Genomic DNA, 144,179 nt, shown 5'->3' on the forward strand with positions numbered 1-144,179 from the left:
GGATGCTTAACAATACTTTCTAAAAATATGTTCATCGAAATTGTAGTGTTGATTGAGATTTCGGAAATACAGATAAATTGTCATCGTAGAAAAAATAATTTTTGATACAGGTTCATTTACCAAAAAATAGTTGAGAGAAAAAAATCGTGGTTTACCAATGCTTGGTGAGGCAGAATTGTGCTACAGGTTGGTGGCTCCTCTACTTGCTCTAAATTTACTTTATTGTAATTGGGTTAAAAACTAATTGTCATTCAATTTAATACATTGAAGTCTATATACGGGGAGAGCAGGTCAGGGAAAACTCCTCCTGTGTTGAAGAAATTCAGGAAATAGCATGGTATCTTCATCAGGAACTGAAATCCTAATCAGTTTGTGTTGTAAATGACAGCTTCGGGTATTTCTTCAACACTATAATCCTAGATTCAAAGTACTAAATGGCTTCGTAAGACACTCACTAATACACCACTTCCTCTAAGCAGTTGAATATTTCGTAAGACTTTTCACATGTCCATGACCGATGTCACCTGAGCATTCCATCACAGTTCAGTTACTTGACATTAAAAAGTTGTGCTGCGGTTGATTTGTGTTGTGTTCTTTTAAATGATCCATGGAATAAGGCGTAGTTACTTAATCTGGATTATAGTGAGAATTGGCTAGCAGTAAAATTTGCGCCAAATTAATTGGATGAAGATGAACCACGCTGCAGATCTTCGATCTTTACCTGAATAGGAAAAAATTATTGTTCCTATCACCAGGGGTTAGCAGATACATGATTTAGAGCTAACCGAAATCGTAGTGATAAGTTCCATCCCCCACTACCAAAGAGTATGGTAATAAACCTTTATTTTATTGTTAAGTTTACCAAGAGATGTTCCCACAGAGCCAAAGGCACTGTAACTTTAACTATATTATAGTAGATTTGACCAAACATTTTTCTCAGTGTTCCTGTGACAAATTTAGAGATTTGGCTAAAACAGTGATCTAGATTAATGGACACATTTGACTACAGAATGAGAAGGATACAAACCTAGTCAAAAACATATAAAATTACTATAGTTTTTTGGATAACTTATAAGTTTCACGCGAATTACAGCTTAGTATATCTGATGATTTATTTATTAAAAATATTATACTATTTGTTTGTGTAATGGTAATGCATGAAACGTCTATAGATCATAATGATTGCTATTAATTTTTATGCATACAAATCAAAATAGTGTTTAGGGATTCAGAAAAACAATATTTAACAAGAACAAAATAATCTGATATTGAGTTTTAAATCACTCTGGGTAACGCAAAGTCTTAATCTCAGATATTTTATAACTTTGAACGAATTATTTAAATAAAAAAATATATTATAGAAACATAAGAATTATTCCGTCGGAAAAGCATTACTTTCTAAGTTATATATATAGCCTATAAAAATGGAAAAGAAAAATATTTGAATTCATAATTGCAGAAGAAATTATTTAGAACTGCAGGCTGTTAACGAAAAAGAAAAAAAAGCCGTTGTTTTCAAAATTATTAATGAAAAATTTTATAACTAAGTGTAATTGTGCAATTTTATAAAAGCAGTAGACATACATGGAATTGTATAAATTAAAAGAAACTTCCTTTAATTTTTTGTGTTTTAGTAAAAGTTTTTAGGAAATAAATTAAATTTTCAGGAAAAGAAACAAATGATTCGTGTCAAAAGAAAATTAGATTTATTAAAATATAAAATTTAATTATGTAATACATGTCATAGTGGAAGGCATAATAATTAATTAAACTAACACTACGTAAATAACTAAATATAATTTGTTTTAAATGGTAATCATAAAGTCTTTTCGTTCGAGTATGTAAATAATCTTAACTAACAATATGACTAATAGTTAGTTGAAATATTAATTTAATATATTAATGTATAGATGTTCTAAACAAAATGTTACTCAGTAATTGAAATTCTTAGAATAAATTTATTAAAGGTTGAAATAAAATAAAAATCAATATTAATTAAAAAAATATTTTGTTCGGAGATTTATTTTTAACTGAAATTCGTATATCAAAATATCATCAGAAAGCAAATTCTTTTTTTGTGTGTTTGTTTGTAACAATAAATTATAGTTAAATATAGACACATCCTAATATACAAACTGTATTTCGAAAAAACGATTTGTTTGCTACTATAAATCGAGGCAAATTTTATCATGTAAGCAGCAAAAAAAATATCCATTTCTTTTTTTTCTACAATTGAATATATTATGCGAGGAGGCGTGACTTGAAAAATTCACATTGGAATGAAAAAAAATTTTCAGTATATGTATACAGTATTCGATGGATTATGATTTCTGGCCTCCAAAACATAGGGAGTATCTGGGAAATATGGTCCCTATAGTTAGGTCAACTGAACTACCGAAATTATGAACTATTTAATGTTTACTTTACTTCGTGCGTATTTAGCCGTATTTTGAAAAAAATTTATTGCACTCAATTATAAAATTCCTTTATTCAAAAATAATTCCATAAAAATATTATTTTTATTAAATATTTATAATTTATTTTTTGCTTCCTTTTTCAATGATTAATAGGTTTAAAAATTTGTGAATTACAAATTATGCAAATCTTTATATCCTTTTAAATAATGTAAAATTATATGGTAAAATTTGAATCAAAAGAGTCTGTTCGGAGAAATCGGGATTCAAAAATATTAACTTAATAATTGTATTAGTATTTTGCATTATTCCTAGCTACTACTTGATAAAGCATTACCTATTTTTAATCAGGATAATATTTTTGACAGAGTAAAATCAGCCTATTTTTCTTTAGACAAATAAAGAAATGTGCGAAGAATTACTTTACCAGCCTGAATGCGCTTATGCTAATTGCAGCATACATTTACTAAGGCTATTTAAGATACGTCTTCTTTAATCTGAACTTATTGCGAAATTGAAGTGATTGGGGCAATCTATGCGGTATTTAACCACTATTTAACCTAAAGTTAAGTAGAATTACTGTAATAAACCTGAAAAGTGTCAAGCTGATTATACTATTGAAACCTAAAGGATCACTACTGAAAAAGATGAGACGGGGAGCATCAAAACCTACTTATATGCCAAAAAAATGGAGAGAAATAAATAAAGCTAATAAGCTACGATAAGAAACTTCAAATATTTTCATTAGGTAATCAAATTGGCATAAATATTTTTATCTCGTTATCTAAATTAATGATTGTTGAGATGAGATTTCTATGGTGATTTTTTGTATTCCCGGATCAAATATTAATTCGAGAGCCCTAACATGACAATTTTAAAAATAAATATTTCGGGTGGTATCAAAATATATCCAAAATTTCAGATATTGTTGCTTTTTATCGCACACTCCATTTTTATATTAATTAATCGATTAAATAATGTACCATATAACATGGTATTAATTCCAGAACAATTTTGCAATATAAAAGCAGTGAATGAAACTTAATGTCAATAATTCCTAGAAAATTGCAGCTCTTGTTTTTGCCACATGAGAGAGAAGCTTGTGCAGTAGCCAAGCCAAGTAGTGGGCTCCTGTGTTAATTTCTAAAGAAATTTTCCTACTATACACATTTTCTACTTAATAACATGAAGAAACCGGTTTCTGATACAGGAAAGTCAGCATCTGAAAGTTCGGAAAAAGTCAGGACGGACAAGCACTTATAGGATTAACGTTATGGGGGAAACTTTCTGAACAAGAAGAAAATTTGGTCTATATATATTAAATCCCTCTAAAATTAATATTGAGGAATTGAAAAATATTCCACTTAGTTTATTGTAACTAAAAATTATTTCAGCTTAAAAAAAATGAGAAAAATTTGGAACACGTAGAGAAATTTATTTACCAAGTAATACTTTTAGAAGTACAAATGATTAAAATATATAGACAACGGAATGGTGTCAAAAGTTGTACATTTCAAAAATGTACTATTTTGAAAGAAGTTGTGCAAGCTCTAAAAGTTCGCAATGTTACTCGAAATGTGACATCTTTTCTATTTTATCAATACAATACTTAATTGGATTATAGCTACCACCTCTCACATTGGCAATGAACGAATCGACCAGATGTCAAAATTAACTATATTCCTTTAACGTGGTTTTAGACACATTTACTTTTCCAATATAATTTTGAAAGTTTTTGCAGTAAAGTAGTAGTATTAAAGATTGGCACCTTTTGGTATGCGAAAATACTTACTGAAAATTTATTTTTCAACAAACTAAACTTGAAAAACTGTTTGATTCAATACAAAAACAAAATAAGCGTTTTTTTCTTCTTTTCTTTTAAGAAATTAATCATAGAAATAGATTTCGCTTAAACTTATTTCTGTAATATATGTTACACTACCCAACACTACTTCTAGGGAAGCATTTCTTTCAAAATGACAACAAAAAAAATTCCTTGATGATTTTTTTTAATAATTTTAGAGATGTTTAAGGCATGCGTTTTTTCATGCTTATCAATGAAGTGTAAAGTTTTCAGAAGATTTAAGAACCAGCTATAAATTATTATATTTTTGGACAAACTGTGTCCAAAAATATAGAAACGAACTTCTAAGTTGTACCGATATTTTTGGTTATTATATGCAATGTTGCATAAAATTCGTAAATTTAGCTTGAATATTTATGGAGAACACAAATTTTAAAAAAAAATATTTAAAAAAAAAATTTAATGTAGTAGTTTATTAAAAAAGCTGAATATTTTATCTTTGGTTTTGTTTACTATAAGCAATAAATTGACACAAAACCTTTGGAACACTTCTTATTTAATAAAATTTTTCAATATAAAAGAAATTAAAAATGTGCAAGATATATTACTGATACAAGGATTCGATAGCAGTGGCTGGGGCATGCTCAGTGGAGGAATAAAAATAAACTCGTGCAGAGATTCTTCGATTCTAATCCTTGTGATTTCGAGGTTTTGAATAAAACACATCATCAACTAAATACGAGGAACATCAAGGAGAAGAAGGTTGGTAGACATTAAAAAAAGTCTGAAAAAAGTGAAAATTGAGAACTTGAAAGCATGAATTAGGTATGAAAAATGGAAAATTAGGAACAATTCAGAAATTGTAGAGAGATATGGAGACACTGATCACTGATATAAAGATAAGATAAGAATGGTTGGTACTTATTCAGTGGAAGAATGAGAATAGAATCGTATAGAGAGTCTTCAATTCAAGACTGGTAGTTGACGAGTTTTTGTATAAAGCACGGCATCGACTAAACACGTGGAAGAACAAAGAGAAGAGGTTAGAGGATATTGAAAAAAGATCTAAAAAAATTTAATCAAGAACTGTGGAAACCATGAATTAAACATGAAAAATGGCGGGTTTCCTGATAACAACTCGAACCCTCAATGTAAATGAGTAATAATAATTTAAAATTATTTCAAAAATTAGTAAGCCGTAGCAAAAATTTATTAATAACAAATCCTTCTTTTTTGCTAGAAATTTTTTTTTTAAATTTTATTATTATTTTTTTTCAATCTGTATGTTTTTCATAGGAAAAATATTAAGAAAATACAGAAATCAATGATTATAAATCTTATTTTTAAAATTTTATTTTTGATCAAATAATCCGTAAATTTAGTACATTTATATAAAAATAATAATATATTTAGTGGTTTAAGTTTAATGCGGATATTTTTTTATACCTGAAAAGTTTTCAAAGACTTCTAAAAGCAATATTCATTCTATTTTCCTCTTAAGATATTTCAAAAACTACGTCAGATAACCTCTTTGAAATTTGAAGATAAAATTCAGGAAACTAATAAATCATTTTCAATCCTTACATTGCTGTTTTTAGAATTTTTATTTTATACCTATTGAAAAATAAGAAAAATAATAAAACTTCAATAAGTACGATGTTTATTTTTTTGCTATTTGGAAACAGAAATCTGAAACATTTGTTGAAAAATATAAAATCAAAGTAGATAGGCAAACAAGTAAGGAAGATGGCAAAGAAAAACATAAAAAGGAGGAAATCTTTTACAGAGAAAGTAAAGTAAAGCGAAACTATTTTTGCACTTTGATTTCAAACTGACCAGAAACTTTATTCGCAAGACGCGTTTCTCTTAAAGGAGAAAATCTGAAAAAAAAAGGAATAAAAAGAAAATAGAATACGATACAGCAAAATGTGGGTCGAACTGATTTGGCTTCTGGCCGCATCGGATACTTCTATTTATTTCGCTTAAAAAAGTTGTTGAAAGGGTTCAGTACATATTTACTACATGACTGGTACAAGGGATTTTTAAACGCAACAGTAAATGTAGTCTTTACACTATCTATTAATATTTATGTTGGTATTGGTAGGAATTCCTGATGAAAAATGTTTAATAAATTCTAGATCACGATTTTTCCCACCAGTTTCCGTAAGAAAATACATTGATTGAAACTCCTAATTTGATTTTCATTTAAAAGTGAAATTTCTGACCCCTGATACTAATATTTTATATAATTTTTTTTGAAACGTACGAAATGTAAACCCCAAATGCTCATAGGTAGAGGAACTAAGCTGCCATTGTGATAACAGGTGCTTCCTAGGTGTCAGTTTGAGGCCCATCCAACTTAATACCAATAGGTATCATCATGTATAGTAAAGGTGGTCAGTGCGCAATGTTGACTCTCATAGCCATCACCATACTATTGTTCATGAAATCGTATTGGCTTTCTATAACCCTCTGGCCCCAATTTTCAGGTCCTGGATTGCACTATTTAAGATAAGAATAAAAATAAGTAAATCATTTTGGTGTAATACATAATTATTTTTAAAAAAGTTCTTTTGAGAATTTAGGTATATAAGTATAAAGGATTAACAGATTTTGGAGGATAATTTTTTTTTATTTATCTACTCATTTTAATAATTTTCTTTTAAAGACTCTCTTCATCGCACGAAATAACACTTTTTAGAGTAGAATAGTTCTATATTTTATCATTATTCTATTGTTGTGGGTTTATAATTATTTTTAGGAACTGTAAAGTTAAATGTTGACCATCTGAAGCCAACCAGCATCATCCATGGTATTAGAAGAACAGTTTTAATTTTGAAAAACCCAACCCGGGTTGGTTTTATTGGGCTTTTCTTTAGTTTTATGGAGTTTCTAATTACATCACCTAGTTTAACACTTTTCATGTTTAAATATTAATTTTTAATAGAAAAGGGAACAATTTGTTAAAAAGAAAACTTTCATGAAAAAATAAATAATGAATTAAAATTGAAAAATAATAGTTTCAATTTTAGTTTAGTACCATCTTTTCATGCTGATTTTAATAAAAGGGTCTTAAATTAATTCCTTCTTTGACTAGTTAAACATTGGGGTTGGTAGTGAAATATTGGGGTCAGCGAAACATATTATTTTCTGTTTTATTTATACTTAATACTTATATACTTAAGTTATAGTTCCTTTTTTTTGTTAAAATAAATTAATAGTTGACTTTGACTCCATTCCACTCTTGTTCCATTTGACTACATAACTGCTGTTATTTTTAAACAATTTTCAAAATAGTTTTTTGAATTGTTCTTAAAACTATGCATTTAGAATTAGTTTTACTGTGATGAGTAAAATAATCAATCAATCATGTTAACTTTTATTAAATAAAATTTATTATTCAAAATAAGTTAATGTTAATTTCACGTTATTTAGTATTTTGTCATGGTTCGAAATTTAATGATTTTTTGTATTTTAATGAATATTTTTTTAGTATTAAAACAAAACTGCAATTTATTTTAATTTATCCATTTGTGTTTTTTGAAAAATAAAAATAATCTTTTGAAAAGAGTTAAAAAATTATATTTGTAATATTTTGTTTTAATGCTTATACGTGCTTATTTTATTCCTAATTGAAAACTTATTTATCACGGAGGTAAAAGAAAAAGTTATTCTAGCCTGTACTTTTGCAACTGTACTTTTGCAGCTGTACCTTTGTACTTTTGCAGCATATCATTAAAGCAGCTTAAATTATTGTTTAAAAAAAGTGATTTTTCTGAATATTGAAACAAGAAAATTATTATATTACTTCACAGTTACATACATGTTTATTCAAATACACTAAGTTTTGAAATTAGGGTTATGTATATTTGTGTATTATGTATTAAGATTTATAAGTCAAATAAAAAATAGCAATTGATGCGAGGGCAGATTTTGATTACATTTATAAAAAACCCATTTAAGTCCTGGTTTTATTTGGTTTATAAGTAGTATTTAAAAAAGAAACACCCGGGTTTTGGGTTTGTGGGTGGGTCAAAAACCCTGGCATCATCTGAGTTCATAGCGAAAATAAAACCAAAATGTCGTAATGAATAAAAATAAAATCGTACTTTTCTTTCAATAAATTGTTAATAAGTTGCGCAGATACTGTTAAAAAATATTTTTTAAATTATTATATTTTTATTGAAATATTTTTTTTTCAATTTTATAATTTATTGAATTTTTAATTCTTACTAATTTGGATAATTAGTTCTTTTTCTTAAAAATGCTCGTTGCAGAAAAAGAACTAATTTCGTGATTAAAATAAAATATAAGATACATTAAAATACTGTTATTATATAAGCTATATTAAAAGCATAAATAAATTCATAGTTTAAACTGAATTGATTTTTTTTCCTCTTTTAGTCTCATAGCCTGAGATAATTTTCAGAGTTTAGCAAACAAATCATATGTATTTTAACCTTTAAAAACTTTCTTACAGTTAAAAAGAAAAAGAGCTCAAAGTTTTTACTTCTACGTTAGTTTAATTTACTAATATTTTATGATGCTGATAGCAAAGTCAAACTTTTTCGCGTACAAAAACCAAACAGCATACATATTATACTTCTTTTTACCCTTTAAGGGTTTAGCACATGAAAGCGAACAAAATTTTTCTCTTTTTTTTTTTTTTTTTTTTTGAAACGGCAGCTTGTTCAAGCGATGAAAAATACCCTCAATGCTTTAAAGTGGCTTTTTGTCATAAAAATGCCGTTTTGAAAATGTTCTTTACCATTTTTTTTCTTCTGTTGAAGTCTTAAAATGCAAAAGAAGACATCTGGAAAAAGAAGAGTAAAAAAGAAGTTTAGTAAACAGATGTCGGGCATATCAGAAAGGGACGGCTATTGACACGTCGCGAAAATGACAGGTTTCACTTTTATATATATTTCAGTGACGCCTGCAGCAGCAAAAAATTTGGGGACATCTAGATGTCCAAAAAATAAATAAATGTAAAGGGCAACAAGGCATGAATTGAAATGTAATCTTTATTTGGAGCATTTCATGTGATAGTGATTTTTGTGAAAAATTTATTTATTTTTATGTAATTACCTCAGCCGAGTTTGAAAATTGAATTGATTTTTGCGAACTATAATGAAATTATTCAAATTTATTTAACTAAAATTAAACATTTTTATTTAAAATTTACTTGGATCAATAATAAACTTGATTTTCTTCAACAAACTATGATGTTTTGCAATCAACAAACTTTTGAATTTTTTTTCAGAATTGTTATAAATAATTAAATAGTTGCGTTAGGAATCTGTTATGTTTTCTATGTTATAAGAAAGTGCTAGTTCAAGTATTTTTCAGGAATTACATTTAGTGCTGAGTGCAATCTTATTTGGAGGAATATTTCCTCCCAATCTGAATCGTTTCCCAAGAAACTGTCCAAGAAAACCCAGATTTTCAGCAGTATATTGAAAGAATACAATACATTGTAAAAAATTCATGAACAATTTACGGTAATAAGTAATGGTAGTCTGGATGACGTTGCTTTTTACCATTAAATCCTTTTGTACTAGAACATGAAATCCATTTTAACTGTAATTTTTACAATAATAATTACTGAAAAATCCTTTAATTACTCTAATTAAATATGTATATTGTAAAAATTACGGTATAATATTTTAGGGTAAAAATGGATTTTTCGAAAAAATCGTATTTCACGGTAAAATGGATTTTACGGATAATATGATACTTTGCACCGTAATTTGATGCGGATTTTTTTACAGTGTACACTAAAAAATCTGATTGAAGAAAATTAACACTAGGTTCATGGAAAAATGAGAGTATAGGCAACGAATTTATTTCCTCTAAAATGTAGAAATTTTTCATTTGAAATAAGATTATGTACCTTAAGTATTTTTTTATTAAAAAGTATTAACTAATTATCTAAATCTATATTGTAACAGTAACTTATGTAAAAAAAAGCGAATACTTGATAAATATAAAAATGAGAGGATATGGAAGAAAAATATGACTCATAATAAATGAACCCACCTCATAAAATTTATACTTAGAATATAATGGCGAAAGGTCTTAAAAGAATATTTGGGAACGGTCAAGACTTGGTTTTAATAATAGCCTCTTTTAGACACATCAATAATTTTTATTAACCATTTTATAATGAAAAATAATTTGAAAAAGTTGGGGTTTTTTTCCTTCAAAGAGTAGTAACGTAAATAATCCTAGGGAACTGAATTGGTATGATACTATTTGAATAAAAACTGAATTCGTTTCAAAAATACACAAATTAGAAATAACAGTAGAGGTGTTTCAAGAGCTCAAATAAATATCCATTTTCTTGACTTGCCAGACGGGAACAAACAAAAGTGATTTGAAATGTAGAACACAAAATTATCAACAAAAAAGGGAAAAAAGGGGAAAATAAAACTAGAAAAACCACAATAGCCGAAAGGGGTAAATAAGGGTAAAATGCCTTTCCACGCACTTTGAAGAGGTAGACGGTAGATTCAGCTACGGAATATTTTTTCCTCTCTCGGCTACTGGGGTTTTTCTAATTTTGCTTCTCACCTTCACTTTTACGTATTTTCGTCAGCATTTTTACATTTTAGATTTCAAATTCCTTTTGTTCCTTCTTATTTACGTCTGGAATCTTGAAATTTGTTGCTTGTTGTTGAGCGCTTAAAATATTTTGACTGTTATTTTCAATCTGTATATTTTCAATGCGAATGGAGATTTTAAGTAAGTAATAAGTTAATTACGTATTTGGATCTCTTATGATATTCGAAGTAGAAACATAGAACCACTTTAGTTATTTGTTATTATTTAATCGTTTCATGGTAACTGTTGTCCTTACTAAATGAATTTCAGAGCTATCAGTATAGAAGTTTTTCATGTGCTTAGAAATTCATAAGCTCCCCATACATCAATTTTCATTTGATTTTTATGCATTAAATCATAAAATAAAAAGTTAGGCAAACCAAAAACATTTGATGGACGAGTATTTGATCACTAGTTTCTTTTTACTCTTGAATATTTTTCTAAAAGTAAAAAATTAAATTTATTTATTGATTTTCCCCATTTTTGTGCTTATTTTATCTCGAAATTTTAACGAAAGTAACTATCTAATTCCTGCCTGTCAATTTTTTGCGTTTAGCTAGCAATATTTTTGAGAAAAAAAGTTGGAATTTGGATTATGAAATTTACATACATAAATTAAGGTAATCTTGAACTATAAACTTAAATATTTTTCAATTTTTATCGTTTTCTTCAATCTAATTGAGTTACCTCAGATAAATAAAACATGATTTTTACCAAAATTGAATATCAAACAAACAAACGGTTGAGTGAATGGACTTTGTTATAAATAATGTACTAAATATAAAGAATCCACTATGGAGAAAAAAGAAAATGATTCGCTAGTGGAAATTTAAGATGGCAGAACAAATGCATTCATAATTTTACGAAACATGCGTGTGATAAAGGCTAGAAATTCGATTTAATGAGCAGATAATGTAGAAGAAAAAACTAAAATTAAAATGAAAAGAATTACCAAACTTTATGAAAGTTATTTTGCCAATCATTTTATATACGCTTTATACAGGATGACCAGGAAAAACCCAATAAATATGTTATTATTTTTTAATTTTATGAAGAAAATTAATAATAAAATGACATAATACAATATTCAAAATGGTTAGAACATTCAATAAAAATAATTCAAGTGAACAGAAATAACTAATTTATTATTTTATTTGTTTAACTAAGAAATTTTTAAATTCAAACAATAAAACTTATTAAGTAATTAATATCCATTGTACGTTATTTTATAACTTAATTTACTACTTATGGATAATTTATTATGAAATACAATGCTAGCAAACCATATTATAATTTAATTAAATTCCTAGTAATCAATATAAAAATATTATTTTTCTTATCAATTAACAAGTGTTGCATTTTCTAGTTTAATTAGGCACTGACAAAATATCTGTTTAAACTTAGCTAATATTCCACCAGTATACAAAACAGGAGAAGAAAAATATTTTTTCATGAAATTTGAGAGGTCATAACAAAAAATTGTTATATAAATTTTAATGATATACTTGGAATATAATAAAAGCTAGCACAAGGACATGTATTTAATTAAGGACTAATTTATTGTTATTTATAGAGAATAACAAATATTTTTTAGTTAACCAAAGGAACAAGAAAAAACTTTGCAACTTGCAATTTTAAGCTTTGCTATAGTATATCTAAATTTTATTTTTAAATTTATTACAAAGCTGTAATAAACCTAACTACTGCTTTCTAGTTTAAATAAATTGGAAGTTTTATAAAATTAAAAAGAAAAAAATAGTAAATTAATACCTAGTAAACAAGTTCTGAAAGTGAGGATTATGTTTCGTCGTAGACAATTTTGTTTTTAAATTAATTAATTCTGCTTCCGGGACCAGAAGTGAACTGCGTGTTTCATTATTCGTGAAGTTTGCGATTGAATTACATCCCTTAATAAGAGAAATTATTGCTAATCTTACCAAAAAAAGGATATCAAGTTATTTTGATTTTATAAAAAAAACAAGAAATCGAAAGCAATTTATAATTCCTTAAGATTTGGTTATTTTTTTGCATCAACTTTAAGATGCAGATTAGAAAATACATATTTCAAAAGTAAAAAAATAAATTGAAAGAAAAACCTTATCAACAAGAGTTTAAAAAACCTAATGGTAAAAAAAAGAAGTAACAAAAAAATCTCTAATTAAAGATTCTTTAATTAGCTTTTCTTTTTCAATGGCATATTTAAGCCTGGATTACTACTTTTTGTACGTTTTGCTATTATCATTTCCTTGTAAATTTAATAAGCAAATTCATCGCTTATTAAAAAGTAAAAAGGTATGTATAATTATTAATTAATATAAGTTAAAGTAAGTATGTTATTAAAATAATCATGCGTAGTTGTAATGCATTGCATTAATACCACAAATTGGTTGCTCTAAACTTATCTTTCTAAATGAACCACGATTTTTAAATAACTAATTAATGAAACCGAAAGAAAATAGAAATGTCAGCTTAACTATGCTCTGCTAAAAAAAAAAACAGTTTTTTTTTCTCACAAAAGTTCAATATTATATACAAAGTTTTCAACAGATGATTTAACAAATTGAAGAAAAACTATAGATTAGAGCTTTCAAAATAAACACCATTTGCATTGAAAAGTGGGGCTGCACAAAGTAGCAAAAGCAACATTACCTAGAAATGGATACAAATAAATAAATAACTCGTGGCAATAGTTCAGCTAAAATGTTCAAGTACAAGTAAAGTTTCTTAGTTTTATTTAGTCAGAAACCCCATCTGCTGTCAAGCTTAGTTACCAATTTCAAAATTCATGTGAGTAAATTGTCTGGCTTCCTGAGCAGGACACATCAAGCTTACATTTCTATTTCTTTCCATTTATTTTACTTTTTGAAACGTGAACTATTTTTGAGTTACTTGATAAGGAGAACAATGTGAAAAGAAATGCCGAATTGAATAGTTTAATGATAGAGCATGTTGCAGCAATTATTTTTTTTCCAATACTTGAAATAATTGTGAATTTAGTAAGGTTGCACTGCTAACAGAAAAAAAATGCTTTCAAAATAATCATTATTTGCCACATCAATGTGATGCAAAAGATTAAACTTTGCTACCTGATTAATAAAAAATTTAAACAATAAAGAATAAATTTAAAAAAAAACATAACATATCATTATATTGTAAAAAAAAAACTCTTTCAAATTGCCATTTAACACTGAAAAAAAAATGGTCAAAACCCCCAGAGTACGGTATTTATCATGTTTCTGGCTCTATGGGAACACTAAAAACATGGTAATATTTACTGAAGAGCTTTGGCAATGATATTGGTAATATTAACAATAAAATATGGTTTTATAAAACGTGACTAGAGCATTGGCATGTAAAACCATTTACTTGGTTAAATTTACTTTTCAGTTTTGTATTTCTTTACTTCAATGTGCGGTAAAATAAAGTAAAATTTTGAAAAACTGAATTTCTTGTAAACCGTCCCAATATGAACTGAAAAATTACCAAATGAATGGTTTAACTACCGTATATTTCAATATTATAAACCAGAATTATTATTATTATTTTTATTTAACCAGAAATTTAGCACGACATTACTATAAATTACGATCGAACAGAATTTTTATTCCGAGTAGCTTCAATTCTGGAAGCTAAAAAAAATTCAATACGTTCTGAAAATAAATTGAATGCATAACAATATTAATTAAAATTTCCTCTCTGCACACTATCCTTGCATTCTTTTTCTTGAAAAAAAAAAAGAAATTTTGATCTACACATGATGAATATTAAGCAATTATTGCCAGAAAAACTGCAACGTGGAATTTTTTGTTGGTCTATTAGTATGAAAAAAAAAATAATTAAAAAATGCTCTCAATTTCTAATTAATCAAGCAAAAACAGCGAAAAACTAAGGAATATTAATTAGGGCTTCTAAAAAAATCATAAATATAGGTTTAATACATAAAAATATAGAGTCTGAAATTAAAATGTATCAACAGTGAAATAAAAACATTAAATAAACAAAACCTAAGTACCCTCAGCTTAATTTTTATAATCAAGAAAAAATTTAAGAATAAAAAAAGGCAACGCCATTTTTTCCTCCGTCTTTCCAAGAAAACTTCATGCATTCTTGAAAACATATTAAATTTAATTTGAAAAGATAATGTGCAGTTCTGCGTATAAGAAATAATTAAAATAATTGAAAAAAAAACTATCTAAAAAAGAAGAAGATGGCTTCTATTACTGAAATGCTCAACGTACTTTTTCTTTTTTCTCTTATTTCTTAAATTAAAAAAAAAGGTTGAAAAATGTTTGCTCTAAAATAAACATCGCTACTTAACATTTAATTAACTGTCTCCTCGTGAAAAGACCAGGAACATCGTCAACCTGGCTTTATTAATATTACATAGTAGACATCTCTTAAACTATTTAATAAAATGGTAATTGGTTTGTAGCTTAAGTGCTTTATTAACTTATCCATAAACTAGTCTTTATTTTCCTTTTAAAATTTTATTAAATTTGCTCTCTTACGGTTTTCAGCAATTTTCGGTTTATTCCTCAGTAAGTAGTGATCAATTTGTAATTTCTTCTAAAGGACCTGTAGCGCCATCTAGAGATTTTATGGTAAGCTAACGGATGCAATTTTATCAGTAATAAATCAAAAATTTATCCGTTAAAAATGCATTCTTAATAGGATCTTCAAATCATCTCAATGAATTTCGGTAATCTGCAACTATTTTCTTTTAGATTTAAAAAAAAAAAGAGGCATAACATATGTTTTTTCAAATGCGTAAATTCCACTCCACATGTTTCTTTCACCTCAAAATAAATATATATCTATTTTATTCAATACTAAGTGATGCCGTCAACCCGCTTAGGACCACTTTTTCGTTTTATTACTTACCGCTATTAATAAAACTATAATCAATGGACTTTCAACGTTTACACCAATTACGAAAGTATAAACAAATAATATATATATATATATATATATATATATATATATATATATATATATATATATATATATATATATATATATATATATATATATATATATATATATATATATATATATATATATATATATATATATATATATATGCTCCCTGCTCGCTTCCGCTCACCAATCCCGATAGTTGCTTCGCAATTATTGTCGTTTCTTGGCATAACGCAATTTTTCCACTAAAGTTAAAATTATCCACTAATCGTGAATAATGTTAACTCTATCAAATGTAGTAAATGAGGAAGTATTAATGTACTTTTATGAAATGTAGTAAGGGAAATTTGTTTGCTTAGTTGTGCCTTTACTTCTCACATCCAAATATTATTATCTATTAGTATTAGATCTATTGGTAAGAAGAAGTAATTTTTCTTAGAAATAATTTTTTAAAATGACAATTGTTATAACAATATATAGTTATACCAATATATAATTCAAACAAATTTGATGAGTTCACAACCGTAATTTAAAATTTTCGCTTACCAAGTGGGCTGAAATATTAAAGATTATTTTTGTTTGCATCTCATTGTGCATAAAGCTGATCATTAAGTTATAAATCATTTAACAGATCTCTTTTACTGTAATATAGAATTTGGTTTTAAAATAATATTCCACTCCATGAAGTAAAGAAGAAAAAACTAAATTACTTACGTGAAACATTCTTTTTCTACTCGGAAAAATTTTCAATTTTCTTCAAACCGAGATACACTTGTTGAAAATATTTCGGCAAATACCTTTTGATTTTGACTATTGTGTAGTTTAATGGATAAATTAGTTGACATAATTCGACTTTGAAAACGGTGAACTTTTGCTAAAAATCCCTTTTTATTTACAACTAGCCGCCTAAGGCGGCCAGCTGTCCGCCACGCTAAAGGTTTTCACAAATAAAGTTTTTTAAAACATAACAGGAAATCTGAGGATAAATGGACAATTAAAGTGTTCCTGTCCTGCAATTTTGTCTTCATATCCAGTTCTGCTGCAGATGTGTTAAAGCTCTTGAGGATGTTTGAAGATGTAACTTTGCCATGGTAACCTTAGGCCTATGGTAACCTAACCTATAATATAACTATGGAGACTTGTTTTTTTTTAAGAAAAAGGCCTCAGAAATTGTAAAAGCATACAAAAGTTGCTTTCGAAATCATCATTGGCCAATAGCTGAAAATTAAAACGCAGTTAATAACATATTTAAGAAACAGCAATAAAATAAAACTTGTGTCAGTCAGCATACAGATAGTATATAATTCTTCCTATTCTTGTAAAACTTCTTCATAAACAATATTTTTAGTTTTTCCATTTAGTGCCAATAAATATAAGTTTTTTTCATCACCAACTCTTGAGCAGCCAACATAAAGCTGTCCATGTGAAAAACAAGGCTTCTGCTTGTCAAGACCAACGACTTTTAAAGATTGTCCCTGAGATTTATTTATACTCATCGCAAAACTAAGTCGAACAGGAAACTGAAGTCGTTTAAACTGAAACGGAATGTCTGAAGTTATGATGGGGATGCGAGGAATAAGCACACTATTTCCTGTTGAATGTCCTGTTATAATCATAGCTTCAATAACATTAGGCATCAATTTTTTCACAATCAATCTTGTTCCATTACACAATGCAGGTGGATCCAAATTTCGTAAAAGCATAATTGGTGCTCCAATTTTCGATTCTAATTTATCTGCAGGCACTCCAGGTGGTTCCAATGAGTTCAAAAATTCTGTCGGATAGTTGACAACTTGATCTATTTCCATGACAGCGTCGATAGACTTGTAAATTTCCAGAGCACCAGGTAATTTCTTTAAAAGTTTGTTATTTATCACGTTAACAATATCATTTGTTGGAGAAAGGATAGTTCTCTCACATAGCCATTGAGGGTTGCAGTAATTTTCATGAATATTAGGAAAAACCATTTCTTTCAGTTCGTCGGTTGTGGCAACACGATTTTCAATATTTTCCACATCTATAAGCCCTTCTTCATCGCCACTAATATCACCATTTCCAAGTCTTAGAAGATTGTTGGCAAATTCCTGTGCAAAGACTTGTCCTGTTAAATGAACTCGCATATTTGTTTTCAGCCACAGTCTTTGAACATTTGTCCAAATGTAAGATGACTTTACGCATGCATGTATTTCATCTGCCTTTGTCCGACGTTGTATTACAGGAAGTGTTTGTCGAAAATCACCAGATAAAACTAAAGTTACACCTCCCATACACTTGTTGTTTTTTAAAAGATCTTGCATAGTGATATCCAGGTCTTCTAAAGCAACTTTATGTGACATAGTGCACTCATCCCAAACTATTAGTTTACATCTTCTAAGAACATCAGCTTTGTGTGAGCTTCTGGAAATATTGCAGGTAGGATGCTCGACGATTGATAAGTTTAAAGGTAATTTAAACACTGAATGAGTTGTTCGTCCACCAGACAAAAGAGTTACAGCAATACCAGAGGATGCAACAGCAAGTACAATCTTATTTCTTTGTCTCAGTTTTGCTAAAATCAGATTTATGAGATAAGTTTTTCCAGTTCCACCAGTTGCATCCACAAAAAATATTCCACCGACGTTATTAAACACAGCAAATAAGATTTTCTCCAAAGCTTCTTTCTGGTCTTGAACCAGATTTGGCTCATTCGAATCAATGTATGATGTTATTTCATCTGTATTGTAATTTGTTGCCCTCAAAATTTCTCTGTTTAAGTCAATGGTATCTGTTTGTTGTGGCAAAGGAAGTCCATAAGTTTTTAAACCAGAACCACCCAATTCTTTGACCTTGTTTTCAAGAAGATTTAATGCCTGATTGAAGATGGCATCATCATAATTTAAATCCATATCAGTACTTCTAATCGTGGCTTGGTGCAAAACATCTTCAGCCATATTTTCTTTTTGTAAATTCCACAATTCCAGAGGGTTTGCAATAGAATATGCTTACAACATAATTGCAAATAAATTACGCAGCATTTCAGGTGATCGAACAACAGCAGCTTCTTCTAACGTGCTTTTCCAATGCGAGTCATCTTCAAGAAGTCCTCTTACCTGGCAAGCCTGCTTAAATGTTTCGCATTTTATTTCTCCAAAAGTCTTTAAGTCATTGAAAGATGTAGGTCCGTGCACCTCATGAAGCAGAAGTCGAAGATGAAAACATTCGGAATCGTTAGGATGAATAGTGTAGACGCGACCAAGTGCATCACTTGATTTAATTCCTGGGTCTTCAGATACTATCTGACCAGATTTCCGCCGAACCCACTTTTTGCTGCTTGCAGACCATGTATAAGTACTTCGGCAACTGATTATGCAACAAAGTGCGATCAAAATCATCGTTTTGACATAAGCTAAAAAAAGAAGTAAGTGTTGTGGCTGGTGGAGCTTGAGCTCTTTCCCGTGCATTTTCTGATGTGAAGTAAACTCGCTGGCCATTCTCTAAGTGTACACTTAAATGAACAGCTGTAGGATGCATTTCATGTATAGGGAAACCCAAAATACGCCAAACTGCTTCATTGCTACTGATGTATCGTCCTATTTCATAATGCTGTACTTCATCATGCATACTTTCGTTGTTGGCAATGTTAAACACAGCCATATCAGATCCTTTGTTTACATATTTGCCAACATATTTTACAGATTTTATCGAATTACAAAATTCCACATTAATATGGGCATTAAAAGTTTTGACAACAATGGACAAAAAGGAACTACCCATCTATTATCAATAACAATATCAGAACTCCGTTCTTTATTAACTGCCGTATAACCACCATCCTCTGGACTCTGTCGACGATACAGGGCATATCCATCTTCCCCTGTTTGTGTTTCTTTCAAAAAATTTCGAGGGTACCTCTTTGTACATTTTCCATATTTCATGCAAGGAGACTGTTGATTTAGGATCCCACAAGGGCCATGTATCATTTGTGTCTTAATAACATCATGCAAAACTGGATCAATTTCTGGATCTGGTATTTCTGAACTTATTACATTATCTATGCTATGAACATGGATTTTTTTCATGCAGCCAAATTAAGATATGAGCATGTGGGAGACCACGTTTTTGCCACTTTATTGTGTACATAAAACATTGAACAGAGCCAAATACTTTTCCTTTGTTGATGAGAATAATAAGAGCTTTTAGTATAAGATATAAAACTCTTGCTAGCAAATCATGTCGATCGTGACTTCTCTGCCTAGGCATTAATTCATTGGTAACCTCCTGCCACTGGGGATTACAGGTGAATGTAATAGACAAATCAGGCTTCCCGTAATTTCTAACATATGTCATCGCATCTTAAGTTCGTTCATGCATGTAGCGTGGACCACCAGTAAATGTAAAAGGTATAATTACCATTTTACCAATATCATGAACACTCCCGTCTTTGCTTAGGGCATCCTTGAGATGAACATAGTCTTCAACATGTAGTTTCTTCTGGTTCAAGCGTACAAACCTCAGTCACTCAGATTCAATTTTTGCGAACATGTCCACAATAAATTGATTAAAAAGTCCCTTGCATCTTAAAATAATATTGAAATTTGCTGCTCGTAACATAATTCGATAGGCATAAAAATCCATGGCTGAAATTTTCTTAGAAGTCGGGAAGCCAGTAGTTGGGTTTACTTGCCTTAGTTCAAAATTGTAGCCGTCTTCACCTTGCCAGAACATCAAAGGATACTGCAATGCACCATATGCTCGGTGTGTTTCTGCAATTTTTTTAATTTCATTACTTTTTAATTCCAATACTATTCTCTGCTACTCACACCTGCCATATCTCTGCTCATCACCTGCAAGAATAACTGCCACCTCCGATGTATTTGGAGCATTAAATCGTCTTTCATGCTGACCGACAGGTGTTTTATCTGCCTGAATTATAACTTTCAATTCAGGATTCATTTTCTCCATGGCCAACATAAAACTTCTCACGTAATTATTGTGTTCATGCAACATATCTTGCAAACTTGAAACTAATGCTTGTTTTGCTAGCAAAACATTCCTGCAACGTTGTTCGGATTGCTTTTCCTGATCACCTACAAAGTATAATTGAAGAAATTTTGGCTTATCATTTATTTGCGGTTGTAGACTTCCTATTCTGTGGTACACTTGTCCCTGAACTTTGAAAGTAGGCATAAATCCTCGTTCCCGAATTTCACTCCCAGATCCAAATGATGTCATCTGAAAGCATGAATTATATCTTCTGATGTTACTTTGAAAATGTACTGTTTCAATTGAAGAATCTGTTAACAATGCCAGTAGAGGTTCAGGAGGTGTTTGAAGTTCACAGAGCTTAATTTTTCCATTGCTACAACACATACTTGGTGTTTCACCTTTCCATTTTATTGCCTGGCAAAAAATGCATTCTGTTGCCATTCCACCAATTTTTATCAATGGATCTGATGCATAACATAAAGATGGGTTGTACATAAATGCAGGGTTTTCCTTGTCTTGCCACCATTGCAGTCGAGCTTGGGATGTTGAAGTACGATTTTCTTCTAGCCTTCGTCGACGTTCCTGGGATGTTTCTCGAGTCCTTGCATTTCTGGTTGAGACACGACTATTTTCTAATCTTCTTCCGCGTTCTTCAGATGTTTCTTGGGTCCTCCTTCTTCTTTGAGAATCTCTTAATATCTTTTTCTTTGACAAAATACAAAGTTTTTTGGAAGGCGGTTCTGCCATGTCAGTAATCGGGTTTTTAAGAAGTCAACGAATACTTTAGAACAACAATTCGCGATCGCAACGCTCAAGTATACCCTCTAGCAGGAGCCTGTAAATATCAGACATTAATTTATCACGTTTTCATTCAGTTCCATCAGAATCACTGGCAGAGTCGGTCGCCATTTTCTTTGCAAGAAATAAGAAGCAAAATTTCCCTAAGGAAAAAGCCGAAAAACTTGAAAAAACTCTCCAGAACATTGTTAAATCTTTCAGAAACAGAACACGCCAAACATTTGAAGAAAATTCGTCAATAATTTTCAACTTCTATTATCAACAAACTTGCAACTGATAACTTCCGATTTCGCTATCGCATACTGTTATAGATGTGTGTTTTAAGGTAAAATGCATTTCTTCTGTCTTCAATTCATTACAAATTAAACTGAAGTCAACATTGCTTTCGTCATTCCAATAAATAAATGTGAATTTAGAACGTCAAGAACAGCAATTGTTATAGAACGGTATATATTTCTGTATCTATATAATTCGGAAAACAACAATAAAGAATCATCCAAATTACTTGAAATAGTGTCATTTGTGCTGATGATTAATAAATTTTTTTATCGTTTTCTTGGTAAGTATTTTTTAGTTTTGAAAGAATAGATAATTTCAACTAGAATTCAGCTGTTCTGTTTTTAAGCTACATATTCAAATTCATATCAAAATCTTACAATTATAAAATTTTGATGTGTGGTATGTTATCTAAAAGTAATAAAGGGATAATCTATGTACATATCATTTGAAAATAAAACTTTTAAACGAAGAACATTTCATTTGGAATTCTGCGGATTTATAAAGAAGGTAAGTGTCATGATTTTAATAATAAAAAATTAGCTTGTAATTTTTTTTTTCTTATTTGATAATAGTTCTCTACAGAATGCTTTTTTACATCTGATTAAGAACTATAAGAATGAAAAGAGAAACAATATGGAAGTCTTTTATTTCAATATGAGGAATTTTAAAAATCGTTTTTTTTATCCTAAGAATTCTTTATTTTACTATTTTTAGTTCATAATTTTTTGATAAAAATTGTTGCTAAAATAATTGTTTTAAAGAATTAAATGGTATAAAATTATGTGCTAATGTATACTTCTTGCATATTCTAATGCTTGAAGTAATATGATTCGGTACTTGCATAATAACGCCACCGCAATTACAGATTTGGCTGTTTTTAAGTGCCACCAATCTACACCAAAATTGCAACAAATCATAAAATAAAACACTTTATTTAAAATCAAAGTAGTTTATCGGATTTCGGTGGACAATGGGCAAAATATTTCGCTCCTGAAAAAATAAAATTGCATCTTGTTCTATTTTTGGCAAATCCCAAACACGCATTTTCATAGCACTAAAAAATGGTAACAAAAATCGAAGAACAAATCATTTTGGAATTCTTCTGATTTATAAAGCAGGTAAGTGTTAATTTTTATAAAATAAAAAAATTTTACTTTTAAGTATTTTTTTCTTATCTGATTTAAATGATAGTTTTCTATAGAATGGTTTTCTGCGTCCGATTATGAATCAAAAAAGAAAAAACATGAACGTTGTTTATTTTAATGTAAGGAATTTTTAGAATTGGGTTTTTCATTTTTGCTTTGTATCGTGAGCATTTTTTACTTTACGTTTTTTAGTTTCTAAATAATGATTTTTATTGAAACTTGAAATTTTTTAATAAAAATTGGTGTCAAAAAACCTTTTTTACTAAATTAAATTTCATAAAATTATGAGGCTTATGTATACTTTTTGTTCATTTTAATTTTTGAACTAATATGATTCTTAAAACTATGGAATGTAAAGTTTAAATAGGCCTTTCATGTTATATCATTAAATTTAGTAAAACTATTTTTCGGGCATTAGGTTTTAACTCTTATAAGAATATACATATTTTTTTCTGTTTGTGTGCAAATATTTTTCCGATGTGTTTTGGATGTTCCTTCTCTAAAAAAAAAGAGATACCATTTTGTTTTCGTTTGCATAAGAAAAGATATTAAACATTTTTATTTTTTTAAAATTTAATTAGCCACGATGAAAAAGGAACGTTGCAATGCTACACGCTACATTAAAGACGTCTCTAGAGTAAATGAATGACAGTTCATATTGAAATCGCAGGTATTAGTCTCATACAACTACGCCCCCTATAGTTCGTTGCGATCGCGAATTACTATGAAAGCAAATCATGAAACTTCAATATTAAAATCTAAGTGCTTACCTGCAAACTGAAACTTTCTGAAAATAACTAATTACATTTAATAAAAACTGTTAAAATAAAGAATAGAAAAACCAAAGAGATCCAAGGTAAGTGTGATCGTTCCTTCAAAAACAATTAAATTCCTATTTTATATATTATATAGCTACAACGCTTAAGAAAAAAAAACTAAAATGCTAAATACATGAAAAGAACACGAAAACGAATTAATTTTTATGGTATCAATTTCTATTTCTATATAATTTTTTATGGTATCAATTTCTATTTCTATATAATTTTTTATGGTATCAATTTCTATTTCTATATAATTTTTTATGGTATCAATTTCTATTTCTATATAATTTTTTATGGTATCAATTTATATTTCTATATTCGCGATCGCAACGAACTATAGGGGGCGTTGTTGTATGAGACGCTTACCTGCGATTTCCATATGAACCGTCATTCAGTTACTCTGGAGACGTCGTTAATGTAGCGTGTAGCATTGCAACGTTTCTTCTTTAATGTGGCTTATTAAATTTAAAAAAGAAAAATGCTTGATCTTCTTTCTTGTACAACCGAAAACAAAATGGTATCTCTTTTTATTAGAGAAGGAATATCCAAAACACATCGGAAAAATATTTGTACATTAACAGAAAAAAATATGTGTATTCTTATAAGAGTTAAAACCTAATGCCCGAGAAATAGTATTACTAAATTTAATGATATAACATGAAAGGCCCATTTATACTTTACATTCTATAGTTTTAAGAATCATATTAGTTCAAAAATTAAAATGAACAAAAAGTATACATAAGCCTCATAATTTTATGAAATTTAATTTTGTAAACAACGTTTTTTGACAACAATTTTTATCAAAAAATTTCAAGTTTCAATAAAAATCATTATTTAGAAACTAAGAAACGTAAAATAAAGAATGCTGACGAAACAAAAACAAAAAAAAAACAAAAACAATTCTTTTTTTTCGCCATTTTTAGTGCTACGAGTGCTTTGGGATTTTAGTGCTTTGGGATTTGCCAAAAACAAAACAAGATGCAATTTTATTTTTTCAGGAGGGAAATATTTTACCGAAAAAACGAAAATGTACCAATTCCCACAACATAAAACTTTATCTTGGCAAACGTACGTTTTAGAAATGTTATTTCATTTGGAATCTTATTCATCAGAGTTCATATGGCGATATGATTGTTTTGAATCTATGCTAAACTCTATATCGGCTCATTTTCCACCGAAATCCAATTAACTATTTTGATTTTAAATAAAGTGTTTTATTTTATGAACTGTCGCAAAAATTTTAAGTGTAGATTGGCGGCACTTAAAAACCGCCAAATCTGTAGCGGCGGTGGCGTTTATACGTCGTAAGTACCGAATTTTTATTCCATACTTTTCTGAATCATATTATTTCAAACATTGGAATATACAAGAAGTATACATAAACACATAATGTTATACCATTTAATTTTTAAAAAGTATTTTGAGAACAATTTTTATCAAAAAATTATAAACTAAAAAACGGAAAATAAAGAATTCTTAGGATAAAAAAAACGATTTTAAGAATTATTAACATTGAAATAAAAACTTTCATATTGTTTCTTTTTTTATTATTCTTATAGTTCTTAATCAGACGTAAAAAACCATTCTGTAGAGAACCATCATCAAATGAAAAAAAAATATTTACAAGCAAATTTTTTATTGTAAAAATCATTGCACTTACCTGATTTATGATTCCCGGAGAATTCCAAAATGATAAGTTCCTTGTTTGAAAACTTTATTCTCAAATAATAGATACATAGTTTATACCTTCATTACTTTTAGATAACATACTACACAGCAAAATTTTATAATTGATATGAATTTGAATATGTAGCTAAAAACAGAATAGCTGAATTCTAGTTGAACTTATTCTTTCAAAATTAAAAAAAACTTACCAAGAAAACGATTTAAATTAATTAAGAATCAGCACAAATGGCACTATTTCAAGTAACTTGGATAATTTTTTATTGTTGTTTTCCGAATTATATGGATACAGAAATATATACTATTCTATAACGAAGAAGAATATGCTATAACTATTACAATTCTGTATGTTCTGAATTCATATTTATTCACTGGAATGACGAAAGCAATGTTGACTTCACTTTAATTCGTAATGAATTGAAGACAGAAGAAATGCATTTTACCTTAATACACACATCTGTAACAGTATCCGAAATCGGAAGTCATCAGTTGCAAGTTTGTTGATAATAGAAATTAAAAATAATTGAGGAATTTTTCTTCAAATGTTTGGCGTGTTCTGTTCCTGAAAGATTTACTAATATTCTGGAGATTTTTTTCAAGTTCTTCGGCCTTTTCCTTAGGGAAATTTTGTTTCTTATTTGCTGCTAAAAAATGGCGTCTGATTCAGTCAATGACTTTGATGGAACTAAATGAAAACGTGATAAATTAATGTCCGATATTTACAGGCTCCCGCTAGACGGCGTACTCGAGCGTTGCGATCACGAATCGCTACAAAAATTATCGTCTTCGCTTAAGAAAAAAAATAGAGCATGGGAAGAAGAAGAAAAACGTATGATAACAATTGAGTATAATATGAAAAAAGCACAACTACTTCCACTTACTAGGAATAACATTTACCTTTTAGTTTAATTAATAAACTGAGTTTTAAATATGCTTACTAAATTCATAAACTTCGGTAAAACAACAATATAAATTATTTCCAAAGGAACTAGACTAATACAATTCCAACCTGCCGAGTAGCGACTTATAACAAGACACTTGGTCTGATGCTTTTACTTGTTGCTAGAAATCAGGTTCGCAGAAAATGCTGTTTACTAGTTAAATTTAGTAGGAATAACACGATCTGTGACGTACGCTATAGTATACCCAATTATGAACAGCGACAAATATATCAAAGCGAAGCGTTCTTTTCACGTATCGAATATGTTGCCACATTTTTGATACAAAAGTTAAACTTTTCTCCACTTTGATAAATGTAAACTAATGCGAACCTTACAATTAAATTATTAATTCCTTTCGTATATCATTGGTTTAAGTTGTCGAAAATTAATATTTCAATTGTAAGGTTCGCATTAGTATACATTTATAAGAGTGGAGAAAAGTATATGCATTTTGTAATAGTTCTTTGAATATGGCTCTTTGAAGACGAAAAAGCATAGATTTTCTTACAAAATGACTGATAACTAAAAAACTAATCCAAATTTTTGAAAAAGAAAAAAAATGCTTCTTCATTATGTCAAAACACAATTATGTGCCGAGTTTCGTGCCTGGGCGAGGCTTCTAGGGTGATATATTGTGATTACAGACAGACAGACAAACAGACACATACACAGCCACGTTTATTATTATGTATAGATTTTATATTTAAATAAATTCTTTTAATTTTAGCAGTTCATAAAGCTTCGATTTCTAATGTGGGGTTAAAAAAGTTATTTTTAAAATGATGGGACGTAATGTTAACGACCTAAAATGTTGTTCCATGTTGATGAAATGTTTATTGAAATCGAAAATTATGAAATACGCAGTGTTCAACAGAAACTGGGTGTCCTAAATTTGCCTCACGGGTTTTAAAAAGTTACGACTGGAAAACAGTTAGGATTTAAAAAATAACTCTTGCAACAAATTCATGTGACAGGATATAAATATTTTTTTCCAGAGTTTCTATTAAAAATTCAAATATATTCTGACAGATGGCGCTGTAGAAAATAAATTGGATTGCTTTTCGAAATCCCTTACTTAAGGAATGAAAATATTTTCGAAATTTTTGTTGTAATAAAAATACAAATGTAGCAAACTCAGCGGAAGGAACAGTAATGGAACTTTCAGAATTTCATTATAAGTTCATGTCTGGTTTATTTTATGTAATTACAGTCGTTGAACAACCGACAAAGTTTTGAGTTTACCCCCCCCCCATGTTCAACTCCGAAGCTTTGTAATTTGAAACCCCACCCAGAAGACAAGGGAACTCCCAGATCAAGCATTTGGACAAACTAGCCTTCATAGAGGAATTTCGATAAAACTGAACCCATTTGCGGTACATGGAGAGGAAAACTTTTAAAATTTCCCACTTTTAACTCGACTTCAAGGGGGCTCTAACCCATGATCCATCTAAAACTAAGGATATTTGATGTTAGAGCTATGGTCAATGCGAACCAGCAGTAGAATTCTTCTTAACCAGCCATCGCCGGGATTTGAGCCTCAGTTACCTCATTGAAAGGTGCACGCTTTATCCTGAGACACCGCAGGTCATTCATAATTTATTATAATTATAATACATTTAGTTTTTAATTTAATTTCAAAAAATTCGAAGTTAGCAATTTAAGGTAATGGTGTTCAGTTTTGAATTGAATCAGTACCTTGGCTTAATTAAATAAAAATGATAAAGCCTAAAAAAGTTTTCACAGGTATGGATTTTAAATATCTTATTTCAAGAACATTTAAATTTAATGTAGAATTTAGAAATTTCTAAAATCTTTATAACTTATTCTTCACAATGATATTATAATTTATAGTAGCTAAAAGGACTAATTGAAACTAAAAGAGCATATTTTGAGTTTGAACAACAATTTCGTATAAATTAATTACATTAAAGAACATTCGATGAGTTTAAATGTAAATTTTTGTCACGTTAGATGGGAAAACGAAAATTGCATACAATAATCAATAATTTACCATGAAATATGGTTTTATACTATATGATAAACTTGATAAATGTGGTAAAATTTAGTATATTTATCACGATATCTTGGAGCATGGCATAAAATCCGTTTTTTCGGTTTAATTTGCTTCTCGGTTTTAAATTTTTCACCAAATGCGTGGTAATGCGAAATATAATTTTGAAAACCAGAATTTTCGATAAAACATTGCGTGTGAAAGAAAAAATTGTCAAATAAATTATTTAAATACCGTGCATTTTGGTTTTATTAACTAGAATTATGGTTTTCTTTTTTACCAGAAATGTCCCTACCATATTTTTTTTTCTCTGTGCAACTTTTCATAAAGGTGACGCGGTTCAAAGCAGTGATTTATATTTAAATAATTTTCTATTGTTTTAAGCATCGATTCATCAACAAAAAAAAATATTCACTTAAAAAGAGATAGTGTTGGCGATACTACAAACCTTTGATCCTTCTCTATCGCAATATTAGATAAGATTTTGATTTTAGTAGGCGAGTTTAGTTCTCTATTTACTTTTTCATCTGATTTGAAGCGCTCAACATAACCGGCTTCAATGTATACAACTTAAACAAAATTCCTTTTGACATTTACTAAAAATTAGTTTTGTATTGAAATATGAATTCTCAGTACTGTCTTGTTGTGTTGGCGCATTTCTTTGGTGTGTTTTTAGCTTTGCGTGTGTTTTTTTACATTGCTCCTCATTTTTTAACAGACCTCATAGCTTGTGCTGTTACCTTAGCAACGACTGCATTGGTAGGGTGGTTTACTTTTCAATTTACGAGAAAAAAATGGTTAAATGATCGAGTTCAATCTGATGGAAAAGCCGTCTTAATCACAGGTTAGTAGATTATTTTATTCATTAAGAAGGTTTTTTGAATCCCCTTCTCCAAGGGAAATAAAAAAAGTCACAGTTCAAGTGCCTCTCACACTAGAAGCAAAGCTTTAATTTCATACTTCATATGCCATCTTGCTGTAAAGACTTATCTGGGCTTCAGAACTGACAAATAATAAAAATATTTTTAAAGTTATTAAACTTTTTCAAAAATTGTTAATTTGGTTGCATTTTTCCACATAGATGAGAATCCTACCTTATTAAGTTCTTGGCAAATTTTTATGAGAACGGATAAGGCAGCATTACAGCAAGTTTCTAAATATTAAAAAATTAGACTAGAAACACTTTTGATTTTTTCAAAGCTTCCCTTTCTTTATATTGACTCACCGAATAATAATAGAGGACGCAGGCTTAATATGGGCTAATTTAATCTAACGGTCATGAGAATCAAAGAGTTATGAAAATAGTTATCAGTTATGAAAATAGCTTATTATTCTAAAAAAAAGCATCACGTCATGCAACAGCAGTGCCTTCGAAAAACAATTTTAATATGTAAGTACGTTGTTTTGCAATTTCCATCCGTTAAAACACCACACAGTGTTCATGCTTTTCTTAGATGTGTGATTCTCACGAAATATGACAATTTACAGTCTCTTGCTCCAAGATCTAATACTTTATATAAAATATAAAAGAAATTTTTTTTAAGAAATTTTAATATATAGCATTGCTGTTAGTATTTTAAAATAACCTTGTACTAGCATTGACTGTTTTGTATAGTTAAGAAATTTAATTTAACTTCAAAATGTCTTTTTCCTGGCATGTTCCAAACAATGTTTCCAATAATAACTAGCTTCAAAACTTCCCATAAAATTTTCAATGTCTATTTTTTTTATCTTAACCGTTGTAAGCATTTCTAAAATATTCGCAGAGGGTATTATTTACATAAACTTCGCCTAAAATAATTTTTTCTGTCAATACTTAGTTTGTCACACGAAAATCTGTCATTTTCCTGGTTACTTTCATATAGTGATTTATAACCTAAATAGATAGCTCCAGCTATCAATATCTTACGTTAATAGATTGATCAGATACCCTCCTATATGATCATGTGTTGTTGCATGAATAACGAACCAACTTTTTGGTTCAAAATCTATTTCAAAAATGTTTTCAAAGGGAGTAGGATTTTATGTTGTCATTTTCCTGTCTTCTTGAAATCCTTAATAACCTAAACTACATAGATTTATCTGAGTTATTTTAAGAAATCCTGTTTTAATTGGCGGAATGTGAACGTCTCCGGCCAAAATGTTAAATTAAAGTTAAATGCTATAAAATGGCAAATTTGTCATTTTCCTGGCTTATGAAAGCCAGGACATTGACGTGTTACCAGGAATTTTTTTAAACTGTATATTGTAAAGAGGGAAATCAAATATTTACCTAATATCAAGTTCATGTATGATTGTAATATGTTCGAATGTAAATAAAGTTATTTATTTATTTAATGATTGACTATTATACACAATTTTATTATGTACATATTTATCAGCAACAAAAACATTTTTGATTCCTTCTGCGGTGGATAAAAGAATTAATTTAAATGATTCATGCTCCATCTAGCATAAAGGCTTAAGATGAATTACTTACTATTAGCTTAAAATGACTAAGCTAATATGTCATATGTAATTAAGCTAATATGTCTATATGTAATTCTAAGCTAATATGTCATTTTCCTGGCATTCAAAATTGGGTGAATTTCTATTTTATATTTTTTTCTTGAGCAAATATCAATAAAAAACACTGCTGTCTGTAAGATATTAATAAATGTAACTAAATAAATATACAAAAATAATTTAGATTATTTTGAAGACTTTAAATTTGGAGAAATTTTTTGGTCCGAATTGTGATGTTTCCTAAAAATCACCCAATTATCTTTTTCCGTGTACATTTTGCGTAGTGTCTAAAAAATTGAATTGCTCTGAAGGACATTTGGTCTAAATCGATCTTCAACTACAAGGATTCAAAACTCATTCGGCTACGATCTGTAAAATAATCAAATTTTTTTCGGCGGAAACCCGACTTTTTAATAAAGTTTATTAAGCTAATTGTGAACGTTATTATCTGTAAAAGCTTATTTTTAAATATTCAATTAGAGGTATGTATATTTTTTATTGTTTTAATATTAATTATCTGTATTATGTTTTATTTCCATCAGTTGAATTCACAGTCATTGCGCTAGTTATGAAATTGTTTTTTGTATATTTACATGAGCTGAAAATGATTAAAATAAGATGAATTATTGTTTATTTGAAGTGAAAACTTAAAATAAAAGTTATAAACATCTAAAATTTGCTACTAGTGAAACATATTTCTTTATTAAAGGTACTATTTATTTTATTGTGATTTCAAAAGCGTAATGGGAAATAATATAATATTTTACAAATGTTTGTTCTTTTCATAATTTATTCAATATATTGTTATTAAAAGAATTATATTTTCTCTTAAAAATACCTTTTCTATTCCTTTGACATTTTACTTGAAATAATTTCATAAAGGCAAGCGATTTAAAAAAATTATGACTCATATTTTGGAACTAAATATTATCTGAGATTTTTAAACCTATCACTGGTTGTAAAAAATACTAGCTCGCGGAAACCCTTTAACTCTTCCACGGAGCACTATTTATGAACCACTGATTTTAATGGTTTGAGGAGGTGACCTCAAATAAGCTTAGAATTTAATGCAGAAGATGAGGATATTTTAAGTTACGTTTCAAATTTAAAAAAAACTAGCGCATTTTGGAAATTTATCCATGGAAAATGTTTAATCCAATTAAAATACATATATTTTATAGAAGTTTTTAAGACCTTTAAAAATAGCAGAAAAATTAAATTATTGAAAAATGTACGTCAAAGTGCTTATAAAAAAATATTTATTGAAATGGCGCGTTGATGCACATTTCGCCGAAAATGAGTTAAATGGAAAAGAACATTGCATAAATAGTGAATATTTTATATACAATGCGGAAAAATGAATAACTCCCTGAATAACTTTTGATCTAATGATTGTATCTTCACGATCAAGGATTCAATCTTATTGGTTCGAGAAGGTGAGCTCAAATATGGTATTTAATTAATACAGACTATATTTTAAATTACCAAATCAGACACAAAAACGTTCTCTCTCTGAATAAACATACCTTTTTTCGATGAATTTGGATTTCTGACTTTCAACATACAGAAAGTAGCCGCAATCTTTGAAATATGATTCCAAAAATTTACGAGATCCAAAGTTTGGGCACCTTAATGTTAATTTTATTTTTTTAAGTATTTCGCATTATCTAGAGAATTTTTTTCTATAAATTGAAACATTTTTGCACACATTTATAAAGTCTGATTATTCAAAAATGACTACCAATCAAAAATTTATTTTCAATAAATATTTATTATTTTATTTAAAAATATTTGAAAAACTTCTGAATTGTAGAGTACGCAATTTTTGACAGTCATACCAATTATTGGTGACTGAGCTTGCCATTTTCAATCAATAGCATTTACGATGCTCAAGCTAAGGCTCAAGAGGTGGGTGAGGACATAATACAGGAAGTAGTACAGCAGGTAATGAAGTATTGGAATGATTGTCTGTTTTGCCAATTTTGAGCAATTTTGGAACTTTTGGTCACATTCTGTTTCGATGATAAGAATGAGCATCCCAGATAATGTCATGCACACCGTAGGAGCTTTTTCTTTATTATCAGCATTTATTTCCCATTGTCAAACTATACATTTATTTATTTATTTATTTGAACTCGCATTTCTATAGATAGAATTGATTTTAGTATCAATGAAACTAAATTGCACTTACAAAACAATGAAAACTTTTCGACTAAAGAATGCGTATGTGACAGCAGAAAAAAAGCATAATTTTAAATTAAGAGCCTGCGTTTATTTCAGCATAAATTTTGGATGTTTTTTAGTGTGGATAATGTCGAATTATCTAAAACAAAATCGTTCTACAATGATTTTATAACTTAAGCAGTAGAACTTAAAGTGCTTTGATATACGCCATACGTTATTCCTTACATTCGTTTTTTATTTCAGGTTGTGATAGAGGATTCGGTCATGCCACAGCTATTCACCTCGATTCTCTGGGTTATCACGTGTTTGCTAGTTGTCTATTTCCAACTGGACCAGGGGTTGAAGAATTAAAGAATAAATGTTCCAGTCGTTTGCAAGTTTTAGGAATGGATATCACAAAAGATGAAAGTGTTCAAATGGCGTTAGAATTCGTCAAAGAGAACCTTGGAACATCTGGTATAAAAACAGCAATGTTATAAAACCAGTATGGCAACTCTTCTGTTGCACAATACAATGAAAATTATTATATCTGTTGGGGTTTTTCCCCCGATTTCAAGACATTTTATAGGAAATAATACTTTTAAAAGATATGACTTACTTTTAAAAGTTTTTGCACACTTAACGTTGAAAAAAATATCCTTTAATTTATAATTATTCTCAATATTTGTACCAAAAGAAGATTTTTTAATAGAGCTTAAGAAATATATCAAGATAAAATAAGGTCCGAATAATTATAAACACAACTATATAAAACAAAATTCTTCATGTAGACAAGAAAGGGTTTCGCCAAAAGCTAAACCGATTAACCCTTTGACGAAAATTTCTATGAACATATTTTTCCAATTTTTTTTATTATTAAGTATTTATGTCAAAACAAGTGCAAAATATTATATTTAGCATTTAAGTAATTTATGGTTATGAAATACATTAATAAACACCGGTGTCTTTTTATGCGTTAAAGGTGAAATCTGCCAAACACCGCTTACTTTAAATTGCAATTATTTGCAGTTATTTAGATCTAAGATATTCATAATTGAAGTTTCTTTAATTTTTAAATTAAATTATTTATAAAATTTTTGAAAAAACATTTTTTGTTCCGAACAGTGCCTCTTCTGAACAACTATATTTCTGTTTAACCACTTATGTATATAGATTTAAACTGTTAATTTCTCAATCCATGATATCAATTGTTAGCCATGTTGATTCAATTTTTGATTTCAATTTTTATGTCATTATTATTAAAGGGACCGGAAAGTAATGTCGTTTCGTTGCATTTGATATTTGTTATCAAGATTTTATTTTTAATCAATAATTTATTCCGCCTCGTTAGTAACAATCTTTCAATGCCGGATCGAAAATGAATCGAAATGGATTGAAAAAAAAAATGGTTTTTAAGACTAACGAATATTTAATGCGCCTAAACAACGTTACTTTCCGGTCCCCCTAATATTATTTACGATTGTGCCGAAATATTCAAATTGAGCTACTTGTACAAACTCGTATTTATTACTTTTCAGTGGTCGCATATTTGTGATTAAATGTATTACACCGTGCTATTTAATTTTTTTTATTTTCATTTAATAATTAATGCATTTTTCATTTGTTTAGTACATATTTTTAATAATGAAATGAGCAAAATATATTACTTCATAAGTACTCGTTTTAACATCTTGAAACCCAGCGTTTAATATATTGGACAAAGTTCGGTACGATTTTGTCTCTTACGTAATATTTCAAAATATTTTCTCTCTGGTTTTGTGCCTTTTCTAAATGATTTGTTGCATAAAAATACAATTAGATTTGCCTCCGTTCGTCGGAATTTTTTATTAAGATGAAAAATTACAAGTAAGGTACGAAATAAGATTCAAATAACCTCTTTGGATATGGCATAGAAATATCTTGTTGAATCTATTTCGTGATCAAAATATGAAAAAGGTTCATTATAAAAATATTTTACAGTATGCGAAAATGATAAAATTAAAATTTATCGTAATTATATGTGATGATTTAAACTGACTTTGCCTCAAGATATTAAATTTCGGAGAAGTATTAATTTTTTTCAGAGTTATGGGCAGTTGTCAACAACGCAGGCATTCTTAAAGGACTCTCCGTTGAACTAACTCCTATGCAAGATTTTCAAGACAATATGGAAGTTAATCTTTATGGTCATATAAGAGTCACCAAAGCATTTTTGCCTTTACTGCGACAATCAAAAGGAAGACTAGTTAACTTCACGAGTCTTATTGGTAAGCCAGTTCTGTATGTTATAAAATAAAAATAAAAATTGGAAATTAAAAATATCCGAATGAATATGAAGGTCGTATTATTTCATATATATTTTGGAAATATATATCTATACTATAATCTGTTTATCTATGCATCTTTTTACACAGGTAGAATTGTAATGCCACACGTGACTGCGTATACAGTTAGCAAATTTGGTGCCGTAGGTTTCACAGAGTGCTTGAGACAAGAAATGGATGTTTGGGGAATTTCGGTTATATCTATTGAGCCAGAGATTTATAAGTAAGACAGCAAAAATGTTATGAATATATTAATTAATTTTTTAATCAGTTCCATAGTAATTATATTTACACTTTTGTATATAGTAACACTTAATTAAAATAAACAGGATTCTTAAGAAAATTTGCTAGTTTTTAAGTTAGTTTTCAAATTTGCAGAGAATAAATCCTGGTTTATTAAACAGAACGCCGTAATCTTGGTTCAACAGATACATTTTAGATGTAACACTAACTAATAAAAAATATTGTTTGAAATTCCAGTTTAAAATATATTATAGTTAATTAATTCGATAATAAAATTGCTTGAAATGCACTGGGCCGGACAATTTCAATCAGGTATGCATTTTTACTCTTATCTATCCTTCCGGTCAATAAATTTTCAAAAAGAGATAGTTTAAAATACTGATTTAATGTTCAACAAATTTTTCGCTAATTTGTCAAAAAGAAGTCGATATTCAGCACAAAAGTGGTCAGAAAAAAAAATAAAAATGATAACATTCGATAAAATCTAAATGTTATTGAATTTAATTATATAAATAAAAATTTGTGAAACATAATTAAAAAGTATCGGTTAAACTATGACTATGTTTACTATGACTTTTACTATGTCAGGTGGCATTCATCGATTATAAATTTCATGATTTTACAGAATGGCAGTAGCATAAAGTATCCCTGCCATTTGAGAAAAACTTAAATTTTCTAATTCATTAAATTGTTCTATGAAAAAAATGCTTTTTTTTTCCTTAAAATTCTTTATTTTTGCAACTCGATAATAAAATTATTTTATTTCTTATATTGTAATTTTAATTACTCCTAATTTTATTATTGTTAAGAATTTTACTTATTATTGATAACAATTCCTTCTACCTTGAAAAGACAAAAAACGCAAGAGAGCGCTTCGGGTTTTTATAACTGCTGTTGTTTCAAGTTAAAGTATGATAACAAAACTGTAATTATAATACATGAAAACTAGATATATTCAACTTTATTTTTGTGTAGTTTAGCAAAATATTAATATTTTGATTAATTTTTAATATTTTTTTGAATTGAGAGTAACTAATACCTGTAACATTTCCGTATTTTAAATTTTCCATTATTTCTTTAGATATTACATTTCGTAAAATTTGAATGCACAATTTTCATTTCTTAAAACGTTTAAGTAAAAAAAACTTAAATTCTTAAAGAAAAATTTTTAAGTTTAACATTAAGTTAACAATGAATGATAAAAAATAAATAAAAAACGAAATAAGTAAATTACATCATTTTTTGACAAAAAGTATGTATCACCGAAAGCTGATTATAGAGAAAAATATTTTGAATCTTCCAAAAATTTTAAAATATCTAGATCAGTGATTCTCAACCATTTTCTGGGGGAGGCACACTTTAAATGATTTCGAAATTTTACGGCACACAATGAAAAAAATTAGTTTCAAAGTTGTTTACTTACCTATAATACACTGCGTTGAATAGTTTGTGATAAAAATTTTGAATGTGAAATAAAAAAATATGTACTATTGGGAGTACAAATTAGTTCGGTCCGTTTTTTTGTGGTCAAAAATGCATTTATTTCAGAACAAAATGAATGAACAGATTAATCAAAGTATTGTCTATCGCTGGCTACTACTTTTCCCCACCTCTCAGGCAATTTTCGAATTCCATCTCGAAAAAATGTCTCGTCTTTTGAGGCGATCCAAGTTAGGAGCCAATTTTCGATTTCTGCGAAATAAGTGAACTGGTGACCCGCAAAATCATGCTGTATCCGTCGGAACAACCAGTAATCAGAAGGAGCAATGTCCAGAGAATACATCGGGTGCGGTAAAATATCCCACTTGAGCGTTTCCAAATAGTTTTTTACGACTTTTGAGACATCGGGCTGACCGTTATTACGCAGAAGAATAACTTTGTCATGTCTTTACTCGTATTCCGCCCTTTTTTCTCGCAATGCACAGCTCAAATGAATCAATTGTAGCCTATACCAATCACCCGTAATGGAATCACCAGTTTGTAGCAGCTCATAGTATACAAAACTATTCACCATTTTCCATTCTTTATTCACCATTAGCCATTCTTGAAACGTCGAAACCATTCCTTACATGATTTATCAGTTGGAGCATTGTCAACATAAACTTCTACAAGCATTCGATGCGCTTCAGCTGCACTTTTCTTCCAATTAAAGCAGAAACATAAAACCTCCCGCAAATGGTGCTGCATTACCACAAAATTTGACATATTCAACAAAGTAAAAAACAATGATTTTGTATGAAACTCAAAGCGATATAAACTCAATATTATTATCAGATGTTTAACCTCTCTGAAACCACTGAAACCAGCTGTCACTATATAACATTCATAACAGCAGAGCTATTTTTTAAAAACGGACCGAACTAATTTATACACCCAATACAAAAGCACGTTTATTAAGGGATTAATTATTTCTTTCGACTAATTTTTTATTAGTTAGTAACAATTATTTTTTTTGCTAGTTATTAATTGGTAGCTTGTTTTCTATAGCTATTAACTGTTATTTTTTTGTGATTTATTGTTAACTAGTTCTTTTGCTGATTATTAATTGTTAGCTTATTTTTTGCTAGTTATCCTTTGTCAATTTGTTTTTGTAACTATTAATTGCAAAGCTTACTTTAATGATTAACTTTTATTTCCGTTTGAAAGTTACTATTTAGCTTGCTTAAAGCGAGGGAAAATTATAAAATGTTTATGCATATACATACAATATTTTATATATATACACTTTTCTTCAATTTAAACTTTATTCGTAATAAAAAAAAACATTATTATTTTTACTGTATCATTTCTAATATTTGGCGGCACATTTTATGAATTTGGCGGCACACAAAAGTGCCGCGGCACAGTGGTTGAGAATCACTGATCTAGATCGTCTTAGCATCCCTGAAGATGCAAATTGCAATTTGATGAAGTGGTCTCAGCGGAATTACTGGAAACTCGTGATCAAGTTTAGAGCTCCAGTCAAAAGGTTTTTCTTAAAGTTTTTATTATCTAATTTTCTTTTTTTGTAACGATGGAATCTTCACCTTTTAATAAACATTTCGGCTACTTTTTCGCTAGCGAAAGTGTCACAATTTCATTTAGCGCTCAACAATCTAGAAGCCGACTGACAATACAAGTTTCATATTTTTGTAAAGTTTTAAGACAATCAAAGTAACACTCCAGTAGAGAGAGAGACTTAACTTCTAACTTGAGGCTTAAACGACCGGATGCAAAAAAAAAAAAAAAAAAAAAAAAAAAAAAAAAATGAGTTTTCTAAGTATTCCATTTTTAAAATCAAAGGGCCAGACTTTTCCGAAGACCGTACCGATTAACTACTGATTGAGCAATTTTTTATTTATCTTTCCCTACTGTTTTTTATTTATTTTTCCCTACTGTTCTAGGCCAAAACATGAACCAGATTTTACTGAAAATTAGATTTTTCTTTATACATCTATCCCAAAAATTCATATTTCATTTCTTGAAAATTACCTGTTCAATCAGGATCTACACTCCCCGTTTAGCATGCATTTGCAGATTGTTCGTCCACCGTAAGAAGACGATTGTAAGAAAAAACATGTTATGAATTCATTAGTTAAAATGAGGGCTACTTTTAAAACGAAATCAGAAGATCAAAGAGGCAATGGTAGTATTAGAGAATGTTTCGCGCCAAAGATTTCACCGATGGCCCAATAAATCTTCTCGTTGAAAGGAATTTTCCAAGGGTCAATTGTCTTTTTACGGAGGATGGATCGTAATTTAGAGATCAAATTTTTAAATGTAACAAGCAATTTTAAATTTCTTAAATAAATTGAAAAAAGTTAATTTAAGAACTCACAATGAGAAAATGTCGATTAAAATTGCGAATGCCATTGTTCTACTGCTCATGAGCGTCAGTGCAATCTCTGTGGTATGCCTTGCTTATTTATGTATTTTTCACATTTTACTTTCAGGAAAATAATTTAAATTATGTATAGTTTTTCTAAGAGCTTTTTAGAGTCCGAAGTTTGTATAACCCAAAAGGGTAAATTATAATGTTTTTAAGCCAATTTTTTTACAGATTTTGATTTGTTTTGTTTCTCTCTTATATTACAGAACTGGATTAACGGATACCAATTACCTGAATATATACATGGAAACAACTCTCAACAATCTGGACGAATCGATAAAATCTGATTATGGAGAGAAATATATAAAGCAGTTAGAGAAAATGCTATATTACTTTTTTTCTTTCGCATCAGACAAAACTCAAACTGTAGTTGACGCTGTGGTGTCAGCTGTAACACTTGAGCATCCTGAAAAGGTTTACAGCCCTCGTAGAAATGCTATTTTCAGAGGCATTTTTTTCATATTCAAAAATTTCCCTCTTGTCGTACAAGATATTCTCATAAAATTATGTCCCTATGTTGCATTATGGGAAAATTTAAAACCTGCCTCCAAGTGAAGTCAATTTTTTTTAAGACATCCCAGAACTGGTATAAGCTTCAGCACAACCGAAGTCTTGATTTATCAAATCGAAAATAATCGTGCTAAGGAGCTAAACAAACCTGTATCATTTTTTTAAATAAATAATTTGTTGTATTGTTTTTTGTTTTTTTTGTGTGTGGTTACTAACAACGCTTAGAGCTACCTCAATGGGTCTAAAATTCTTTCTTATTAATAATCCAAAACATGACCAACTACAACCAATAAAAAAGAAAGCTAGCCGTTAAAGGCCTCTGGATTGTAAATTAGCGTCCCGGTCATAGCACCACACTCCCCTATCTTCCTATGGACTTTGAATGGATTTTTCCAACTCACTGGTAATCGGTAAACTTATTAGCAACTAACTACTCTCATTTCTAGTATTTATTTTTTTCCAATTTTGCACTTTCACGGATAGTACTTTTGAGTACTTTCACGGATAAATATCAAATACCCAAAACAAAATTCTTAATGGGACTATCAAGATATTTTGATGGCTTCATGTCGGACCAACTCTATTTGATGGTAACCAACATCCAACAAATCCCATCATGTCGTAATGGATTTTGATGGGCCAACAATCTTCCATCATTTCATGTTGAAAGATGATATTTCACGATATGATGGTCAACCAACATGCTATGTTGTAATTGTTTGGGCTAATAATTTCCATCATTTTATGATGGAAAATGATGTTTAACGATCTTTTAAATCAAACATCAAAGAGTCAATCTTACACATGTTATTTTTCAATGTTTAAATGTTGTCAAGGGCTTACAACCATGCTTAAAATTTTGTAGTTTAATATAAAATTTAAATAGTTTAATACAAAATTTAAATAGCTTAATATAAAATTTAAATAGTTTAATACAAAATTTAAATAGTTTAATATGAAATTCAAATAGTTTAATATAAAATTTAAATAGTTTAATATAGATTTTAAATAGTTTAATAAAAGCATAATGATTTTCTCTTAAATCATAACGTGGTAAGCCTGCTTTTGTCTTGAATTGTAATGTGACAAGCCCTCGTTTATTTGTTTGTATCTCCATGTGTTTTTCCACATCTTGAAGGGGTTGCACAATCTTGATGGTACAAGCAAAAAACATAATGTTTTTTTATATAAAATTATAATGGTGACAAGTTAATCATATTGGAACATAACGGATTTTTTTGTTGACCCATTATAAAAATCCATCTTACTCTGGTCGGTATGCTAAATCATTATGTCAATTATTATGTTGGCCCATTACAGAAGTCCATCATATTATGTAGGGAATGCTATGTTGGTCCAATCTAAAAATCTATCATACTAGGTTTGGTATGCTATATTGGCCCAATCTAAAAATCCATTATTCTATGCTGGGCGTCTTATGTCGGGCCATTTTAAAAATCTCACATACTCTGTTGGATAGGCTATGTTAGCCCAACATGAAAAGTTGCCAATCCCTAATTTGGGATGTTGGGCAGATTTGATGGTCCCAAAATGATGGTTTGTGGTGGAAATTATAACGGTAACCAGTAAATTATTATATTGGATCATGGTGGATTTTTTTTGTTCTCCCATTATAAGAATCTATCATACTATGTTGGGTATCCTATGTTGGCCCTGTATAAAAATCCATCACACTATGTTAGGTTCTGCTATGTTGGCCCAACATAAAAATCCATCATGCTCTGTTGGATATTCTATGTTGGCCCATTATAAAAATCTATCATACTATGTTAGGTATGCTATGCTGACCCAATAAGATTATTCCTGACTCGGGATGTTTTGCGGATTTGCAACATTCTTACAAGTGATGTTTCTCAATGTTCAAATGTTGTCAATATTTTACAATCGTACATAAAATTTTATAGTTTAATGTAAAATTTAAATGGTTTAATAACAAAAAAAGAATGATTTTGTCTAGAATCATAATATGGTAAACCCTTATTGATTTTCTGGAATAGTCACGTGCGAGTCGACATCCTGAATTTTCGTATAACGAAAATCCATAAATAATTTTACATCACCGAAATTGACTTATTAATCATGTAGCTACATTTTTTAAGCTAAAAGATATGCAATAAGTGAAGATTTAACTAGCTTTTTCTCACGTACGTTATCAACGAACACTATCGAAGAGCCAAACGCACCATCCCCAGTATTAATAGTTTTATAGCTTATAAATAAATGCTTTTCTCTTAAATCATAATACGACAAACCTTTGTTTCTTCGTTTGAATCTCCACGTGTTATACAACATCCAAGTTATTTTTATAATGTAAGTCAGGAATATTTTTATGTCACCACAATTGATTTATGAAGCATGTAGTTAATGTCTATAAAGACAATGGGTTATGTAACAAACGAAAATTTAACTCACGTGGTTTTTCCGGCGTGGTCAATAGGGTCATTCACAATGTATGCGGAAAAAAACCTATGCGTATTTGAAGAGAAAATCTATTTCATCAATCAGTTTCTTATTCTCATAACCGAAATACCATTAACGAAAATATATTTATGCAGTTTGAATAGCTCTTGAGATTTTTCCACCCGTGTAAATGTGGGCTGTGATTACTCTAAAATGAATGTTATGCTTACTCGATTATTAGACTAGTTATCGTTTAAAGAGTTTCGCAATTGAAAATAAAATCTAAAAGAAAAACTATAAAAAAAACTTTCTCCCTCATCCTTATGACGGAATTATTTGGAATGCACATGACAACGTAATAAGACCAATAGTAACCGACCTACCCCCTAAGGAGTTTGCGGATAAGTGTTTCACCCGTTTGCACGTGATCTAAACACTACCAAATTACAGAAAAGTAAAAGTACAAAGTTAAAAAGATTAAAACACATAGGAAAAATCCCAAAATCGAAAAAGTAAAATAAAAATAAAACAGAATAAAAATTAAAAGTGCTTAAAACATCAAAGTGGATAAAATCAACCGACAATAAAAATGTCAAAAATACAGATAAAAACATATAAAAGTAAGGTCAGGTAAAACATCAAATGGTAAAATATGAAAAATCACATTAAAAAACAAATAAGACTAAAATAAGCTTAGTAGAATAAATAAAATAGTCGACTAAAAGTTCAAGTCTCTCCCTTTCAAGGCTAAGTGCCTCTAAGATTAAAAATGTTCTAAGGTAAACCAAAGTTTCACTGAGAGGATAACACTCAAAGATGACACCAGGTAAGACAGAGGGTGCTGAATTTGACCAAGAGCAAGATTTCATTTCGAATGTCCTATGTATAATGAAGATGCCAGTTCAACGGGAGAAAAAAGTCATGGAAACGGTAAGTGCCGAAGTAAAATACTAAAAACAGAAATTTAAAACCAGAAAACCTAAAAGCCGAAAGTTTCAAAATAAAACCAGATAAAATTAGTCAGGTGTACTCGCAGGGGCAAGCAGATCATCCAGGGTATATTTAAGAATTTCGATGATTTTCTCCCTGCAGTCAATATCTGCATAAAGTTGATGTTGAGTGTATTGATCCCATTTTCTGCCACGGATCGTCTGGAATTTGGGACAAAATTTTATGAGATGGTCAATGTCTTGTACTCTGCCACAAAATTTACAATTTGCTCGTTTATTGAAGAATTTCAGTTGATATGTTCCGAAAACCCCGTGGCCCGTTAAGAATTGGTTTAAATAGAAGTGTGACTGCAGGCGAGTTAGTGTGGGATCTTTAACGTTAGTGTGGGGTGACAACGTAATAAGAAAAATTAAATGTTTGCAAGGAAATATCAAAATAATTAAAATCTATGCATAGTTTAAAAGCATAATGTTTTCACATTTAAATATGTATGTTTGACAATTTGCGATTACGCGTAATAAAGTTCAATATAGCTATGTTTCTATTACGCTAATTCATAAATTGAGCCGCAACGTCATATAAATTTCTAAAACCTTGAATCGCGAAAAATTTCGAAGGAGAATTCCGAAATACCGAGCCTTGCACAAAAGTTACGCGTTGCAGTGTAATAGATAAATATATGTTTCTTAGTAATATTATTTTGCTGAAATAAAATTTAACCGATGAGATTTTATACTTCAGAAAGTTCATGAAAGATTCCGGAACGTGTAACTTAATTTGAATTCTGTTCTCACTTTATATATTATGTTCTATGTTTAATTCTGTATTTTTCTGGCATTTTATTTTCAGTTTTTTGTTTAATATGTTTTATTTTGAAAAATTTTTATTTAATGTGTTCTATTTTTGTTTCTTCAGTTTTTGAGGGTGCTCCCAACACTATTGTATTGAAATATTTTGCTTTGGCTATATTAATACAATATTAGAAAGCACTTCTTTTTGCGAAAATAATCGTGTGAGCTGATAACGAAATTATATATTTTCATTATACTGTTTTCCAGCTCTTCATTTTCTTAAATAAAGAATTTCTGTTTATATATTTTTAACTTTATATATTAGTTATAAATTCAAAAAGTAGAAAAAACCAGGGAAAAATTACAGAACAATGAAAAAAGGGGGAAAAAAAGAAAAATCATAATAAAAATTAAAAATAACAAAAAACCGGAAGAAAAAAAAAGAACAAAATTTTTCTTAAAAATCCGGAAAATAAAAGATATAATCTTTTCATCAGCCCACACGATTATATTCTCAGAAAAGACAGCTTTCTAATATTGCATCTATATCGCCAATGCAAAATATATCAAAACAATAGTGTGAGAAGCACTAAAAAATTTTACAAAAAAATTACAACAAATAAAATAGAATACAATAAGTAGAAAAATCACGTAAAAACAGAAAATAAAACATAAAGAAAAAACAGAATAAAACATGAAATGAAAACTATAAAGCGAGTAGCGAATTCAACTGAACTTATACGAACGGGAAATTTTTTAAGAATGATTTAAAATATTTTCGTAACAAGATTGCCAGATTAGTAGAGCTAAAAGCGTAACTAGAGAAGTTTTGTATTAAAGTGCGTTCTTGCTGCATTACTGAAGTGCGTTTGATTTGTTAGTTACCAAGGATGGGCCCGAAAATGGATGTGTGCAAGGTAATATTATACTGGATAATTTAAAGAAGTTGACAATAAATAATTTTAGAAAATAAATATTTATTTAAGAAAAAAAAATATAAAATAGAAAAAGAGAAAGAAACATGTATGTCCCAAACTTTGTTTAATATAATTTTTTCTGCCAATAATTTGTTTGTCCCAAGAAAATCTGTCATTTTCTTGGCTACTTTTATTTAGTGGTTTATAACCAAAATAGATAGAGCCAGCAATGAATATTTTATGTTAATAGATTGATCAGATGCCCTCCTATATGAACATGTCTTGTTGCACGAATAAAGAACCCATTTTCTGGTTCAAAATTTATTTCAAAAAATTTCTCTAGGTGAGAAGGTTTTTGTGTTGTCTTTTTCCTGGCTTCTTGAAATCATTAATAACATAAACTACATAGATTTATCTGAGTTACTTTACTAAATCCTGTTGTTTTCTGCAGAATATAAACGTCTTAGGCCAAAATATTAAATTAAAGTAAAGTTACATGCGTTCTCAATTTTTGGCTGTTTTGTGCGTTACCAACCGCAAGTCTTCTGTGATTTTCTATGTGTTATCATTTCACTCTCTTCTCTTATATATATATATATATATATATATATATATATATATATATATATATATATATATATATATATATATATATATATATATATATATATATATATATATATATATATATATATATATATATATATATATATATATATGCATACATTCACATAAAACTACAAGGAAGACTAGAAAAGAAATAAAGAAAAAAAATAATGAAAATTGAAAATTTAAAAATTTGATACAATCTTCTCAGCTCACACAATTATGCTAATAAAATGGGGTGAGCTGCGTCAAAAAAAAGCAAGAGAGAAATCGATTTAAAAAAAAAGCATCAAGCAATTTTTTCTTCTTTGTTAGTCAAACTAAGTTTGTAATAATCTTTCACTGCCCATTATTGATTACAAAATGTTTGGTACTATGTACTCGAGTCCAGTTCTGATTTTTTATTTAATTTTTTTTTTACATGCCACAGTCTTTAAAATGAAAACCATTTAGTGAGTTGTAAGTTTGATTTTTATGGAAAATACAGATTCTCCGACTCTAAAGCACCTTGCATATCTTCTTTCTTTAATAATATTTTTTTTTCCTTTTTATGTCAAATGAAGCTTGTAATAATCTTTCACTGCCTCATTTTGATAATGAAATGCCTGGTGCAGTTTAGCCGAGACCGATTTTTGTGCATTTCAACTCAACATTAATTCTAATATCTTGAGCAACAGAGGAGAAACTAAGCGATAGAGGAGTTTCAAAATTTTAGTTGGCATGTTTTCATTCTTGAATTATATAAATCAAACAGTAAAGCGTACCAAAGCGTACTAAACAATATCAATTTTAAATATTTTTACATTAAAAAAAGATAACATAGTTTTCTCATCAGTGCTAACATAGTTTTCTCATCAGTGCTTGCAAAGTTCATTTATGTAAATTTTTAATGTAAATTGTAATGTAAATTTTTAACTTTAACCACATTAATTATAAGGAAATGATCGCAGAAAAAGTGTTGAAACATAAATCTACTATTATCTTAACAATATAATTTCTAACTAGAATTATAAAATTTCACCTTTTTTTATTCATTTTATCGTGCACAATTAAATATGCTGCTAAAATATAAGTATGTCTCAACGCAAATTAAATACCAATGAATTAATCAGTTACCAGTTTTAAGAGATATTTGAACAGTAAATGAAAATGTGTTATTTCCAATTGTTACGTGATTTTGTCTGCAGGAGGAATTTAGGGGCTAATTACAATTACCAGTAGTAACTGACCTGTTAAAGTAATCACAAATCCCGGAATCGTCGGTACATGTTTCTGTGGCAGAGTTTATCGTGGTTAAAAGCAATTACAGCGGTGACCGCTTTGTTTACACATATCTCTGCTAGTCATGATTACACGCTTTGCTTTTCAAGATAGATAAATTGTGCTATATTTTACCAACTAATGCAGTTAGGGAATTAGAGATATATAACAGTTGAGTTAAACTTTTAATGAATATTTTCCATGTCGCAATTATTATTTTACTTTATGCATGAATGTTTCATTAAAATATGTTAGAAGTTCACGAAAGTGTAAAAAACTCTTCCTATAAGACGATGTTAAATGAATTATATCAAGAAACTGAAGTGAAATGATTTACTTAAAAAAAATAAAGACTTTTTTTTTTACTTCAAAAATTGCAAAGATGGGAAACATTGATATGCTACGAGCGCTAAAAGATCCAACAAAAAATAAAATGTAAATAAATATCAAAAAATTTAAAATCATGATAGCCGACAGAGGCTAATCCCAGCAGAATACATTTCCACTATGATGGAAAGGTAGGCCTAATCTAATCAGACGCCTAAATCTTTAACTAGGAAATTGGCTGGATATGAATGAAAGAATATTCCAGAGTATCAAGATGAGCTAATATGACAGGGGTAAAATGAATGTTCGTATTATCAAATTTAAATGTGTGCCCAAAGTTCTTAAAACTCTCGCTAATAGATTATTTATTAAATTTACGAAGAATGTCGAATCTTATTCTATTTTACAATTATTGAATTTACATATTCGAGCACAAAAATAATATTTTATTTTCAATGGTAAAAAATATACTCGAATATTTTCAAATTTGCATTTATAATAAATACTTATCAATGTTATCTAATAAACACAAAATTAAATTTCAAATTATTAGTTAATTATTTTTTATAATTATTGTGAAATGCAATGTCAGCATTTGTCTTGATGATACGGTACCATCTTACAAAATTCTATATAATAATTTTGAAATTTCACACACGCCCTTTTTATGTTCTTAAACACATCTATTTTCTTTTCCATTACATTTTTATTTTAAACAAAGTGTTTGTCGTACAGAAAGTGTATTTAGATGAAATGTCCTGCACGGTTTATCTCTTTGTTATATTTATATATCTAGTAATAAATAACTCAACTTCAATTCTTTATAAACATTAAAAAAAAACTGTTTTAATATAGAATTTTTTTTTTGTTCTAGAAAACATATTACTTTTTATAAAACCTAAATAAGAAAAAATTCAAATGCTGTAATTAATTTATTTTAAGATTTATAGATTTAAGTTTATTTCTTAAACCTAGACATTGATAAACATTATTCGATATTAATAACACAAGCATTTAAGTTCGCGTGTTTTACATATCAATCTACAAGAAAATGAAGAACCTATCCGTATATTTTCCTCGAATACGACTCTAAAACCGTTTTCTTGCAATGAATATCTAAACATATTGTTTTCATAATCTAATTACGTTAAGTTTCGGGGAATTTCTACAAATAATGTATAAAAATATTGGAATTATTTGAGGAAGTTTGGTTTGACTGATTACGTATTCTGCGTTCTTATTTGTACCAAAAGTGTTCTATATGATTTATATGAAAGCTCAAAGATGGCCACTCCAATTTTGGTAACGTTTTCATCATTTCATTTCTAAGCAAATCTCGATGGGTGATAAAGTGAAGTTATAATGCTCGAAATGTGAAGTTATGATGCTGAAAATAGAAATTCCTGAAATATTATTACAGAATTAAAAATACAAAAGGGAATTAATGTGAAAAAAATTAGTTTTTACGTCTGCGTTGTGTGACTCTTTTGCTAGATGACAAGCATGTTATTTGCAATTATATACAGTACGGAAAAATTACCCAGAATAACTGTTGACTTAATGATCGGATTTTCACATCCTGGGACTCATTCCCAATGGCTCAAGTGGGTGAGCTCAAGTAGGCCAATTTGGTAGAGCAGCCGATGTTTTTAATTATGACTACAAAGACTTAAAATATTATCTGCACTAGCTAATTAGACTACTTGAAGTCACCCCTTTAAACCTATGCCCTAATACGTGAAAATCCTATCAATAGATCGTAAGTTATTCAGGGTGATTTATTTTTCTTTTCGCGCAATGGAGATTTTTTATGGGGTTAAATCAAAAACATATTTGCTAATAAGTTAAAAAGGCTGGAAACACTGTAACAATTTATAGAACGTGTTTGTAGAGCATTAAGAACTTTTTAACAATATGTAATTGCACATTATGCGTATCGAACAACATTACAGACTAAAAGCTGTGTAACAAAAAGGGTCGTAAAATGGAAATTTTTAATTAAAGAAAATTATATAAACAGTTATTTTTCCATTCTTCATGTATCACTTTGCATTAAATGTGTAACAGTTTTAAAGAATCAAAACTTTTAAAATCTGATCATTTCTTTGAACATTTCCAGAGTATTAAGTATAAAATAAACAGACTCACTATGAAAAAAACCTTATTGTTGCCCCCAAACGGCACTAAATTTTAAAGCATTTCTTATAATGTAATGCCTTTATTTCTTGGTAAGTCTATAGTACATCGTACTACAAATGTAAAGCATCTGGCAAACATTTCAGTTGTATAAAGAGAAAAGAAAAAAGAAAAAAATATATACCATATATATACTAAATTGATTGTTCTGTGCTGAAACTAAAGATAATTTTGTTTTAAATACAATGCACATCGACAAAATGTCATTCGTATTTCATCTAATTATACACTGCTTGTAAATTACTGATGTGTAATTCTGTTCTAAATAATTACAGGGCGCAAAACGGTTATTCAAAATGTCTACAAAATGTATGTACTCATAACACGAGGTATTAGATCTTGAATTCATATCACTGAATCTAAGTGAATTATATCTGAGAAATTCGTTTAAGTTTTGTATTCATTGGACGAAAAAATTTCCATTTGCCTTTTTTTGTTTTATTGCCTCTAAATGTCCAACGTCTTGAAAAAAGTTTTTTTTCTTTTCCAGACCACACCTCCTTCTCAAAATGATTGACAAAAAACCTAACTAGGCAAACGACCACACTTAAAGTGAACCATAACAACTAGTAGTTACACGGAATAAATAAACATACGTGATATAGTCAAATCACAGAATAAGACATATCGGGAATTTAAAGTAGTTGAGGAACTTATTCAGATTAAAATCGGATTTAAATGGCAGGAAATTCGGAAACTCATTCTGGAATGCACAAAGTAGAAATTGAAATTCCGGGCACTGGTTTAGGATACTGCACCCTTAATCAGAAGAATCGGAACTGGAATTGTGGGATAGACTAATTTGCAATGTATCTTGGATGTTGGGTGAATAGAAATTGGAATGTAATCAGATAAATGTAAATTTTCTGTACGATGAATGCATAATCGAAAATGTAATGTTTCAGGATAAAGTGAAATGTGAAAGAAAATAAGAAATTGGCAAATCTGTTATGATTTTTAATTAATAAATGCATCAGAATTGGAAATTTACAGAATTTGTTCTTGATTTAAGAAATATTTCAGTAATTAAATTTAATAACGATTTAATCTATACTCTAAATTTTGAAGAATTTTATTTTTTTACTTTTAATATAATTTCCATGACGATTATTTGGAGAAATATCCTAAACAGAGCATCGGTTGCTGTTAAAAAACTGAAAACTAATTAATATTCATTAAAAGGGCACCATAAGAACGTTGCAGAAGCAGTTTTCATTAGTAACAGTAAATTATTTTACGTGAAATTTAAATATAAGAGAGGTTTTCTTCAGCCAAATCTGTATTAGGACAATTTGATTCGAATAGAATTGATTGTTTCAGAATTTGCTCTTGTTTTAAGAAATATTTCCGTAATTAAATTTAAAAACCATTTAATCTATTCTTTAATTTTTGAAGAAGTTCATTTTTTACTTTTAATATAAATTTCATGGAGAATATAAATTTTAATATAAACTTCATGGAGATTATTTGGAGAAATATCCTAAACAGAGCATCGGTTGCAGTTAAAAAACAGAAAAGTAATTAATATTTATTAAAAGGGCAGCATAAGAACGTTGCAGAAGCGATTTTCATTAGTAAGAGTAAATTCTTTTACATGTATTTTGAATATAAGGCTGGTTTTCTTTAGCCAAATCATTATTAGGACATTGCGATTGTAATAGACTAAAGCAATAACACTGGGGAAACAACTTTTTGACGCAATTATACAAATACTTGGTCTTGCCAGATTCGAGTGTGGGGATATTAAAGCTGAAATAAGTTTTGCTAATAAAGCTACATCTATATATATAAAAATTTCTTGTCACAGTTTTAGTGGTTAAACTCCTCCTAAACGGCTGGATCGATTTTGATGAAATTTTATATGTATATTCAGTAGGTATGAGAATAGGTTTATAACTAATTTTTTTTTCATTTTTTGGACAGATTTAACGTATATTTTAAATATATCTTTATTTAATCATATTCCAATCCAAACTAGACATAGAAACCTGATAAATCAAAAAGTAATATTCACGCACGTTGCAACAATTCACTTTAAACTCTAATACTTATGCTCGCCCTTAAAAGAAGAGCATCAAATATATTTGCAAGTATGTAAATAAAGGCAGTGATATGGCAGTATTTCGAGTTGAAAATACCAATGTGACCGCTTTTCCAGTGAATAACAACGACGAAATAACGCTCTACCAAATTGGCCGGTACATCAGCTCCAATGAAGCTGTTTGTCGCAACTTTGGATTCCCTATTCATGATCCTACCGTTAGTCATTTAGCCGTCCATCTTGAAAACGGTCAGCGCGTATATTTCACGAACGAGACAGCGATTGACAGAGCTATAAATCCACCAAGAACTACACTCACCGAATTTTTTTGAATTGTGTAATCGTGCGGATGCGTTTGATGCCTTTGCACAGACATTACTCTGTTCAGAAGTACCACACTATTTCACATGGGCTCAAACAAAAAGAAATGGACTTCCCGCAAGCAAGGCACACCGATGAAGGCCGTTGTCCCGGTTTATTCAAATCAAACGCCTTGGGGAGAGCATTTACAGTCAATCCAAGGCAGACTTAGTGCTTTTATCTTCGAATGTTGTTGGTTAATGTCACCGGCTCATTGTCATTTCAAGATATACGTAAAGTCGATGGACATCAGCATCCAACGTATAAAGATGCATGCCTTGCACTCGGCTTGCTGGAAGACGACAACCAGGTAGAATTTTATTTCTTTATTTCAATTAGTAGCAAAATGTATGCTTTCTATATATTCCTTGCATTTATAAACTTAATTTATTATCTTTTTGATCCACTACTATTTTTAAAAAAATTAAGCATATATATTAATATGTAATACTATTGTAAAAGTACGCATAAGCTTGATTTAAATACAGCGAATATTTCTGTCTAAAATTATAATTTAAATTCCGCTTAACTACCGCAGGGTAAAATCATCCTCAAAAGGATTAAAAGTTGGCAGGTTTGCAATAAGCAGTATCTCACTTCTCACGCAGTTTTCGGAAAAATTTCGGCCATTATTATTGTTTGTACATCGAACGCCGTTGTGACGTTTGCAATTATCATTTCCGTGTAATTATTATTAATTTGCAGTGCTGTAAATATCAATAATAATTATTAATATTAAGAGTATTTCTACTGTATTATTCTGAAGGAAAAATATTGCGAAAGGTAGGTTAAGTAATAAAAGATAAATAAACACATTACTACTATGCTGTTTTTCATCATACGTTTACAAATATCATTTTACTATTTAAGTGTTATTCTCAAGTAAATTTTTATTAATTTATTAATCTGCAGAGCTGTCATTATTCATTCCTATTTTATAAATAATTGATACAATTATTGATTTTAAGAGTAATTCTGCTCTGTTATTTCAAAAGAGAAATATCATGAAAAGTATGTTAAATTAAAAAAGTGTGTGTGTACTTATGTATATGCGTTAGAAGTTATACTTTTTTGGCGTATGGAAAAAAATTTAAAATAATAAAAATGCTGTAATGATCAAATATAAATATTAAAATCAATCAAAAAGGTATTATTTAAGTAAAAATATATATTTTTAATTAATTTCATTCTATGGCTAACTTTATCCTGTCGTTTTCTGCGCGCGCAGCTCACAAAGTTTACTCTCATCCAAACGCTCCAAAAGAATTATAACTTAAATAAAATATAAATAAATACATAATACTTTTTTTCATCATTAAGTAATTTAATTTTTTTTTAACAGCAAACAATGCCAAAACGACGTAGAGGGGCTTCTTTGGGCCGTAAAACATGTCAAGCTACATTCATGCAGAATGCAAGAGCCGAAAGAAACGCAGAACAAATCCAGCAAGACAATACTGATGCACGTGAGAGCATGGCACGATTGCATCAAGTAGAATCAGAAGATGCACGAGCTGACCGAAATGAAGAAAGAAGATTGGAACAAAGACGATCGCGCCGACTCACATTTAACAGACTAAGAGTAAATGAACAACAACGCCAACAGGCACATCGATCTTTTAACTCTCAGTCTTTCCTGCGCCTAGCATTCGAGTATGAGCCTAATGTTGAATATTATGCTCATTCAAAAGTCATAATTGGTGCTATGGACAAGGAATGCCTGCATTGCAATGCTCTTAAGTTCAAAAATGAGCCAGCCGGGATGTGTTGCTCATCAGGAAAGGTACAACTACATGTAATTGATACACCACCTGAACCATTAAAGGGTTTACTGTTTGGCACGAATCCAGATTCAAATGTGTTCCTGAAATCAATTCGGACATTCAATTCCTGTTTCCAAATGACATCATTCGGAGCAACAGAAATAGTTAAAAATAATACGGTATATGGTCAACAATTCAATTCAACATTTAAAGTCAAAGGTCAAATTTATCACAAAGTGGGCTCATTGCTGCCAATGCCAAACGAAGCGCATAAATTTTTGCAAATCTATTTCATGGGCGGCAAAGATGCGCGCGTAGACGCACGTTGTGAATACAATCACCTCAATTCATTTTTTGCCAAACGCATCGTTGGTGAGCTGGACGCTCTATTGAATGAGCACAATGAATTATTGAAAATATTCAAATCACACTTGCCTAAATTACAAAGTGATCATCACGCTATTGTCATCAGCCCTGATAAAACACCTGTTGGAGAGCATATTCGTAGATTCAATGCACCTGTTGTTGACGACGTTGCTGGAATCATGGTTGGCGATCGAACAACTGCACGACAAATCGTGATTCGTAGAAGAAATAATAATCTCCAGTTCATTGCTGAAACACACCGTTCATATGACGCTCTCCAATATCCGCTAATTTTTTGGAAGGGACAAGATGGATATTGCGTAAATATTAAACAACGTGATCCCGCAACAGGTACTTCATTCATTGTGGACTTGAACATTACTCATTTAACAAAGAACTTAATTAATTTCAATTTATCAAACTAAACTAACATTAATTTCAATTATATTTATTAATGATTTATAATTATTCATGAATTATAATTGTATTTTTATTATTTATTTATAATTATATTTTTATTATTTATTTATAATTATATTTTTATTATTTATTTATAATTATATTTTTATTATTTATTTATAATTATATTTATTAGTATATATTATTACAGGAGCCGAAACAAACAAGAATGTTAGTGCGAAGGATTATTATGCGTATCAGTTGATGAATAGACGCGGTCAGGACAACATCATTCTACGATATCGTGAGCTTTGTCAACAATTCATGGTCGACATGTACGTGAAGATAGAGAGTGAACGACTACGATACTTGCGATATAATCAACAACAGCTGCGTGCTGAAGAATACATTCACTTGCGAGACGCTATTGTCAGTAGCGCCGATGCCGCCGAAATTGGTAACTCGGTCATTCTACCATCATCGTATATAGGCAGCCCACGTCATATGCAAGAATATATCCAGGATGCTCTGGCTTACGTGCGCGAGTACGGACGACCGTGTTTGTTTATCACGTTCACGTGTAATCCTAAATGGCCAGAGATTACATCATTGCTTTTTCCCGGCCAAAATGCAATACATCGTCATGACATTACAGCACGTGTATTCAGACAAAAGTTAAAGTCTTTAATAAGTTTCATTACGAAATTACAAGTATTTGGTCCTACACGTTGCTGGATGTATTCGGTTGAATGGCAAAAGAGGGGATTACCTCATGCGCACATTTTGATTTGGTTAATCAACAAAATACGTCCTGAAGAAATCGATAGTGTAATTTCTGCGGAAATTCCAAATCCGTCTACTGATCAATTGCTGTTTGATATTGTTACAGTTAACATGATTCATGGCCCATGCGGCAATTTTAATCGTTTATCGCCGTGTAATGCAAATGGAAAATGTACCAAAGGGTTTCCTAAAAATTTCACTAACGATACGATCACAAATGTTGACGGATATCCAATATATCGTCGAAGAAATTCCGATAATGGCGGACAATCGTTTATTAAAAATATCAGCAACATCGACATTGACATTGACAATCGTTGGGTGGTGCCTTATTCACCTCTACTGAGCAAAACATTCCAAGCTCATATTAATGTAGAGTTTTGTAGTTCAGTGAAGAGCATCAAATATATTTGCAAGTATGTGAATAAAGGCAGTGATATGGCAGTATTTCGAGTTGAAAATACCAATGTGACTGCCCCTCCAGTGAATAACAACGATGAAATAACGCTGTACCAAATTGGCCGGTACATCAGCTCCAATGAAGCAGTTTGGCGTATTTTTGGTTTCCCAATTCATGAACGGGATCCAACCGTTATTCATTTAGCCGTCCATCTTGAAAACGGTCAGCGCGTATATTTCACGAACGAGACAGCGATTGACAGAGCTATAAATCCACCAAGAACTACACTCACCGAATTTTTTGAATTGTGTAATCGTGCTGATGCTTTTGGTGCTTTTGCACGGACATTACTTTACTCAGAAGTACCACACAATTTCATATGGTCTCAAACAAAAAAAATGGATACCCCGCAAGCAAGGCACACCGGTTGAAGCATGTCCCGGTTTATTCAAATCAAACGCCTTGGGGAGAGTATTTACAGTCAATCCAAGGCAGACTGAGTGCTTTTATCTTCGACTGTTGTTGGTTAATGTCACCGGCTCATTGTCATTTCGCGATATACGTAAAGTCGATGGGCATCAGCATCCAACGTATAAAGATGCATGCCTTGCACTCGGCTTGCTGGAAGATGACAACCAGTGGGAATGTATGCTTGCTGAAGCAGCATTGAACTGTACTGCTAAGCAAATTCGTGTACTATTCGCTATAGTATTAACTACATGTTTCCCGGGCAGAATAGAAACTTTATGGGATAATCACAAAGATTCGATGACTGATGATATACTGTATCACCATCGCACACGTTGTAACGATCTAACGATAGCATTCAGCGATGCTATGTACAATGAAGCACTGATTGCTATTGAGGATCTTTGCATTACTATTGCCAACTTGCCTCTCAGTCATTTCGGTATGCTTTCGCCAAATCGAAGTGCATCTGATTTTTTAAACAATGACATGAATCGTGAACTTCATTACAATACAGTAGAAATGACAGCTATTGTGACTCGCAATGTTCCACTGATGAATGAGGAACAAAGGAACATATATGACCGCATTATGCTCGCAGTTTCGGCAGGTCAAGGTGGATTTTTTTTTTGGAAGCACCAGGTGGAACTGGCAAAACATTTATTATTTCGCTAATTCTCGCTGAAATACGATCAAATAATGGCATCGCGTTGGCCGTTGCATCATCTGGCATTGCGGCAACTTTATTGGATGGAGGCAGAACAGCTCATTCAGTATTTAAGCTGCCACTAAATATTCAAAACAACCCGGACGCAGCGTGCAGCATAAAAAAGCAATCGTCTATGGCCACAGTGTTGAAACACTGTAAAATTATCATCTGGGATGAATGCACAATGGCACACAAACATTCGCTTGAGGCGTTGAATAGGACATTGAAAGATATAAAGAACAATGACAAATTATTTGGCGGCACTCTGCTACTCCTTTCAGGTGATTTCAGGCAAACACTTCCCGTCATTCCGCGTTCAACGTACGCTGATGAGATCAATGCTTGCTTGAAATCATCTCCACTGTGGAATAATGTTGAAAAAGTTCAACTAACAGTAAATATGCGAGTCCAAATGCTTCAGGATCCATCTGCTGAAACATTCTCAAAACAATTGCTAGATATCGGTGATGGAAAAGTTACCAAGGATGAGACAGGATGCATAAAATTACCGGAGGATTTCTGCACAATCATTGATTCAAAAGATGCTCTCATTAACCTTATATTTCCCGATTTACATACGCAATATATTAATCATGAGTGGCTTGCTGAAAGGGCGATTTTAGCAGCAAAAAATGTGGACGTCAACGAATTGAATCTGAAAATACAACAGTTATTGCCAGGTAACATGGTGACATACAAATCCGTTGATGCAGTTTGAGATCCTATGGAAGCTGCATATTTTCCAACAGAGTTTTTAAATTCATTGGATTTACCAGGCATGCCACCGCATAATTTAGTACTTAAAGTTGGATCTCCTGTTATTTTGCTTCGTAATTTGAACCCACCACAGCTGTGCAACGGCACGCGATTGGTCGTTAAAAAATTAATGAACAACGTTATCGAAGTCATTATTTTAAATGGAAAATTCCGGGGTGAAAGTGTATTACTTCCACGAATCCCTATTATACCCACAGATGTGCCTATTCAATTTAAACGCATTCAATTCCCCATTAGATTGGCATTTGCAATGACTATTAATAAATCTCAAGGCCAAACAATGTCTGTTTGTGGCTTAGATTTGAGCACACCATGTTTTTCACACGGACAATTATACGTGGCATGCTCTCGAGTGGGTAAACCATCCAGTTTATTTGTGTTAGCAAAAGACGGAATGACAAAAAATATTGTACACTCCATTGCACTAAGAGATTAATATTGTTTACTAATATTTTCAGAATTAGTTGTATATATAATTTATAAAAAAAAGTTACAATAAATTTAAAAAATTATTATTTGGTGTGTTGTTATTTTCACTTTCCGTCATCGTTCACAGCGCTCCATGCCACTGTCACTCACACATACCACATACGCACACACTTACAATAAATAAGATATATTTTCATACACTAGAAATAAATCATATGGCAAAACAACGTTTGCCGGGTCAGCTAGTCTATATATATAAAAATCTCTTGTCACAGTTTTAGTGGTTAAACTCCTCCTAAACGGCTTGACCGATTTTGATGAAATTTTATATGTATATTCAGTAGGTCTGAGAATAGGTTTATAACCAATTGTTTTTCATTTTTTGGACAGATTTAATGTGTATTTTAAATATATCTTTATTTAAACGATTCCAAACTAGACATTGAAACATAATAAATCAAAAACAATAATCACGCACGTTGCAACAAGTCATATTAAACTCTAATACTTATGCTCACCCTTAAAAGAAGAGCATCAAATATATTTGCAAGTATCTGATTAAAGGCAGTGATATGGCAGTATTTCGAGTTGAAAATACCAATGTGACTGCTCTTCCTGTGAATAACAATGACGAAATAACGCTGTACCGAATTGGCCGGTACATCAGCTCCAATGAAGCTGTTTAGCGTATCTTTAAATTCCCAATTCATGAACGGGATCCAACCGTTAGTCATTTAGCCGTACATCTTAAAAACGGTCAGAGTGTATATTTCACGAACGAGACACCGATTGACCGAGCTATAAATCCACCGAAAACTACACTCTACGAATTTTTTTGAATTGTGTAATCGTGCGGATGCTTTTGGTGCCTTTGTATGGACATTACTCTACTCAGAAGTACCACACTATTTCACATGGTCTCAAACAAAAAAAATGGACACCCCGCAAGCAAGGCACACCGGTTGATGACTGTCCCGGTTTATTCAAATCAAACACCTTGGGGAGAGTATTTACAGTCAATCCAAGCCAGACTGACTGCTTTCATTCTCGACTGTTGTTGGTTAATGTCACCGGCTCATTCTCATTTCGAGATATACGTAAAGTTGATCGACATCAGCATCCAACGTAAGATGCATGCCTTGCACTCGGCTTGGTGGAAGACGACAACCAGTGGGAATGTATTCTTGCTGAAGTAGCATTGCATTCTGCAAAGCAAATTCGCCTACTATTTGCTATAATATTAACTACATGTTTCCCGGCCGGTATAGAAACGTTATGGAACAATCACAAAGATTCGATAACTGATGACTGTGGCGTAATGTTGTTAGCTTGGTAACATCTGAATCCATAGATGCAGTTTGCGATCCCATTGAAGTTGCAAATTTACCAGGCATACCGCCGCATAATTTAGTACTCAAAGTTGGATCTCCGCTTATTTTCCCCCGTATTTTGAACCGACCACGGCTGAGCAACAGCACGCGATTAGTCGTTAAAAAATTAATGAACAACGTTATCGAAGTCATTATTTTAAATGACAAATTCCGGGGTGAAAGTATATTATTTCCACTAATCTCTATTATACCCACAGATGTGCCAATTCAATTTAAACGCATTCAGTTCCCCATTAGATTGGCATTTGCAATGACTATTAATAAATCTCAAAGCCAAACAATGTCTGTTTGTGGCTTAGATTTGAGCATTCCAAGTTTTTCACACAGGTAATTAATTATACGTGGCATGCTCTCGGGAGGGTAAACCATCCAGTTTATTTGTGTTAGCTAAAGATGGAATGACAAAAAATATTGTACACTCCATTGTACTAAGAGATTAATATTGTTGACTAATATTTTCAGAATTCGTTGTATATATAATTTATAAAAAAAAGTTACAATAAATTAGAAAAAAACTATTATTTGGTGTGTTGTTATTTTCCGTTCACATTTCATCGTTCACAGCGCTCCATGCCTCTTCCACTCATATACCACATACGCACACACTTACAATAAATAAGATATATTTTCATACTTTAGAAATAATTCATACGGCAAAACAACGTTTGCCGGGTCAGCTAGTATTTTAATAAAATTATCATTTCAGTCTATTTTTGTCGAAATGTACGAGTCTAAAAAAGTTATATATATATCAGGAAGTCGCGTAAATGATGCTTCAAACTTTTAGGGTAATTAGGGCACATCATCAGGATTAAAATTGCATGAAAACCCATGCCAAAAGATTTTAATGTACGCGCCAATGTGAGCTTGCCTATTGGGACCTGTTCTGAACTAAATGAAGAAACAGTTCAAGATAAGAAAGTATGACGACATTTGGGAGTATGACGACATTTCCAGTCATGGGTTGTTATGCAGTTTTAATTCAGATGATGTTCCCTAACTCCTCGTCTTTAAGAATGTCGCAACATTTGTTACCTCTTGTTCTATTTCTCACTTTTAAACTTGTTCATTTCAACAAAAAATAAACCAAAAATGTGATTTTAAAAAAAAAGCTTGGAAAAAGAAACCAATTGCAATAAAATTCAAGATCCGTTAAGTAATCTAATGCAGCAAGAAAAAACATGTTCTCCAGCGTTATAGATAACTCAATGTTTGCATATTTTTGAGATTTCTAAAAATTCAACGTTGGAATAGCTTTTCAAATCATAAGAAAATTGGCGCTTTTTATGTTATAAAACTGGGACTTTTTCCTAACGTTTGGGTCACTTTTTTGATTAAAGCATTGAGAGTGCAAGTTGAATATGACCAAAATTCAGCCTAACATTTTTGAACGCAACAGCAATCTACTAATTGGCAAAAGTAACAAAGTATTATTCGATACTGCCGGTGATTTTGCGCATAAAATTATGAGAGTTCTGTTATTATGTGTGATAATAGAGCCTTCGAAGCACTGCAAAAACTGTGGCTCACTATCTCTCCGGCTTTGTTGTCGCAACCCAAAGCATTGTGTTAGGAAACACTTTATTTCAAGTTAATATCAAATCTGAAAAGATATTATGGTTAAGGCTTATACCAAGTTCAAGCACATTCACAATATTCATGAACTATTTTTTCCTCCACGAGTGCCAATTTTGCATACTTAGGATATCTTTATATTGATGGCTTAGAGCAGTGGTGCGCAAACTTTTTTCGACCACGACCCCTTTTGTGGAGAGAAAATTTTTGGCGACCCCTAGAGATAAATGTTCACAAATACGATGTATATTTCGAGCATTTCTTTCGTTTCATCGAATAAAAACATCATCATATTTGACTCATATTAATTTTATTTATAATTTTAAGAAAATACTTTTTGTATAACACAAAAATCAGTAAATTGCCCTTTAATGAGATGTATGTGGCTGCAAGTTTCTAATTATCTCATCGATGTTTGGATGTATGTTGCTAATTGCAATTCGCATGTCATCTTCAGGTTTTAAACGCGAGTGGTATTTAGTTTTTATTGAAACTAGTTTGCTAAATCCAGTTTCACATAAATACGTTGATGCAAATTGTATTAACACTCTGATGGCATTCTTGCATAAAACAGGATATTGTTTTTCCACGGATAGCCAAAATGTTTGGCAAGGCTGAGTCTTAAATTGATTTCGAAGAGTATAATCACTAATCAGATCTATCAATTGCTCTTTCTCACTAATTTGAAGCGTTGAACTGCATATGTCAAAGGAAAATGGATCACGAATCCAACCAAGATCGTTTTCTGGAAAATCCTCGAATCTTCTCGAAAAATTTTTCTTTAACTTTTCAATGTGATTGGAAATGATGTTTTTAAATGTAAATATATCTATATTATTTTCCTTGATAAAATCGCTAAAGCAAGGGAACATGTTGGTGTTGTTTTTATTCAGTTCAGTTTGCCAGAGACTAAACTTATTCTTAAAAGCTTGAATTTTACTGGCTGTAGTTATGATAGTTGAATTCTCACTCTGCAAGCTCAAATTTAAGTCGTTAAGTTTTTCGAAAATATCAACTAAATAGCTCAGCTTCCCTAGCCAAACTTCATTGATATAATAACTTGCCAATCTATGTTTCTTTTCGATTTAGAACATGTACACTTCATTTCTCAAATCAAATATCCGTCGTAGTATTTTCCCACGTGAAAGCCATCTGACTTCGATGTGTAACAGCAATTTCTCATACGTTGAGCCCATCTCATTGCAAACTATTGAAAAGAGACGGCTGTTGTGGCTGTTGCATTTAATGTAGTTAATTGAACTAACAGCGTCTTGTAATACGTTGTGCAACACTTCATCCATATCTTTTGCAACAAGAGCTTTCCGATGAATCATACAGTGATTAAATACCATATGAGGTGCCACCTTCTGAATTAAGCCTCTGAGCCCTTTATTCGAACCTGTTAATGCTGCAGCACCATCAGTACAAACCGCAACACAGTTTGCCCAGGTAAGGGACTTTGTTTCAAAATATTCATTTATTACTTCGAATATTTTTTCTCCAGTTGTTTTTCCTTCCAAATTTTTGTAACATAAAAACGTTTCTGTTATATCTTCATTAAAAATAAACCTAACGTAAATAATTAGTTGTGACATTTTAGTAATATCGATAGTCTCGTCCAGTTGTAAAGCAAATACAGATGAATTTTGTATGCGTTTTATGACTTCTGACTCGATATTTCGTGACATTTCGGAAATCCAATTGCAATTAATCAGTGAGTGATGGCGCTTCACTCTTTATATGTACACTGTATGGTATGCAGCATGCAGGGATAATGCATTTCATAAAAATTTGGCGACCCCCAAAAAACTTCTGGCGACCCCCACAGGGGTCGCGACCCCTAGTTTGCGCACCACTGGCTTAGAGGACAGAGTGCTTGCTTCACAATGAGGTGGCACAGGTTCGAATCCAGTGAAGGCTGCATGATACAAATCACGAAACTTGCTCACGCCAATCACAGTGCTGACGAAAAATATCCTTAGTGGTAGACGGACCATGGGTTAGATTCCCTTTTACTGTAAGGCTAACTGTGGAAAAATTTCGTGGTTTTTCACTCTGTGTAACGCAAATACGGATTAGTTCCATCAAAAAATCCTCCACGAAGGCCAATTACTCCCGATACTTGATCCAGGAGTTCCCTTGTCTTGCGGATTGGGCTCAAATTACAACGCTACGGAGTTGAACATTAGTAGTCGTAAACTCAAAATTTGATCGACTGTTCAATGATGGTAGAAAAATAAAATAAAATACTTAATATAAATATTGAGTACGAATTAGTTTGATTTTGTTGATGTCTTTAACGCTGGTACAATAACTATGCACTGAACTACTATTAATATTACTGAAAAAATTTCGCCGTAAAAATATATATGTAAATTTTTTTGTTGTATACTAAGGATAATTATATTCCGTGTTTTAGTTATAATCTAATATTAACTGCTTTAAATAATTTTATAACACATAATATCTATCCATTTCTGTTCAGTAATTCGAGTGCGTCTTATCATTATTTCTGTGCTGTGTGTAGGTTAGGTTCACAAATTAAATTCACTTTGAGAATTACTGTGACGCACCCAAAACTAACTTTTCGTAATTTAAAATGTAACATAAAAATAACTTTATTGATTCTTATGTGCATCATAACTTATTGTTATTCTAAATTTCAGAAATACTGAATGCCAAAAACTGGGACAACTACTTTTTACCAAAAGTAGTGAACGGGAACTATCCTAGTGTTTCACTTACCTAACACCCAGGAACTGTGTGTAATGCATCACTTTAAAACTTTCGGTGTAAAATAGTTGACCCAAATTCTTGGAGTTAAGATGCACGAAAACATTTTACAGTGTAGTCTTAAATGATCATAAATATCATAGGCCATTGAAGGCTACACTAAAGAGATTAAGTGCATTTTTAAGATTCACGCTGAATCCCGATGTTAATAAGTAAAGAATTATTGAAATTTCAGTTTTTTATTTTAAAATTGTGTGAAGACCTGAATGGATACGGGTCTCAAGCAACATTTTGTTGAATTTTAGAAAAATTGGCTTGAAGTTTAGAAATTGACACATTATTCTCCTTTGACAGATTATCGTTCTACTTTATACGACTGTCCAAAAACACAATTGGTCATTTGCGTTGAAGCCAGGTCCTTGTAGATCTTTTTATCAAGAAAGAATGTTCAATTATGTACATATAATTTTTTAAATCAACAATTGAAAACCAGAATAAATTAACGTTTTTGCATTTATTCTTGTTCACAAGCTTCTAATTGGCAAAATCCATACAATTATTTAAATTGTTCAAGTCAAGACATTTTTTCTCCAAATGTTTTAATTTATTGCTAAAACGGAGGTTTTATAAAGTCGTTGTTAAATTTTGCTTCCAAATGCACTTGGTACCTTCTTTCACTTGAAAACAGTCAAATACTGTCACTGAGTACCCTTATCCACTTTAATCTCGAAACCTCCAAGATTTTACAAAACAAACTGAACAATTTAAATAACATTGAATATTTAAATATGACTAAAATCAAATCTTCCACTAAAAACAATTTAATTTTTTCAAATTTTTTTAATTGTAGCTTCTACTGGAACCTTTAAAATTTGATGACTATGTAAAATAAATACAGGTTGGATGATTAAAACATATTTCAATAAAATCTTCCTCAGATGAATATAATTATTTTCAAAAGTTTCACTTAGAACCTCCTTTCACTGAAACCTCCAAAATTTGATCACTTAGCAAAATAAATTAATGAAGAATAATTGAACAAGACTAGAAAAAGAAAGCTTCCTATAAGAAAAAAAGTTTTTTTTTTCAAAAGTGTCAATTAGATCCTTCTTCCTCTGGAATCTCTGAAATTTCACGATTTGATAAAAAAAATTATTGCTTCATATTTAAATGAGACTAAATAATGTATTTACCCGAGAAATATCAATTTTCCAGGAAGAGCTTACTTACGTAAGCCCGATATATTTTATCTTCCATTTACATTTTTAAATTTATGCTAATAGTAAAAGATTCAACCGAAATTTTGAAACCAGGACAATTTCTAATTCAGAAATATTTTAGCTTTTTAACACTTTTATGAAGCAAAATTAATTCTCATGGATTTATTAGTCATTTCTTTTTTTTACTCTTTACCTAAAAATGCTTTCTTTTCCAAATTGGATAATTTTCCTGCAAGTTAATTTTTAAATCGTCCATAATTATTTCTTATATTAAAGAGGTTTTTTCTTAACATAAATCATTCATTTGCAATACCTTTATACCTTTTACACTTAAATATCTTTCAATTAAACTTTAAAAAAAAGCAGTAATTATGGAAAAAAGAATAAAAATAGGATCTTATTGTTTTCAAACAGCTTACTTTAATTAATGAGTTTAACTCTATACCTCAACACCAGTGGTAAAAACTTAATTAAAATTTCGTTTTTGTCTGAAATGATATTTTTTTTATAAGCGGTAACAATATTTTTTACTGAAAAAATATTACTAATTTATAAGCTTCAGACTGAAAAATAATTTATCCAATTAATATTTTTCTAATAAATGGGATAATTAATTTATTTCCTGCTTAAATGTAATTCCTTTTTATAACTTTTTTCATTCGTTCACTTTTTGATTTTTCTTATAAACTATAGACCAACCTATCAATACGTATCCAATATAAAATGTCAGTTGCATGTTTTCTGTTTCTCTTACAAGAAAATTGATAAATTTTAAAGTGTGAAAATTTCGTAATTATAAAAACTGTTTAAATTGCTATTAACGGAATATTCGAAGATAATTCGAAGAAGAAAAAAAGGAAAAAAAAAGAGATTGAAACAAACAAAATAAACAAAATGAAAATAATCGTTGTTAGAAATGAAGAGTGTTGTGGATTTGATGTTAATTTTAAGCGTGATATAATACAGAACTGAAGACAACTATCTGATGTTTAAAAATGAGCAAAACTTAAAAATTTAAAGTAATTATTAAAAATGTAAAATTTTGCGAGATTTTTTCATCTTTATCATAGGCTTTAAACCTTTGTTGAATCACTATCTATTTTCAAAACAATGGTTTTTCCCACGTCTCTTGTAATAGATGTTTTTTAACATACATATTTGTCAAAGTTTATGATACAATTTAATTTTTTTTTCAAAAACTCTAACTTGTTTAACGTGGTACACTCTTAGTCATATCGCTATTTTATTTAAACTTCCGGTCCGGGATTGCCTGGTTGGCAGGGTGCTAGATTCGCGTTCGTGAGAACGAGAGTTTCAATCCACCGTGTAGTAAATGGTAACTGGCACGTTAAATCTGTCGGGTCACAAAATCCTCCATGCTCCCATAACAAATTATACCTTTGGGATATTGATGATTCTCAGGTTCAGGTCAAAAATACGATCTAGGGATGAATGGATGGATGTATGAATATGAATGGGTCCACCCTATGAAACGGGTGTGACGTATAGGTGAGAAGTCGAATTCGTAGCTATAGATGGTGCCACTGGAAAAACAAGTACAAGTGCAACACCTCCACCTTAATGGCCGACGATAACATCAACATTAAAACTTCCCACTGTCAAATTAATTTATATTGAGACTTTATTTGGCCAAATTTTTTATTGAAATTTTCCTCACGTCAAAATTGTGTTCGAATGGAAATCAATTCATTGCAATGCATTTTAAATTAAATTTAGTAATCAACTTAATATCAAGTTAAATATCAAATAAAATAATTTGAGTCTGAGAAACTAATGGATATAAAAGGGCAAAACTGCGCTATTTTAATATTTCCGTTACGTACGGCACTAGGTAAAAATACAGCGGTAGGCTGCAAGGAGAAAAAGAAAACACAATTCTGGTAAAAGTTCCGTACTATCCAGTAATGACATCTCTTCTTAAAAAAAATGGTAAATAAAACCAAAATGTTCGGTGTTTAATTCATTCATTTGGTAATTTTTCCGTTTATATCATTACGGTTTACCAGAAATCCTGATTATTCAAAAGTTCTTATTACCACAAAATTCCGAAGAAATACAAAGCTAAGAAATAAATTTAACTAAATAAATGTTTTATAAGCAATGCATAAGGTGTCGTTATAAAATGACAGCATTGTAACACATTTATCGCATATTATAAAACCTTATTTAATGGTTAATTTTACCAAAATCATTACCTTCGCGCTTCGGTAAGAATTACCGAGTTTTATGATGTTCTCATAACACCAAAAACGCTGTTAATCTAGTCTTCGGCCGGCTAGGTTCGAACTCCCGTTCTCACAAACGGGTGTCCAGCGTCCAGCCAACCAGGCTATCCGGCCTCAATAAATTGTTAGATTAATAAACAATAATTTTCATAACATTTAATCTATTCATAGTTAATTGGTATTAATTTTAAAAACAAAACAAAGCGAAATAGTTCTATTTAGATTTAAAATAATTATATTCTCTAAACTGGACAAACTCTCGTGAAAAACAATTTTACCGTGTTTCTAACATTTACAGTGTTCCTGTTTCAATGGGAACACTGGAAAGCTCAGTAATTTTTCGCGAAGTGTTTTGGCAATGATTTTAGTTAAGTAATAAAATATGTTTTTAGAAGATGCGATAAAACTTGGTAAATGTGGTAAAATTTGGTAAGTTTGTCATCATGTTGTAGAGATAGCACAAAAAAAATTTATTTTGAGAAATTTCTTTTTCATTTTTGGATTTTTCTACTAAATGTGTGGTAATAAGAATGATTGTTTTGAAAATCAGAATTTCCAGTAAACCAATACCATATAAACGGAAAAATTACCAAGTAAATGTTTAAAATACTAGATTTTTTTTACTAGAAATATCATTACTATGCAGTGCGGTAATACTACCAGAATTATTTTCTTTGTATAAGAAAGGAAAATTAAAAAGCAACAGTTTCAGTGACTCGGTATAAAGCTTTAATTGTATGCCATATATAATATTTTGTTGAAGCATACTGGTGCTTAAAATGGAAAAATATCTAAATTATTTTTAAAAAAAAAATAAACTTCTTTCTAAATGGCCAGTTTAGCAAAATGGTAATTTCGATTTTTCCATATTTTCATGAACTCAAATAATACAACGTAAAAAGTAACTTTTCAAGCAATAAATTGAAAATGCCTTTCATTTTTACGAAATTATAGTTTTTTTTATACATTTAAATATTTTGAGCCAGTTTTATAATTGGGTAAGTATTTATATTTATCCATGTGCTTTGAATCAGATTTAATTGGATACCGGTAAGCGAAGTGTGGGTGTTGAACCTGATTGGCTTCTGAATCAGCAAATACCTAGATTTAAGTATGATGATGTTATCAATTGCATATAATGCGCTTGCTGAAGATGTTTGTTTATTTATTACTTAATTATTGTCTGTCTTCCGTGTCATTTAGCGCCATAAGTTCCAATCCACCTATTAATATCTCCTAAGTTCCATGATTTGTAGGTAAGGGGCCACAAGAGAACTGACAGACCCATCTAACCCTCAACTCAGCTGAACATGAACAAAATTTAACCTTTCTATTATAAGCTTTACAAACTCACGACAGTTATAAAAATACCAGATTATAATCATTAAAAAGAATTATTTCCTATGACGACTTGTCTTCCGAAAAAAAACTTGTAAAAGCTTTTCTAGCAATTACTTTTTTAAAAAGAAGCTTTGAAAGGATATATACTTTGAAAGAATACTTACTTTGAAAGAATAAATTGCATGAATAGGAAATTTCAATTTTGCAAACATGATTAATATTTGTAAAATTTTTCCGAAAATCACTTTTCAAAAATTCATTCGATAAAGAACAAATAATCGTATACAGTTTCGAATAGGAGCTTATATTTTCCGGGTAACATGAAACAAGATTTAGAATACCGAAGAACTTTGCAGTCACGAAACATTATTTTCGTTTGACGAGCAAATCTGTTTGCCTCTCGCTATTTCCAAAGGGATCAATTTTTCTCTCTTCCTAGAAAAAAAATCGGGATATTTCGAAGAGATTTCATCTAAATCCAAAAATGTCTGTTTTTTTCCTCCATTCATTTCTAACTGAGGGAATTGACGGGCATATTTGACTAGAGAAACCCAATAGACTAAAAGCACCCAACTTATTATTTTTTGTCGTTTCTACATTTTTAGGAAATAAGCATTGACGCATGAACAAAATTTTCAGGAAGCGTATGTATATAAATTAATGTTTATGTGAGTTATATCTATAATCGAAAAAATATAGAATATATTTTTGAAAAGCTTCGAAAAGTTGTCATTGAACTGTAAGAAATCCTCGTACAAATTTAAGGGTTTAAATCGACAGTTGAGTTGATTGTGCAGAATTGTACGATTTAGGAAGTTAAATTTAGGAATCCGTTGCCTTTACGGTTTTTTACTATAGAAAAATAAGTTTTTTCCTCAAAAAATACAAAAAAATCTGTAATTCGACTTTCTTTTTTATTTACCATTAAAAAAAACTTTTTTTGCTACAAAAATAAATATGTTGTCTTAACTTCTTGTGCATGGAAACAAGTATCCTTTCTGAAAGTTATGAAGTAAAGCTGTATTTGCAACAGATGTGAATATTTTATATCGAAAAAATTTTTATAGACCAGTCATTACTCGGATTTGAACCTGAGTCACTTCATTGTGAAGTGCATGCTCTGTCCCTTGAGCCACAGTGGCTGAATTGTTTGATAATGAAGAAATTGAGATAATGAGAATTTCGCTTGACATAGTATCAATTTTACAGCAAAGTCAAATAGTAGTTTTATTTATACGATGCCCAAATACATAAAATAATTGCTAAAAAGAAAGAGCAAGTATGAAAAATTATCTTAAAGTGATTGATGAATAAGTAAAAATATATTACGAAACGCTTAACTGCATGGCAAAAACTAGAATTTCAACTGACAAACTGTACATCCGTTTGTAATCAGGGTGAAAAACTGAAAAACCCTGATTATTCAAAATTATGGTGTCTAATAAAGCATACAGTGATCTAAATAAAAATTGGAATATTGATCTAATGATCGAACTTTCATGTAACAGGATGCAAACTTAATTGTTCGATTAACTCAATATTACAGTGTCAAATACACTTTTGCTATGGTGCTCATATTTCAAAATTATGGTGTCTAATAAAGCATACAGTGATCTAAATAAAAATTGGAATATTGATCTAATGATCGAACTTTCATGTAACAGGATGCAAACTTAATTGTTCGATTAACTCAATATTACAGTGTCAAATACACTTTTGCTATGGTGCTCATATTTCAAAATTATGGTGTCTAATAAAGCATACAGTGATCTAAATAAAAATTGGAATATTGATCTAATGATCGTACTTTCATGTAACAGGATGCAAACTTAATGGTTCGATTAACTCAATATTACAGTGTCAAATACACTTTTGCTATGGTGCTCATATTTCAAAATTATGGTGTCTAATAAAGCATACAGTGATCTAAATAAAAATTGGAATATTGATCTAATGATCGAACTTTCATATAACAGGATGCAAACTTAATTGTTCGATTAACTCAATATTACAGTGTCAAATACACTTTTGCTATGGTGCTCATATTTCAAAATTATGGTGTCTAATAAAGCATACAGTGATCTAAATAAAAATTGGAATATTGATCTAATGATCGAACTTTCATATAACAGGATGCAAACTTAATGGTTCGATTAACTCAATATTACAGTGTCAAATACACTTTTGCTATGGTGCTCATATTTCAAAATTATGGTGTCTAATAAAGCATACAGTGATCTAAATAAAAATTGGAATATTGATCTAATGATCGAACTTTCATATAACAGGATGCAAACTTAATTGTTCGATTAACTCAATATTACAGTGTCAAATACACTTTTGCTATGGTGCTCATATTTCAAAATTATGGTGTCTAATAAAGCATACAGTGATCTAAATAAAAATTGGAATATTGATCTAATGATCGAACTTTCATATAACAGGATGCAAACTTAATGGTTCGATTAACTCAATATTACAGTGTCAAATACACTTTTGCTATGGTGCTCATATTTCAAAATTATGGTGTCTAATAAAGCATACAGTGATCTAAATAAAAATTGGAATATTGATCTAATGATCGAACTTTCATATAACAGGATGCAAACTTAATTGTTCGATTAACTCAATATTACAGTGTCAAATACACTTTTGCTATGGTGCTCATATTTCAAAATTATGGTGTCTAATAAAGCATACAGTGATCTAAATAAAAATTGGAATATTGATCTAATGATCGAACTTTCATGTAACAGGATGCAAACTTAATGGTTCGATTAACTCAATATTACAGTGTCAAATACACTTTTGCTATGGTGCTCATATTTCAAAATTATGGTGTCTAATAAAGCATACAGTGATCTAAATAAAAATTGGAATATTGATCTAATGATCGAACTTTCATATAACAGGATGCAAACTTAATTGTTCGATTAACTCAATATTACAGTGTCAAATACACTTTTGCTATGGTGCTCATATTTCAAAATTATGGTGTCTAATAAAGCATACAGTGATCTAAATAAAAATTGGAATATTGATCTAATGATCGAACTTTCATATAACAGGATGCAAACTTAATGGTTCGATTAACTCAATATTACAGTGTCAAATACACTTTTGCTATGGTGCTCATATTTCAAAATTATGGTGTCTAATAAAGCATACAGTGATCTAAATAAAAATTGGAATATTGATCTAATGATCGAACTTTCATATAACAGGATGCAAACTTAATTGTTCGATTAACTCAATATTACAGTGTCAAATACACTTTTGCTATGGTGCTCATATTTCAAAATTATGGTGTCTAATAAAGCATACAGTGATCTAAATAAAAATTGGAATATTGATCTAATGATCGAACTTTCATGTAACAGGATGCAAACTTAATGGTTCGATTAACTCAATATTACAGTGTCAAATACACTTTTGCTATGGTGCTCATATTTCAAAATTATGGTGTCTAATAAAGCATACAGTGATCTAAATAAAAATTGGAATATTGATCTAATGATCGAACTTTCATATAACAGGATGCAAACTTAATTGTTCGATTAACTCAATATTACAGTGTCAAATACACTTTTGCTATGGTGCTCATATTTCAAAATTATGGTGTCTAATAAAGCATACAGTGATCTAAATAAAAATTGGAATATTGATCTAATGATCGAACTTTCATGTAACAGGATGCAAACTTAATGGTTCGATTAACTCAATTTGAATAAGTTATTTTGTTTGTACAGAATATCTTTCTAATAAGGAAATAGGTTTAAAAACATAATTATTCTGAATAAATTTTTTTTCCAAAAATATTTAGATTTATATATGAAAATATAAGATGAAGTAGTAGTCAGGAAATTACAGTTCCAATTGCTTAATCAGGTGAGCGATCGCAAATTTAGACCCCTTCATTTGGAATTTTACATCTTACATATATCCTAACATTTATATGGTGTTGGAGATACCATGACCTCCTTTTGAAAATCAGCCGCAGTTTTTTAAAAGCTGAAGAAATTTTTAAGCATTCAAAATGTTCAAGTTTTTTCTGTGTTTATTCCCTAGATTAAATTAGCCGAATTTGTGACAAAGTGAAAAAAAAAGGGAAAATTTTACATGAGCTATTATCGAATGCTCTTTCTAAAAAAATCAAATTATTTAAGTTATTTTGAAGTTTGCTATTTGATTACATAAAATATTCATCAGATTACTTTAATTTCTCCTCTTTTACGAGTCTTGCGTAAGTGCAGATGAAGGAATTAGTGATGCCTACAAAACATACATGTTTATTCCTGTTTAAAAAGAAACTGAACCGAAAATTATCCTAAAACATGCTTTCCAAAAAGAAAAAAAATTTTTTTTTGCCATAATTCATTTACAATTACCGAAAAGCATTCCACTTTCATGAAATAATAATTAAAAATAAATAATAATGAGTAATATAAAAAAGCTTTTTAGAAAGGTTTGAGCTTAATTTTTAGATTTCTTTTTAAATAATTCAGTGTTCTAATTTTAATAAATTAGCATTAAAAATTTACACGACAGAGATTTTTAGAGCTGGTTTTAATTGAATGAAATTCCTCAGCTTAAATTTAAATCTTAATTAAATCACCAGAGATTATTGTATTTTTTATTCTCTTTTAAAAATCCTTTCTCACGACACTTGCTTTTAATTTAATCTAATACATCTTAATGCATTTTTAGCTCGATATTTACAATTAGATTCGTTTCTGAAAACAGACAAATAAAATTAAGTCTCCAGTTGCATTTAAATATTGCATTTTCCGTTTTTAAACTAAATGTAAATATATTTTAATTTCACAAAAAAATATATTTGATTTTAAACGTAAAACATACGTTCGTATGTCTATTAAGATCTGTACAAATACTTGTTAAAATGCATACAATAAACGCAGCATAAAACTTTTATAATTTTTCATGTTGTAAATTCGTAATGTGGTGAATTCCGTTAATTACTTTAAGCAAAAGGCAACTTTTTCCTCAAACAATAATCTCATTAAAAAATTTTTAAAGAAATTATTAGTACAGCTAACAATTAAATCAAACTGCTTCATTTAAAAAGTTACAATTTAACATTAATAAAGTAAAATATAATGTTAGTAACAGAGATAAGACTATTCTCACAGACTGTAAAAACTGTGGTAAAATTACTATCTGAAATTGTTATTGAAAAACTCTACAAATTGTGTGAATGAGTAGTTTATTTATAATTGATACCGAATCGATCGTAATTATGCACAAAAAAGGTTGTAGTTTATTCTTATCACCAATAATTGATAAAGATTACAACACTCAACAGCTCGTTTGGGTTGAAAGTTCTCCAAAAATATGGCAAATAATTATTTTACATTGAATCCATCTAACTAAATTCCTGAGAAAAATAATGGTAGATCCTGTTCACAAAGTACAACAAATGATTTTAACAATTATTTATGAGAAGTTCAAATTGTAAGTAGTCTATCTGTTTCAAGATATTGACAATATGGCGGTTTGTTTACTGGTGAGTTCTTCTTGGTTTGAATAAAGAAACTTGCCATAGCCTCTTTAATACCAAGTAAGTTTCAATTATATTAACTGATGATTCAAAAGATTGATTGTGGTCAATAAATTGCCAATCAATTTTCTTGTCGGATTGAATTGGCAAACTTCACATGTAAACTATTATAAAATGCATGCATTTCTTCAATATAATAATAAAGATATTTATTATCATAATGATCTAATAAAGATATTAATGCTCTCATAATATATACAAAACTCTGTCTTTTACACAAAATAATTTTATAGTATTTAACTTCTATTCGCTTCTGTTCTGTTTGAATTAATATTAACAATATTTCTGAGTTGTGTGCTTATTTGAATAACAAACTATTTTTTATTTTCAGAAAAATTTTATAAATGCATACTCAATTTATGTTAATTACTTTAGAATCTATCGTAAAAGTAACTTTAACTGATTATTTTGCTTATCATATCTTACTGTGATTATAAATTTTAACCTCACTGAATAGCAAACATGTTGGCTGCTACTTTGCATCAAGTAGTGAGAAATAACATTCTATGTGTTGCATTACGCAGGAACTACGCTTGGTTTTGGGGTAGTGGAAAACTTAGTGCAGCCTCACTTCGCAAATTATTTGTCACCATTTTTGGGTTTTCAGATACACGAAATTTTTTTACAGTGTACTATAAAAATTAACAATGTTTACTGTTTTTGCTAGCATAGAAAAATACAAATAAGTTAGTTAATTGAATTTTTTATTTTTTTTTTATTATTATTTTTTCATAAAATATTAGATTTTTTTTTAGCTCTATTCAAGTTAAAAATTAATTAATAATTCTTCTTTTAGAGTTTCCCGTTAAGTTTAAGGTTCTAAAGAAGACTACAGTACTTCAATCGCGCTAGCTTGTTGACCAATCAGAACATTGTCTCTTCCCATGACGATACTCGTCTGATCTTGCACGTCTGCATATGATTTCTGGCGTCCTTTTAATTAATATAAATTCTTTGCTCTTTTGGTTCTGAATCATGTTGGAAGAGGTTGATCCGCATTTAGGGTGAATTCGATTCGCCCTGGTGACTTCCCAAAGTGGCGTTAGGCCTTATTGGTATTTCGCATTTCTAAATTAATTTTCATCCATCTTTAATTCATATTCAAGTAGAATAAGATTTATGATAAGAATTATTACCTTTATATAAATATTTAAATTAAGATTAATTAATTTATATGAGTTTTCAATTGTTACTGGACTTCGGTAGCTTCATGATATGTTCTTATACATGTTTTTTCTTTTGTTCTTTTTTTCTTCCTTTCTTTGCATATTTTTGTATTTTATGAAAAACTTTCTGAAAACTTATTACCTTCTTGGGAATGATTCATTGATATTTTGGAAATCTACATCCTGAAAAGATATGAGTAGCACTATCATTTAATAACATTTTGGGAGAAATTGAAATTTGAGATTCATGGAGAACAATACAAATGATTATTTGAATGTTTTATTTTTCGAAAATACTTAATATTATAAAAATATCAAAATAAATGTTAAAAATTTGATTTAAAATAATGGTTATTTGTTGCCTGAAAGAAAAATTAGTCAAAAGTGATTATACCTAAAACTGATACTTGGCAAACGCTACAAATAAAAGAAAAACTGATTGTTTATTAAAATAAATACAATATATGAAGTTTACGACATTGATGAAAAGGGAGAAATATTGAGCCACAGTATTAAATATTTATATAATAATTTTGAATAGTGATTTTTATGTATTTATAAATTACTTTAATATCGATTTTATATGAAATAATTAAATGAAGGTGAAGCGAATTTAAAATTATTTTAAATTTTTGAGAGAAAATTTTGAAAAGTTTAATTTTATTTTTTGTTTTAAGATTTACCAGGTCTGTCCAACATTCAAGTTCTACTTAGTTAAGATCTGAGCTATTACAATCTTCTTCTTTTAGGTATTTTATTTTTATTTTATAACCATCGTTGAACAGCCGACCCAATTTCATGGGTTTACGACTACTTACGTTCAACTCCGTAGCCTTGTAATTTTTAACCAATCCAGAAGACAAGGAAACTCCTGGATCAGTACCCCCAGAGGTTTTGATTTGTTGTTGGAACATGGAGGACTTTGAGACAGATTTAACGTGAATCAGTCACCATTTACTACACGGGGAGTCTTCGGCCGGCGAGGATCGAACCCACGACCTCTTGGATATGGGCCCAGCGCCCTACCGACCAGGCTATCCCGGCCCTTTTCTTTTAGGTATTTTATTTTATTTTATAACCGTCGTTGAACAGCCGACCCAATCTTTTAGGTATTGCAATCAGAAATGATAGTTAGCGGGTGTTATGAGTCAATGTTAATTTTTACAAAATTTAATACATTTTTATTTTATCTTATGACCGCCGTTGAACAGTCGACCCAATTTTTGGGTTTACGACTACTAATGTTCAACGCCGTAGCCTTGTAATTTTGAACCAATCCAGAAGACAAGGAAACTCCTGGATCGGTACCCTCAGAGGTATTGATTTGTTATGGGAACATGGAGGACTTTGAGACTCGACGGATTTAACGTGCATCAGTTACCATTTACTACACGGGGAGTCTTCGACCGGCGGGGACCGAACCCACGAACTCTTGGACATGGGCCCGGCACCCCACTGACCAGGCTATCCCGGCCTAGTAGCGACAATTTTATTTTTACATAGATGAGTAGTAGTAGTAGTAGTAGTTCATTTACGTCGCACTAGAGCTGCACAATGGGCTATTGGCGACGGTCTGGGAAACATCCCTGAGGTTGATCCGAAGACATGCCATCACAATTTTGATCCTCTGCGGAGGGGATGGCACCCCCGCTTCGGTAGCCCAACGACCTGCACGCGAAGTCGAACACTTTACGGTAGCACAGTTTAACGAGGACCAATACCGCACACCCTCGGTCCCTAAACAGACTGATCCAAGTGGGTCACCCACCCGCACACTGACCGCAGCCAGTGATGCTTGACTTCGGTGATCTGCTGAGAACCGTGTCTTAACGATCAGTCCACTGCGGGACTTTACATTGATGAACTAGCAGCGTTACATTACAGACTCAAAGGATGGACATCGACAATAATAGTACAATATAAAATAGCTAGTCACGTCACAGGTATTTTTTTTTTTAAATTTTATTTATTTATTTATTTTTTTAATTTTTTTTTTTTTACATTTAACATAAATGGCCATCACGGGTAGCTGAAAAGCTCCGGACTCACTGTCTGTCCCCGGGGGACTGGGAGCAGGGTCAGTGGTGTGGCGTGTGTGGTGATCAGTCACGTTGGCTGCTATTGTAAGCCAGTCTGTGGTTGATTGTGTGATATGTATGTTTTGTTTATGTTGTGTGTTTTACCTTTTTTTTTTTTTACCTATTTTTATTATGAGTAGTAGTTGAGGCAGTGTTTTGGTGGATCATGATATAGATTAGTGTATTATTGTGTGTGCGTTTATCGACAATTAAGCCATCTCTTGTTTGTGTGGATCGAGCTTATGTTTTTTAATTTTATTTATTTATTTATTTTTTTTTAATTTTTTTTAATTATTATTATTATTGTTAGCCTCACGGACAACAGCTTGTGTTGACTGACTGCCTGCCAAGTGTTTGCTGGTCAGGGATGGGGCCAGAGTGTGTTTTTATGCTGCAGCAATGGTTTGCTTGGAGTCCTGACATCTCATGATTGTATTTGCTGACAGTATTTTTACGAAGTTATTATTAGGTTTATGACATATTGTCTGTGATGTTCCTGGTTATGGGTAGAATATTTATTAGTTTTTGCATAATATGCTTGTTTTTAAAACTGTCTGCAAATATCGTTCTGCCTTGTTCATTGGGTTTTTTGAGGAGGTACGATTCAGTTAGTGGGCAGTCATGTAGGTAGTGACTTGGGGTACCTGTGTCATCGCATGGGCATGTGTCTGTGTTTATTCGCTGCATCCTGTGTAAGAATAAGGGGGAGAAGCCATGTCCAGTAAGGAATTGTATTGCTACTGGATGGCCTATGAGTCGGTCTGTGTCTACTTTAGGATAGCATGATTTTGTTGTATAGCCTTTTTCATTTTCGTTCCAGTATGCTTGCCAAAGTTTTTGTGTGATCCTTTTAAGTTTATTTCTTAGGCTCGATGGTGGAAGCAGAACACCGCTGGGAATCCCGTGACCTGCTGCTGCGTCTTTAGCCGCTAGATCCGCTGCTTCATTACCTATGTTACCTGTGTGCGTTGCCACCCAGTGTATTTGTGTGTTGCATTTTCTGACTAGGTGTTCTAGTTGTCTTTGCCACGTGTGGGTCTTTTTGTTTCGTTTTTCTAATAGCGTGTATACTAGCCAGACTGTCTGTGAAAATTGTTGCATCTTTGCAACTGTGTGTCTCTAACCAATTGATGGCTTCTTTGATGGCTAAAACCTCGGCTTGAAACACTGTGTTTTCTTGTTTTAGCGTAAATTTGTATGTATCTGTATGTTGGTTGTTGTGGTAAACACAGAATGCAGCTCCCACGCCATTGTCTGTTTTGGAGCCATCGGTGTAGATTTGTACCGTCGTTGTCTTGCTAGTTCTAGTACTTGTTGGTAGGTTAGCGTATTTATGGCCAGTCTTATGGGCCGGGTGGACCATATGTGTTTTTATCTTTTGTTGATAATCACCCGCTTTTATGTTATATTGTGTGTTTTCTTGATTGAATCTTAGTGTGTTAGCTAGTAGAGTCCTTTTTGGATTTGCAGGTGCAATGGCAGTAAACCTGCCAGAACATTCAGACCTGGTGTTGGTGCTGTTTTGAATGATCTTGTTATTCTGACTAGTAGGGGCCGCTGCACCTTGTGCAGCTCTTTGATCGCGGTTTTATTTAGTTCAGTACCCCATGCTGCTGCAGCGTACGTAAAAGCCTTTTCTGCCACAGTCTTGTACCAATGCTTGATACATTTTTATTGAACAAATTGCAAAATGTAATGTCTTTTATTTATTTTCAAATTCATTGTTAACTACTCTCTGCAATAAGGTAGAGAAAAAAATGTGCCCACCACCTAAAAATTATATGCGCTCAGACGACACGTCTGCTTACCTGTCTGAAAAGGAACAGGCACAGAGAAGTCTGCTGCTGTTATGTGTCTCGTGATATAATTGTTATTACAAGGGGACATTTGGCAATACAATTACAAGGTGAAATTTGAATTACTTTCTTTGAATTATTAGTTAGTTATGATATTTGTGACAAAGTGACATTAGGCAATATAATGATTTTGGCAATGCATCAAGTTGAGATTTGAATTACAAGATAATTTTTATCTTTCTGACAAAAGTGACATTTGGCAATTGAACTACAATTTGATTTGACACTTTCCATGTAATTACAATTGGTACTAGTAATATTGCTATTAAAAAAAAGAAGAGAAAAAAAAGCATTTCAAGGATTACATAGTTACATTTGAGATAGTTTGCAAGGTTGAAATAAAATATGCTGTTTAAAAGTTTATAATTTTAAAAACCAAAGAAAAAGACAATACTTTTTACCAGCTGACTTGATTATGATATATAATAATAATGAGCCTATATACAAATATGATAATATACATAAGTCCAGTTCGCTTGAGATGTGACAATTGGAGAACATTTCTTAGCAATATAACTAAAAATATTGAAATTAAAAAAATCAATTTATAAGGAAAAGATAATGCTATTAAATATGATAATTATTAAATTTAGAGTAATTTTTTTTAAGTAAATGAGCAACGATTACGATATCTCTGCTTTGTAGACCTTGTCAAACCTTAAAAAAATACACCGCGCTATAGACAAAACTTTAACAAAATTGCAATGTGCCTTTTCAATATTTAAATTCATAATAAAAAAGAGAATATACAGCTTCAAGAAGCAAAGTTTAATGAATAATTATTATTTATTGATTAATATTAGATAACCTGTGTAATAAGAGTCAGATTTATTATGTTTAATTTGCAACAAGTTAACAAAATATTACATGTTTCTTTTATTTATTTTTAATGTATTCGGGGCAAATTAAAATAATTAAGGAAACAGAGACTCATTTTTAACATATAATTGCATACAATTAAATTGGCTACATGGAAAACATAGATTATCATAAATTAAAGTGACATTTAATTTAAATCAATCGTTTAAAGTTATTACATTTACGTAATTCAAATTTAAAATAAAATTCTTGATAAAAAGATGTTTTATAGTAAGTCAAATAACCAATCTTGTATAATATAAAGCAGCATTAAAATTTTTTACTTTAAAAATTTTTAACACATTTTATTTTAAATATCTCTTCAACCTCTTTTTTCCTCTTTAAACTTTAAATATTATGTTTGATAAAATGAAAGAGAGGTGGCAGCACCAGATAGCAAAATTTAAATGACAGTGCATTTTATTTTGAGCCTTAAATTATCTAACAATATTGCTACAGCGAATTTTACTTTCCTCCAATTTGAAGCATGATCTTTAAATTATTTTTAATTCCTTTCAAAGTACTATAACGCATAGAGGCATGCATATTTTGTGAATGATTTATATTAATTATCCGTACTATGCAATTTGCTACCTTTTTATAACTTTAATTTTCCTAAAGTAGTATTCTAAATAAAAAATGAATGGTATTTTTTAGTTGCATAAAAACAATAATATTTTTGTGCTTTGTACTTTTCTTTAACCTTAAAAAAATAAATGAACCAATTTGTAAGTTTATGAATATTGGCCGATGATATCGTATGATGACGTTAAAGGAATCGCCAATTTTTGATCGACTTAGTTATGGGGAACAACTTTTAATTTGGTTTTATTATTATTTTTTTTTCGAGACATTAATTTTAGGAAACGAAAAGAAGATATTAATAAAAAAAAATGCAGGTAAAAAATTGATTTCCCAGTTTAATGTTGCACACATTAAACTGGGAAATCAATTTTTTACCTGCATTTTTCAATTTTTAACCAATCAATTTTTTACCTGCTTTTAAATAAATAAAAGAAAGTAATAATTTTTTTTTCGAAATAAAATGTTTTGTTAGTAATTAAAATACCTTTTTCAAAGTTCAGACTTTTAATCAGAAACTTTAAAAAGACATGTATGTAAAATAAAAATTTTATTAAATTGAACTACATAATACTATAATGATGCTCATATAATATTATAATTAAAACTTTTTTTTTCTCGTTATAATCAATATTTTTAAAATCTTTTGCTCAATTAGAGTTTTCGATTCGATTTGAATTTTCTATTAATGTTCTTCTTATTATTATCATTGAAAATTATTTTAAGACTTATAAATTCTTCTACGGTATTTATGATATGTCTTCGGTATCTTATCAATTTTTTCAAATTGCTCTATTTATCTTTATTGTTATTTAGATTACTAGAAATAAAATGAAACATCGTAAGTTATTTGATAAGTTATTTCTACACTATGGCCTATTCCATGATAAGTTCCATGATAATTTGTATATATTTATTTATTTTCTTTTAATAATATCGAAATTTTGTTGCAGAACTTAATTTCTGTATACGATTAATACGATAAAAAATAAGTAAATTCATTAGTAATATGAGATAATTTTATATTTGAGGATTTGATTATAACGGTAAATGGATTTATTTCCTAACTAATATATTTCATAAATGTTTGCTTTTGTGGGTAGTGTAAATATAGAATTAATTAAAAAAGTAATTTGCATTGTATTAATTTTGCAAAATACAAAAATTTTTGATGAATAGTTGAGTTATTTTCAAGAGAGAGAAATAATTTTTTTCGCATGTAAGTTGAAAATATATGAGTATTTCTTAGACAGTGCTCTTCTATATTTTTACGGAGGGAAAAATCATAATATAAATTTAGAAAGTATTATAGAAAATATGTCAAGAATAATTATAACTTTATCAAGAAAAAATTATTTTAATCAAGAATAATCCTGAACTATAAATTAAATAATATTTTCTGTAAAAAAAATACTGATTTTGAAAACACGAAATTAGTAAAAACAAATACCAAAATATATAATCTATATAAATTTATTGAAAATTATTAACAAACGAAATCAACAAAAACAAAACCTTAACAAGTTTTGAGGAAGAACTGAAAAAATAACATATTTATATTATTTAATAGTTAAAGGGAAAAAATTCGTTGTTACAAGTATTATTATGAAGCAAAAAGTTTTACTTAAAAGTGCATGATTTTAAAGGTAGATGGCGCAACCTCAGCATTATTCTTTAAGTTCATGGAGACTGATTTTGTTAAACATGAAAATATGCAAGAATGTTTTTTTTTTTTTCGTTTCTTTTTTTATCCTAAAAATTTTGCTTTTGAAAAATTCACATAAATAATTTTAACAGAAAAGTTTAATAAAAGGAAATATTAAATTAACTTTAAGTTAAAAAGTAATAAATACATGTTTAATTTTATAAAAGTAAATTGCAACTAATTCATATATCCAGGGGAAAAAAATACATGTATTTCCAGAACTCAGCTGGAAGAGAATTTTTTTTTTCATAGAATATTTTGGGAAACCGGGCTTGTAGCTTTCATTGAACGAAAAAAAATCATCTTCTATCCAAAATATACTGAGTTTTTTCTTTTTCTTTTCCACAAGTTTTCTGTTTTATTTGCTATGTTATCTTCTAAGCTATTTTATTTATTTTGGAAGGATTTTACGGATAAAGTGAATGCTCACAAAATACTTCAGCCATTCTGCGAATTAAATCCAAGGATTTTTACTCATTTTCTTTTCCGATTCGGGGAACTTTTTGGCGAAGAATTCGGCTTATGAGGGATTTATAGCTATTCACGTGACCACCAATCTTTCTCCTAGATGTATGTAGTAAGATTTCCCCCGCGTTTTTCTCTATATTCCTCATCGGCTATTTCATTTTATTTTTCAACCAGTTTTTCCAATCTATTGAAACACATTCAACAAGAAAACTGAATTCAGCGTCAGCAATAGAGATCATTTCGATACAAACCGTTTTACTTTCTAGCCATTCCTTTGCTTCGAAATATATGTATATATATATATATACATATATTTCGTACATAATATACGTATATATATTATATATATATATATATATATATATATATATATATATATATATTAAGTATTTTGGTGGCAGATAACGATGAAAGAAACCACACTTTTGGAAGCCATTATTGTTTAGTTAACTTTTTTAGTATTTTTAATTAATGCAAATTAAATTTTACTTTATATTTATTATTAAAGAATTTCTACCTTTGTTTTTAACAAATTAGTGCTCTTTTTTTATTTCCTTTAAGATTAAACAAAGCACAAACTACGTAGCTTTTATTATTTTACATCAAAAATTAATTTTAACTTATCCGTGTTTATATGTGCAGCTTTACTACATTTTTAATAACGACATTTTAGGTTTAGATAGATATTATGTCCAGCTTTTGGTATCGCATCGTTGCGTAAAAGTTTCAATTCCAAAAAACTAACTAACTAAATAAATTAATTAATAAACTGAATCTATTTTGAAAATTTACGTAAATTTATAACGTTGGAAAAAAATAGGGACGCTATTTTCATTTAATAGCTTACTGCTTGATAATCCTAATTTCCAACATACTAATAAATTGTTGCATTTAATGCTTTAAACGGCAAATTCTGTGGTAAGAGGTTACTTTTTGTGAGTAAACATACCACATTTTTTTTAAATAATTCGGATTTTTAGGTTTTTAAAAATTACTTATAAACAATGTCGAAATTATGATCAAAATACTTTTTACTTTTACAAGAACAACTGTTAAAAGTCTTCGTATTGTTGAAAGATTTTTTCTTTTTTTTCCTTGTCATACAACGTGATGTTAAAGCATATTATAACCCACGTGTAAATCTCAACAAAAATAATATTTTTTACAATTATTTATGATTTTTTACTTTATAATTTAATAATGCTAAAATTCTGAGTCAACAGGCATGTGAATTTCTAAATAATTTTAAAATGCAGAAATACAGAGTAAAGCTGCCTAACCATCACTTTCAAATCGATTCTTTAAAAGCTTCCCGATAGATAATGTAGTCGTGTCGTATATACACAATAATAACAATTATAAAATACATTTTATTTTAGCTCGGTGCTGGAGCCCGAATTGGTGGCCTACATTTTTTTAGAACGTTTAAAAATTAAAAAAAAAAAAAAAAAAAAGATTTAACCTTGACAGAAATTATATAGATCTCTCCAAAATTTCTTACATGCGTAAATGGAACCTTTATTAAAACCTGACGCAAATTGGGCTTAGCTTTTATATCTTGCTTGCCTCATAACAGGTCTCATAAGTAAGATGATCTCCGAAGCAAAGAAAGAGGTTCAACTGGTTTAATTACTTAACAAGTTCTGCTTCGTGAAAAGGAAGGAAAACCTCTTTACATGTATCAGAACCAATTTCTGTTTAAATGCAGAGCTAAGGACTGGCTTTTATAATGTTTTTTCCTTAAGTTCGGTTCATAGGTAACCTTAGCCAACGAATATATAAGTGAGAAGAGGACCAGCTCTCATAGGCCCTGATGTAAACTTGTTTCGGAGGCACCGGTTAACTCCATCGAGGTGTGGAAGTTTTGGTAGGATAACTACCTGCCTCCTAACAGAGGGTCCCTCTGTCTTTATCCCGTAAACAACCCCATTCCCCTCCGCTCCCAACAAACACCTCTTTCCTTGTCTCTTCCCACTCACGTAAACAGCTAATGAAAAGTGACTCATACATGGTTTTGAAAAAGGTTTACTTATAAAACAAGGAAAATATTTACTTGTGACCAATGCATTAAAAAATGAATATAATTTATTATTTTAATATAGGTGTATAATATAATTTAAATAGATATCGGAACAGACACTTTAAAGATGGCGAAACATTTGTTGCTAAACAAGTTTAGAGACGCTATGATAGATATACGATGTGCGCATGCGTCGACTCAAAAACCTTTGGCTCTTTTCTTGTCATACAGAAGGACCTGGCTGGCCCCAGCTACGTATCCAAGAAGCCAAACTTCTTCTCACATTATATATTCTTTGCCTTAGCTGCGTCACAAAATGAAAATTTGACTAGTTGGCCCATTGTCATTTTTCTTAATTTATAAGTGTTTAATACTATTGCATCTCATGTAATGATATAGTTATTTTTAATGATAATGTTGTTAAATAATGCCATTGTTAATGTTGTTTGATGATATCACTGAGAAAAATGCTTTGAAAAGATCACAGATTTGAATTAAAATATATGTTTTGAGATTATTTATTTCTAAATAATGATGTTTATTATTTTATAGTTTTTGAGACTAAATAAATTTTTTTTATTATAATGTCCCTCCTCCGAAAAAGTTCAGGCCAGTACTTACATTTATTGATCAGGATTGACAGTATCAACTGTTCATATTAAAATATAAAAAAAAATAAATAATATCCAATAGCTAGATCACTAATTCTTAATACGCAGAACATGCAATAATGAGCAAATAATAAAGATACAAAACTAAGCGTTACAGAAATTAAATAAATCCTTCAACCAAAATAAATATAAAAAAAAATATAAGCATAATGAAAAAATTTAAAAAATGTCCATTAAATTTATTTTAATGTTAATATTAAATTATAAAGATTGTAAAATGCTTTCTTCCTGAAAGCACATTTTTCGAGCCTGTAAATGCTCACTATACACATGAAAAAAATATATTTCCGCATTCTTGTTTACGAATCTTATTCACCAAAACTCATTTTTAAACCAAACAAATAGTTTAAACCAAGTAAACAGTTTTAACAATTAATATTGCACAAAATATTTACTAATAATTATAGAGTCAGTTTATGAGGGTTGTGAAAGTCACAATAATGCTTAAAATATCAATGTAATGGAAATATTCTGTAATTAAAGTCTTAAAATTTAAACTAATAAAGAAAATATAGGAAACTAAAATATCTCCAAATCTTCGGAAATTTTTTTTCTACAGAAAGTACATGCAGATTATCAATCGAAGACCTCTTGAAAAAAAATCAATCAATAATATTTATTATTTACTTATAAACAATATTATGAACAAAAATTATTATCAATATTTTTAACTGAAATTGTTAAAATTATTACGTAATTATTGTAAACTCATCTCTGAAAAAATATAAGCTTAAGTATCTTTATTCAAGCTCAATACTTTCATGATATTTCAAAGACAAAAAATCTATTTGGAATTTAGTTATTAAATGGAAAATAAATTAAATGGAAAATTGATTAGAAAACATCAAGTAAATTAACTATTCTAAACTAAAATTATTACGAATAGTTTTCCTCTTTACTATTTATATACACAGCATACATGCTTTTTGCGATTTAAAAGTATCTGTATTTAAATAAACATCAAACTATATTGGGGAAATTGAGAAAATTTTCGTTAAATTACGAGTTATTTTAAATGTATGTAAAATACAGCTAATAGAAAGTTATAATTTTAAAGCTTCACATCACTTTAATCCGTGATTTTTTTATTTATTTTTAGTCTATTTGTAGCATTAAATATTAATTTACTTGCATTATCGTCTCTCATTATTTTTCTAGATAAAACCTTCAATATCAATAAAATCAGATTTTTAAAAAGAATCCCAGCCTTAATAATATATTAATTATCCTAGTTAAAAGAATATTTTTGTCCTAAATCGAAGACTTTATACATAAAAAATTATTTAAATAAAATTAATTACGATATCATGATTTAAATCAAGCTCATCCTGTTTCTAACCTGCAGTTGCTTAGAAAAATTATTTTTACAAAATAAAGAAGATAATTGGATGGCACTTTTTGAGTGACATTTGAATAACACTAGAAAAATTTTTGAATTAAATTTTTGAACAGAACACGAAAAATGAATTTAAAAATGAGTAATTAACTAAACTAAATTTTAAAAAAATGCGTTGATATTCTTTTAAGGATAGCTATATAATTTCGAAAAAAAAATTTAATATAATAATGAAAGTGTGATAAAAATGTTTTTCTCAAAAATTATAAGCAAAGTTTTAAATAGAATACTTGTATGTATAAATATAAATACACTCGAAAGAGGGGCTGGATCCTCCGCTTTGGTAGCCCGACGACCTGCCAGCGAAGTGGAACACCTTTTGGTAGAACAGTTTAACGAAAACCGATACTGCGCACCCTTTATCCCTACGTAGTCTGATCAAAGTGGTCACCCGCCAGCTTAATGACCGGAGCCACTGCGGTACTTTAATCATTATAAGTATTAATTAACAATTTCATTTTAAATGTTGATAATAAATAGGTCACTTTTAATCAAGAAAAATACTTTTTTTAATAAGTTTTATTACTTATCATTAAATAAAATTTGCCAAAATATTTTAAAGTTCCGAGTAGAATCTTAAGAGCCCCTAAGTTCTTTTAGCTGATTTTTTTTAAATTTTTAAGTAGACAAGTACTGATAAAAGAATAGAGAACTAATTTCATATTCATGAAAATTTAGTTATTTCTTTATTTCCATGGTAAACAGGAGCAACTGATACCGCATATTCAAAACACCGATACTTAAAAAGTTTTAAACTAAAAATGATTTTTTTTATAATATTTAAATATAAGACATTAGAAGCACTTGATGTATTATATGTTAGGAAAATAATAAACAAAATGCTGCAATAACTTTTTTTAAAAAGAAAGTTTAAGGAATCTTAATTAATTTTCTCCTTCAAATTAAATATTCTCCATAAAATTAATTTATATTTCAGTACAAATCTAATTTTATTAGTAAATAATTCAATCTATTTTCATGCGAAATTTAAATTTATCTTTCAACCAATACTTCCACTTATTTTAAATATCTGAAAATGTCATTAACTATAGAATTACTTTCTATTTATCGATAGAACTAACACCACTACAATATCTTTACTGGCTAAAGAATTAAAAATATAAAAATGTGCTCTTATTTTGTGGAATAATGATTACAAATACTTGTTCAAACAAAAGCTTTCAAGACAACTCGTCTGGAAAGTACGTCGCGTCTGAACGCGACGCACTCAAAACTCCAATAACAAAAAGAAAGATAAAAAAATACTCAACACGTCGCATTCATTACTCACTATATTATTGAAGTAAAAGAAATAAACATGTCGTACAATGCTTTGAAATTTTTTCCGATAATCCAATTTAACTTCCTTGTATGGTGTATGCATTTAACTCGAAGCTCAAATTAAATTCCCAGAATGTTTGAATATTTATCAGGTATAGATATCAGGATTTTGAATTGAAAAAAGGGATTTAGAATTAACATTTACTTTCTACATCGCGTTATCTTTAATTAAATCTGCTAGTTTGGTAATCAGTCTTGTTCCCTAAAAGAAGTCAAAATTTTTCCTAGAAACTAGTCCTGACAAGGGCTCTGAAAAATTAATTCGTAGCTTTAGTTTGTTTGCCAGAAAAGGGTGAATATGCTTTAAATGCGCTGAAAAATGCTGACACGAATATTAATTATTTTTATGAGCAATTATTTCAGTGTAATGAGAAGAGGAGATCTCTTGAAGGAATTTTGAAGCTCAATTTTTAACTACCAACTACGCAAACATAATAGTGGAAGGAGCAAATTATTTATCTTGTATAAAACATGCAGTACAGCAAATGAGTTCATTATCATTGTTTGGATAGAAATACTAAATTTAAAGTAGAAGAGGGTAATATTTTATTTATTAGTCTTGATAAATTTTCGAGAGCAATTTTTAGTTTGTAAAGTTTACGGGAGGCTTCTAAATGTCACACGATAACTTTTGCTTGACAAAGTTTATCAGAGCAAATTTAAGTTTAGGAGGAGAGCTAATAGTGATCAATTGGTGAGAAGAAAATGAACTTGTTTCGTAGGGGTAGGTCCAACTTGATACCCTTTTATTATAAATGAGATTATTGTTTATGAAAAAAATCATTGTTATTGCAAGAGTTCAAATATTGAAAATAAATGACCTCACATGTGACTTTCAAAATCAATTTAGCTAGCTTCTGAATAGTAATAACTTAAGATCATTTTTAACGCGGTCCGTTATGGATGAAGAGTATCTATAGAGTGAATCAGAATTAAAGCTATTTCATGTCATTTCTTTACTTTTAAACACTGACGGATAATGAATATTCACTAAGCGTCTTGCATTTAATTGATATAATAATTAATTAGATCAGTGAAGTTTTGAGACAATAACGATTTTCAGTTCATTTGCTGCATGACTTGGGTCGCTATAGATGCATTGTATACATTACAAATGAGCGTTTAAGTTATTTCCTGTAAATCATCCAGTTAAATTTAATTCAGTCAGTTTTTTGCTGCAGGTTCGTATAAAAACTTCCTTTTATATATATATATATATATATATATATATATATATATATATATATATATATATATATATATATATATATATATATATATATATATATATATATATATATATATATATATATATATATATATATATATATATATATATATATATATATATATATATATATATATATATATATATATATATATATATATATATATATATATATATATATATATATATTCAGAACAGCACTTATGGTGTAAAATAGTTTCCTTTATTTTTCGTACAAAGATACGAGAAAATATTTTGCAATGGAGCATACATATAATTTCTAAAAATAACCGAAAATGGTGGCAACAACTTCACACAGAACTGTTGTTTCCTTAAGTGCTCCACTACACGAAAAACAATGATAGTTATGGTACAAAACGTAGAATGTTGTTTTACACTGCAGGGTGTAAAGTAGCTACCACCATGTTTGTTATTCCGTAACACAAAAATTTAATATTGCTTTACTATATGATACTGATAAGAATCAGTAAAATTACTTTTACGATACAATCCAAAGAAAAAGAATCAGGAATTTAGAATGCACAGATACAGAATTTCATCATATCCGGAGTGAACAAAAGTTTGATATTATAAAATTGTACATGCAATATACAAATTTATGCAAACCTTATTAAACTGAAACTATTATTATGCATATATTTTTCTGCACATATTTTGTCAAATCAATCCCACAAGATTAAAATTACTTGGAAGATAATCTACCACAATCAATATTTTTTATCTATCAGAAAAGAGGGTTGAAACTTATTTCGTCTTAAATTAGCTATGATAAGTTGGTCAACTAATTATGACCAGAAGTAAACAACATGTAAACAAACCACCATCTTCCCCCTTTCTCGAAATTGTTTGCCTTTAAAAATCATTTGTTATTCGATTAAAACGTACACTGTCATCACCCTCATCTCACACAAGATTTTATTTAAAAAGTTTAAATAGTTTAAATATACCGTAAACCGGGGCGAGTCTACCCATTTTAGTTTTATTTAATTTTCACTATTTTAAATTGCAAATAAAAAAATTTTTACCGACGGAGGACTTAGTTCAGACTCTAAGGAAGATGGCGCTGTAGTAGTTTGATCCGTTTTTATTTATTTGGTGTCTTTTTAACCGACCTGCTCAAACGTCTTTTGAGAGATTTGTATTGAAAATCAGCAAACTTTTAGTTGGTGCTCCGTAAGTGTATTATTATTATTACTATTTTCACTTTGGTAAAGTGATAAACTTATCTAAGACTAAGATTACATTAATTTTAGATTACTAAGATTACATTTATTTACAAAAAGCCAGAATTCGCGGGGCGAGTCTACCCATTCGTATTTAGTTTTAATAAAGCATAATAATATAATTTAGAACTTTGTTTATATTAAAATTAAGTCATTTTAAATGAATTTGAGTATATTATTTTAATTCCGCATTGATAAATTTATCATTAATAAGAAAATTTATAGGTTAAATATAAATGTAAATATAAAATATGTTTATTTTACCTATTTTTTCAATTTTTATATTACAAAATTAACTTTTTTTATTTAATGCAAGTTAAATAAATTATTATTTATTATTACAGATGGTTCCAAATTATATTCGCAAAACAAATGGATTTAAATTTTACAAAAAAATGCCACCTGAGATGGAAAAAGCTATCCGAAGGAAAAAAGCCAAACAAATAACAGTACAAGAAGTAAATTTATATTAATTTTAATTTATTTTTATCAACAATAATCAGAAATTTTTTTTATTTTATAATGTTAATGATTATAAAAACAAAACTGTGATCAAAATGTGATAATCGATCAAATACTCAATTTGTGTTATTTTATGAATAAAAAAATGGAATATATAATAAAGTTATGAATTTTACTTCATATAGTAACTAAAATAACAATTTAATAGTAAAATTTGATTATTTACAATGTTAACATTCATTTTAGTAGAATGGGTAGACTCGCCCCATACGAGAGATTTGTCAGCAGTTCTATAAAAATAAACAGTAACAGCGTAAATGTTAATATTTTCTAAAATCGATTTCACAGCTTTAAAGAGGGATAAATAGCGATTCCGAAACACCTATTAAAAGCCTTTTTTCTTTAATATTTACAAAAGTTTGACCACTTGAAAGTTGACAAACTGAAAAAATGGGTAGACTCGGCCCGGTTTACGGTACCCTACTTATTTGACACATATATGGAGTTCTGAGAAATAGTGTATCTTTAGATCTGAGATTAGTGCAATCTTTAACAATTATAGGCATTAAGACTTAATTGTGGCTTTCGTAGTGTATAAGAACTCTCAATTTGAGGTTAACTTAAAATATAGTCTTTATTACCACAATTTTAAAAGTTTTTTATCACCAAATTTGGATGAGTAGTACGCCACAGTCTTACAGTTTTGATTAAATTATTACGTTTGAGTTTTGAATTTTTATTTTAAGAGAAAGTAGTAAAATAAATTATTTAGATACCATAAATCAACTTTGCAAGTTCTCTCCAAAGTCTAAAAGTTATTTTCCTTTTTCCATTCTAAATAGAGGTACATGGAAGTGTTACTAAATTTTACAACTGAGTAAATTAACTGCAGCTTATTAAAAATACTCATTCCTTACGTTCCTTTTCAACTGACAGGCTTTTCGAAAGGAATAATAAAACGATAAAATGTAGCTTCTCCAATCTTAAAATTATGGTCATAAACATTTTTTTTAAAAAATCTGTATTTATATTTCATTCATATATATTCTAATAATAGAAAGTACTTGAATGTGCAAAAAGATTGACAAATAATAAACATTCTCAAGCTAGACAAAATCAAGATCGGTGTGTTTCAATTAATTAAAATAAAGGCTTTGAATATCGAAGTTTGAAATGGGAATTGCTATACAGCTAAATTAAATATACTTTTATAATTAGTTTGTTTTAACTTAATAAATATTTACAGAGTTGAATACGTAAGTAAACAATTTCTTTCGATATTTACTTTACTATTTTTTAAGCATAACAATGAATTTTTCTCTTTATTTGTTTAAACGTGTTCAGTTTAGATCGTTTTTTCTTTTTATAATTTTAATTTTTGCTTTATGTTTCAGTACATAATATCAATATATATATATCTTTATATATATATTTCGTCTGTTCGTGTGTATGTCACTGAACTCCTCCTAAACGGCTGGATTGATTTAAATGAAATTTTCTGTGTACCTTCAGAAGGATTCGAGAATGGTTTAGATTCACAATAGAACATTCTGCCACAAACCGTTCCAGCGGTATCAGCGAAAATCGAAATGGAATTTTCTGATTGGTTAAAAGTTAGCCATTGTTTTAAATTTTGCTGTACACGAATCAGTTTTCAAATATCTTGAAGATAACAACAGTGATATTTTCTATCTTATAGCTCTATTCTTTTAGAAAAGTAAATTACATATACTTTAATATTTAATCATAATTCGGTTCTTTATTTCAGGTGAGCACAAGCACGTAAAATCAACGAGAATAAGTTTCGTAATTATTGGTCGTATCACGGATTTAGTATTGTGAAAACTGTTTAATAAAAATCAAGGCAAAAGCAAATTTTATTCATCTTGCACGCTTTTAATAATTATTTATATTTAGTATGCAATTTCAGCTCAATTTAGTATGCAATTTTTCATTGCTGACAGTTGTCATTTGAAAACTATTAGATTGTTTATTATTACAGAGTTTGCGAATTCACATTCATTTTAATTATTTCATTTAAAAAATAGGAGTAGACTATATTTGAGGGTGCCCCTTGATTCTCACCAAGTTGTGATAGCGGTTGATCTCCAAGCTGGCCGATGTTGAATCCCAATCGTGATTCTGATTCGTTTAAATTTCAGCGTTATTTTTAAATGTTCAACGGCATATGTAATTTCAGAAGTCCGTTAGTTCTATGTTGGATACCGGCTGGTTAGGTTACTTTTGCTTCTGATCAATAGGATCGAAGGTATGTGGGCAGTCATAAAAAAAGGACTTTAGAAAAAAATGTCACCGCCATTCCGATACCACAGACGCCATTTTTAATTCGTATTTCGCCGAATTTATGTGGCGATGGAGGAACACGGATTCTATTCATCATAAATTTAGACAGTATCTAACTGCTATTAGAGAATTCTGTGCACCTAAAACTGAGGAAATTCAAGCTTAATGAATAAGTGAGATGTTTTTTTTTCCTTTTCTTTCTGTGCTTACTCCATTAATTTTTATTTCGATACAAAATGCATTTTATTGGGTTTATTAATTTTGCTTACATTGGGTTCATTGTAATTTTATAAAGTTTTGGCCGATGTCTTGCTGAAATTTTCCAATGTATTATTAAAATATCATTATGCTTTGGCAGCCATTCCTGTTACCGCGGTGTTCCGCGCAAACAGGAATGGTGATAAACATAAGTTACCAATTTCGTCAAGGGGCACCCACAAGTATATTTTTACCAAAAATAGATTTTTGTTTTAAATTTTATCATTATTATATTTCTTATTTAATTTATTTCATTTTTATTGCTTTTTTATTATTTAAAATAAATACGTGAATTTTCGAATTAACAAATTTGCGACCACTGTCAACTTCTACATTTCTTTTTGTTTGAAAGAGAATATTTGCAAAAATATGCCGGCTTAAACGAATCGCTCTTAGTCGATCAACATCTCAAGCACGCAAGAAGAGAACTAACCGCGTTTCAGAAAAATCGGAGCAACGGAAAGAAAGACTTGAAACTAATCGAGAACACAATGCTTTAGCCCGTTCCTTAGAAACGTCTGAGAAACAGGAAAGAAGACTGTTAACAAATCAACTACGCACTTATCAAGCCCGTTCGTCGGAAACATCAGAGCAACGGGATGCAAGAATAAAAATCAATCAAGAACGCACTTCGCTATTCAGACGCTGCCAATACTCTGATTTGAATCTCAGTGCATTTCACTATGATCCGACAACCAACTATAGTCTTTCACCCAAGCGTCAACATCGGAAAAATGGATCAATTATGTATGTTTTGTAGTGCTCTCAAATTTAAGAATGAAACAGCTGGAATTTGCTGTTCTGGAGGCAAAGTGTAACTACCAGATTTAACGTCGCCAGCCGAGCCATTATCAACGTTGTTATCGGGTCAAGCAAATCAATAGAAACTTTTCTTGGCGAATATAGGTCAGTACATCCGTGTTTCCAAATGACTTCATTCGGTGCTGCTACAAGTATCGGTGCGCATATGGACAGCTAGAGTTATTTATTACATTCACATGCAATCCTGCTTGAGCTAAAATTAAAGAGCTTTAGTAACTTAGGCAAACATCATCGGATCTTCATGATGCATTATCACACGTGAGTTAAGACAAATATTAAGCTCTAAACTTGGTTTTATTGCGAAAAGTCATGTTTTTAGAGAGACACGGTGTTTGATGCATTCTATTGAACGGCAGAAAAAGAGAACTACCACATGATTTGGCTTATTGAAAAACTCACACCAGGACAAATTGGTCAGCTCATATCAGCAGAAATATTCATGACGCCATTGATCCAGAATTATTTCAGATCATCATCCAAAATATGTTTCATGGTCGGTGTGCATCACCATACATGTCTGTTTGAAAATGCACTAACGATATCCTAGAGAATTAACTGTTGAGACTATCACTGGTTTTTTCACCATTAAATAAAATTATCTATTCAAATCATAATCACAAATCACATTTACACACTTAAATACAAAATTTAAATTCAAACTGAAAGCGTTGCAACGCACGCAGGGTACAGCTAGTATATATATATATATGTTCTTCAAGAGAGATATTCCAACTGTGCTAAATTTATTACTGTTATTACACATTAGCGTAAATAAGTGTGCATGTATGATTTTTTTAACTAATTCGTGCGTTTACGTATTTTATGTTATTTGAAAAAAATTTATGTTTACACAGAATGTTTTTTCTTTATACTTTAGGAGCTGAATGGATAAAGATTCAGACAAAAATTTCGGAAATTTTCAAAAAAAAAAAAAAAAAAAAAAATATGATAAAAAAAATTTAAGCATTGACAATGAGAAATTAAGGTGATGTGTAGCTTCCCTTTCTGTTTTTTTTTTAAATTATTAATTGACAAAATCCAATAATCGCTGATTGCTTGAGCACACTTGGCGTTTTAATATCCTGCCAAAACAACAACTTTCCAAGCTTGTTATTGTCCAACTGAAAGTTTTTGCTATGAACTTGTGGCTTACTTCTACTTCAAAAGCCTACAAAGTATGCAACTTAGTACCTTACTTACCATAGATCTGCAAAATGTAAATATTTGATAAAATTAATTAATGCAAACAAATGAACACTATCCCCGAAATTTTTTTTCTTCTTCAAAAATAAAGTTGAACCCTGGTTTAACGATTCCCTATTTACCGAATTTTATGAAGTTAATGAAGTAGATTTATTGGAACAATGAATAGCGACTGTGACACAGAAGTCGTTGATAATAAATCTCCAATGAAAATTGATACTCTTTCTGATATTTTGCATGGTTTGGAAACTTATCCAATGCTGCAAAATATAAATTTCTTATCTTCATGAGGTCGAAAAAGAAATATTTAATGTAAGAAATCAAGGAAATAAGCAAACATTATTCACGAATTGTTTTAAAATATCATAATATCCATCAGCGCATAACCATTCGCGTAATCATTCGCTCGATTTCAACATGAACTTGTGCACCTATAAGCCAAATTTTCGAAATTTCTACATATGATTTTCCCTTATTTTCTCAAGAAATTAGAAATTTTTTTACTACTACTTAGTAGGCAAGAATAAGCTGTAGTAAAAAAATTTTTTTTTTACTTTCCAAAATCTTCATAAACGCAAATAATTAAAATCTTGAAAACATCGAAAAATAAAGACAATTTATCTGAATTATTAAGCTATTAAACAACATGAACATTTTAAGTTCTTATAAAATTCTGAAATTAATAAATTGCTTCGAATTTCAGTTTCAGAAGAATGATAATATATAAAGGCTTATTTAATAAAAATTCTTATTTCTAATAAGGAATATCGATGTAAGTCAAAAAACAAAAATTTATACAAGAGCTAATTAAATAAATTATAATTTTCTTTTTCCGTTTCAAAACCCACAAACACTTATAATCTAGTGACGCTTTCTCCGAAAAATACGAGAAAATTCTAATCAATTGAAAAAATAAAGGCCTTCTAAACAAACAATGAAGATAAAAAGCTCGTAAAAAATTAATATCATGTTTTAAGTTTCAGTTTCAAAATGATATTAAATAACTGTTTATTGGATTTCAATATTACTTCTGGTAAGGAATCTTAGAATAAGCCATAAGAGACACATTTTTTCAAAAAGTAAAACTGGTTTTGAAATTTAATCTAAAGCATTTATAAAAATAAATACGTTTAAACGAAATTTTGAGTTGAAAATCGCCGAGGAAGATCTGTTTAAGTCCAAAAAATCTGATTTGGAGAAAAAACGATTTTGCGCTCGGAAGGGAAAGATTTTTTGTAAAATACGGCCCATTTTCACAGAGTAAAATCTCGTGAAGAACAGATTTTTAACGTTACTGATTTGTCAAAAATGTGTAATTTTCACAATGCAACAAATGATGATGAAACCTTAATTTTTGAGAAAAATTAGATAAACCATTATTTTCCTTTGTTCTTCAATTGAGAAGTAAACTAGCTTTATTTTGAGACGAAAGTATTCAAGCAAAATTTCTTCAGAGGGTAATTTAATAAACTCTGTTTCATTTGATGCTACAAGTGCTCTTCAAAACAAAAAAGATAAATTTGAAGAGAAAAGTAAATAAAATATTTCGTTTAGCATTGTAACTATTACTCTTAGCTTCCAAACACGAGAAAATTATTTTTGATCTGGATGATTTATCGAAATATGAATAAATAAAACTGAATTTAGGAATGCATTTGATATTTTTAACTGAAATATTATGATCTAAAAATAAAGTTAATATACAGTTCTCATTTAAATAAAAATACTTGTCAGCAGCATTAAAATTTCATTTCAGCTTTTTTTCGACTTAATTTGAAGTAATATAGCGCTTTAAATTGCATAGATTAGCTTAATTTGAAAACCGTTTAGTTTATAATTTAAATAATATTTTTTTTAATTCCCTTAAATAATTATAAATATATATGCTTTTCTTTTCTAGCTAGGCCGCGGTTTTAGGTGACCTTCTTTTGTTTGTCAATGATATCATTTTGACATTTTTTAAGAGATTGATATTAATTTAAAATGATTGGTGATTGTTTCAATGAACAGACAATGAAATTGATTATGAGAATGAAAATAGAAACAAAGAATCAAGATAAATAAGAATTTGAAAATTTTTTGGTTCTTTATAGAAAACTGTACAGTGTGCAAAATAAAAAAATATTATAATAAAAAGAGAGCACGGAAATAACTTTTAATCTAATGGTCGGATTTATAAGGAATCATATTGGCTGAAAGGGATAACCTTAGATGTGCTAGCTAATTAGTGTAGATGATATCTTAACAACCAAATCTTACATAAAATCTCAGATCTTTAAATAAACTAATGAAACAAACATTTTTTCCAATGGATTTTATTTCATTTTTCAACATATTATAGGCACGTAATATTCACTATAATTCTGATTTTTTCTTAGCAATAATTGATCTCCTTTATATAGTTTTACAAACGTTTTACAGTTATTAATACTGGCAGACTTAGGCCGGTCTTTTTATATGCAAAAGTTAAAAAAATGTAAATAAAAAAGTCAAACGAGTACGCTATTTAGTGTTAATCTTTAATAATTACTTTTAAAGACATCCATTGTCTGTTTTTACATTGTTGCTTGTTTTTGAACTATTTAATCAAATTTATTTATATTAACTCAAATTTATTGCAGTTTATTATTGACACACTCTCAGAATTAAAAACCTCACTTTTAATGATTCTGCAATCCCCTAGCAGTGTTTCGTTAATTCTGAGAATCATTTCGTCAAGAAATCACATGATTTGTAACAAAATGCGGACTCTCAAATATATGGCGAAAATGTTTCCTCTACTCGAAACCTCATTGTAGGACATAATGCTAGATTTTCAACTAGAATGACGGAACTGAAATAAAGACTAGAGAATTGAAAATAAAGTGCCAAATTAAACCGACCTGCTTCTATGGTAGTCAAGGAGTTGGATTCGTGTCAGAAAGATCCGGGGTTTGAATCCTTCTTTGGGAAAGGGTGCAATTTATCTCTCCGTTCTATTGTCTTTGCTGTATTGAGTCACCTATATGATGCTCACGAATAAGTGATTATTAGAAAAATTTGATACATTAGACACTACTTGATTTTACAGAAAAAATTGAATGACGAAATATTTCTTTACTTTTAATGAAATTCACTTCATCAAAGAAAGAAGATAGTTACTTTGAAAAAAAAAATGTTCACTCGCAGCATACACCAGGAAATGGTTTTGCCAGAAACGAATAAAGTCTCGTGATATTTGAGAATCTCTTTTTTTCAGTCCATTGAATAGTTGACTAACTTTTAAGTATTTAATTACTTATCTATATACATCCCTTGAGCATATGAGACTATAAGATTTCGAACATATCTCGCTAACCCCTCTTGTCCTTCCCATCTTGTTTTATTCCCACTAACTATGATATAATATTTTATCTCATTTAAAATCATGCTTTTAAAAGAAATCCTATGCATCTTTTTTTATTATTTTTACTATCTGGGATAAATTGTATCTTAGCACGTCTCTTATTTTTTTATTGTAAGATATATTTTTTCCAATACCTCTTGCCTCACCCCAATTAGAAACTATAAGCTGTTTTATCTTGTCTAAAATTATACTTAAAGTCTAAGCCAACTCGCTTATCTTTTTATTATTTTTCCGTCTGGAGGCCAGATAGGCAAGAGATGATATTACATTCTATTTGATCTAATTCGAGCATTATCTTTTATTTTCTCTAAGCACATGATCTGTTTAACTTTTCTTACGCTCCAGGATCCATTCTTTTCTAGGTTTTACCTTGGAGTTTTTTTTCTCAAAAGACATCTTATATCTTGAAAGGACAGAAACCTTAACATATTAAACATTTATTTTTGTAAACATTTTTAACATTATAGATAGATATGGAATGTAGCGTGATATTTAAAATGGTAAATTCATTTAAATTATTTATGGACATAACAGCTTTTACCTGTTACTGTTAAACAACCAGAATTTTATCGCACCAAATCTACCACGTAATAACATCACTTAGTTCTTTGCAGCAGGACACTTATTATTGCCTAGAGAGCAAAAATCTGTCAGTCTCATGACCAACAGAATCCCAATTTGTTAGAATTGATTGTTAGAATCCCAGTTTGTTAGAATTGATTGTTAGAATTCCAGTTTGTTAGAATTGATTGTTAGAATCCCAGTTTGTTAGAATTGATTGTTAGAATCAAAGTTTGTTAGAATTGATTGTTAGAATCCCAGTTTGTAAGAATTGATTGTTAGAATCCCAGTAGGTTAGAATTGATTGTTAGAATCCCAGTTTGTTAGAATTGATTGTTAGAATCCCAGTTTGTTGGAATTGATTGTTAGAATCCCAGTTTGTTAGAATCCCAGTTTGTTAGAATTGATTGTTAGAATCCCAGTTTGTTAGAATTGATTGTTAGAATCCCAGTGCTTACACCATAATATTTCCTTCATTCATTTCAACACACGAATACTTCCATTCATGCATGGATGGCAGTACCATAAATCTGCTTAACAAAAGAAATTTCTGGAACTTTCCATAGTTCAAAATAGGTAAAACAACCAGATAAACTAATTAAACCACATTCCATGCTTCTTTTGTTAAAACACACCTCACCCACAACGTAACTCCGATGTTCATTACCATACATAAAGCAAAAGAAGCTCCAATGTTCATTAAAAAAATTGTTACGGTTTGGAAAACATGCTTGTGGTAAATAGATAAAAACCGTATACTTATGTTTTCAATTTTTTTTTTAACCATACTCGTTGTAAATAGTTTCAAAACCATAAAGATAAAAAAAAACTTCTATACTTTACGGCTAATTGAACAGACAGACTGTTGTCGGTTACTTTATTTCAGAACCGACTAGATGGCCGAGTGGTTAGCGTGCCTGACTGCGGAGCCGATGGTTGAGGGTTTGAATCATGCTCAGGGCATGGATATTTCGTTCTTTCTGTGTTCTATGTCCTTTCTCCTTTGTGTGTTTGTGTGAATGTAACCTGCCCTATAAACGGGTGTGTGGTTGTGTGACGTGGACGACGCTGCTCCACCGCCGTGGCTTCGCCACAGGTGCCCACTGGGTAACGAGAAGGGAGTAGCAGTTCTGGCATTAGAGGCCAATGGGACAATATATCCCAAGTGCTGCTATTAAAAAAAAAAAAAAAAAAAAAAAAACCCTTTATTTTAGAATTAGAATTCTAACCATGCGATTTTTTTTTCTTTGAAAAGATGTCTGATCTTGAAGGGATAGAAAACCTAACATTTTAAACTTTCATTTATGTAAACATTTTTAAAATTATATTTAGATATGAAATGTAGAATGATAGCTATAATGGTAATTTTAGAATATTTTTGGTTATAAATTATGTATTTTGAATGATTTTAAAAGCAATGATATAATAACTTTTCCATACCCGGCAGCAATAAATCAAGTTTTCTTTCATGAACATGTTTTGTAACCATTTTCCTCTGAAAATTGTATTTAATTTTCAAAATCGATCTAGAAATAGAAATGGACAAATTTTACTGATCCCACGATTATCTTTTCATCTGATGATGAAAATCACCACCTGTTGTTATATTATCTTCAAACTATTTTGGGGTAGATGGAATTGTCATCTCCTACGCCCCCGCATTCCTCAAGCCACAGATCAGGCATTATACGACTAATCATTAACTTTTAGATCATCATTTTTGCGTAATGGTTGATGCAAATGATGTTCTTAAGTGAAAAATCAATACATTCTTCTTGACGAAAAAGTTCCATTTGAGTTGAGTCGAAGTAGAAATTCTTTTTTCTGAATGTCAAAAGAAATAGAAAATAAAGAACTTCGATAATGATATCATTCCATTCAAAATACCTCAATTTATTTAAGTTGTCAGAGCGATAGAAGTGGGCTTGTCGAGGCATTTAAACTTTCATTCACATAGAGCTGGATTTATTTGAAATTGAAAATAGTTCATTCAAATTGAAATTGAAACGATATTTATTTGTAGGGAATATTTCGGAGAATATTTAGAGAATATTTATTATTGTATTACAGTAGAAAAAATACGCAACTCTAAATTTTAAAGAGCTAGTTTGTAAGTTATTTAGAAACTTTTTGCATAATTTTTTTTATATTTTACTTTATTGTAATAACAGGGTGAAATAATGATTTGGATATCTTGTAGTGGTGATTCAAAATTTGTTTTAAAGATAAAGAGTGAGAGAATTTTTAAGCTAGCGTGAATTTTAAATAATAAAAATGGGTTCAAAAAGATTTCTATTAATAGAATTTAAGTCATCTGAATAAGATCAAAATTATTTCTGATTACAAAATTAGCTGAGCTATAAGGTTTAAAAAAGATTAAAAAAACTTTTATTTGGAAAAAAAATATTTAATTTTGGTTGAAAATATTAAAAATTTGCAGTCAAAATAACTGCACACCTACAATGTTTGATAATGGTAACTTTTGCAAACTTTTCTTCCCAAAAGTTTTTTTATATATCTTTTATTTGATCAATTACATCTAATACACTAGCAAAATAATTACAGACTCATAAATATACTATTTAATAAATAATGAAAGTTTCAATACTAATCTATAAAGAAGGAAGGCTTTCCGTAGCTAGAAAAATTAAGGTTTATAAAATTTTTCAATAAATTACTTCCTGTTTGAAAAAAAACATTAACTTCGAAAACTAATAGTTAAAAATACTTTGCGATTAAAATAACTGCAGTCTCAAATTTCAGTATTAAATTTTGAAGACGGCTCGAGAAATTAAAGCAACTTTAAGTGAGAAAGTTGAACTCATTTTTAAATAAGAGTGAAATAAAACAGTCCTTAAAGAACACGTTGTAGGCTCTGGGGGTCATACCGTCTATTGATTTGAAACTAGGTGGCCTTTGATTTGAAGAATTCCAAATAAGAGTAATTAAGTGAAATAAAGTAATTAAATCATTAAAATTAAAACAGTATTTTTGTTAGTGATTAATTATATTCCTCATATAATTTAAAAATAAGAAATTACAATAATAGAAATGCAGTTCTTTTGTTCAGTGAAATGAATTGCTTTTGCTTTTTAATGGAGCTAATTAGACCTTGTTGTCTTGCTCTTGTTGAAACCAATAATTATTGAATCCACTTTGTAAATTTTTTATACTTTCACATTGAAGCATGAATATGCAACTTGTATTATATGCAATGCCAAATGATAAATCGTCAAAATTTAAAATATGATAATTTGATTGTTTTAACTAATATAATTATGATGTAAAATATCATTCAAAAATTCATGCTCAATTTTCTATGGGTATAAGTACCTTTACTTAGCTCGGTAACGAAACAAACAATAAATGCAAAATTCATGGCTGCATAAATAAACAGATAAAAAATGGAAATATAGCAGTATTTTCAAATAAAAAATTACTAAAATGTAACATATTTTCAAAAAATTGTAAAATGCATAGGTATAAAAATCCAATAAGTCCAATCGCATCATAGAAATCAGAAACTTTGGTTTCATCGAAAAAAGAAGAAAATATAGTACCCACTCTGATTTTTTATTGATAGAAAATAACTAATCAATGGGAAGTATGCCTGCTCTAGGAAAATTTAAATTTCAAAAAATATAAATTTATTGAATAAAGTGTTTTTTTTTTCTTTGCAAATTTAGAAAACCTAGAAAAAATAAGAAGGAAAGAAAAAAAAGAAAGAAAGAAAAAGAAAAAATATGTAAGAAAGAAGAAAAAAATAATTGCGATATTTCTTACTTTGTGATTTTCATATTTCCCACTTTTTGTAAATGTTATTCCTAATCTATACATTACTTAGGCACTGTATTAAATTTACAGGTAAATTATTTTATAGTTTTCATGCTTCACACTTTTCCTAAAAACATCTGCTTACCAACCGGCGTTTCTTATATTGACGGTAACACACTTTTCATTTTTTATCTTGAAATAAAAAAAAATAGAAAAGCACTCAAATAAACACATTTTGAGATTAAGCATAGATACTAAAACTATTTTACTTTTCAAACCAATTTAACAGTTCTATTTCCATATTTCTATTTCAGATCTTATATACCGCATATCTGTTAAGATTGTGCAATTAATTTATAGGAAATAAAGTTTGGTATTTATTACAACTTTCTCCCTTTTTTTCCTCTATAGGTTGAAAATGGTCGACAGAAATCTATGAAGGCAGAAGGATTTGAAAGCCTTTGCAATATACTTCTTCGCAAAAGAAGAACATCAAATAGTAGAAGTCGTTATAGCATTACCTCAAATCCTTTAAGAGCTTCTAATGTAAATAGGAAAGAGGGAATACTTGAAATTATGAGGCCATCGTGGAACGAATAAATTGAAATCATCATTCTATCCACCTCTTAGTTTGAGGTCTGTTGAATACAGCTTCAATTAATGTGCGGAAGCTCACCACGACTTGAAATCAATTCTGGCGCAGGAAATGGGGGAGGAGGACGATGTCCAGATTCTCTTTGGCGATGAATTTATCTGACAGTTGTGCAGTGAATCGCGAAGAAAGTCCATTTTAGGGTATCCGCGAATCTTCATCTTGATGCATCTTCGATACTAAGAACTAAATTATGTTTGTTCTTAGGATAACTGCAGGAACTCGAAATATGAATCATAAGTCAATTGACGTGTTTGCTAAGTGTAGATCGTGTATCCTAATCTTGATGATACTTTACATTTTCATTCAATTTATGTCATATGTATTGAAGTATCCTTATTTACTCGTATTTTAATTTATTTTTATTTGTATTTGATGTGTTTTCTAAGTGTTGATCGTGTATCCTAATCAGGATGGTATTTTTCATTTTTATTCAATTTATGTCATATGCATTGAAGTATCCTTATTTGCTCGGATTTTAGTTTATTTTTCATTTGTATTCGATGTGTTTTCTAAGTCTTGATTTTGTATCCTAATCTCGATGATACTTCACATTTTTATTTAATTTATGTCATATGTATTGAAGTATCCTTATTTGTTCGTGTTTTAGTTGATTTTTAGTTGCATTTAATGTGTTTACTAAGTGTGGATCGTGTATCTTAATCTGGACAGTATTTTATATTTTTATTCAATTCAAGCCGTATGTATCGAAATATCTTTATTTGCTCGTATTTTAGTTTATTTTTTTATTTGTCGATGAACGTGATATGGATTATGACATTAATTGATTATAACATAAGCCACGAATCGCATAATATTTGTTATTGTAAGATTAATTTTTTTTTATGAAGACATGTTTAATTTTAGTTTAGTGTGTTTGAATTTACAATGATATGTTTAACTTATACAATCAGAAAAGATAATTAACAGTTTTATTTAAGTCCTACTGGGAGAATCAATATATTCTTAACTGCTTTTATTTTGGTTTTTATTTGTAGGTTTTGGTTAACAATCTAAGTAATAGATTCAATTTTGTCCCAATTTTTATTAGCAGTCTTTCCCGTATGAAGGAAAAAAAATATTGTTATATGGTATAAACAATGGTCAAATGTTTCATTCCTTGGAAGTCTCAGTAAATTTTTTTCTAGAGGCTCAATGCTTGAATGATTAAATGAAGGTTGATTTGCATTTAAAATTTTTTAATCTGCTGAAGAAAGATATTAATTAGGATCTTTATTAAATTTTAAAAAAAAATTGTCATTTTGTATACTTCTTATTGCAAAAAATGGAATTCTTTGTAAATTTATTATTGTTATACTTCTTAATCAATGGTTTTTCACACGCTACGGACTGTCCTGCGTGGAGGACTTAAGGAGAGACTTAAAGTATGCTAATTACGGTCCCATGCGGAATTTGAAATTACAAAAGAATATTTTTTCAGATCTCAAGAAGTTTCTAAACATATTAAAAAAAAATTTGAGCACTATTATAAAATTCGCTAATCCAAAGAAAGCTCTTTGCATCAAATAATTTTTAGTAATTATCTCATTCTTATTATTTTGCTTATTAGTAAAAAAATGAATTGTAAGGCATACAGATTTTACATCATTTGAAATAATGCTATTTTAAAATGTATGTTTTTTGCAATATACCAAATTTGAAAGAAATCAGTCAAGTAGTTTCTGAGTTAAAAAAAGGTCTCATATTTAAAATTCGATTTCTCAGGAACTATTAAACCAGTTTTGTTCAAATTTTGTAATTCGCCATCAAAAAGTCCATTATTTAAAATGATGTAAAAGCTTGTATATCTTAAAATTCAAATATTCTTTTACCATGTGATATTTTAGCCTATAAAAATATACCAGAAACAATGGAAAACTGTGTTAGACCATTATGTTTCCACATTATGAAGAGATAAATGTAGTGGGTTTCTGAAAGGGGAACTTGTAATAACGAAAAATCGGATCAAAATAGACTATCCTATGATAAAGCGGAATTAAATTTAGAACAATTAAAAAAACTGAATTAGGTACATTCTTAAATTTGTAATTTTTGAATTACAATTGCATTTCAATTTTCAGTATACTCCAAAGCTTCTGATTGCAAATAACAAAGGCATCAACTTTTATCAAATTAAATTTAATATGATTAATTAACGAAATTTTTATTTTATCGACTACTCCATTCTTTCAAAAGGAGACTTATGATATCGTTAGTTTACGAATTACAATATCATTCTGATATGAGATATTATAACGCTGCTTTATGAAGTATGATAGCATTATTTTTATAAACTGTCTTCAAGTACTTAATGACCAGCAACAGACATTCATTTAGCGAATGTATGTATATAAAATTGAATGGTATATATATATATATATATATATATATATATATATATATATATATATATATATATATATATATATATATATATATATATATATATATTCAATGCAAAAAAATGGCTTTACTAGATATCGAAACAAATTGACAAAATATTTTTTTCATAGCAATTAGTTAGTTTTTAATAACAACTATAAGAAGCTATCAGCGGTTTCTTGTTAATTCTAAATACACAATGGATAATAAAAAAGTCCCTGGAAATTTCGTTGCTATTTATGAAAATATTGTTATACAAATTGGATATTACCAAAACTGACATTTATCGACTACAGAGAAGGTGTTGTTTTTTCTTTTATCTATAATTTATATAAAATGTAAAGAAAAATGCAGCATTATATATGTGTTAGGGAAAACTGTAAATATTTCCAACACACTAATTTCTACCACCAAAAAAAAAACCAATTGTGAATATGTTCTATTAGGGATAAATTTTACTTACTAATAGTTTATAATAAAGTTAAAATTTTTAAAATTTTTGCAACGAATGGAAGAACAATTATAAACATATAAATAAAGGAATTGGAAAAAAATTAAAGAAATGGAAGGCAAAGCTGAACTGGCATTAAACCGTTTATGTGTAATATAATTTTTGAAACATTACTAACCCATTTTATAGCACATGCGCTATGAATTTAACAGAATGGTTTATTCTTTTTAGTTTAAGTCTTTATGCTGTTGCTCCTCTTTAATTGTATAGCTGATAATAACATTTAAAAGTGTAATTTATGAGTATGATAAATTAAAACCATTCATATTATTAAATATAGATTTATATTATTAAAATTAGTTTTAAATTATTAAATATGGATTTACATTATTAAATAAAGATTTGCGTTGTTAAATAACACAAGTCTTAACTTTTCTTTTCCATATTTAAATTACTCAATTTAAAATTTAGGAATTTTTTCGATGGTTTTGAATGAAATAATAAATTGAGTTTTGCATTTTACTTATATTTCTATTACAATAAAAGTTGCTGTCTCGATATTTATAAAATAACTGCTTCATGTTTTAAATCAACTTGTTTCAATAAATCTAATATTTTACAACTGATGTTTAAACTATGTTTGAATATATGAAATGATATGTTTTGAATCAATAATTTTGCGAAATTTTTTACATTAGTTTTTAAATTTTTAATATTTATTTTTGCAATCACATTTCGAAAACAATAAAAGTTTTTTTTTAAATAAACAAATTTTATTGTGTTCATTTTCATCCCATATCCCTAGAATTTTCATGATTGAGCTATTTTCTTTTAATATAAATTGGTTAAATTTATAATAAAAGAAAGCAGCTTTCTTCTTCGATTTTTAAATCAGAACTTTAATACAATTTCGTATTTGCGAGATTTCAAATGAGTAGGATCTCAAATAACGCTCTATTTTTCTTTTAGTCAATCTTTCAAATTCCTTTTGAGAATAAATGAGGGAGTTCATAGACAGATTCGGTAAATCATATTAAAATATAAAAAAGAATCTTTTGCAAACTTAAAAGTATTTTAAATTAACATTTATTTAAGGTAAAATATACAGGGAAAAAAAAGAAATAAGAAAATAGAAATTTCTGAATAACATGATGAAGTATTTAAATTAGTTTAAATATTAACGCATATCCTTTAAATCGATATATTTCTTGGTTCAATGCTAATATTAACCTATACAAATTTTAAAATTTATTATTTTTAATCCATGCAAACTATGTATTGCATGGTTTGCTATTATTAATTTTGTTTCTACTCAGTACTTTTTATTCTGAAATTTATTTGATGTTATAGATTAATTCTATTAGAATATTCAAGCATTCAAAATTAAATTTTAAAGAAAAATTACAACTAAAGTACAGGAAACATACGAAAACATTCTTATTTAAAACATTATTTTAAACTTAAAACATTTTATTAAACTTTAACCTGAAATCTCTGGAAATCCTAACGGTTGCAAAGATTTTAACCACGAGCGAATCAAAGTTGCACTCAAAATAGAGAAGAACTGTTAGGTGTCCTAGAGACTAAGGTCTTGGAATACGCAGAAGTCTATTGTAGTTTCTGAAGAACCGGGGTTTATTGAGCTAATTGCATTAAAGCTCTTCGTGGTGCACTCTAGTAAACATTGCGTGTGTATGTAGGTAGTCTTTAACTTTCCTCATTGGAAAACATATAATTACTAGTTGTCACCTGATCAGTATTTGCTAAAATTGTATACGCTATCTCTGTCAAACCTTAGTTAATTTCATGTGTACTTTTAAATTACCTGCTGTATAGGTTTTTTCTGAATTACCTATTAACTTTTGATCCAGAAGGTTCAGGTAGCGTTATGTGTATCTGGCTAACACTGATAAATACTCATTTTCATATTTGTAATTTACAATTAAGTCTTAATAAAATCGTAATATTTTATATTTAAGATTTAAATGTGTCTCGATTTTAAGGAGCTCTGCTTTTAAAGATATGTTTTAGGATATAGAATTTTGCATTAAGTTTATATAATGATAAATTTAACTACTCGGAATACAAATTGAAATTTGATTAAAAGCATTCCGAAAATTTTAAATCAAAAATTAAGACTTAGATCATACTATCAGTAAAATGTTTTCAGAAAAAGTAGTACAAAATCTCAGGATGTCACAAATTACTTAAATGAAACTGTTTGTCAGGAATACCTGTAAATTATCATACATTTAAAATTGCAATACTTCAATTCCTTGACGAGTTTTTGAAAATTGTCTTTGACGTTGTTCTTTCCCAAATTCCTATTTTTAGTAAGTCTGAACCCGATTGGTTATAGATTTAAAAAATTATGTATGCAGACAACTTCAAAGCGAGCAATAAAAGTACATGTTTTAAACATTTAAAATGTACTTTTATCAGAATATAATTGCAGCTTTCAATTGCCCCTTAAATTTAAAATCATAAATTTAAACTCTTTACTTTAGAAGATGTGTAAAATAACCAGATGCTAAGATTTTAATAGTCTTTAAGCAATTAAATAAATTAATAAAACCTTATCTGGTATATTTTGCATTATCTAATCATTTTAAAAGTTTTCTTCCATCATCATTTTCTATGAACTTTAAAAACAACGTAACATAATGTGAACTGTCTTTTAACGTATTTGAACGTTATATAAAGTCTCTCGCTAGATATCCCAATTAAATTCCCCGACACTAAGATTTCAAAACATTTCAGTGTTGGAGAAATAATAAAATGCGGAAACAGCGTAACGAATAAGAAATTCCCAGAAGTACTAATTTGAAGTTTTTGAAAGCACATTAATATGAAGAATTCAACTTCTTTTAAAATGAAAGTCCTCGCATAACTGAAACTAGTGTAACAAAAAATGCATGGTTTAAATAAAATTCAAAATAAAAGTAAAATTAAACTTATAGTGAAATCTAAAAGTGTTGCTACTATTTCATACCATATAAAACTAGTTCAAAATTTAAATTTATTAGAATAAGTTTTAACACCTTTTTGAAATTTATTTTACTATTCCAAATTTTTTATACCCAATTGGGGAAAACATAATTCTTGAATGAAACTAAAATTTATTTTATGGGGGAATTATTCCAGTGTAGAAAGGTACAAAAAGAATTTAAACAAGAATCTATCATCGAAGCACATTTTCAACTAACAATAGCCCGAAATACGAAAGTTTAATTTTCTAAAGCTGAAATTTGCATCACAAAAACTGCTATAAGGGAATTGTCGCCCAAAATATGAAAGTTTACAGCATCAGTAGAAAATCTTTCTGTCTGGTATTAAATAACTAGCTTACAGTTCCATTATATTAAATTGCAAGTTGAAACTATAAATTGTAAATCTAATTTCAGCATGTAATGTTATATCAATTTTTCAAAGTTGCATTGTTTTCTTTAACTTAATTTGAATTGTTATATATCTTCAGATACACCAAATTGTAATATTAAAATTAAATTTTAAGTATAGTTTCAGGAATTTAAACTAGAAGTGCAACTTCATTGAATAGGAATATATATTTCTTTGGAGTTGGTAGCGGAACAAAGCCTATGCAAAATATTTAATCGAAACTTAAGATTTAGAATGAGCAGTAAATTATTTTGCTAAAGAGTTATAGCCACTATTGGGGAAATAGAGTACATACATATATCGCATAGTAATACTTAAAATAAACTACGTGGATGCAAAATACTAGCTTCTTACAATATTTAGAGTGGTTGCGAAATGAGAAAGTAAACTTATAGCTTATTCAATTTCACATGAACTTAAAAACTCAATTGCTTGGTTACAAAGTCATATGATTGCATAGTTATATATATATATATATATATATATATATATATATATATATATATATATATATATATATGTAATACAAAAATTAAATACTTTTGTATTAATAAAAGAATTAAAACTCTTTCGTTTTCATAAAATGTCTTTGTTAAAGAATAAGCGTAGAGAGATTCTATTTTGGGAATTCAAGGCTGAAAACATACCATCGAAATATAAATAGATTTATATTTCAAAGGAAGAGTTATTTTTAGAATCGTTCCCTTTTTCAATTCTATATAAGGAAGCAGAAATGATTTTCCTTAATGCGTAAGGTTACAAGGAATGTACGACAGTGTGCCTTTTTACCTCAAATCTGTGTTGGTATAAAACGAAAGAACGCATAGTGTCCTTTTCATCATGATGTGATCCAAATAAGCTGCTCCGGAATTGTCTGGAGTCTTGTCCACTCCCCCTCCTCTGCAGGAGTGGGGACGTGAACTGTTAGCAATACCAGCCTACCTTTAAATAAACCTATAGCAACCATCTTTGTAAATTGTAACATTTCTATTTGCTTAATACTACTTGTTACACTAACATCAGTTTAACAACGTATTGTATTCTCATTCATGTTTTAGAAATTCCATAGATACAGAACAGTACAATGGGGATATATGTACTTTCGGTAAAACTTAGCAAGTAAAGTACGAATTATTTCAAATAAATAAGGTAATAAGAAGTTGTTTGAACTTTATATTAGTTTGAATTGTACAGTGGACAAAATAAAATCAAAAACCGTGATTTTTTTTTATTCCAATGATTGAATTTTCCGATAAAAGAACTCAATATTAATAGTATACCAGTTTAACATCAATCCTGATAATCAATTAGTTCCGACGATATTTCCAGTAACTAAATAAGATACAAAAGCATTTTCTTTGAAGAAACATAATTTATTTTTCGTAAGATTTGGATTTCTGACTCCCAAACCATGGAAATAGCCACAATCTGGGAAATATGGACAAAATAATTTGGTAAAGATAGCTGACGGTTTCATTCCATTAATGTTAAATATACTTCTTGCATATTTCGCCATATTTTGAGATATTTTAAACAAATTGAAAAAAAAAATTGACATCAATTATAAAATTTGTTTAATCAAAGATAAATCGATGCCAAAAATAATTTTTATACTTTTTTTAAAATTATTTTTATTAAAATTAGTCGAAATTTTATTTTATATGGGGAATTACAAAATTTAAACGAAATTGATCAAAAAGCTCCTAAGAAATTGAATTTTAAATATGTGAAATTTTTTTTTGAAATTTATATATATATATATATATATATATATATATATATATATATATATATATATATATATATATATATATATATATATATATATATATATATATATATATATATATATATATATATATATATATATATATATATATATATATATATATATATATATATATATATATATATATATATATATATATATATATATATAATGGCCATGGCCAAAACAATTGCAAATCAAATTTATTAAATCAAAAATAAAGTAGAGTATATAAAATTTTTACTACCACTTAGTTCTTAGATAAATCTCCTAAAAAATTAAGTTATCAAGTATTTACTACTCCATAGCATTTTGTGTTTACAAAAGAAATTTAGTAACTTAGAAGTAAAACAAACTTAACTTACATATAGTCCATCTTCTAGTGATCATGTAATTAAAATATTGTGGACAAAATTAAATTCAAATTCTAAAACTAATCTTAAACAGAATAGCAAATTTAGAGCCCAAACAAATTTAGGTACTTTAAGCATTTTTTATGGTTAAGATAAATTACTGAAATTTAACTGAACCGAGGTTCGTAATCTTTCAGAATGCTAGCACTGGAAGATTGTAAATTACAGTAGTTGCTATGTATTACCCTATTGTGGTCCTCGGGGAAGCTTCAAATATTTTGATAATTGTAAATTTGTTAATGTATATTGTTCAAATTTTACTAATCTAATTGGTAACTCTAATTGCTAACAGAATTTAAAGTCCACAAAGCTGTCCCACAAAGCTTTACTTTTAAAATTAGAAATTTTTAATTTATTAAATCTTATTCACAAATTTCTAGCTTTCTTAAAATTTTTTATTTGATTCAGACACTTTGAAAAAAAAAATCTTAAATTTGGATACATTTAACTCTATATTTCTCAAAAAAATCAAATTATTGCTTTCAGACAAATTAAAATGTGTTTCAGTTTCTAAAGTTTAGATAGTGACGAGTTTAAATTTACCAATATTAGCTTAATTAAAGCAAACATTGCACAATGGAAGGAAAAATACTTAATTTCCCATGAAAGTTAACTGAATTTTCTGAAACATGCAAAATGTGAATTTTCATAACAGATTAGTTCAGTTACTAAACATACGAGTTACTAAAAATAAACTGAATAAACTAGGAATGGTCTTATAATATATTTGTGATGTTCTTAAATCAGCAATATATTTTGCTGTGCACGTTTTGTCAGTAGTGTAATCTGTTTTGTATCTTAAAATATGCAGTAGTGTACTAAACTGTTAAACTTTAAACATTAACGGTGTGTTCACACTGTAAATTTAAAGCATTTATTGTAATCAATGTTTGATTGATAAATTTAGAGAATGTAACCAATGTGTGATTAATAAATTTAGAAAATAATCTGTGTGATTAATACATTTTGAGAAGGTAATCTGTGTTTAATAAATGTCAAGAATATCCTGTAATCTGTGTGATTAATACATTTAGGCCGATCGGTCTGTGTAGGGAGCAGGGAACTGTCCTTGCATCAGAAAGGTCCTGTGTTCGAATCTCGGGCAAGGCATGGATGTTTCGTTCTTTCACTGTGCGTTCTATGTCCTTTCTCCTTTGTGTATGAATGTGACTCGCCCTATAAACGGGGTCGTCGGGCTACCGAAGCGGGGGTGCCATCCCCTCCGCAGAGGATCAAAATTGTGATGGCATGTCTTCGGATCATCCTCCGGGATGTTTCCCAGACCGTCGCCAATAGCCCGTTGTGCAGCTCTAGTGCGACGTAAATTAACAACAGCCCTATAAACGGGTTGTGGTTGTGTGAATGGCGAGGCAGAAGTCGAATTCCTGGCCATAGATGGCGCCACTGAAGAACAGGAACAATCGCACCCCCACTGCCTAAACAGGCATACGACAAAAAAAAATACAATTAGAGAATGTAATCTGTGTTTAATAAATTTCAGGAATGCCTCGTAATCTGTGTTTAATAAATTTCAAGAATGTCTTGTAATCTGTGTATGTTTAATAAAATTTAAGAAAGTATTGTAATCGGTGTGAGTTTAATAAAACTCAATATATTGTAATCGGTGTGTATTTAATAAAATTCAAGCATGTAAAAGAATAAACACATTTTTCTCAGCAGTATCTTTTGATATTTCTTAAATTAGTTATAACCTAAGCATAATGGCATATAGTGATCATTATTTTTAAGTGACCACTATTATCTGACAGAATTCCTGGCATATTTCAGCAGTTATCAGTTCCAAAAATGCTACGTTGTATGTCATGTTTTTATATATTAGTAAAATTCGTATTAAAAGAATTTTCAGAGTTATTTCAATTTTTGTCTCTATATAGATTTCAAAATTTTTTTTGAAGGGCAAGCAAATTTTTTTGATCAGGATTATTCACATCTTTGTTTTTTTGGTCAAAATAGCTCTAAATTATGCTACCCTAAGAGCTAGGCTACTTTTTCGGCTACATATGTAATAAAGTTAAAAATAAAAGGCATGACAAATCGGCAGTTTGTTACATTGTTTTAATAATCTTAAAAGTGCTTTCTCCCACATTTTTAAGGAGAGTCGCATTGAATTATAATAAAACTGATCCCTTTTATTATAATTGAAAAGTATTTATTAATTCAGAAAGATAATTTGTAAAAAGGACTATAAAATTTTAAAGGGCAAGCTGATAGTTTTGTAAAATACATGATTTTAGTAAATATTTTAAGAAACGAAATTACTGATTTAAATCTTAACTTTAAACCTTATCACTATAATTTTAGAAATAATTTATAAAAGCTAGAAATAATTTATAGTATTGTGATATTTTATCAAATATTACTTCTAGCACTAACACTTTTAATTTTTAAGAATTACAATTCTGCTAAAACAAATTAATATTCGCAAAGTGAAGGGGGGGGGGGAATAATGTTTGCTTCATTCTGTAAAAAAAAAAAAAAAAAAAAAAAAAAGAAAACTGAATTCGACAGAAAAAAATCTGCTTCAAAATGGATTTTTCTGTTATTAATAGTTACCTGCTTACTGGAACTAAATTCTTGTTAGATATCCTAATATATTTGACAGTTGATAGCTTTTTTTAAGAATTTTTTCCTCCTCATCATAAGCCAATTAGAACTGTCTATTCAAATTCCAGCTTTTGCCATGGAGTTTTGTTTACCGTAATATATTAAGATTATTTTTTAAACTTGCTCTTAGATAGATTTGGCTGATTTTAGTTTTTTTTTTAAGTATTTTCAAAATAACAGAGCTTCTATGTTATTATAACAACACTGGTCTGTTTTAGCAAGCACCCATTTTTAATTTGCAGTATTATTCTGTAAAATAAACTGTTTCATACTGCACACCAGTTGAGGTTTTTTCCGTAAACAATTTAAATTTGCAACTGCAATTTAAATTTCACAGTATTTAAGTGCAGTCTCAGTTTCAAATGAGGTATCTGTAATACTGTAGATCTTCATAAATGTATATTTATAAACTGTTTATTTGTGAAACATCTATATATAAATAAAGTTAACGGAGCATTTTTTGCATAATTACAGATTTTTGGAAACTTCATAATGTTAATAAAGATTACGTTAATGAAGTGCCTCTTTTACTCAAGCAGCCCCAGGTTAAGTTGCTCTTAGTTAACAAACTAATATAATCTTTTTTGGCGTTTCTAGTTAACCTTGTTTGAACTTTTATTTTCAGTAAAGAGAAATAGCGTCGAATCTTAAATAAAAATATCACCTGCGACGATATAAGATGTTCCATTTAGCCTCACGCTAAAATGTGATTACGATCAATTTGTACATGTTTAACACTTTCTATCTGAAGTTTTAGTTTAGGCTAATGACGTTATTAAGCTAAAAATTATAGCTTTAAAAAAAACTTCATATTTGTTTTTAATTTTTCCCAGGTGTAACTATTGATTTCCACGATATTATAGTTGACGCAGAATAAAGAATGTTATTATCGGATTTTATTTCGTCAGATAATGTTGGCTATTTTTTTCTGAAATAATGAAGCTTCTGAGCGAAAAATAAGTTGTTTTTGCTTCTCACCATTAACTATTTTCACTAAAAAATAACTTATTTCTTAATGCTTTAATAAAACAATTTTGCACGTTTTGTTCTTAGTAATATAAAATATGTTTACAAAACAAATGTAAAAAACAGAATGCTTTTGCAAATTTAGATCAATGAAAATTGCTTTATAAAATACCATCTTCCATTTCAAACATCAAATTTTGAGCAAAACTAGTCACTTCCCATGCATGAACTAGTCGCTTCCAGCTTCCTTTGCATAATTTATTTCCCTTTGCTGAAATTCAGATGAATTTTAATAATTGTTGCTATTTAATAATTCAATTACATATAATTTTAAATTGCATAATAACAATTTTATCTGAATTCAAATGCATTTATAATTTAAATGTATAATTTCTAAGATCTCAATATTGATTCTGATGTCAATAGTCACGTGTATTGTTAAATAGTGCTTTAAATGAATCGATGAATTGTCTGTTAGAAATAAAAAAGTCTGTTAGAAAAAAAGCGAATTTAAAAAGGAAATGCTTAAGATATTCAAGCATTAAGAAATATTCAAAACAAAGCCTAAATAAGTCTGCTAATACTAATTTCCAAAGAAGTTATTCCATAAAAATAATTACTAAAATATGTGGGTAAATTATTTCATCATGAAAGAAAAAAATAAGCCTTAATCATTAAACATAGTAATTGGTTTTGAAATTCAAAATATTCTGAAACTTTCGTTATTTCACTAAAATTTTAAATTTTTGTAGAATTTTATGAGTATTAAACTTTTTTTTTCTGGTAAAAATAATATTTCTTTGAAAATAAATTTATTTTTGCGTATAATCAAATGTTACCATAAAGCAAAAGGTATGCTTTCGCTTTAATATAAAATATGTTTTTCCAAGATCAACAAGACGTCTTAAGACTTGCAAACAGTCTGCATCTATTTCATGCAACGTTCATGAAAAAATAACATAATACATGCATAAGAGTTTATCAATTTTCCATAGACCAATGTTTAAATCTAAATCTTTAAATCTTTTAAACGTCAAAAAAAGGAGCGCAGCTGTTAAAATATATTTTAGATAGTTAGGTTATTATAGTTACATTATTATAGTTAGAGTACTAGTTAAATTTTCAGAACCCAACAAAATCATTTAATGATTTTCGTTTGAATTTCGCAATTGAATTTTGAATACGTATAGTTTGCCATTAATACCAATGGTAGCTTCTATGCAAATAAACCATTTAAAGTTTGCCATTAATACTAATGGTAGCTTCTATGCAAATAAACCATTTAAAGTAAAAGAGAGGAATGCTTTTCACTTTTAAATTTTTTATTTATTTATGTTATTGTTCAAATAAAGATAGTCATTTCTTTCACTAACCGTGTAATAAAAAGTTTATTTATAACAATACCAATAATTAGCTTTGATAAGTGTGAACTCTTAAGCTAGCATTTTTATATACTGAGTATTCCAATGCTATTAGGCTTATTCGAAAATGACACATTTTGCAATAGTTAGTTAAACCAGAAAAACGAATTTCAAAAATTACGTGTCAGACAATAATTAGTGTCACTGAAAAAAAGTACGGACAAAACTACCAGAATCTATAATTTTGAAAGCCAGAATTTCCAGTAAACTATTACCATTTGAACTAAAAATTATCGCATAACTGCTTAAACACCGTATATTTTGATTTTATCAAACCGAAATAGGGTTTTTTACGAGGTTTTTACGAGGAAATAGGGTTTTTCACCATACCATGCAGTACAGTTATTTTACCAGAATTTCTTTCTCCAGGTTTTATTAAATTGCAATATGCATTTGTTATAAATGAATTATCTCACAACAAATTGAGAAATTTTCGTGTCAAGACATATTACAGAAATATAAATTAGTAATTAATTATTAAATTAATATATAATTACTTGCATAATTATATTTTGATTCTTAATTTTAAATTATAGATATTTATTATTAATTATAGAATTAGAAATAAATTAACAATTAAAAAAATAATATTTAGAGAAGCGCAATATTGGATGTAAAGATGGAAAATTTTTCAATAAATTTTCCGTAGAAATTACAAAAGGACAAACAAGACAAACAATGTACTTAACACCATACGAGAATAAACAGAATTATTCTACATGAAGCAATAATGCATTAAATTATCCCTAGATGCGTTAGGTATTAGACCAGTAAATATATGTTAGGGAAATACGTGATCATAACAACAAACAAATTTGCTGTGATAAATCTTCTGGTGGCTGTTTAGAGCAAATCGATGGACGATGTACAAGATTGTGTTGTGAAGAAGAATCGAGATAATGAATGTAATAATGAATGAATTGTTCCGAGGAAACCAAATTCATTTAGTTAATAGACATAGAAAAGTCTAAGCACATTGGGATTACAATTTATATTAGCTTTGTGAAGAAAAATGATTAATTTTTAATTGAATTAATATAACTTCAAAACTACTGGACATCACACTGTTTTTATTTTCTAAAAAGTTAAAAAAAATGTATATTGCTGTATGACTTTTAAGAATTTTAAGAAAAGATGTATTTTATTTTAAACAAGAGTTTATTTTTATATAGTTTTTGCTTAAAAAATCATTAAAAATAACTTCTCCCACTTGTTTTTGTATCCCCAGCTATGTTTTAGCACTCCATAATTTTAAAATAATAAAAAAAATCTTTGTTTTTGTTTTTGTTTATTTGTGATTTTGGTCAAAATATAAGCAGTAAAATGGAATAATATTTTAATTGTCTTCAAATTGCTTCAATTTTCATCATAATAAGTGCAAAAATTGTATTAAAACTGCACAACCTTAATTAATTTCAGAACCTAGATACCTTTAATATTTTTCTATTTGTTTTGTTCAAAGCTAATCAGTAAAATTGAAAAAAAAAAATTCCGACTTTATGCACATTCTAAACCGAGCAATCGCACTCTATAACTTGAACGAAATTAAAAAACGCTATCTCTTTTTGATCATCAACAAGAAATGCATAATTTAATAGTAAAATGCAAGACTTGTTTTTGCAATTCATAAGGTTACGAAATAATACTGAAAATATTATAGTCTATAAGGTTTTATAACGTATAATAATTTTCAGTGATTTTTAAAATTTAGCTATTTTGTACACTTATGATTAAATTGAATGTTTTCTGTTACTAAATTTTGTTATTAAGTTAGATATCAAAGTTATATAGTCATACATTTTACGAAGTTATAATTTTACTCGAGTTTCATGTTTTGAAAAAACATATTTATAAAATTACTTATTATTCTTAAGAATATAACACAGGTATAAATTAATGAAGTGAAATTTATATAATGAAACCCTCTATATTTCAGGACTAACAAGGGAAACTAGGGAAGTGTGACTCGCCAATTTTGAAATAAACTAGTGGGATGTATGCCTCATGAGGAATAATTTTAGGGGGCAACATTCGTTTCGGCCCATAGAGGGTCCTATGAGAGAAAAAAAATAATTAAGTATGTAGAAAAATCGGTATTTCATTACTTCAATGCAGACTATTAGTTATTGTAATTATCTTATACTCCAATTAATTCTATGGTACTTTCACGTACTATATAATGCATATTTATTGTCAAAATTGATTTCGAAAATTTTATATATCTGTAGTTTTTCAAAAAAAAAAAAATTGTCATTTTTAAAAAAAAAAATTTGGTATCAAATTTTTTAAATTTTTTTTTTCAATAAATTTTCCAATATTAAAACTAGTAAACAGTAATAAATTTCATTTATATGAGAGTCGAAATATAATACGCATTTTCCCAAACTGATGAAATTTTTTCATATTTAATGTGTATCCAAAAATGTGATTTATAAAAAAAAAATTTTTTTTTCATATTGTTAGATCTCGCAAAAAAATCTGAAATAATTTATATGATTGCATAAAATTAAATTGTATTTATGAAAATGTTTTCAAATTTGTTTGGCGGGAAATTTAAACTTAAAAAAATATTTCAGTTTTCAATGATTTTCTTTTTTTCTTGAAAGGTCAACTGTATTATATAAACAAAATTTGTAAGTATTTGTCGCTTTAATAGACACATTTTTTTCATATTTTTTTTATTGCACAACTGGTAAAAAAATGAAGAAAAAAATAAGTTTCAAAAAAATTTAAATTTTTTGCCAAAAAATTAAAATATTATTAAAAAAAATTGTCCTGTGAATTGTTCAATATTTTGTCAAAACATTGCTATTTGTGAAATATTATTCATACAATTATCTTTATACCTGATATCCTAGCTAATGCCAACTTTTAAAGTTAAATATTTCAAAAATTCGCTAGGATATCAGATATAAAAATAATATTATAAAGATAGCAATGTTTTGACAAAATATTGAACAATTCACAGGACATAGATATCAACGGATTTTCCACTTAAAGTGACATATCACTTCAAATTTTGTGTATACAGTACAGTTGATCTTTTATGAAAAAATCGAATTGAAATATTAAACATATTTTAAGTTCAAATTTCCCGAAAAACAAATTTGAAAACATTTTTATAAATGCAATTTAATTTTATGCAATCACATAAATTATTTCAGATTTTTTTGCAAGATCTAACAATATGAAAAAAAAATTTTTTTTTTATAAATCACATTTTTGGATACACATTAAATATGAAAAAATTCCATCAGTTTGGGAAAATGCGTATTATATTTCGACTCTCATATAAATGAAATTTATTACTGTTTACTAGTTTTAATATTGTAAAATTTTTTGAAAAAAAAAATTTAAAAAATTTGATGTCAAATTTTTTTTTTAAAAAAATGCCAATTTTTTTAATTTTTTTTTCTGAAAAACTACAGATATATAAAATTTTCGAAATCAATTTTGACAATAAATATGCATTATATAGTACGTGAAAGTAGCACAAAATTAATTGGAGTATGAGATAATTACAATAACTAATAGTCTGCATTGAAGTAATGAAATACCGATTTTTCTACATGCTTAATTATTTTTTATCTCTCATAGGACCCTCTATGGGCCGAAACGAATGTTGCCCCCTAAAATTATTCTTCATAAGGCATAAATCCTACTAGTTTATTTCAAAATTGACGAGTCACGCTTCCCTAGTTTCCCTTGTAAGTATGAACAGAATTAAACAGAAACAGATAGAACAAAAGCAAACATAGAAAATTTATTATTAGAAGAAAACTTGCACGTTGTTAAATTAAAAAGCATATAAACTGATTTTACTAAGTAAAATATTTATGATAAAATAATTTATGAACCGTAAACTATTACAATATTTTTTTCTACGTAATAATCACATTGAAAATCGGGGAACATTTAAACATTTATTATATGAACATTTTTTTATTATATTTTAAATATATTTAAATAGATGAAAAAAACGTCGGTGATTAAATATAATAATGTTAAAATTATGTAATAAAAGGTTCGTAATAAGAAAATATTTCTTAATTACTCTTTATCCTATTATAAGATTACATAAAGTAGTTACAGAAAAGAGTTTTAAAGCCTTAAAATAGTAAACACTAAATTTATAAAATCTTAAACTAATATATTATCTTTTTTTCCATGTACTAATTATATTAAAAAAGAAATCAAACTTTACAACTTTTTTATGAATTTATTGCCGTCCACTTATCTGAACTGTATTTCATTATATTCAAAACATGCTTAAATACGTTCAAAAAATGTATGATAAATTTAAACGCTAAAAATGGTATTATCATAAACTATACTCTATTCACTCATTTTTCTCTCGCGCGATGCCAAAAATGCTTTTTAAATCTTTAAAATACTTGTAACAAAATTTATAAAATCATAGACTATTTCCTTTTCTTTTTCTATATAATAATTATATTAAAAATAACAGTAAGATTTAAACATTTGAATTTTTAATAAATTATTCATTATGTCCTATTTAGATAAATTTATAAATCACTCTATCTAAAATCTTTTGAAATTCATGCAAAATATGAGTGAGAATTAAGCTTTTAAGATTTTTTTATGATGAGGAAATACAGTTTTCTCACTTATTTTTCTATTTTTATAATATTAGAAAAGCTTTCAAAATTTTCCTTTAAATTTACTCACCAAAATCTGGAATAATATCAGCCGTTAAAATTTCACAATATGCCATAAAATAAAAAGTTTTTTACATTTTTTTCTATGAATAAAATAAAGAATTGTAACAAACGACCTCGGTTGAGTTGTTTTACTTGATAAACTTTTCCCACTTGCCATCTGATGGATATTTACTTACAAAAAAATTCGAAATAATAACGTAAAAGAAAATGGAATAATTCATGACGCCCCTTGGAAATGATGTATTTTCAGCGTATAGAGGGAGCTTTTGTGAAAACAAGGACTGACAAAGTAATATATTTAATCCAATACCCGGCAACAGAATGCCATGGCCTGAAGCTTCTAAGTTTGAACAAAAAACACTGAGCGGCCTTAATATTTAAACAGGATGAATTGCTGAGTTAGCTTACAACTCGGTAGCTGTTTTTTACTTAGTTTTCTTTCCATGTTTTTTTAACATTCACTTAGTTTGTTTTCGGTTTTTTTTTACCGGGTTTAATCCCTTAGTTAGATTTGTTGTTGAGTCAAGTTAGCACAAGGATTACTTTTTGTTGCAGCCTGCATTATCTTCTGAAGAGCTTGAATTCGTAAATTGTTTGCACATTTTTTTAATTATTTTTTTTAATTATAAAAATAGAAAAATATTCGTTTTTCACGATCTCTTTCTTAAATTAGATCATTATAAATTTGTCCACACTTTTTTGACGCAAAAAAAGAAACAGATAAAGCGATTTTTTTAAAAGCTTCGATAAATAGTGTTTATTAAATTCTTTAAGTGTAACTAAAACATACTATAAATAAATAATACCAAGAAACTGAAGCTGTGAGATATTACTACGTAAAAACTTCCATCGACTCACAGTATATAAATAGGAAATACCTGTTGACAAGTGTCAAGTGCTGTTCACGTCTAGCAAGTCTTGAAAATGGGCACCTGCTTTTGAGCGCATGAAACATGTAGACGGTGAACATGTTTCTATGAACTTGAAACATGTTCATCTTTATTTAAATTTTGAAGAGAATGAAGTTTTTAATCAAGTAATAAAACATAAATTGTTCAAAGTTTAAATTTATTGTTGGAAATACAATTTAATTTAAATAAAAGTAAAATGTCACATGGAATAAAAGAATTTTCAAATGATAGTGATGAAATCCATTGTGATAATTTATGTTCAATTTTTTAGAGTTTTAATTATTGACACAACATGGAAAGAGACCTTTATCCCTGTTTTATTGTGCAAAGAGTCCTTTATGTCTGCTTTGACACTCACTGAATCTTTGTTTTAAACAAAGTCAAATTGATTAATGATTAAAATACTTAAACAACTGAAATAATGCAGCGATTCAAAATGAATATGCATGGTTAGGTAGTTTTTGAGGACATGATTCCGCGCGCAATAGCAGGTGAAAGAATTGAACTATTAAATATGTTTATTAAAATTCTATTATAAAATTTCATGAGTGCATTACCCTTCTAAAAACAAAATTGTTAAATTAAGCAAGTGAAATTATGTTATCTTATAAACTTAATTTTGTTGATTACGATTTAAACCAGATGCAATGGCTGTATTAATTGTATTGGCCGCCTTCAGTTCGACTGAAAGGTTCAAGAAAAACTTCAAATTGATTATGAGGTCTAGAGGTTACTTTTGAAGAAAATAAATAAAAATTGCATCCATGTATGGCTCGGTACTCTTGAGAAACTCCAAACATATAGTTTTACTATGAAATGATTAGATGATCAGTCAAAGATCTGAATATTTGGGAGTTTTGGCTTTTGAATTTCTCTAAGTTTTCGTCTCTATCATAATCGTATTTGTTGCTTCAATGATTTCGCTTATCACGGCCTTATAACTGATGCATTACAATCCGTTATGCTTCCATTATTTCTTCACTTATGTGTTGCATGTAATAGTTGGTATACTTTCAACGTTGAGACATATGCGTGAGACATTTCTTTCTTGTTTTTCCTACCTAACAGAGCCATCTGTTTGAGAAATTGTAAATATGCTTTCTGACGGAAAATTATGCTGAACTGGTTTCAAATATATATTCGAAACTTCATTCAACTTATCATTGGTCAATTTAATTTTTAGTACTCTAATTTCAGACAGTGTAAAGATGGTTTGGTATCAAATTTCAATATTAAAATTTCGATAACACTGCACAGTTTTTTCGCGAAATTCATGCAGTCTACTTATTTTTTGGGGGGCAAATACATACAATAGATTACGATCACTTAAAAACAATGATAAATATAGCAAGAGTTATTTACAATACGGTAGAACAATTTATTTCTGTCACTAATTTTGAATAACAAGAAAACTGATCGTTACATGTTTTGTTGGTCATTGGTGTATTAGCAGCTATATTAATCTTTAAACTTTTTTAGTATTACTCAAAGCAATTTAGAACGTTACAATGATTCTTGGTATTTTATACAAAAATTCCTTTTTCATTAATATCTCATAAAACCAAAATAAGTTGCATGCATAAAGAGTGATTTCCTATCTATAATTATTGTAAAACTACATATAAACATATATCAAGGAAAACGTGATAGATTTATAACATGAAGTTGTTGGAAAAAACAAAAATCCTCATTTAAGTCTTTTCAAGACCTTAAAAATTTTCAGTTTTGGAGTGGAATTGGAAGAAGAGCAAATGAATTTAGATTAATTTTTAGGTTAGCAAAACAATTTATTTTTATTCAACTTTGAAATTGCGAATTAGTTGAAGCCCCAATATATATCGGGGTTACCGAAAAAAGACTAATCTAAGCGAAGTTTCAATTTTAATTGTTGGCAGTCATCAGAGTTTAAATATTCGAAACCAGTTAAAGGTTGTTATTTTGAAATATTCAAAAAAAACAGTTGCATGCATAATGAGAGATTTCCTATCCAGAATTATTGTAAAGCTACATATAAACATATATCTATGAAACTTGACAGATTTATAATATTAAGTTGTTGAAAAATACAAAAATCCTTATTTAAGTCTTTTCAAGACCTTAAAAATTTTCATCTTTGGAATGGAATTGGAAGGAGAGCAAATGAATCTAGATGTTTTTTTGGATTAACAAAACAATTTATTTTTATTCAACTTTGAAATTGCGAATTAGTTGAAGCCCCAATATATATCGGGGTTACCGAAAAAAGATTAATCTAAGAAGAGTTTCAATTTCAACTGCTGGCATTCATCCGAGTTTAAATATTCAAAACCAGTTAAATGTTGTTATTTTGAAATATTCTAAAAAAAACATGGAAAAATAATACACTACTTTCTTTTCTCCTTTATCCCCCTTATCATCAAAATTATTAAATGAAAAAAAAAACTGATACAGAATAGTATTTATTCTTAAATTGTATCTAAATACCATTCAATCCAACCAAGGAAATTTTTAATATTTGAATTATTGATTACTTAACTAAATTCCATTTTATTTTAAAATATAAAATCTGTTATAATATATATTATATTTATATTTTTAAAATATAAATATAATATATATTTTAAAAGAAGGTATATTTTAAAAGAAAGCTAGTTACACTAATGGGTATTTATATCAATGATACTTAAGTCGACCGGCTGAAAATTTTAAATCTATATTTAATAATTTATGGTCTGGTATATTTCAAAAAGAAACTAGTAACAATAAAACTATATTTATTTAAATAATATTTAAACCAAGCTACAAATCCTTTATAAACTATTTCTTTTAATTAAATAAGAATGGAGTTCCATTTTTTTGATAGCATAAAATCGTGCAACTTTTGAGTTGATATTTCAGCATTTTGAAAAGTATATGATAAATATTTCCCTGTAAGATATTGAAACAGAGCGGCAAGAATACATGTAAAAGTATTTTTTATTTATTTAAAAACAACGCAATATCATTTTATTTCAAAATATAAAACTGTATTTTATGAGTTTATATTCTGCAATTTTAAAAAAAGAGAGCTTGCTCCAATAAAGACATTTTACATTTCTCTTTTAAAGAAAAGGATATTTTTAAAAATTCCTTTAAAATTCTGTCAAGTGAACAAATTTTCTGTTTTTTTGTGACTTCATATTCAGATTTTAACCCCGAACAAAGAAGTTTGACAGTTTAGTTGAACTCTGCTTTGGACAAGTCATGCTATTTTTTATCAAATTGAAATTATGAATTTTGGCTTCTTTGGAAAATATGACGTGTTTATGGCAGGTGTCAGTGTGTGAGACTGTTGAATGCATAGTATGCAAAAAAGAGAAGAGTTTTATTTTTTTTACTTATTTTTTTTTATAAAATAATGTGCACTGTAGCTATCTTATTTGAAATATATATGACAATCCACCGACACATTTACGTTATGCCTGCCAAAATGCACATTTTAGGAGAGATTTTGAAGCAGTAGAAAAATACTGAGAACAATAATATTTTTCCTTTCAACTGCTTTGAAACTTTTTAGTTTAGGATTCTTTAGCTTACTATATTAAATCTATATTTTTGCGCAATAATAATATAGATCTGGATTATAAATTTACAAATGGTAGTCATTGGTGTAAATGGTGTCAATTTAGTTATTATTATTTTTCTTTAAAATAAATGGATCCATTTGAAGCAGTTAGTTTTGCATTTAAATCATCATTCATAAAAAGTAGACAGACAAGACTATTCGATTAGATGGTGGGATAATTAGGAATCAACTTCATTGAAAATTGTTTACTCAAATGCAAAACTTTTAATTTGTATGTTTGTAATAAAAATTATGGGAGTTTTAAATATCATAAGGAAAACCGTATACATATTTCTAGAAAACTCGATTGACAGAACTACGTGAATTTTAGGTGAAATCGTGGCAAATCGAGTCCACGAAAATAAATATTAAGTAACGGTATAAAATGAAGGCATGGTCTCTGAGTATCGTATTACTTTATTAAAAATCTCGTAATTTTATTCAAAATAGCTTTATAATAAGCTTAAAAAAATTAAGGAATTATCTCACGAGTAGAAGATTTTTTACTCAAAGATGTGATTTCATTTCACGAATAGTATTATAATAAATAAGTCGAACTTTTGCTGAAAGAGATTGCTAGGATAACGATCAACATATGACGTTGATTAACGACGGAATCGGTGTAAATACCCTTGCAAACTGGTGCCCGCTATTCTAAAGCTCTAAATAAAAGTTATGCAAATTGTAAGTGAAAAATTTTAGAATCACTTGTTTTTATAGATATTCACTTGATTCATTCAAAACTTGCGTCGCTAAATACTAAAAAAATCTTCTTTAGCTTAGGTACTTACAATAAAAATAGAGTGCGTATTTTTTTTTTTAGATATGATCATTTATAACACTTTAATTATGTATATCTATTTATTTTGTATTAGTCTATGTTTTTAATTTTATGCATCGCTTTCGTTATTTCCATGCTTATTTAAAATGTTCCTGACTTTAAATATGCAAATTATAATTCTTGAATAGGATCTTAATATTTATTCGAGGAGTTTAATCTACATTTAATATGACTTTCGTCTCATTTTTAAATTTATTTTTTAGGAAATAAAGCATTCGTGACACTGCTTTGCGCTTACAACTTTCAAAATTTCCGAATTTTTTTCAGCTTTTTTTTTCCTAATATTTTCTTATAAATAGAATCGTCTATTTTGTTTAATATAAATAAGATCAATCACGAATAAGTTTAAAAGATGTGTGTTTATTTTTACTGAAAATAAATAAACATGAACTTTTGTAGAGTAAGTTTTTATGTTTATTAATGGTTTGAATTTACATTTTCTGAAATTAGCAGCCGGCAAATAAATTGCATTTCATAAATGTTTAAAAATTCATCGACTTGATTTAAATTTAATCCTAAGAATGCCTATTACGGCGTATTAAAATAATTAGCCCATTAAATTTTTCATTGTTTTTATCTCATGAAAGGTAATCGCTTCAGTATGCTTTTGAAGTTAAGTTTAAGTTTAAAAGCATCAACCTATGATTTTTTATATAAAAAGAAAAAGTTATAACTATCTGAAGTATAGAAGGTTTCTTGAAATTTTAATTTTCTTTAATTAATTTGCCTACTTTGTTTTGTAAAAGTTTATTGTTTTATACTTCTGGCAAATAAATTTACTTAATCTGTAAATTAATAATTAAAATTTTTAAAAAGCTATAATAAAAAATCAGAATTTCAGGAAAAAGAGTGGATAAAATCCTTTTCTTCTTCAAAAAATTTCTTCGTGAATTTTTTTTCCTTTCTTGCTTTAAACCAAATAAGAAGTTATATTAACTGCAAATTATATTAAACTATTCGGATTTAATTTTTCTTTAAAAACTTCAGACCAACGGTAATTCATTAGCTATTGTTTTTTTTTCATTTCAAAGAAATAAAGCAGTACTTTTTCCATCTTTTCGCCGAAATTTTATATTGTAAATATAGATATACTGTTTATTAGAATAAAATGTATTTATGAGTTATTGCTGTTTTTAGCAAATGCGAAACTTTGTGCTTCCTTTGTTTATTCATTTTAAAAATTAGTTGAATTTTGAATATGTTTTTCCATTTTGAAAATAATTTTCTTTCGATTTCTGTTACTTCATCTCTCTATTCTGCATTACATATCTCTATTCTGCATTATTATACTCTCTATTCTGCATTATTATCTTTATTCTGCATTATTATTATATGAATTTTCTCTCTCTTTCATATCGTAGTTACACCTCTTTACTTTATATTGCTAAATGATTTATTTTCTCTATTTTGTATTGTTAAAGGAAATTTATTTCTGTTTTATATTTTCTCTATGCCTTTCTATTTAGCATTGTTAAAATAATTGCATTGCAATTTGTATCTATTTTTATATTGTTGTTACATATCTCTAGTTAATATTGCTAAAAAATTCCTTTCTCTAGTTTGAACTATTGTTGTACTTTTCTATTTTGCATTTTGAATGATTTTCTCTATATTTTGTATTGCTTATTTTTGTCCCTTTTTGGTACTGCTGTCTTACCTTTTTATTTTGAAAAGTTTCAATATCTTTCCATTTTGTACTGCTGGAATATTTGTGTTTCTGTATTTTTTATTATTATAATGTATCTCTAATTTTTAGTGTTAAGAACATTTTCTCTACTTTTTTTAGTGCAATCAAAAATATACCTACGTTTAGATCCAATTATTGATGTTTTTACTCACGAGTCCATACCTTCTGATGATCAAAAAGTTCATAATAATTGCATAAGTAGCATTTTAATTTCGAGATAAAATATACTCATATTCACTTATTTTTAGCACTTTTTGAGGTATAAAAATACTAGGCAAAGGCCATAAGCCTAAGTTTCAAAATAATGGATATAAATCTAATTTGTTTGAAAGAATTTTTTTTTTGTATTTTATTATATGACATACTTTTAAATTCGTTACAGTAAGGAAATCACTAAATTTATCAATATTTACATTTTCAGAAACATCTTGTGTGGTCAGACATTATTTAGCAACATATTTTATAGAAAAGATTTTGCTAACATCTTCAGTCAATTATAGCTTTGCTAACATCACAAATAAATTTAAAGATATTTATTTTTATAATGTATTATGCTAAACCAGACACGATTTAATTTTGAAAAATAAGTCTGTGTGACAATTTTTATTTTATTCTCTGTTGCTGGACATTCTTTGACAGATCTTAAATATCTTCGTATCATGGATTTCAAATCAGCAATTAGCTTCTCTCTTCAGGTTTTTTTCTTTTGATTTACATTTTTGGGCTTGTTTTTGTCAAAATATACAGGATTGAAAAAGTTACATATAACAGGGGATTACGTAAATGCTGCGGCAAACTTTATAAGGAGTTAGAGTACAAAATCATGAAACTGCATCTGAATCCATGCCGGGAAATGCCATCATACTGTGCTAGAGGAGCTTCTCTTTTAAACTGTTCCTTCACGGGATTTTTAACTGGTCTTAATAGGAATCTCTAAGCATGGACAATAATATTTACGGGCATTGGTTCTGATGGTGTACCCCTATTCCCTTATATAGAAATATGTCGCAATTTGTTCATTTTGACCAAACATAGACTGAAAATGTCATTTAAAACAATGAGTAGCTTTAAGAGCAAAAATAATTTCTGATTTGAAAACCAGCACCAGAATTAACAAGATCAATTATTTGTATAAATGTAACAAAACATGTGTTCCCCAGTGTAATTCAAGCTACCACTTTTTATATTTTTGAAAATATTTCTATTTTAATTTTCGTTTTTATTTTTTTATTTATTTGCCATAATCCGTAAAACAAATTTCTCGAATTTTTTACTGTCATCATTAGTTATTATTAATTATTGCAAAATGTTTAAAGATAGGATTGCTACCTCTTCCCTTTTCATACTTGAACTATGACAGGAATATGGAATATTTAAATATTTTAAGCAAAAAAAAAAAAAAATAGTGTTCTCATTTTAAATCATAATTATTTGTAAATACGCCTCATGGGAATATTAGAAAAGGAAAAAAATATTATAAATGGAGAAGTTTTCTCTAAAATACAAGTTTAAAATACGAAAACCTTACAACTTTACCTTAAAATTTATGAAATAATACTTCTTTAAAGTGACCTTTTTAGTTCAAGTTTGAAACCGAATGACATGAAGAAGGAAAAAGATGAAAGTCAGAAATCTAGAATGACTGAGAGGTCTTGCTCATGAAAAATGTTCTTCTCAAGTTTAAATTTAGCTACTTCACCCCCAGTTTTATCCATTTTCTATAAATGATAATGGAATATTCTTAGATAGATCCAAAGAATTCTTTTTATTTTAAGATATGGTCTGTGGTAGAATTGTTTAAAACAAATCGGAGAATTTTTTTTCAAAAATCTCATTGTCACAAGTTAAATTTCATCAAATTTTTATTATTTTCAGATTATTCAGAATTCTGAAATTAAAATATAAAGACTAATAAAAATAAAAATTAATCCGAATGAAAATTTAAAAAAAATTATGCACAATTTTTATTGCAAATGAAACCTTTATCCATTCAGAGATATTATTTATGAAATCATAAAAAAAAAAACAATATTCAAGACATTATTATTCTTTGTTTAACATACATAGATGGTTGTTTTTTTGAAATATTTTGGACAATAGTGAAGTCAAGTAAATATTTATTTTAATATGAAAAATTAGGATTTATTTAGAGGAATTTAAAATTAACCATTGTTTCTCATATCAAAACTCATAATGATTAAATAATAAATATTGATTAAAAATAGATTGCAGAAAAAATGCTTTTTAGCACTTAGGTGTTCATTCTTGGTCGTTTGACCCAAATAAAGTACCAAACTTCTAGAATTCGGTTTAACGATAATGTTTCGTTACTTTCTTTATGTTTCAAAGTTTCACTGTCCATCACATCAGTTTCGCAATTTTTATATTTTATCAGTCAATATTTGTATATGGCATAACTAGATTTATACATTTTGTTTTAAAAAAATATATGTTTTGTTACCGGATGCATTATATTTGTGATGCACATTTTAGTTAAAATAAGTACATGATTATTTTTGAATCCCTTTTAATATACACTCATGGACAAAAAAATTAGCACACCAAGAAGGAGTCGTCCAAATGAAACGAAATTTTACATGCGTAATGACTACTTTGATATAAGTAAATAATTAGAAAATCAAAGAAAAATGATAATTTATTTCAGAGAAAAATTCAAAAGAACGGAGGAGTTAATACCCCGTTTGACCCCCTCCAGCGCGAATGCACGATGCGATACGATCGAGCATTGAGGCATACAAGTTCTGTATGATGTCTTGAGACATTTTGTTCCATATTTGCTGAAACCTTGCCTCTAGTTCGTTCAAACTCGTGGGATGCCCAACTTGCCGTCCCAAATGATCCCAGATATGCTCGATTGGAGACAAATCTGGGGATCGGGCAGGTCAAGGAAGGGTGGTAACAGTACGGAGACAGTCTTGCGACACCCTTGCCGTAAGAGGCGGAGCATTGTCTTGTTGAAAAATGGCTCCTGGGAGCCATTGCATGAGTGGCAACACATGTGGTTGTAGGATTTCATGGACATACCGCTGGGCTTTAATGGTGCCACGGAACAATACTAGGGGTGACCGTGTATTGTAGGCAATGGCACCCCATACCATCACACCAGCTATGGGAGCGGTGTGTCGCTGTACAGCAAAGGCAGGATAGAAGCGTTCACCACGGGGTCTCCACACACGAACACGATTTTCATCACTGCTGAGATTGAATCTGGATTCGTCGCTAAAGACCACCTGGTTCCATTCCGCTGCAGTCCAGTTTCCTTTTGTACGGGATACTCCAAACGGAGGCGTCGATGGGTGGATGCAATTATTTCTTGGTGCACTAATTTTTTTGTCCATGAGTGCATATTGATGCAGAAATTTTACTTTAAGCAGTGAAAGTTAGACAGATCTTTACACTACTGTTAAGAAATTGTGACAGTAACAAAAGATCATCCAAATTGCAAGAAACAGAAAAAATAAAAAATTCAAACATATACATGAAATTTTGTATCGGTTGCATGCACATTTTTTTTAAATTAACAGTTCATGGTCTTCAACCTTTGACTTTTTTTTTCTTTTTTTGAATAATCACTTTATTTTCAACACCTGAAATTTGGCATCTGCTCAATGTTTCTGACACAAGGCTCATATTGCCAATTACAGGTATAAATTACGTAATTCATCATATTTCTTAAAATAAATTAATGTAATAGAAAGGAATTTACGTCACCTGTAAAAATTATAATGAATCAAGCTTTGGTTAGAACGTGATAGTCATATAAAACAGCATCTTTTTTTTAAAAAATTTATACAGACGATTGTTATTTTCAAACTCAGATATTACTAAACAAGGAAACATAAAAGAAATATTAGCATTTTAATAAAAAAATACTTTTCACAGAAATAGGAAGAGCTAACTTCTAAACTTCTGAGAAGTTAACTTTGAATGAGTCACAGGTGTCAAAAATAAATCTCTCCTTATAAAACCTCAAACACCACAAAGAATTCTCCTTCGACAGTAACCTTTCGGGTGAACTATGAACTGATCGAACGACACAAGAGAGGAGAGAAAAAAATAAAAAAGCATCTCTAATCCGGAGTGACTGGAGCATCTCGAAGATGAATGATGTTCCTTCAGTGTCCAATTTTAGCTACTGACCACACCTTCTTTCCCCATCTTCTTTAAATGCCTAGCAGGAATCCTCTGACATATTTGTCAGGGCCGACTGCCTCTCGGTGGTCTTTCATCTCCTAAGGCTCTGACTCCCCAGGGGCCCATGCCCGGGTAAAAAAGTAGTCTTGTTCTAAAGGCTCTTTTTCTTTCTTTTATCATGACAGTTATTGTTTGGTAGCGATGGTAGAGCAAAAGTACATTTTGGTTTTCCCCAAGTGGTAAATAACACATTTCATCTAGGAGAATATTGTGTTGGGATAGTTGGTTATTATGATGTTCACTTAGTGGTTATACGGATAATTCTAGAGTAATTTATATGAGTGTTATGGGGTTTCTTAGATTTAAGAATGTTGTTGTTATTTATTATCATTACTCAGCCTTGCTTATATATTTGTAAATAAAGAAAACTTATTTAACTGACTGAAACTATAACTGGTAAATGATATTTATTTTCACAATTTGAAATTTTTAATTACAGTGATTTTTCGTACGCATCATTGATATACAGAATTAATTTAGTTGCATTAAATTTTACTAAGACGCAGAATTGATTTGGTTATTTAGAGTTTTACTGATACACAGAATATATTTAGTTATTTAAAATTTTTATTGATACATAGAATTGATCAAGTAATCGATTCAGTTATTTGAAATAAATAATGGATGTGTGAAACTCATTTTAAAGCGTATAAATTTTTTTCTCTCAATATTTTGATGTCTTTTTTTTCTTTTAAATCAATAGCAAATTTGTTTCTGTAAAATGCAGCAATTTATTGGTTTAAGAAACCAGATTGTTTTTCATAAATGTCTAAATAATACACTTTTTTTTATATTTTTGAACATGAAAATCAGTTGAAAGTGTTGACCTTGGCTGCATTCTCATTAAACTGCTAAATCACATGGTTTCTATCATGAAGATACAGATTTACTAAACTGTCACCAGCATAAAATTGCTCAAAGTTATAATTGCTATCGATATTGGGGTTTTTAAACCTCTAATTCAGATCCATTATTCATTTGTCGCTATTCCTTAGAGTTCTCGGCTATTATTAATTTTTGGATTTTATTAGTAATTCACACCAAAGTTTCAACAAAGGGATTTTTCCTTATTGAGAAATAGTCCTATTATATTTACGTATTACCCTACATTTTCTGATATGTTTCAAATTGGTAAGTAAACTTATTAATGGCTTTGCAATTATTAGGCAGTTTTTATTTTTGAATTATTTTTATTTTAAGTTTTGGGTAAACCTGAATCCCGTCACCGTATTTAAATAAAATAATGAATAAAAAATTGCTAAACACCTATTAAAAGAACACTTTTGCACCATTTATCTCTCTGTGAAAAGGCAGTCAATAAAATTTCTATTGAAGAAAAATTAAAAAGACAACTCTTAAATACAACTCTTAAAACTATTCAAATCATCAATAATATAGATTAAAAAAAATCTCTTTTTATATTTCAAGTCTTCTTACGAGCCAAAGATAAAAGCTATTTGTTGCTAATAAACAATCTCCTTCTCTTGAAAAATATGTAACTTCAGTTAAATTTGGAAATGGACTATTAAAAATAGTAAATAATCAGCTTAAAGATTTTTAGAAAACATAAATAGAGATTATTTTGTATTTAAATTCAAGAACTTTAAGCTAATCTAGTTGAATGTTAGGTTATAAAATCCTAAAGTAAAAGTTAAAGATAAAATTTAAAGGGAATTTCAATCATAGAAGTTTCTACAATACTAAAAAAAAGTTTAGATAAATGCTAACAACTGTCGAAAGATTATGATTTAAGGCCGATAAAAATGCATCAATAATTGAGCAGAAGGATTTCATTAAAATTAATATCGGAATGTAAATGTAAAATTCATTCTTTAGTAAATATCTTATGTTTGAGATAACAATATTAAGTTTAAAAACTATTAATACTGTTAGAGTGATTGTTAAATACTACTTATTTTCTGTAAAAAGCATTGCGATGATGGTAAAAAAGTTTGCTAAAAAGAATAAAAATTAAACTATATCTACAGGTTTTTCAATTAAAGCAAGTTTCATTTTTGGAAAAAAATACCAAACATCTAATTGAGAAAGCTTTCAGAAAAAAATTATTTTCTAAATTTGAATATAGCATATGTGGTGCTTAAATTTTAAACAATACAGACTTTTCAATTTTGAAAATTTCTAAATTATATTACAATCCAATAATTACTGTTTTTCATATTCTTTGAGAAGTTATGTAATGATATTAAGAACAAAACTAGGTAATTAGCACATGTTAATATTTTTCTGCTCGTTATGTAAATTATAAAATTAGAAAAGGACTTGACATATAAACAATAAAAACAATAACATATAACAATACAGCTGTTTTGTTTCAAATAAAAAATTTGGTATATTCACAGCAACTCATACTGCCAGATTATTCCTAAAATATAAAAATAATGTACGCTGAATATCGGGACAAAATATGAATCAGACTGTTCTATCCTCCGAACTCCAAAGCATAGCAAATAATGCAAAAATATATGAAAGCAATAGCACACTTGATACCTGAAACTGGTCTACAGCTATGACAATACCGAAGCAAGATTTCTCATCAAATCCGTTTTGAATTCAAATTTGAATATAGATAGCAAATAAATCTCATACACGCTAAAAGAAATTACTATATTTCCTGAAAAACAAGTTTGATATTCAAAAATGCTTCTGCAATGCAATACTGTGGTGCTTTATTTTATTTATTTAAAAAATATATATTTCAATTACTAATTAAGTTTTAATAATAAATTCAATAACCATATTTGATATAATCTTTGATTTATACTTAATATTTTTTGTTATTATATTATATTTATTACTTTTACGGTTCAAATAATTTTTTTTAAATGTCCATTAAAATTTCAGAACCTTAGAAATGTTTAACGTGAATGCTTTATTTCCTGTTTTGCCTCATAATTTTAATGTGACTAATTTATTTTTAGAATTTATATCTCATTAAGCAATTATACAACGTAAATTTCGTAACATAAAGTTTTACATTATTTTAGACACTGATGTTTATAGTAACTAAAACGACGTAATTTAGTCTCTATATATAAAAAAGTTAGTAAAAGTCAGTGACGCCGCCAACGTTGTTTTGTGTGCTTTTGCGTTGCTTAGTGCACTTATCATTATTAACTCAAATAATTAACTTAATTAACTTGACGTAAGTGTTTCATTTCTTTTTTTTAACTTATATCTTACTTAGCAATTCAGAAGCGTACATTTTGTAGCATAAATTATAAATTGTTTTAACCATTGAGGATGTTTATAGTAATTAAAACGACGTAATTTAGAATCTCTATATTAAAAAATCGGGAAGGCCACCGACACCGCCACTGCTGTTTTAGGTGCTCACCTTAAGGCCTGGTTTCTTAGGAAACGTCGGCGTCAGCTTGAAACGAACGTTTACCTCTGATTGGTTAATTTATGAATTTGACAGCATGCGTCATCGAACGCTCAGCTTGAACGACAACTGGCGTCCAAATCAACTGCAGTTGGATTACAAAGTGACGTTAACAACAGAAGCAATGGCGGACAACAGCCAACAACAGAGCATTGAAATCAGCCAAGATTTTAATTTTAACATTAAACATAGCTTCTTTTTCCTCTTCTTCTTCATTTAGCTAAGCTATAATGTGTTTTTTCTTGTACAAAGTCATTATTTGTTCTTTAAAGCACTGGTCGACAATCACAAAATCAATACAAATTGAAAATAAATATTTGTTTACGTTATTAACGCATGCGCAATGTGAGATAATGTCTGTGTTGGACCGACTGCTCACGCTGAGGTAACAAAAAGGCATTTTTATGGCTTCAAAATTATATCAACTTAACGCTGACGCCCAGTTGAGACGCTTCTCCTAAGAAACCAGGCCTTGAGCTAACAAACCAGTTTTTTGTTTGCATTAGGGTAACGTCAACTTAACGCTGACGCCAGATAAGGCGCTTGTCCTAAGAAACCAGGCCTTTAGTAATGCCTTCTGTTTTACTGCAAACAAACTAATAGATTTCGAAACATGAGAATACTAAGATGTATAGAAAAGTTTACAGGGATTACGATGGATTAAAAAACATTCAATAAACAGCTCGAGAATTATTAACTATTAAACTTGTTAGAAAAATACCATATGGGTTCCTCTGCAGGTTGCAGAAGTGCAACTATTGATGAAAATTTGGCATTATGAAAGAGGCATATTTGTTTATGAACTTAACAGAGTTTTTTTTTTTTTAAATTCAAATTTGTTTAAGAGTATAATCACCACAGTAGACAATCCATAAGAAAATAAAATAACCAATAAGACTTAGAAACGTGAAATTACCAACGTGTGTCTATAGAAATAATAAGTTCGATGGAGAGAAAATAAGATTTATTTGTTCAAGAATTATCAACTGAATGCTATCTACTAATGCGGTCTACTGAATGCTGAAATAAAACTACAGAATTGAAATTAGACGTGCTGATAGGATCATTTTGAATCATAACTTTAACGGGATTTTTTTTCAAAATTCCTATTTATTTGCAAGTCATCACAATTTTAAGTGGGTTCTTTTCTCATTTTTTGTCCTTAAATTATTATTATTTTCCCGTCGTTGTATAAAAAATGATCTCTGAATCGTTTTTCATTTTATCAGCTCACGCTTCATTTGTCAAAAGCAACAAAATATTGAATAAATAGAAATTAATAGAAAGAGGTTAAATGACATCAGGTTAAATAATTTTATATTTATTTCATTTTCCTTCTTTTCCAATGCCCACCTGTGTTAACACTTCATCAAATCAGGCATTTACAGGGCAGATTTGTTGACCACTCTTTTAGGGGCACCGTATTAAGTGGGCAAGAATTTCTTCCACAGTAAGGGCAGATAGTACATAGACGAAGGAGCATCCATGCCTTGCCCCGGATTCAAATCCAGAACCTTTCTGATTCAAGGTCAGTTCCCTGACTCTTAAACTGTCCGGTAGGAGTTATTGCTCCTCGTTGTGTCAGGTATTCTGTATTCCTAAGTTTATTATTTTTTTTTGCAAGTGCATTTGAATGTTTCATGAATCCAGTTATCCTTTCATTTTATTACGATTAGCATGTCAAAATAAAAAGTAACGAATAAAACACAGAATTATAATAATTATATATTTCTTGAAAAAATTTATTTTTTATCTATACTAAGAAAAAAAACATTTAGGAAAATCAGGGGGGGATGGTTTATGTCCATAAAAGCTGATTCTCTGAGATAGTGAATTTGCGCACAGACAGAAAATGTTTTTGCATAGAATGGCTAATCTCTACTGAGTAATAACTCTCGGGAAGGTGTGGGGTACCGAATTTCCATATTATTGATTTTCCAAAATTTAGACATCCTCAAAATACAATTGTAGGAATCCAATTGTAATTTCTTTAAGAAATGGACTGAAAGCGATCTTCCTCCTTGATTTTCGATAACGAATGAGATGCAACCAAGGTGGTAGGTGAGCAAAGATTACGTGGTTTAGAGCCTTCTAATTATTCAAACGGAAAAAAGGAAACGTTTTTATACATACTTAATATTTCTTAAAAAATTGTGTGCTTTCTCAAATCGCTAAGGAATTGAAAAGAGACAACTTCATGACTTAAAATTATTGAAGATTATATGATTTCTCAATTATGACTTAGTCTATTTAGGTAATGCTACACTGTTAAAATTTTCATTCTAAAATTACGGCTGTCTGTCCATCCGATTAACCGTTAAGTTTACGATGAAGAAAATTTTTTTCCTTTATGGTTTTGAAACCATTTACAAAAAGTATGGTTATAAAACCATGAATACAAAAGTATACTGCTTTTTAACCATTTAAAACTAGCATTTTTCAGAAACGTGAAAAAAAAATTATAATTATGAAAGTAGACACAGGAGCTCGGTTTTTCGTAAGGTAATAGGCATTGGAGAGTGCCGGACACTGGAAATTCTTCATATGTTGAAGGGAATGGAGGAAATATTCTGATGTCAACACTAGGATTCGAACTCAAGTCCTGCCGGTCATGAGATTGATAGAAAAGCCAGCTCGGCTACGATATGTACGCTTTTGCAAACAACTAAGTAACTTCATTAGGTCGTTCTAACTGGTGTGTCAAAAATCTGGTTGTACCGTATTAGGTGAAAGCAGTTAATAAACAGTTTTTCTCAAATGTAACAGTTTGACTGCTATTTTATTTATGGTTATTTGTCTGTTTTGATTAAATATGGTAAAATAACCATTCAATAAATTGTTATTTACCCATTTTTTCCGAGAAATTTCCAACAGTGTATGTTTATTTTGCCAATAAACAGATATTTAATACCAATCTATTTTTTACAGTTGAAACTATTTAATAAATTATACAATTTAAAAATGTAACGAAATATGAGAATAATTTTATAAATTTCCTAAAAATTTTCTAAGAAAAATTTGTAACCGTAATAAATGTGCTTTTTGATTCCCGCAATGTTTACATTAATGTTCTTCACGAATAAATATGATTTTTATTGACTTAATATTTTGATTACATATTACATTTTATTGATTATATTTTTCAATTATATTGAAACTTTTGAAAATCATAGAATAATGCATCATTGTAACGTTTTGTAACGTTTCTTAACAGCATATGAATGGAAATATAAGCATTGTTCTTTCCCTCATTTAAACTTTTATGTGTAATCTTTTATAACTATGAAACTTAAAATTTCTTCTCTATATACATCTTAAAACAGCCAAATTCTGTACAATTTTGTAAACAAATTAGCCTAAAGTAGTAGAATGTTTCGACTAATTCTTGCTATAAATCAGAAACATGTTATTGATTGTTCTAATTCTTGTTATAAATCTGAAACGATTTATTGATTATTCTCAGAAACTATTTAATTAAAACAAAGAATATCAATGGAAATATATTTTCGAGATTCGTAATTTCTCGAACTAAATGATTTAACTGCTTCATTTCTCATTTCACTGAATTCTATTTTGATGTGCAGTTTTGCGATGTAATATCCGGTTACTTAGCTTTTCTCCGTTTTAATTTATTTCGATCGCGATGCAATACAGACAAATTACTTTTGCAAAGCAATAAGGTAATCGGGAAACTATTTTGATGGAGCATTGTCGGCAAAATTCTTATAGCAAACAAAAATGCAGGTAGGGAATATTTTTCAGATTTTTCTCGAAAAAGTTTAAATATTAGCGTTACTTTTAAATTTGTGTATTTTTTTAAATTTTTTTAAAAATTTTTTTGCTAAAACATTCACGACAGAACTCTTGCAGAAAACAATAAGTCATTAACTGCAATTTTTTTTCCTAAAAAAATTAACAATTTGTATTTCGCTTGATTTTTTGTAAACATTTTAAATTTTTCAAGTTTGAATTTCGATAAAATAATACTAGTAAAACTTACAGGAAACAATAATGCAATTTAAGTAATTTTTTCCAGGGCCGGTATAGCCTGGTTGGTAGGGGGTCAGGGCAATATTCAAGAGGTCGTGAGTTAGATCCCAGCTGACCGAAGTATCTGCTTGTAGTAAATGGGGAATCTGAAATCTGTGGGGTCATGTGAAAACTGTGGGGTCACAAAGTCCTCCATGTTCTCACAACAAATCCTACCTCAGGGGGTACTGAATTTGAGATTGATCGCTCTCTGGTTCAGGTCAAAATTAGAGTCTATGGATGAATAGTTCCCTTCTATAAATTGATCGACTGGGACGTTTGTGTGGCTGAAGTCGTATTCTTGACTATAAAGATCGAATCTGAGAAACAAGATACGCACCCTCTTTCTTAAAATTCGCTTGCTTTCCCCGAGCAAGCTTGCTGCTATATGACAAGTAACATTCAAAACAACAACAGTGGGTAATTTTTTCCAGTTTTTATGAGGGAAGTTTAAATATTTGTGAGCTGGAAAAATACCTATTCTTTTTAAACTTTTTATACATAAATGATATACTAATTGTGTTTCGTTAACAAAACAGTTTTTCTAAATTTTTCATTTTAATCATTAACAAATTGAAACCGTCAGTTCAAATTCTAGACTTTAAAATTCAGTTTTGTTTAGAATACGATTTTTCTACCCATTTAAAATAATTTTAAAATTATTCTCTTTATTTGATTGTATTTTTCAGCACTAATTTATGGTTATGGATAACGTAAAAGAAAATGTGCGTTATGACTTTATTATCAATGGACTTTAGCATCCAAATAGAGATTCGGTGCTGCCATCTAGTGTGGCAGAAACTAGACATCCAAATTAACATGACCAACGGTATCTCATCCATTGCGGTGGTCCTGAAAGAGTGGATACCACCTCTGGAGAAAGCACTAGGTCTGCTCATTGGCAAGACCGATTGTGCAGCTCATTGGAAATAAAAAGAACTTTATTATTAAATTGATTGTCTATCTGATTATGACATTTCTTTAGATATAGCATTCTTGGTAAATTGCGAAAGATTATTATACGGATGAGACCCTAAAGTTAGAAAGGATTTTATTTTAAATTATTACTTCAACAAATAAGACTTTTAAGATAAAAACAGTTTAAGATTTTTCTTCATACTTATTTTTCTATCACAATTACGTTACACAGAAATAAGTTGTTTAAACTCTATCGAAAGTTATGTGCCAAATTGAGTGATCAGCGTAAACGTGGTAACATAGGCGGATTGAGTGACCGAATTAGTATTTCTAAATTTATTTGAAATTACGTGTTTATTGTTGAGGTTTTACTTATAATACTACGTATTTCCTCATTACTAAGTAATTTAAAAATGACAGTAATTTAAATAAAAAAAAGATAGGTTTTGTAATGAAAAGTAAAAATAAAAGGGGAAAATGGTACTAATTTGTTTTGGAGAAAAGTAAGAAATGTCATGTTGTATTTGACGTCGTTGGTGACAATTAATTTTGGTACTAGTTACTAATTGAAATTAAAAAAAAAGAGTTATGCACTGAAAGTAAAGTTAATGGAGAAATGGTACTAATTCCTTTAGGAGTAACGTAAAAAATCCATGATATTATTTTCACTAATGATGCTTTTTTAATTTTGGTAATAGCATCCCTGGTATTGAGGTAATAGGTGCAGTTTTAATGTATGCAAAATATTATAATAGTATGGTTAATACCTAATTTAACTGCACCAATAGCATGCATTTTTAATATAGATAATGCGAAAATGCTTTTTTGAGGAGTTATACCCTTCGGACTGTATGAGTAATGGATAAAATCTTTTGATTGTGGAAAATATCGAGCAACGCCATCTTGCAAAATGATAATGCATACAATTAGTTTCTATTTTAATGGGGATGAGGAAACAGTAATAATTGGATTCAGGTCAGATCCAGGTCAGTGATCATTAATTTATGGATCATAGGCTACTAAAAGCCTTTTTCACGCTATCTAATTACATAAATTGATCAGGATAGGTAAAAAACAAATCAATTGGAATAAATGAAGTTTTATTTGCGTTATGTTTTCAGATTTGTAAATGATTTCGCAGTTTTGATTTTTTCCTATTATTTTTCGTTTTTACGCCCTCTACAAGGAACAGGAATTCATCAAGTAAACTAATAAGACAATGAAAAACCACAAAAACTATTATTTTACTTGGGAACGAGTAGAAGTACGAGTTTTATAAGTAAGACATGATACGTAAAAAGTAAATCTAAAACTTTCACCTACCTGACCATATTTTTCAGATTCTGCTCACCCCCAAATATTAATAAGTAAGAATCCAAATGCGTTCTGGAAAGGGTATGTTTACTCCGGGAAATATTTTATAAAAAAAATTATCATTAAATCAGGGACCATTTAGGTGCCCATTTTTCATTGTGCGAACTGTACAACAAAAATAATGATTCAATGATGATTATTTAATGAATTTATTAATTCCAAAAAGTTTTTAAAAATATTACTTGTTAGGACTAGGAGAGAAAAATGTATTTTGTATTAATATTTTTGTAGTTTTCTTTTTTCAAATCAAACGATGTTTCTTTAGTTTATTTACTGTGCCGAGTTCTGGATATGACCGTGTGTCGTTTAAAATAACTTTCTGAAAAAGTTTAAATTTTTTAGACACAATAAAACGGTTTTTGACAAAACCAAACAATTATGTCTATATATATATATATATATATATATATATATATATATATATATATATATATATATATATATATATATATATATATATATATATATATATATATATATATATATATATATATATATATATATATATATATATATATATATATATATATATATATATATATATATATATATATATATATATATATATATATATATATATATATATATATATATATATATATATATATATATATATATATATATAATTATGTAACGCTTAAATATATCTTTGCGACCATTAATGCACCTATATATTTATTTTACACTTGTAATGAAGAATATGAATTAAGAGTGATCATTATTGAACACCTTGGAAATTTCTACTTTTCACACATTAAAAGAATCTTAGTGTTACACAAAAATTTCCATGCCTTATACAAGATGCAGAAATTTAAGAGAAAAAGTTAGAAACCACTAATATAAAACTTTTTATTTCACACGGATAAGAATTTCGATGCTGTTGCCAGCAGCATGCTCATCCAAAAGATAAAGAAATCCTCGGCTTTTGTAATCGGTATCAATCTCGTTCTTAAACTTACCAAATTTTAATGTTTTTTTGAAAAATTTATGAAATTATTTTTCGTTAAAAATTTCATAATTGAAATTGTAAAATGGAAA

General features: G+C 29.0%; 2 protein-coding genes across 2 annotated transcripts; both read left to right on the forward strand.

Annotated features, from left to right (window-relative positions):
- Window positions 1-28,844: 28,844 nt before the first annotated feature.
- On the forward strand, window positions 28,845-40,174 carry LOC107436613 (retinol dehydrogenase 7). Its single transcript, XM_016048381.4, has 5 exons — window positions 28,845-29,222; window positions 33,311-33,523; window positions 35,131-35,313; window positions 35,461-35,593; window positions 39,688-40,174. The coding sequence occupies exons 1-5, from the start codon at window positions 29,000-29,002 to the stop codon at window positions 40,034-40,036; spliced, it is 1,101 nt and encodes a 366-aa protein (XP_015903867.3). The 5' UTR covers window positions 28,845-28,999; the 3' UTR covers window positions 40,037-40,174.
- A 3,054-nt stretch (window positions 40,175-43,228) lies between these two features.
- LOC147806481 (uncharacterized) lies at window positions 43,229-77,713 on the forward strand. The gene is made up of 4 exons (XM_087149645.1): window positions 43,229-43,342; window positions 53,204-54,341; window positions 54,601-55,544; window positions 77,594-77,713. The coding sequence occupies exons 1-4, from the start codon at window positions 43,229-43,231 to the stop codon at window positions 77,711-77,713; spliced, it is 2,316 nt and encodes a 771-aa protein (XP_087005771.1).
- Window positions 77,714-144,179: the final 66,466 nt, after the last annotated feature.

This window comes from Parasteatoda tepidariorum, chromosome 8 (genome assembly GCF_982258835.1).
Source record: "Parasteatoda tepidariorum strain Cologne lab strain chromosome 8, Ptep-v5.0, whole genome shotgun sequence".
Taxonomy (NCBI): domain Eukaryota; kingdom Metazoa; phylum Arthropoda; class Arachnida; order Araneae; family Theridiidae; genus Parasteatoda; species Parasteatoda tepidariorum.

Coding starts and splice junctions, on each gene's coding strand:
- LOC107436613 (XM_016048381.4), top strand. CDS start 29,000: ATGAATTCTCAGTACTGTCTTGTTGTGTTGGCGCATTTCTTTGGTGTG. Junction 29,223..33,310: donor AAAAGCCGTCTTAATCACAG/GTTAGTAGATTA, acceptor TTTTTATTTCAG/GTTGTGATAGAGGATTCGGT. Junction 35,314..35,460: donor TAACTTCACGAGTCTTATTG/GTAAGCCAGTTC, acceptor CTTTTTACACAG/GTAGAATTGTAATGCCACAC.
- LOC147806481 (XM_087149645.1), top strand. CDS start 43,229: ATGACACCAGGTAAGACAGAGGGTGCTGAATTTGACCAAGAGCAAGAT. Junction 43,343..53,203: donor AGAAAAAAGTCATGGAAACG/GTAAGTGCCGAA, acceptor TTTTTTTAACAG/CAAACAATGCCAAAACGACG. Junction 55,545..77,593: donor CATTCCAAGCTCATATTAAT/GTAGAGTTTTGT, acceptor TATTATTGTTAG/CCTCACGGACAACAGCTTGT.